This window comes from Gigantopelta aegis, chromosome 11 (assembly GCF_016097555.1).
Source record: "Gigantopelta aegis isolate Gae_Host chromosome 11, Gae_host_genome, whole genome shotgun sequence".
Lineage (NCBI taxonomy): Eukaryota > Metazoa > Mollusca > Gastropoda > Neomphalida > Peltospiridae > Gigantopelta > Gigantopelta aegis.
In genome coordinates, this window is record NC_054709.1 from 7,701,253 (window position 1) to 7,829,222 (window position 127,970).

General features: G+C 37.4%; 4 protein-coding genes and 1 long non-coding RNA gene across 8 annotated transcripts in view; 3 read left to right on the plus strand and 2 right to left on the minus strand.

Annotated features, from left to right (window-relative positions):
• LOC121385258 (endoplasmic reticulum membrane sensor NFE2L1-like) overlaps window positions 1–7,972 on the minus strand; it is a 22,963-nt gene extending 14,991 nt beyond the window's left edge. Inside the window, exons 1-5 of one of the 2 annotated variants that reach the window (XM_041515865.1) lie at window positions 7,859–7,972; window positions 5,675–5,806; window positions 3,217–3,316; window positions 1,631–1,701; window positions 817–1,023 (exon numbers count right to left, since the gene is read on the minus strand). In XM_041515865.1, coding sequence (XP_041371799.1) covers window positions 817–1,023; window positions 1,631–1,701; window positions 3,217–3,316; window positions 5,675–5,806; window positions 7,859–7,912 — 564 coding nt within the window. In that variant the 5' untranslated portion in view covers window positions 7,913–7,972. Of the gene's footprint in view, window positions 1–816; window positions 1,024–1,630; window positions 1,702–3,216; window positions 3,317–5,674; window positions 5,807–6,572; window positions 7,435–7,858 lie in introns of those variants that run through there. The other variant, XM_041515864.1, reaches the window with a different exon arrangement.
• Window positions 7,973–33,737: 25,765 nt separating this feature from the next.
• Window positions 33,738–43,079, minus strand: LOC121385523 (homeobox protein vab-15-like). The gene is made up of 4 exons (XM_041516230.1): window positions 42,602–43,079; window positions 40,717–40,853; window positions 38,282–38,376; window positions 33,738–34,157 (listed from the first exon to the last, which is right to left on the minus strand). Exons 1-4 carry the CDS (start codon window positions 43,077–43,079, stop codon window positions 34,019–34,021), a joined length of 849 nt encoding a protein of 282 aa, XP_041372164.1. The 3' UTR covers window positions 33,738–34,018.
• A 7,109-nt stretch (window positions 43,080–50,188) lies between these two features.
• LOC121384972 lies at window positions 50,189–52,192 on the plus strand. The gene is made up of 2 exons (XR_005959486.1): window positions 50,189–50,291; window positions 51,909–52,192. It is a non-coding gene; the product is annotated as an uncharacterized LOC121384972 (long non-coding RNA).
• Window positions 52,193–53,853: 1,661 nt separating this feature from the next.
• LOC121385368 (GDP-fucose protein O-fucosyltransferase 2-like) lies at window positions 53,854–75,908 on the plus strand. Of its 3 annotated transcripts, none has more exons than XM_041516026.1 (10): window positions 53,854–54,018; window positions 56,092–56,342; window positions 58,364–58,485; window positions 60,426–60,559; window positions 64,432–64,498; window positions 67,099–67,170; window positions 68,922–69,047; window positions 70,847–71,027; window positions 72,885–73,014; window positions 73,986–75,908. In XM_041516026.1, the coding sequence occupies exons 1-10, from the start codon at window positions 53,858–53,860 to the stop codon at window positions 74,137–74,139; spliced, it is 1,398 nt and encodes a 465-aa protein (XP_041371960.1). In that variant the 5' UTR covers window positions 53,854–53,857; the 3' UTR covers window positions 74,140–75,908. The 3 variants fall into 3 exon arrangements, with proteins under 3 accessions (XP_041371960.1, XP_041371962.1, XP_041371963.1); XM_041516029.1 differs by lacking the exon at window positions 53,854–54,018 and adding an exon at window positions 54,147–54,277; XM_041516028.1 differs by lacking the exon at window positions 67,099–67,170.
• Window positions 75,909–80,022: 4,114 nt separating this feature from the next.
• LOC121385374 (limb region 1 protein homolog) lies at window positions 80,023–119,114 on the plus strand. The gene is made up of 15 exons (XM_041516035.1): window positions 80,023–80,179; window positions 81,661–81,754; window positions 83,310–83,340; window positions 84,608–84,747; window positions 88,319–88,422; window positions 92,747–92,873; window positions 93,452–93,520; window positions 103,449–103,513; window positions 106,892–106,976; window positions 107,614–107,700; window positions 108,962–109,038; window positions 112,824–112,901; window positions 115,062–115,135; window positions 116,599–116,756; window positions 117,747–119,114. The coding sequence occupies exons 1-15, from the start codon at window positions 80,114–80,116 to the stop codon at window positions 117,983–117,985; spliced, it is 1,494 nt and encodes a 497-aa protein (XP_041371969.1). The 5' UTR covers window positions 80,023–80,113; the 3' UTR covers window positions 117,986–119,114.
• Window positions 119,115–127,970: the final 8,856 nt, after the last annotated feature.

Sequence of the window (127,970 nt, forward strand, 5' to 3'; positions counted from 1 at the left end):
TTTTAAGCCCTCTCTCCCTCTTTAGGTGACATATGTGATTATTACTATCAGTAAAATTGTATTTATTTAAAGTAGGGCTACTGAATTTTTAATCATGGCTAGTACATTTTTAAAATCACTGATCCTATGGCTAGTGGGGATGCAGATGATTCGTCCTCTGGACGTTTCGTCCACTGATGAACTCGAGACTAATCGTCCACAACCAAAAATTGTTCTTGGACAATTCGCTCACTATAGTGTATATTACGATTAATTAATCAATGGCTATTGGATGTCAAAGTTGGTAATTCTGAATCGTAGCCATCGGGAGGCAGGACATAGCTCAGTGGTACAGTGCTCACAAGGCTGTGGTATGTGCTATCCTGTCTGTGGGATGGCACATATAAAAGATCCCTTGCTGCTAATCGAAAAGAGTAGCAGGTTTCCTCTCTTGACTGGTGACAGCGGGTTTCTTCTCAATATCTGTGTGGTCCATAACCATATAGCTGTAAATAAAATGTGTTGTGTGCATTGTTAAATAAAACATTTCCTTTCCATTTCCTTTCGTAGTCAACAGATAAAACCCACTTCATTTTTCCAAATGCAGCAAGGGATCTTTTAGATGCACTTTCCCAGACAGGAAAGCACATACCACGGCCTTTGACCTGTTGTAGTGCACTGGCTGGAACGAGAAAACCCCTATCAATTGAATGGATCCACCGAGGTGGTTCGATACTGCGACCCAAGCATCTCAAGTAAGCACTCAATGAACTGAGCTAAATCCTGTCATCTGATATAGAGAGATAATCAGCATCAGTTATTTCATCTTTGACTGACCTGATTGGATTGATTGGGGTGCTGTGCGCCTTCTTCAATGTAGTTCCCAAAGTAATGGATGGGCTGGGCTGGTGGCGCTGGTAGAGGTGTTACTGGTAGGCTGTCCAGTAACTGCGTACTGTTTCCATTCGGTATAAAGCTGTCCACTTTCTCCTGGCCAGCCGGAGAAGACAAAATTTCGAGTGCTTCCTCAAGTGAGAAATTCTCCTGCAAAGAACATCACACATCAGTCACAAGTTAATATACAGCACATGTAGTTTGTGAATTTATACATGTAGGTCAAAGGTCAAAATATTGACAGTTAAAAAAGAAAGGAAAATAATATTTATTTATTAATGCTGTCCACCTCCGCAAACTAGTTCTCGTCTCTCCAAACATGACACGTGCTGATCTCTTGTGACCACCTGTTCCACATCATGTTTTTTCAAAAGCTTTTGCCAGGCTCAGACTACCAACTGTCATGACAGAGTTGGTTCATTCTTCAATCTCACGACTGTCCAATTGCTAGTCTCAGCACTTGTACAACTCTATTCTTGTTGTATACATCTTCCATGACTGATTAGTTGTTAATCTGAGCACACCCATCGTAAGTTGGAAGTGAGGGAAATCATGACGCAACCATTAAGTTAGCCAAAACCCTGTCGTGACAGTTGAAAGTCTGACCATTTCAGAAAGTGTCCAGTGGTTACTTCTGGCATTGTTAAGAGGCACCATACTCCCCATCTACCAGCAGTCCATTACAGTAACTTTACAGAGGCCACTATAAAAAAAAAAAATCAAAGATTCAAACATCTACAATCACACCAATACTTACAGCAACATTTGATGCACTGAAGATATCAGTCTGCAGCCCTCCAGCAGGCGTATCCAGTGGTACCCACTCACCTGTAAACACAGACAAAATTATGTCACACAAAACACACCTTCAAGACAGGACAATAATAAGCAAAGCTGTCAACAAGATTATATTTCGTAATTTTTCTTGTCAAATTCAAGATAATATTTTGAATTACATGTCCAGATAATATTACATCCAAACAGTTACACTTACTAAATACCTATTTCAGAAGCCATCTTAGTGCTACAAAATCATAAAACTACTGTAGGTTGTGACGTCACTACAGCAGACACCATAGTGACATCATAGCTTACGATGGTTTTACGATTCCGTAGGCTAAGATTGCTTCAAAAATATGGGACCAAAGCTCGAACTTAAGAATTTGAAATGTTTTTGCCGTAGGTAAAATGCTCACCGATGCCAATTTTGAGTCTGCCTACGGCAATTTTAAATTGGTCACATTTGCAACAAATATAAAAACTAAAAATAGTCCCTTCAACCGACGTTAATAATTTTTATCCGTTGGCAAAAAACCACCATCTGTGAATCCCCTGACCGACAGCTAATCATACTGCAACTACAGCAATGACTGTCAGTGCTGTCGTTAAGTTTGAGCCCTGAAATATTACAATGTGCATGTATTTTACAAACAAACTGTATTATTTCAAAATGGAAATACATGTGAAGGTGACCAACAAGTTAACATTCGACAGGGGTGCAGAAAGTACTCGCCCACTCGCCAAATGCAATTAAAAATTCTGACGGACTAGTTAAAAAATGTAACAACCAGACAAGACAGGCATCTGTTTTTATCTGACTTTTTATCGATCCGCGACAGTGCATCGGGCATGCCAGAATTTAAAAACATTCAAACAAACTGTTCACAACGATGAAAAAATATAGAATGCATGTACATCATTGACAATAGATGACTTCGGAGTTCCAAATAATCAATTGCGTAAGCACGACACTCCTGGGCAACAGTCGTTCTAAGGTCAATACTACATAGAAATGGCTTGTTTACATTCAAATTATGTTGCCGGTTTTGAATAGATGGTTCTGTTAACAGGGTTAGCTCTGGGTGAGCAAAACATTTTGCCAAATTGTCTATTAAACTTCTAAAAAATGTCAATTATTACATAAAATTATTTCGTCAAATTAAAATAAAATTCTCCAACTGCTTTCAAAATTCACAATTGGTGAATTTGGCAAGTGCCAGAGCTAGCCCTGGTTAAATATTTGCGGGATATCATTTGAATTTTGTAAATCTATATCAAAGAAATGATTTGTCAATCAATTTCTGGCAGACTACTACAAATTTTGGCTAGTAGATTTTAGTTGGTACTAGTCCGACTGGCTAATGAAATATTTTTCATTTCTGCACCCCTGTGCAATGTGACAAAAGTACCTTCAGTGATGCTCCAGACCTATGGCAAATTATATCTCAATGACGTCAACTGCTGTTGTTACGTTCGAGCCCTGTGTATTTATAATACATTGTGAACCAATTTCATCTGGTCCAAACAGCAGCCTATTTGTATGAATACACAGGGTATATTTACCGGTTTCACCATCCTGCATGAAGTTCTGTGACAGCCATTGTTGATTCAACTGACGTCTCTCTTCTTCCTTCTTCTTCCGTAACAATTCTTCTTGTTTTTCCTAGTAAACATCAAATAAAATAGTACAAATTAATACAAATAATGTCCATACATGTATTTAAAAAAAAAACATTTGCATAAAGTAAAACCTTTAAAAAGTATTGTGATTTGTGATATTAATCAAATTGAAATACCAGGGAATATTGTTTTCAAAATCTTGATTAGCGGTATTTCTAGGCAATTGAAAACTGATTAGCAACTACTGGTTAATGCTTTAAAATTGTATAGCGATCACTGAAACTTGCACAGCGAATCGCGACGCGATACTGAACAAAATGTTCCCTGAATACTGTCAGTATTTAAATGTAATATATGACAAATACATTTTAGAGCTTTAATTTGTTTTCTGAAATAAAATTATGGTATGATACATGAAGACAATGTATTGCCACGTGCAGTCAGAGGGTAAAACAGGTATGGCACCATACCCAACTTTTTTTTTTAAGTTTACATTTTGACAAAATTAATTACCCTTATCATTACTGTATGATTTTCTTCACCCTAACCATAAACTTAAACCATTTTCTTTCTGGGGGCACCCCCCCCCCCCCCCCACACACACACACACACTGTGGCTGCGTTCAATTCCATAGCGCCATACCCAAAAAATTCTTTTTGGCAGCAGTAGTGTTGGGAATCGGTTGCATTCCATCATCGAAACTCATAAATTGTTGGCAACAACCGATCAACTTTTGATTATGTAATCAGTTAGAAATATATGAACGCAGGAAGGATTTGAATTAGAACAATCATGCACCAGGACCTGGATCCTACAAATGGATAATTTTACCTTTAATCTCTTTTTTTTTCTTCACGCACATATGAAAGTAAACACCGGACTACGTAAATTATACTTATAAATGCAAGTGATGCACAAACAAAACTATCGCTTTTGCAATTTTTAGAGCCCTGTGCAGTACTTGTATTTAAACATGAAAACAATCACCGGACTCGAGCCCCGTGCAGTGCTTGTATTTAAACATGAAAACAATCACCGGACTAGAGCCCCGTGCAGTGCTTGTATTTAAACATGAAAACAATCACCGGACTCGAGCCCCGTGCAGTGCTTGTATTTAAACATGAAAACAATCACCGGACTCGAGCCCCGTGCAGTGCTTGTATTTAAACATGAAAACAATCACCGGACTCGAGCCCCGTGCAGTGCTTGTATTTAAACATGAAAACAATCACCGGACTCGAGCCCCGTGCAGTGCTTGTATTTAAACATGAAAACAATCACCGGACTCGAGCCCCGTGCAGTGCTTGTATTTAAACATGAAAACAATCACCGGACTCGAGCCCCGTGCAGTGCTTGTATTTAAACATGAAAACAATCACCGGACTAGAGCCCCGTGCAGTGCTTGTATTTAAACATGAAAACAATCACCGGACTAGAGCCCCGCGCAGTGCTTGTATTTAAACATGAAAACAATCACCGGACTCGAGCCCCGTGCAGTGCTTGTATTTAAACATGAAAACAATCACCGGACTCGAGCCCCGTGCAGTGCTTGTATTTAAACATGAAAACAATCACCGGACTCGAGCCCCGTGCAGTGCTTGTATTTAAACATGAAAACAATCACCGGACTCGAGCCCCGTGCAGTGCTTGTATTTAAACATGAAAACAATCACCGGACTCGAGCCCCGTGCAGTGCTTGTATTTAAACATGAAAACAATCACCGGACTAGAGCCCCGCGCAGTGCTTGTATTTAAACATGAAAACAATCACCGGACTAGAGCCCCGCGCAGTGCTTGTATTTAAACATGAAAACAATCACCGGACTCGAGCCCCGTGCAGTGCTTGTATTTAAACATGAAAACAATCACCGGACTAGAGCCCCGTGCAGTGCTTGTATTTAAACATGAAAACAATCACCGGACTCGAGCCCCGTGCAGTGCTTGTATTTAAACATGAAAACAATCACCGGACTCGAGCCCCGTGCAGTGCTTGTATTTAAACATGAAAACAATCACCGGACTAGAGCCCCGCGCAGTGCTTGTATTTAAACATGAAAACAATCACCGGACTCGAGCCCCGCGCAGTGCTTGTATTTAAACATGAAAACAATCACCGGACTCGAGCCCCGTGCAGTGCTTGTATTTAAACATGAAAACAATCACCGGACTAGAGCCCCGTGCAGTGCTTGTATTTAAACATGAAAACAATCACCGGACTAGAGCCCCGCGCAGTGCTTGTATTTAAACATGAAAACAATCACCGGACTAGAGCCCCGTGCAGTGCTTGTATTTAAACATGAAAACAATCACCGGACTCGAGCCCCGTGCAGTGCTTGTATTTAAACATGAAAACAATCACCGGACTAGAGCCCTGAGGAAGACAAAAAGAAAAGCACAAACCTTTGCACGCTGTTGTTGCAGCTCAAGTTCTCGCTCCTGTTCAAGCTTTTTCCGAAGATCAACATCGAAAACATCTTTACCAACACCCAGATCAATGTCTTGTCGCCACAGAACTTCAATTAAATCCAAATCCTGAAACATTTTAACAAGAAAAATTAATTTTTAAAACTTCCAATAAGATGACATTAGATGCTTTCCTGTCAAGGAAGGAAGGAAGGAAATGTTTTACTTAACGACGCACTCAACACATTTTAATTATGGTTATATGACGTCGGTCTTTCCTGTCAAATTACACAGGGCTAGCTCTGGGTGTAAAAACACATTTTGTCAATTTTTGTCCAAAAATACAAAACCCAGCTATTTCCCAATAATGTTTTATTGAGCATATCATCGTTCTAAACTTGCAATGATTCCGATTCCATTTTAATCATATATTTTAAAATATTTGGTGTTGTTTCAGCCAACACTAGGTTCCGTTTTTGCTTGGGACCATTTTGACACGGTGCTTTTGCTATAACACACACCCACCCCACCCCCCCCCCCCCCCCCACAAGGCTAGCTCTGGCAGTTGCAAATTTTAAAAACAATTGGCAAATTTTATTTTAAGTTGGCGAAATAATTTTAGTACATTTAATTAGAAAATAACTGGTTTTACCTGCCAGTTTTGAAGTTTAATAGATAAATTGGCGAAACTTTGTGTTTCATGTAATACCTATTTAATATACCACTAAACAAAATTAGTAAATGATCATGTATTTCTGTGGGAATATACAAACTAAGTGGATGGCTAGTGTAAAAAGATAAAAGTATTAAAACAAATTCAACATACATGTACATTCAGTACTAAGAAACATTGTAAGAAACAATATCACTTGTTTTTCCCACAGTACCATATTACCTCTTCAGTGGGATTACTTCCTAACAGACTAGACGAAAACGAAACTGCCCCAGCGGCGTGCGAATCATTGTTCAAAACCTCATCACTTGAGATTTCCTCTGTTCTATCATTTGCGTTTGATTCTTCATGTACTTCCGATGAAGAGAGATTATCAACTGCTGCATTGACATTTTGTTCTTCACTAGAACCTTGACCACCTGACGACGAACTATGCTGCACACTACTGGACGATAATCCTAGGTTTGTCTCGAGCAAAAACGCATCTATGTTTGTACTAAGTCCATAAAATCGTTGAAACCTTGGAAGACTGCGAACTTCTTGAAATATAGATGAAAAGTATTCATGATCCACACTTTTCGGGTGCACACTGCCACTAAGGCTATTTAAAATGTTGAAATGGTTATGAAAATTTGAAGGTGCATAGGCTATGCTTTGTCCCAAGATCACATCTTGAACTTCGGGGTAGTTTATTAAATTGCTGTGGAGATAGTTATTAAGATCTGTTCTAAGTAAACTTAGAATAATAGCTATCTGAATTAATCCGTCAGTGAAATACTGTTTAATAATCATTTTGTTTCAACTCAAAAAACACAAGGTAAAGTTACACCTTTAACAATGTTTTTTGTTTTTAGACTGGTTACTGTTCCATGCTTGTCAGTCAATTCTAAAAATAGAACTGGATCCAGTTCAGACAAAGCCCTGTAACTTACAGTGTACGTGATCAATACACATAAGTTCACTAAAATATTGTCCCTCATACCACCATTTTAAAAGAGTTATAGGGAATACCAAATCAGTTTCACAAAACCATATTAAAACCACGTAAGTTGAATCTTTTGTTGAAATTTCTCTCTTCCGCTTGCATGTACGTGAATCAGCAGAATAAAAACGCCACCAAAATACAAGTGCGCAGGCGCTGAAGTGACGTAACCGGAGGTTTTGCTGTGAGCATGTGTCATGACCTACTTCCGGGGCAGATCACAAGATCATTTAAGTGCACTTCGAGATTTTACAACCAAAATCTAGTAACTAATAAACAAAACAAATGCCTGTCACATGGAAATTATTTCTAAATAAACTGAATACTACAATCTGACACAGAAATGGTTTCTCTCCACACTTCTGCAAGACGATACTGACATAAATGTTTATCGATACACAGCTGATCCATATTAGAAGCCACCATTTCGGAGTCGACTCGGTCAACCTTTATTCAAAATAGATCATAAAAATCTATGTTTTTAGAACTAAACACGTACAGTCAAACACTAACACCAAAAACATACCTGTGACAACCCAGTCCCGCTTCCGTCTGGCACCATATGCTGTGTTTTCATCATTTTGGTGTGGTCGAAACCTCGCTCCGCTCTCAACGTCCCAGTCTTCCACTTCTATCTGATACTAAAGTAGGTCTACCTATGACCCGTGACCTTTGTGTATTCGTTTACTTCATTGGCTAAACAAATGATATCGACACCGGGGCCGTGATGTAATGGGGACATAAGGCCAAGGCGACAGGTATCGAGTTCGCATTCCACTACTGGCTCCAACCCACAGCGAGTTTTATTGTCTTTGTGTGGAGGTGTAAACAAATACCATTCAGGCTCTAGACGGACACACCCTGATAGAACTGCGGTCTATGTCCAGGACGGCGTGCTTAAATATTATATACATAATTTTATTTTTGTTTAACGACACCACTAGAGCATATTGATTTATTAATTATCGGCTATTGGATGTCAAACATTTGGTAATTCTGTCTTAGAGAGGAAACTCGCTATATTTTCCCATTAGTAGCAAGGGATCTTTTATATGCACCATCATAAGACAGGATAACACACACCAACGCCTTTGGTACACCAGTCGTGGTGCACTGACTGGAGCGAGAAATAATCGACGGGGATCGACCCCAGACTGACTGTGCATCGGGCGAGCGTTTTAAATTCTAATTGGCTTAGTCCCGCCCCCTTAAACAAAAGAAATAAATACAACGATCATCTTTCTCAAAAACATTTAATCTTACTTTTCGGTTTTCAAGTTTTCCCATTTACTATATATTGTTCTATATACGATTTTCAGCAGAGCATCAAAACAAATTATGTGTATTTTTAAATATATCTACTGTATATTGTCTGTGAAAGTCTTTTAAAATAAAACGGTATTTAAAGTATTTAATTTTAACATGCAAAAATATGACGCTGTCTTGAAAGACACAAATATTAGTATTTATCAAATTTATATTTGAATTACCTTGCAAATTTTCTATGGGGGGAGGGGTGCAACTTAAAAAGGGCTCTATGAACTAGTATGTATAGTAGCATATGTCCTCATTCTAAATCAAATGGTAATTCATGCATGATGATCGAACTATTTAGGCCTATAATGTATAAAAAAAAATCTTCCACAGAGATCTCTCTCTCTCTCTCTCTCTCTCTCTCTCTCTCTCTCTCTCTCTCTCTCTCTCTCTCTCTCTCTCTCTCTCTCTCTCTCTCCGTTTGTCTCTCTCCGTCTGTCTCTCTCCGTCTGTGTCTGAGTGCTCCGCAAGGCTTAATGGGTAGGTGTAAACCACTTGCACCGACCAGTGATCCATAACTGGTTCAACAAAGGCCATGGTTTGTGCTATCCTGCCTGTGGGAAGCGCAAATAAAAGATCCCTTGCTGCCTGTCGTAAAAAGAGTAGCCTATGTGGCGACAGCGGGTTTCCTCTCAAAACAGTGTCAGAATGACCATATGTTTGACGTCCAATAGCCGATGATAAGATAAAAAATCAATGTGCTCTAGCGGCGTCGTTAAATAAAACAAACTTTACTTTACTTTACTCTCTCTCTCTCTCTCTCTCTCTCTCTCTCTCTCTCTCTCTCTCTCTCTCTCTCTCTCTCTCTCTCTCTCTCTCTCTCCCCCTCTCCCTCTACGTTGGAATGCATAACCTATATTTTAAAAGGTAAAACAAAAAAACGCAACACAAAAAGCAACACAAAAAAAGAGCAAAAAAAGAAAAGAAAAGAAGAGCAAAATAACCACACGAAAAAAACAAATGACAACAAAACAAATAATTAAATAAATAAATACATACATACATAAATAAATAAATAAGAACCAGCCAAGTTTATATATACAAGTATAGCCTACGAAGTATACACATGGTTGATGCGACATAACTTGGGGGCGTGGGGTCTGGGAATAGCCCAGTGGTAAAGCGCTTGCTTGATGCGCGGTCGGTTTGGGATCGATCCCTGTCTATGGGCTAGTTCTCTTTGTAGCCAGTTCAGCACGACTGGTATGTCAAATGTCATGGTATGTGCTATCCTATCTGTGGAATGGTGCATATAAAAGATCCATTGCTACTGATGGAAAAATGTAACGGGTTTCCTCTCAAAGACTACATATCAGAATTACCAAATGTTTGACATCCAATAGCCGATGATTAATAAATCAATGTGCTCTAGTGGTGTCGTTAAACAAACAAACTTTAAGTTATTATTAGCCCGACATTCATTTCATTTTTATTTAGAGTTTGAAACAGAATTCTGGTCAACGATTCGACCTTTTTAAGGCGTGCCAGTACCACATATCTTCCGCATGAACGTTTCCTAGGACTGGTTAAGCAAAGATCAGGGTTGAGAATAGCAACTTGGCTAATTAGCCAAGGCTATCTTTGGCGACACCGAGCCAAAGAGGGTCTCTTTAAGGACGTGTTTTAAGGAAGTGGAATGTATTTATGGCTGAGGTCTTTCGCAAAGAATTTTCAGCATGGTGGAGATTATATTGTGTCATCATCTCTCATTCTCTCAACAAACACACATCTAACCATAGACTTGTTCAACAGGGTGGACGATCACTAGATTGGTTTGTGCGCCTAAAGTTAAAGGGACAGACTCTAGTTTTTAAACACTAAGGCATATTTTTCACCTAGAGCCTAGTTTCAATCAGTAAAAATGGACACTAAGTTTGGTTAATTTACAAACCTGTAACAAATTTGGATACAGCAGAGTGAAACAAGAGTCTGTGACGTTGAAATACCTTTTTAAAATAGACTAAAACGCGACTACATAATTGTAACTTCTCAGACGCACGTGCGTTTTTAAAAATATGAAACATGCATTTTGTGGTATTAGAAACACCAGGATGTCCAGAAATACTTCGGTTGTTCGAAAATGGATAATCTAAACAATAAAATGTAAGTAATGTTTGATTTCAGCTATCATAAATGGTTATAATAGTGAAAAACATGCCTTAGTGTTTAAAAACGAGGGTCAGTCCCTTTAAATAAATGTGACGTGACAGAAGACAATGATACCAGTCAAATTATTCGCGAGCATCCGGTTTCCTGAATACGTCAGATATGGTATTTGGTGCACTTACAATAATTTGCCATGTTGGAGCTAGGCTAAAAAAAGAAAAAGAAGGAGGGGTGGGGGTGAGCGATACCTAAAAATGGGTCAAAGGAATATATGGTGTAGTTTACTCAAGCTAGACAGGGGCATAGGAAGGTGCCAAAAAGTGGGGTTGTCACGGGGATTCTATAATTCCCGTAACTGAATAAAACACGATTATCAAAATATCTCTCCTAACTGTATATCTATTAGATCTCTCTGTAACAGGCTGTTAAACCCTAGTATGGTTCGTCTAGGTATGATCAGAGATACGATCTTATATAAAGTATATGTAATATAGCACGTTAGTTCACTAGAAACACAACAAAACACAATACACTTTGGAATCTGTATTAACCTACGCTGACAAATGTACAGCCGTAGTAGTTAATTAATAACAACAATAATAACAACCCAGAACTGATCACTTAATTAGTTAATCTCTAGGTGTCTAGTTACACAATATGCGAATCACTTCACCGTGACACAACACCCACACGTGTGATAATTGAGAACCGCTTCCAGGGGAACTTAATTAATAAAGGAATTACAGCTCTATTCCTAACTGGTTAATTTTTAATTAACCCTAACTACTCATTCAGTAACGTGTGATAATTTAGGAACGCTTCCAGGGGAACTTAATTAATAAAGGAATTACAGCTCTATTCCTAACGGGTTAATTTTTAATTAACCCTAACTACTCATTCAGTAACCTTGTAACGCAGAATTAATACTGGTACCTATCACAATAAAGACAATAACCTACAGTTTACCTAGGTCTTCTAGGATGACTGGCTAAGCTTTATATTACCAAATACTCGTATAATGTTAGAACAAAAGTCTACGATTTACTTCGTCAGATGACCGAAGACACTGTCTAAAGAATATTGGTATAATACAGTATTAAATATTAAAAGTCACATCAATCACATCAAGGTTATACAACAGAGCAGAAATAATATATTTACCAGTCCGGACGGACATGTTCCCCCGGGATACCTTCCTTTTTGGTTCTCCTCATAACTCTAAAAAAACTAGCTATTTATTATAAATCAGAAATTCGCCTGGGGGTACAAGGCGGTACCTCCCCCTATCATCTGATATTTCCACCGCGACCAAGCGGTATTATTTCTCTCTGATCGTCAGACTTACTGACGCCATCGTCGCCAAATCACGGTTGTAAAAACCGCACTCGCAGAGGTATTACGTAACTACTCGCCACATGGCCTCCGCACCTGACTAAGGGTGTGTATTAGGCGTACCGATCGAGGATCGTCGCGCAGAAGTATTACGTAACAAGTGCACACGACCCTCTAAAACAATTAATATCGCCACAGGCGAAAAGAAATTAAGAGCATGTACCGTCACAGGGGTGCACACTTTTATATTTACACACTTTTACACTATTATAAAGCAAATATAAAGCAAAATATCTGAAAAGTGGGGGCACATTCCCCCTCCCCCCCCCCCCCCGTTTCCTACGCCAGTGTTAGACAAAAATGCACTTCTAAATTAAAATGGCGTTTCCTTTGTATTAGCAAATCTCGCGTTAGGTGCGGAAAGGATTTGTTTTTCAATAATAATGAAAGATGTAAATAATCAGTATTTAAGCAAATTTGTACATACACATGAATATATAAAAGTAAACTTTGAATCCGCGTTTTAGACCAACACTTGTGACGTTGGTAGTTAATGGGCTTGAGGCTGAAGAAAAGGGACTACGTGCTCTTGGCCATGCTTTTTAGAGCGTGCACATTTTGACTACTGTTTTTATTGTACTGCAACTGGATGGTATACACACTGCATATGAGTCGTATTACACACCGCAGAAACCCACTTTGTTACTAGAGCAGAGGCTAAGTGCAGAAATGGCGGCCCTACAACAAGATATAGAAGAACCAGTTAAAATTATATGAAGCGCATATATATATACATATAGTCACAAAGTGTCAGAAAACAATGTTTGTACAAACCCCCAAAGTGTACAACATGGTATACATTAACCCATTTTCTATTATAATATTACTTATAGCAATTTCTGATTTCACCTTTTCTCTCATAAACTGTTCCAATGACTAATAATTGTTTTCTCTGTGCTTTTGCAGTAGAATATATCTCAAGGAATAAAAGTTACATTTGATTATTACGGTAAGTTTGTAAGGACAGTTATAACCCATCAACACTGATTTGTTACTCTATTTGAGATGTTGCTTTATAAATGTTTTTGTAATATCAAATTAGGCTATAAGTGGTAGTGGGACACCGACAAAGATTTTTTGTGTACTTTGATTGATTGAAACATAATTTATTGCATATAATGTACAAATGGATTGGGCACAAGTTATCCATTGTGTACTTTTGGAACGTATATGGAAACTATAGTCAGACCCCATCCCCGTACAAACATCTTTTTTGTAAATAATTTCAGTTTGGTTTGACGTAAGAAAAAAAGTGAAAAGTGTTTTAGAAATAACAATATCATACTATTTTGTGTGGGCAATTTAGAAAAAAATCAGCTCAGAAATAAATAACTTGTAGTAAATTTCATAGCATGAAAAAAGGCGTATGGCCTACTTGTGGGACGGAGTAGTGTTCAACCGATGCTTGTAGTAGTGATGTTCCAAATATCGATTACAGTAAAGTACACTTATAACGAACATGCTTAGAACGAATTATTGCATAGAACGAACTGATCATAAAGTACCGTTTTATCTCCCTATACATTAATAACCAACTTATACAAATATGTATAACGAACTACTGCTATTACGAACTATCATGGTCCATTTCGTTTCGTTATAAGAGTATACAAATATGTATAACGAACTACTGTTATTACGAACTATCGTGGTCCATTTCGGTTCGTTATAAGAGTATACAAATATGTATAACGAACTACTGCTATTACGAACTATCATGGTCCATTTCGGTTCGTTATAATTTTTAAAAAAAAAGGATCGGTTTGGTCCTACCGATTTGATAATCGATTATTAACATCCATAATCGATTCTGTGGGGAAATGTTAACCGTAATTGTACCCCCAATTTAGATGCTATAATTGATTTAAATATGTTGCGGTTAGTGTTTATTCTCATGTCTATTTAAATAAAAAGATATATTAAATAGTTATTAACGGTAAAATGTACCATCTGTAGGGTCCAGATCCCAGTGAACACGGCAATAGGTACCTGACCCTTATTATTCAAATCCTTCTTATGTTTATATAATTCTAACTGATTGTGAAATGGAAAATTGATCGGTTGGTGCCATCCAGTGCTCGAGATTAAACTTTTTGGGCAGTATCCCAGTTGGATACTAACATTTCAAAATCTGGTATCCCACTTGAGAAATTAGTATCCCACTTAAAATAAAATTCATAAATAACATTGTAATAAACTGGACGATACTGTTACTTAACTTTACCAGTAAATTACGACTTTCATTGTTTCAACGAAAAATAAAAACGCAGGATTAAAAAAACAAAAAAAAACATTATATGGTATCCCGGTGGGATACTGGGTTATTGAAGTCTGGTATCCAAAATTAAATTCTGGTATCCCCGGGATATCTGGATACCGTTAATCTCAAACACTGCCATCAGATTATAACCGTTGATCGATTAAGAAATTCCAATTGATTCCTCACTAGCTTGCAGTATTCAAGATCCACAGGGATTGAAATACTTCCGTCCAAAACCGATTCCCGTCGGACTGGCAGTAATTTTTACGTTTATATTCACACATTAGTCAAAGTCAACCATGTTTGGTCCGGCAGATTATGATTTGGGCTGACAGAATTTGTAAATTGCCGGACCGAATATATGGCAGGAATGTCGACCAATTTCGACCACTGTCTCTATCTGTTGATGTCATCTGTTGTAAATATTTCGTCAGTAGCATATATCATATATATATATATATATAGATGTGTGTGTGTGTGTGTGTGTGTATATATATATATATGTGAATCGAATTTCCATCATTATTCCAGAGCACCGCCTTACGTTGCTGTTATACAAGTGACAATAACATATCACTAACAGAATTGTTATCAGAGCTAAAAATAGCAATTAACTTCAAACCAATGAGTTATTTAAATAACCTTGATGTCAACCTTAGTATTTTATATTATTAATCAAGGACTACGTGTATTTCCTAAACCGGACTATATTAAAGGGACATTCCTGAGTTTGCTGCATTGTAAGATGTTTCCGACTAATAAAATATTTCTACGACTAAACTTGCATATTAAATATATGTTCTTGTTTAGAATATCAGTGTCTGTATATTCAATGTGTTTCTGATCGTCTTAATATTTGTAAGAAGCCCAAACTGGATTTGGTCTTCAAATAATTTCGTACGTACGAATTTTTTTTTTTTTAGGAAATAAGATGAAATTTAATCTAGTACAAACATTAGAACGATCAGAAACACGTTTAATATACAGCCACTAATATTTTATGCAGCAAAACTATATTTGATATGTAATTACAATCGTTAAAAAGTCTCTGTTAATCAATAACATCTTAAGAAGTGCAGCAAACTCAGGAATATCCCTTTAAGATGCTACGACAAGTAACGGCGCGGCAAATGGTGGTGTGGTGGCTTCAGAGATGACTTGTGTTAAACCCATAGGTGGTACTAAGCCAAATAACAGCCGGCTGGATCAAAGTCCAAGGTGCATCTGACTTTTGATAAAGCAGTTAATACCACAAGTCCTGCTATTGGTGATACGTGTGACTGTGTTTGTTGTAAAGTTTCATACGCGCAAAAAATGTATGCAATTTTATTTCATCTAGTACCACTGTGTCAAGTAACCTTGTGCTTGAAACATGCAACGGGTACCTGTGAAAAAACAAGTACTAACATATTGTACGAAACTAAACGTGTTGTAAAAACATTCAGTTATATCGAAAATGAGCCACGAAGAGTACCATTGTCTTCAGTTAATACTTTGAGGTAGGGGTTGTAGTAGTGATATTTATGGGTCATAGTTTGATTGCCTCTGTGCGTGCCGTAACCTCACCGTGGTGCAGGGGTGTAACATACAGCACAAATTGAAATTTTGAGTAAAAGTCAGTATCTATCTGTGATATTTGTATTTTTGCACAGTTCTTTACTTTGTGTTTTTATTTAAATCTTGAATTTATTTGTTTGCTTTACCATAGTTTGACACCCAATAGCCGATGTATTTTTCGTGCTAGGGTGTCGTTAAACATGTATTCATTCATTTTATTCATTCATTCATTAATTTGATTGATTATTGCATATAGTGTTTTTAAACACAAACGTTAACATGGTCGCGTATGGGATTTCGTTTGGTATAGTACAGCCTAAATAGGAATATTATTCCTGTGCATTGAGAAAAAGAGAAAAAAAACCCGCCAAATGCTATGCACATATGGAATCAGGTCCTCGTATAAATTATCAAGTTGATGTCCATTTCATGTTGTTCTTTGTGGTGTGCCGTTTTAATTTTCACGGTTTATAGGTTGCATGGTACCAAAGAAGAGAGTTCCGTGTCAAAATTCGAGGTGCGTGGTGAAATATTTACGGAGTAAAAACAGCTGTGGGTGTGATTGGTAGTAATATGTCACATTGATTAATTGTGCAAATACTATTATCCGTTGAAAATAAATAAATACACTTTTATTTGTTATATAGTTGTTATGCAGTCTATACCAGAGTTTGAAAAAACATGGAACTACAATTTTCAGCAAAAATGACGGTTGCTATTAAAAACTAAATCTCTTAAATGATATGTGACACCCCCCCCCCCCCCACACACATACACCCCCATTTTCTTGCAAGTAGATTAGATGTGAGGTGCCACTTTTTATTGCTGTACTTCCTGGGTGTGTTGATATGCTGCTTATATCAGTTTTATTAATAAACGTTAACATTACCAGCAATAAGAATTGATTTGGTCTATTAGAACCTATAATTATTATGTCAATGGATTTTGTTATGACAAGGATGAAAGGGCACTTGGCCTATTTGAACAACCTTTGTATGGGTGTTAGAGATATTATTTCTCAAACCGCTGTTTGAGGGCGGGATCGTAAAGTTTGTTTTGTTTAACGACGCCGCTAGAGCACATTGATTAATTAATCATGAGCTATTGGATTTCAAACACATGGTCATTCTGATATACAGTCTTAGAGGGGAAACCCGCTACATTGTTATATTAATAGAAAGGTATTTTCTATATGCACCATCCCATAGACAGGATAGCACACACCACGGTCTTTGATAGACCAGTCGTGGTGCACTGGCTGGAATGAGAAATAGGCCAATGAGCCACCGACGAGGATCGATCCTAGACAGACGAGGATCGATCCTAGACCGACCGCGCATCAAGCGAGTGCTTTACCACTGAAAGCTACACCCCGCCCCTCCCTGTGGGACGGACTATAGTTTAGTCGGTAGAGCGCTTGTCTGAGGTGCTTTTGTTGTAGGATCGACCCTCCTCGGTGGACCCATTCTCTGCCTGGGTATTTCTTTTCCCAGCAATTTCCGCACGACTGGTATATCAAGTTAAAATTTGTTTTGTTTAACGACTAATCATCGGCTATTGGATGTCAAACATTTGGTAATTTTGACATGTAGTTATCAGAGGAAACCAGTTACATTTTTGCTAATGTAGCAAGGAATCTTTTATATAAACTTTCCCACAGACAGGAAAGCACACACCACGGCCTTTGATCAGTCGTGATGTACTGGTTAGAACGAGAAAAAAAACAATCAGTTGAGTTGATCCACCAAGGTGATTCAATCCTGCGACGCAAGCACCTCAAGCGAGCACTCAAGCTAAATATATCAAGGACCGTGGTATGTTCTGTCCTGTCTGAGGGAAAGTAAATATTAAGCATCCCTTAAGCTTTTTACTAATGGAAAAAAGATTTCGGGTTATTCAATATTGTAATTGTAAAACAATATGTGGGTCAACTGACCATCGTACGTGTTTAGTACGTACAGTACATGCTAAGTAGTTCTCAATTAATGGTGTACCATTTTGGGGGCATTACGGTACCTTTTAGGTCATACATTATTTGTAAAAAAAAAGAAAAACAAAGCTATGTTTCAAAGTGAAAAATTGACCATCTATAACTAATATACTAAAGTATCTGTGTGCAAAATCTTATTATTCTGTGCTGCATACTTTTCCCGCTATTCAACTTCAAAAGGCGGGAATTGTGTTTGATGAATTATTCAGTATTAATTGACTATTATAGTAATTCCAAACAGTCGACACTAAACAACAGTCGTAGTTTTAAAATGTAAACAGGTGTCGTGAAACAATCTCTCTTTCTCTCTCTCTCTCTCCCTCTCTCTCTCTCTCTCTCTCTCTCTCTCTCTCTCTCTCTCTCTCTCTCTCTCTCTCTCTCTCTCTCTCTCTCTCTCCCCCCCCCCCTCCCTATCTCTCTGCCACTCTTGATGGACCGCCTCGAACTCCGACCTGTGAATCACGTGATTTGGTCTTCAATGCAACCTAAAAACCGGTGACATTGTTGAGGTAGATAGTTGGTGTACACGACGTAAACATTTGTGGCCCAGTCGTGTTCATGTCGTCTCGCGTCACTGGCGGTGTCGTACTGAGTTACTTAACAGCGAGCGCACTGGGTTTACAGTCTGTCTGCAAACAAGGTCAATACACAGTGTCTGTCACACAATACACAGTCTTTGTCGTACAACACACACTGTCCTACTTTACGAAAATCCAGTGCCTGTTTATTTATTATACATTCAATAGTTTATTTTTCTAAATATATCAAGAAAAATTCTTATTACAAATGTATGCTTTCTTTAACTTTTTATATAATATTTGTGCGTGCGCGCGCGTGTGTGTGTGTGTGAGAGAGAGAGAGAGAGAGAGAGAGAGAGAGAGAGAGAGAGAGAGAGAGAGAGAGAGAGAGAGAGAGAGAGAGAGAGAGCAAAACGATAGATTTAGACAGAGAGACAGACAGACAGAGACACAGATACAGAGATAGAGGAGAGAGACAGGAAGAGAAAGAGATAGACAGAGAAAGACACACACACAGACATACAGAGAAAGACAGACATACACAGAGAGAGACAGCTAGACAGGGAAAGAGAGAGAGACAGGGGTAAGAAATCAATAGCTTTCAAATAAAAAAACTCATAACATATTCGTCACATATATTGTTTAGCCGACATGAATAAATAACCAGACATCTTTTTTTTTCCGCCTCTGTGTCGACGCATTCACCATGAAGACCCCCTGCCGAGAAAGATCTTTTCAGTCAGGGCCCCGCCTACACACCTAACGTGCGCAATATATAGCTGTAAACAACCAAGCGAACAAAGAAACAACCAACTGTATAGTACAGAAAAACAAGCTTTCTGAGAATATTGCTAAAGTAATACGTGTCCCCTACCGGGCACCACATATTTTGTATAGCCTAAGTTCAAGGGACATAACTCTGTAAAAAGAGGAGGTAAATCCCATTGAAAATCAAACTTGATCTGCAACAGTACATGATAAAGCTATATACAAAATGTCAGCTCAATATCTTGTGGCATTGCGAAACAAAAATAAGGAAAACTAATTTTCATATCTCCTAAGATCAATGGCCATAACTCTGTGAAAAATGGGTAAATCGCCATGATAATCAAACTTGATGTGTAACATGACATGTTAAAGGCATACGCAAAATTGCAGCATTGTGAAAAAAAAAGTCCTAAAAATATTATGTCAAACAGACAGACAGACAGACAGACAGAAAGACAGACAGAAGGACGGAGACGAAACTTATAATAATAAGTCAGAGACCATTTTGAGTAGGGGTTGGAACAGGCGCAGAACCATGGGAAGGGTTCTGGAGGAACACATCCCCTCCCCTTAAATTAAAAAAAAACACAAGAAAAATAATGTTTACAAATTTAACAAATATAGGTGATTTGTTCACTTTATAGAAGCACTATTCATTGACAAGTGTAATATATAAATATTTACAAACTATTTACTTATTGAATTTATTCACAGTTTAATCTAAAAGAACTAATACGGAATTACGAGACATCGATAACATGCAGTAAAATAAATTATCACTCTAGTTGTATATAATATAGTGATCAACAAAAGAAACGTAAATATTAATTTGGTTTTCTTTACTTTATTCAAAACTGTTCAGTTTGAATCGTATTAAACTTATCGATCAATGTCTATGTTTGTGTCTATTAAACTTATCGATCAATGTCTATGTTTGTCTATTAAACTTATTTATCAATGTCTATGTTTGTGTCTATTAAACTTATCGATCAATGTCTGTTTGTGTCTATTAAACTTATTTATCAATGTCTATATTTGTGTCTATTAACATTATCAATGTCTATGTTTACGTCTATTAAAATTATCAATGTCTATGTTTGTGTCTATTAAAATTATCAATGTTTATGTTTGTGTCTATTAAAATTATCAATGTCTATGTTCGTGTCTATTAAAATTATCAGTGTCTATGTTCGTGTCTATTAAAATTATCAATGTCTATGTCTGTGTCCATTAAAATTATCAATGTCTATGTTTGCGTCTATTAAAATTATCAATCTCTATGTTTGCGTCTATTAAAATTATCAATGTTTATGTTTGTGTCCATTAAAAGTATCAATGTCTCTGTGTGTGTCTAGTACAATTATCGATGTTTATTTATTAAAATTATCATTGTCTATGTTTGTGTATATATTAAAATTATCGATGTTTTTTTATAATTAAAATTATCAATGTCTATGTTTGTTTATTAAAATTATCAATGTCTGTGTTTGTGTCTATTAACATAAATGTTTATGTTGTGTCTGTTAAAACTATCAATGTCTATGTTTGTATCTATTAAGATTATCAATGTCCATATTTGTGTCTATTAAAAGTATCAATGTCTATGTTTGTTTATTAAAATTATTAATGTCTATATTTGTGTTTATTAAAATTATCAGAGTTTGTTTCTGTTAATATTATCAATGTCTATGTTTATGACTGTTAAAATTATCAATGTTTATGTCTGTGTCCATTAAAATTATCAATGTCTATGTTTGCGTCTATTAAAATTATCAATGTCTATGTTTGCGTCTATTAAAATTATCAATGTTTATGTTTGTGTCCATTAAAATTATCAATGTTTATGTTTGTATCTATTAATATTATCAATGTCCATGTTTGTGTCTATTAAAAGTATCAATGTCTATGTTTGTTTATTAAAATTATTAATGTCTATGTTTGTGTTTATTAAAATTATCAGTGTTTGTTTCTATTAATATTATCAATGTCTATGTTTATGACTGTTAAAATTATCAATGTTTATTTATTAAAATTATCAATGTCTATGTTTGTTTCTATTAACATTATCAATGTCTATATTTGGATCTATTAAAATTATCAATGTCTATGTTTGCTTATTAAAATTATCAATGTCTATGTTTGTGTTTGCCAAAATTATCAATGTTTATGTTTCTTTATTAAAATTATCAATGTCTATGTTTGTGTCTATTAAAAGTATCAATGTTTATGTTTCTTTATTAAAACTATCAATGTCTATGTTTGTGTTACAATTATCAATGTGTGTTTGTGTCTATTAAAATTATCATTGTTTATATGTTTGTATCTATTAAAATAATCAATGTTTATGTTTGTGTCTATTAAACTTATCAATGTCTATATTTATGTCTATTAAAATTATCAATGTCTATGATTGTGTCTATTAAACTATCAATGTCAACGTTTGTGTCAATTAAAACATATCAATGTCAATGTTTGTGTCGATTAAAATTATCAATATCTATGTTTGCGTCGAGTTAAATTATCAATGTCTATGTTTGTGTCTATTAATATGATCAATGTTTGTGTTTCTTTATTAAAACTATCAATGTCTATGTTTGTGTCTATTACAATTATCAATGTGTGTTTGTGTCTATACAAATTATCAATGTTTATATGTTTGTATCTATTAAAATAATCAATGTTTATGTTTGTGTCTATTAAACTTATCAATGTCTATATTTATGTCTATTAAAATTATCAATGTCTATGATTGTATCTATTAAAACTATCAATGTCAACATTTGTGTCGATTAAAATTATCAATATCTATGTTTGCGTCGATTTAAATTATCAAAGTCTATGTTTGTGTCTATTAATATTATCAATGTTTATGTTTGTTTATTCAAATTATCAATGTCTATGTTTGTCTATTACAATTATCAATGTCTTTTTGTGTCTATTAAAATTATCAATGTCTGTGTTTATGTCTATTAAAATTATCCATGTCAGTGTTTGTTTCTATTAAAATTATCAAGGTATGTTTGTTTCTATTAAAATTATTAATGTCTATGTTTATATCTATTAAAATTATCAATGTCTATGTTTCTATCCATAAAATTATCAAAGTCAATGATTGTGTTTACCAAAATTATCAATGTTAATGTTTGTGTCAATTAAAATTATCAAATTATCAATGTCAGTGTTTGTGTCTATTAAAATTATCAATGTCAGTGTTTGTGTCTATCAAAATTATCAAGGTATTTGTTTCTAATAAAATTATCAATGTCTCTGTTTATGTCTATTAACATTATCAATGTCTATGTTTGTGTCCATAAAAATTATCAATGTCAACGATTGTGTGAATTAAAATTATCAATGTCAATGTTTGTGCCTATCAAAATAAATGATCAATGTCTGTTTGTTTCTATTACAATTATCAATGTCTATGTTTATGTCAATTAAAAATATCAATATGTATGTTTGCGTCAATTCAAATTATCAATATCTATGTTTGTGTCTATTAACATTATCAATGTTTATGTTTGTTTATTAAAATTATCAATGTCTATGTTTGTCTATTACAATTATCAATGTCTTTGTGTCTATTAAAATTATCAATGTCTATGTCTAATAAATTATCAATGTCTACGTATGTATCCATAAAATTATCAATGTCAATGCTTGTGTCAATTAACATTATCAATGTCTATGTTTGTGTCCATAAAATTATTAATGTCAATGATTGTGTGAATTAAAATGATTAATGTTAATGTTTGTGTCTATTAAAATTATCAATGTCTATGTTTGTGTCTATTAACATTATCAATGTTTATGTTTGTTTATTAAAATTATCAATGTCTATGTTTGTCTATTACAATTACCAATGTCTTTGTGTCTATTAAAATTATCAATGTCTATGTCTAATAAATTATCAATGTCTACGTATGTATCCATAAAATTATCAATGTCAATGCTTGTGTCAATTAACATTATCAATGTCTATGTTTGTGTCCATAAAATTATCAATGTCAACGATTGTGTGAATTAAAATTATTAATGTTAATGTTTGTGTCTATTAAAATTATCAATGTCTATGTTTGTGTCTATTAAAATTATCAAATTATCAATGTTAATGTTTGTGTCTATTAAAATTATCAATATCTAAGTTTGACTCAATTAAAATTATTACATTATCAATGTCAGTGTTTGTGTCTATTAAAATTATTAATGTCAGTGTTTGTGTTTATCAAAATTATCAAGGTATATGTGTTTCTTTTAAAATTGTTAATGTCTATGTTCATGTCAATTAAAAATATCAATATCAACGACTGTGTGAATAAAAATGATCAATGTCGATGTTTGTGTCTATCAAAATTACCAATGTCTGTTTATGTTAAAATTATCAATGTCTATGTTTGTGTCAATTAAAATTATCAAACTATCAATGTTATTGTTTGTGTATATTGCAATTATGAATGTCAATGTTTGTGTCTATCAAAATGATCTATGTCTATGTTTGTGTCTGTTATAATTATGAATGTCTATGTTTATGTCTATTACAATTATTAATGTCAATGGCTGCGCTTCTTGTGTGAATCAGTATTTATTAGACAACATTATACACAAAATACACAGAACGCGATTTATTTGATTAACATTTTGAGATATCTATTTAATATATATTGAGGTATATACTCTAAGGGAATGAGATAGTTAGTTAATATATATTGAGGTATATACTCTAAGGGAATGAGATATTTAGTTAATATATATTGAGGTATATACTCTAAGGGAATGAGATATTTAGTTAATTTATATTGAGGTATATACTCTAAGGGAATGAGATATTTATTTAATAACACGTTATAAATATCACGTTGTTAACTACTTCAGTTTGGTGTTTCACATTTGATAACTTCGAATCTCCGTGAAATAAAAGAAAGGAAACCTGCTCCTGTCACACAGTCAAAGTTTGTTTGTTTAACAACACCACTAGATCACATTGATTTATTAATCATCGGCTACTGGATGTCAAACATTAAGTAATTTTGACATATAGTCTTAGAAAGGATAAAAGATCCCTTGCTGCTAAAAAACCCCAATATCACATGTCTTCAAATAGAACAGTTTACAAGTCCTGAAATTTATTAAATGGACATCTGGACTAAAAGTATTAAAGTTAAACTTTGTTTTTGCTACTAGAGCACATTGATTTATTAATAATCGGCTATAATTGGATGTAAAACATTTGAAATTTTGGCACATAGTCTTAGAGAGGAAACCCACTACATGTTTTCATTAGTAACAAGGGATATTTTATATGCACCATCCCATAATCAGAATAACACCTATCACTGGCCTTTGATATACCAGTCGTGGTGCACTGCCTGGAGCGAGAAATAGACCAATGGGCCCCCGACCGCGCATCAGGTTAGCCTTGTACCACTGAGCTATTTATATTTTATGAATGATGGGTATAAGGGGAATAATTATTGACATGTACATAAGACATGAGACGTTCATCTGTATTGTGTGATAATAATGGAACCAATCCAGAGGCAATCAGATAGTATACTGAACTCCACAAAAAAGCCACCACCCAATTTTTAGTTGTTATTGCTGTCGCATGTGTAAAGTTGCTACATACAATAACCCTAACACTTATTTATAACCATTGGCTTATTTATCGCTTACCAGAATACATTCAGTTATACCAGGGTTTCTAGAATTTTTTTTTATAAAATCCAGTAGCCATGGGATCAGCGATTTTTAAACATTTACTAGCCACGATTAACAATTCACTAGTAAATACAATTGTTCTAGATAATAGTAATAATCAGATATATCACCTAAAGAGGGAGATAGAGCTTAAAACACTAACATTGGGGGTTGAGGTGGGGGCAGGATATTCATATTTACAAAAGAGACTTGACTGCAACTCCAATAACAAAATCAGTTAAATGTATAAAAAAAATTATCGTCATATAATTTTTACAAGTACAAATCTAATTGGTGCGTTTTTAATGGAATTTAGCATATTTACTTTACGGGTTGCTTCAAAACGTAAATAACGAACGAAAGAGTTGAATAATTATGCAGTGTTCTGTTAAAGAGACATTCCTGAGTTTGCTGCAATTTCTAAGATGTTATCGACTAACAGAGACTTTTTAACGATTGTAATTATATATCAAATATATTTTTCTGCATAAAATATTAGTGGCTGTATATTAAATGTCTTTCTGATCGTTTTACTATTTGTACTAGGTTAAATTTCATTGTATTTCCAAAAATATATCTTTTCGTATGTACGAAATTATTTGAAGACAAAATCCAGTTTGGGCTTCTACAAATATTAAGAAACACACTGAATATACAGACACTGATATTCTAAACAAGAAAATCTATTTAATATACAAGTTTAATCGTAGAAATATTTTATTTCTTGGAAACATCTTACACTGCAGCAAATTCAGGAATGTCCCTTTAATAACGATAGGGCCTAATTTTACTAACAAATCTTCATAAGAGACCATACCAGGGCGTGTGATGTGATGCTCGATTATTTAAACACATCGGTAAATTTGCTTCAAGCGTGATTTTGTTTACCTATGAATAGTATTCATATATAATGTTGCCGTTGCGTGTTTATTTTGTGCGTGTGGTTGTGTTTTTGTTTTTTGGGGTGTTTTTGTTGTTGTTGTTATTGCTTTGTTTTGTTTTTTGTTTTTTATTGGGTGTTTTTTATGGGGGTGTTGTTGCTTTTTTTCTTCTTCTGTTTTTTTTTTTGTGCTTTTTTTTCTATTTTTATGGGGGTGGGGATGAGTGTGGGTCTTTTGGGGGGTGGTGGTAATGGTCTCTTTCTTTGCTTGTTGTTTTTGTTTCTAGGAGTGGGGTTTTGTGTGTGTGTGTGTGTGTGTGTGTGTGTGTGTGTGTGTGTGTGTGTGTGCACGCGTGCGTGCGTGCGTGCGTGCGAGTGTGTGTGTTTGGAAGAGGTTAAAGTCCGTATGCGGAATGCAGTTTTTGTATTGGCGGTTACCATACCAAACAAATCTCCTTTTTTTCATCTATTCATCTACAGTGGTTCAAAATATTAAAATACTATTCCGCAGTTTTATTAACACGTCTCCTAACTGTTAAAGGTACATATTCCAGTAAAAAAAACACCCACAAAAAACATCTTTGCACGGTGCCTTTGTTTTTTTTCAAACATTTATTGCTCTGAATATGCATGTGTACTTATACCAGATAAGAGGAAGGTTTAGGACGCCGAGTGCTCGCGACCTAGTTGACTGGTACCATCGTCTTCTATCATATCACATTGATTTAGCGTTAGACATAAAAACCAGTTTAGTGAGAGATGCCGATCACTTGCTCTCCTGAACATAAAATATGCCTCTGGGCCAGTACTTGTAAAACTAGCTTCAAATCTTTAATGACGTTATTTGCATGATAAATATATATATATATATATATATATATATATATATATATATATAGAGAGAGAGAGAGAGAGAGAGAGAGAGAGAGAGAGAGAGAGAGAGAGAGAGAGAGAGAGAGAGAGAGAGATTTATCATATAATGTCTTACATTTTCAGTGCAATCAAAGTATGTGATATTTTTCAGATCGCATACTTTAAGAATTTGATAACTTTGCAAATGTAAATTAGTCGAGGTCTCGGCACTAGGTTTATTGACATTTAAGCAAACGTACTTGGGTGACACTCCATGATTGACGTATGCATTCATAGTCATCAAATAAAAACATTTATATGGCAATTTGACACTGAATGCTGTCCAGCGTTCAGAAATAAAAAAACGTTAGGCATAACTTTATTTTGATGTAAGGACATCCAAAATGACGTCATTCGAGTTTGACGACATTTTCCATTCAAAAATACACCGCGCCACATATTCTTACGTCATTTGAATATAGATCTAGTAATGGCGGACTGGAATTAAAGTTGCGTGTACAGTTTACAAAAACACGTTGTATTAAGCTTGAGCTTATATGATAAAGAGATTATTATCCCCGTGTATTTCGGTATCGTCAATATCATACATTAGCAATAAAAATAATGTATTATGCTCGCATTATACAATTTTTATTCCTAATATATGATATTGACGATACCGAATAACACTCTGGTAATAACCTCTATTTATACATACATACATACATATACATATACATATACATATACATATATATATATATGTAATTATGTCAGTCCTGGGGGTTAGGTGTCGGGTGGGGACGGTAGTTGTAATCTGGAGCATTACACCATTCAATAATCTTTTTAAAAAAACCCATCCCAATTACGATTAAATAGTGCCAAATGCCTGCGTGATGTTAAAGTCTCAGACTATACTTTAAGTATTAAAGAGTCTTTCAAGAGTCTGGGTTTAAACGTTTTATAAGCACCGGGCCTGATGTGTTCTTGTTTGTCTTAAACAGACAGACCCTAGTTTTATAAACGCCGGGCCTGATGTGTTCTTGTTTGTCTTAAAGAGACAGACCCTAGTTTTATAAGCACCGGGCCTGATGTGTTCGTGTTTGTCTTAAACGGACAGACCCTAGTTTTATAAGCACGGGGCCTGATGTGTTCTTGTTTGTCTTAAAGGGACAGACCCTAGTTTTATAAGCACCGGGCCTGATGTGTTCTTGTTTGTCTTAAAGGGACAGACCCTAGTTTTATAAGCACCGGGCCTGGTGTGTTCTTGTTACTCTTAAAGAGACAGACCCTAGTTTTATAAGCACCGGGCCTGATGTGTTCTTGTTTGTCTTAAAGGGACAGACCCTAGTTTTATAAGCACCGGGCCTGGTGTGTTCTTGTTTGTCTTAAAGGGACAGACCCTAGTTTTATAAGCACCGGGCCTGGTGTGTTCTTGTTACTCTTAAAGAGACAGACCCTAGTTTTATAAGCACCGGGCCTGATGTGTTCTTGTTTGTCTTAAAGGGACAGACCCTAGTTTTATAAGCACCGGGCCTGGTGTGTTCTTGTTTGTCTTAAAGGGACAGACCCTAGTTTTATAAGCACCGGGCCTGGTGTGTTCTTGTTACTCTTAAAGAGACAGACCCTAGTTTTATAAGCACCGGGCCTGATGTGTTCTTGTTTGTCTTAAAGGGACAGACCCTAGTTTTATAAGCACCGGGCCTGGTGTGTTCTTGTTTGTCTTAAAGGGACAGACCCTAGTTTTATAAGCACCGGGCCTGGTGTGTTCTTGTTTGTCTTAAAGGGACAGACCCTAGTTTTATAAGCACCGGGCCTGATGTGTTCTTGTTTGTCTTAAAGGGACAGACCCTAGTTTTATAAGCACCGGGCCTGGTGTGTTCTTGTTACTCTTAAAGAGACAGACCCTAGTTTTATAAGCACCGCGCCTGGTGTGTTCTTGTTTGTCTTAAAGAGACAGACCCTAGTTTTATAAGCACCGGGCCTGATGTGTTCTTGTTTGTCTTAAAGAGACAGACCCTAGTTTTATAAGCACCGGGCCTGGTGTGTTCTTGTTACTCTTAAAGAGACAGACCCTAGTTTTATAAGCACCGGGCCTGATGTGTTCTTGTTTGTCTTAAAGAGACAGACCCTAGTTTTATAAGCACCGGGCCTGGTGTGTTCTTGTTTGTCTTAAAGAGACAGACCCTAGTTTTATAAGCACCGGGCCTGATGTGTTCTTGTTTGTCTTAAAGAGACAGACCCTAGTTTTATAAGCACGGGGCCTGGGGTACGCTACGTGCGTTTTTAAAAATACGAAAAAAACGTATTTCTTGGTATTAGAAGCATCACGATGACCAGGAACACACGGTCGATGTACGGAAATCAAAACAATAACCCCTGCGCGTGCTGTAACCTCACCGTGGTGCAGGGGTGTAACATTCTCTTTGAGAATGGCCAATACAGCACAGATTATGTTTTGAGTAAAAGTCAGTATCTATCTGTGATATTTGTATTTATACTTTTGCACAGTTCTTTACACTGTTTTTATTTATATCTTGAATTTTTATATTGATGTTGATCATCACCTTATTTGTTTGCATTACCATAGTTTGACACCCAATAGCCGATGTATTTTTCGTGTTGGGGTGTCGTTAAACATTCATTAATTCAAAACAATCAAATTTAAGTAATGTTTGATATCGATTATCAAAATTGGCTCTAATAGTGAAAAATACACTGTAGTGTTTAAAAAACTAGGGCCTGTCATTTTAAAATCAATCGGGGGGGGGGGGGGGCAGGATTTAGCTCAGTCGGTTGAGTGCTCGCATGAGGTGCTTGTGTCGCAGGATCGAACCACCTTGGTGGATCCATTCAACTGACTGGGGTTTTTCTCGTTCAAACTAGTGCACCACAACTGGTCGAAGGTCTTGGTATGTGCTCTCCTCTTTGTGGGAAAGTGCATATAAAAGATACCTCGCTGCATTAGAAAACATGTAGCAGGTTTTATCTGATGACTACGAACCATAACTATCAAATGTTTGACATCCAATAGCGGATGATTAATTAATCAATGTGCTCTAGTGGTGCCGTTAAACAAAACAAACATTAACTTTAAAATCAATTGGATCACTTTAAAGGATCAAGCGCCTTTAATTCTGGATTCGCCCCTATTTTTATATGCTGTGATTGTCTAGACTAATTACAAACAGTCCTAAATTTAACACTCAAACCTCGGAGTTACAGACGATACTCTAGCACCATACGAACTGCCTGCGGTATAACTAAAAGGCCTCACTTATAATCAACACATTTTTATTGAATTTGACGTCTTATGTTACGTGGTCTGATAATGACACAAATGACTTCAAGATGTTTAGACTGCGGGGGTTTATTGGTAGCTATGGCGCTTCCTTCCCTTCCGGTCAGCAATTTATGGGAACTCAGTAATATTATTGAAATTGCCGTCAGGAGCACTCTAGTACATAGGGGGCAGGAAGTAGCTCAATGGTAAAGCGCTCGCTCAATGCGCGGTCGGTCTGGGATCGATCCCCGTCGAGCTATTTCTTGTTCCAGCCAGTACAGCACAACTGGTATATCAAAGGCCGTTACTAAATGGGTTACACTTTTCGATTAGCAGCAACAAGGGATCGTTTATATGCATCATCCCATAGACATGATAGAACATACCACAGCCTTTGATATACCAGTCGTGGTGCACTGGCTGGAGCGAGAAATAGCCCAATGGGCCCACTGACAGGGATCGAACCCAAACGGACCGCGCATCAAGCGAGTGCTTTACCACTGGGCTACGTCTCGCCCCCAGGAAGTAGGTGCAAGGCTATTCCACCAACTCGGTTTGTTTTTGGGTTTTTTTTCTTTTCTTTTCCTTTTTAAACTATAACTGTTAACGTACATTGTATAATGTCAGAGACTGATTGACAATGCCTTGAATTAAGATTTGATCCTAGATTTTATACTGACATTTTTAAAAAATATGGCAGACTAAACACGAATAGCATGCGAGAAGCACACATAGACAGACAGACAAAGAGAATGAATGTCCTAATTATCAGAACGTTTCAAAGTAATCGTTTGCAACTAAAAATTGTTGAACCAATTTGAAACCAGTCTTAACGGGACATTCCTGAGTTTGCTGCTATTTTTAAGATGTGATCGACTAACAGAGACTTTTTAGCGATTCTAATTACATATCAAATATATTTTTCTGAATAAAATAGTAGTGGCTGTATATTAAACATGTTTCTAGTCGTTCTAATATTGTACTAGGTTAAATTTCATTTTATTTCCTAAAATATTTTGTTTTCGTACGTACGAAATTATTTGAAGACTGTCACGGGGATCCTATAATACCCGTAACTGAATAAAACACGATTATCCAAATATCTCTCCTAACTGTATATCTATTAGATCTCGCTGTAACGGGCAGTCCAATACCCGCGTGGCTCGGCTCTAGGTATGATCAGAGATAAGATCTTATATAAAGTATATATATATATATAGCACGTTTAGTTCACTAGAAAACACAACAAAACACAATACATTTTATAATCTGTATTAACCTTAAGCTGACAAATATAATTGCCGCATTTAATTATCTAACAACAACAATAATAACAACCCAGAACTAATCACTTAATTAGTTAATCACTAGGTGTCTAGTTTACACAATATTCTAATCACTTCACCGTGATACAACACACACACGTGTGATAATTGAGAAACGCTGCCAGGGGAACTAAATTAATAAAGGAATTACAACTCTATTCCTAACTGGTTAATTTTTAATTAACCCTTAACTACTCATTCAGTAACCTTGTAATACAGAATTAATACTGGTACCTATCACAATAAAGACAATAACCTACAGTTTACCTAGGACCTCTAGGATGACTGGTTAAGCTTTAATAATTTTAGACAGTGAAGCCTACAATTTACTTCGTCAGTTTACCGGAAACACTGTCTAAATAATATTGGTATAATACAGTATTAAAATATTTAAAGTCACATCAATCACATCAAGGTTATACAACAGAGCAGAAAAATATATTTACCAGTCCGGACGGACAACGTTCCCCCTGGAAGCCTTCCTATATTTCTCCCCGATAAATCTAAATCCTATATATTTATTACAAAAATCCGAATATCGCCTGGGAGCACATCGCGGTCCTCCCCCTATCATGTGAATTTTCCACAGCGACCAAGACGACATTTTTTCTTAGATGGTCAGACTAGCTGACGCCACCCGCTCTGAAAACAAGGTCGTAAAACAGAACTCGCGGAGGTATTACGTAACTACTGGCCACATGGCCTCCACACCTGGTGTGGGTGTGTATTAGAGGGTACGGTCGCGCGGAGGTATTACGTAACAAAGTGCCCACCTAGTCTAAGTGCATATTGGGACTGCACACGGCCCTCTAAAACAATTAATATCGCCACAGGGGAAAAATAATAAGAGCATGTTCCGTCACAAAGACAAAATCCAATTTGGGCTTCTTACAAATATTAAGATGACCAGAAACACATTGAATATACAGACACTGATATTCTAAACAAGAAAATATATGTATCATGCAAGTTTAATCGTAGAAATATTTTATTAGTCGGAAACATTTTACAATACAGCAAACTCAGGAATGTCCCTTTAAGGAAAACAGCTTTTTAAAATCAAATATGTATTGTCCCAGATCGTATAGCAGTGTCGGGGTTGAGTTATTCATGTTTGCTCCGATATGTTTTGATTTGGGCCGGTAGAAATTATAGCTTGGCGGATCGAATATTTGGCAAGAATTTGACCTAATTTCGACCCCTGTTTTAACTAGACCAGTCGAATTGATTTCAAACCAACTGTATTTAAAAACAAACCTAACATCAGTTTTCCATGTCACTAACAACTAACCATTAACTAATCGACCAGGATATTAGATCTAGATATCCCAGTGTTCAGGACGCCGTGCTTGAGAATTAATTAAATGGATATAAGCACGAACATGAAGTTGAATCAATACCTGCCTCGGCGGCGCAGTGGTTAAGCCATCGGACTACAGGCTGGTATGTACAGGGTCCGTAGCTCGGTACCGGCCCCAACCCAGAGCGAGTTCTTAAGGGCTCAATGGGTAGGTGTACGGCCACTACACCCTCTTCTCTCTCACTACCCACTAACCAACTAACAACTAACCCACTGCCCTGGGCAGACAGCCCAGAGAGCTGAGGTGTTTGCCCAGGACAGCGTGCTTGAACCTTAATTGGAAATAAGCACAAACATGAAGTTGAATCAATCCATCACCGGCCTCGGTGGTATCGTGGTTAAGACATCGGACATAAAGCTGGTAGGTACAGGGTTCGCAGCCTGGTACCAGCTCCCACCCCAGAGCAAGTTTTAACGACTCAATGGGTAGGTGTAAGACCACTACACCGACTTCTCTCGCACTAATCACTAACCCTCTGTCCTGGACAGACAGCCCAGATAGCTGACGTGTGTGATCAGAACAGCGTGTTTTAACCTTTATTGAATATAACCATAAAAATAAGATGAAATTAATGGAATGAATGAATGCATGAATGAATCACTCAACAACGGATAATCTGAAGGACAACACCATTAACAGTTTCAAAATCATATCTTTGCACAATGCAGAAACACAAGGATGTTTTGATATCATAATGACTGCCCCTAACGTTAAAGAGTCGTAGACACTAAAAGCATATACATGTACTAATTATGTACAAGCATTTTCTTTTTTATTGTACACCCTCCCCTTCGATCTCTCAGTAATTCGTCCACTGGTGTGGGCAGGGACGGGGGTACACCCCTCCAATAACACCTCAAGGCAGGTCATATGGCTTAATGTGCACACTCATAGGAAGATGTTGTAGCGCACGCCTGTCATGGGCGCAGGTGTTGACTTACGCCGACTCATCCATGACAGGAATAACACCTCTTAGGTCAGGTCAGGTCATAGGGTTTTATGTGCACATTCAGAGCAAGCTGTTGTAGCGCACGCCTGTCCTGGGCACAAGAGCCGACCTCGGCTGGCTTCTCTGTCCAGGACAGGAAAGGTGGGGGTGGGAAGGAGGAGGGACCGCCTACACTGGCAGGTGCAAGGGAGCACCAGCAGCCCGACCGTGGTCGGTAACAGGCGAGGGGGGGGGGGGGGCACCTCTTATCTTTACCAACTTTTATATTAATTTTGCTTGTCACTGATTAACACGACTTGTTTAGAGTATGGGTGCCACCCATTCAACCCAATGTGTGTGCCCTTTTGAATAAAATCCTCGTCATGTCAACGAATCCCTCACTATAGATACCCCTCCCCTTTCCTAAGTGAAAGATAAACAAACAATGGCGTGTCTTATTCAAATGGATAAATAAACGGATGTGGTGCTAAATGCTGGCAGCTGCTCGGAAGTGACGTCAGAGAATTCCAAACCGAGGCCGAGAAGAAACCGTCCCTCTTCATTTGAGCCGTCACCTGTTTCTTCCACTTAGTTCTGAAATCAAACAAACATAATTAAAACATAATTAAAACGCTTAACTGATCTAAAGTAATATTAATTATGTAAAACTTAAAAGAGAGAAAACTTTCAAAATAAAGTATATATTAAACGAATATAGAGTCGATTTGGTTATTTCGGTACACCTCAGGCTTGCACGTTAAAGTGGTCGAACCTAGTTTTTAAACACTAAGACATTTGTTTGTTTTTCTACTATTAAAGCCGTTTTTGATCATTCAAATTAGAAGTACGTACATTTTATTTGTTTAGAATATTAATTTTCGTACACCTGAAGTGGTTCTGGTCATCCACATTTTTTTGCATTCTCGCTCCAGCCAGTGCACCACGACTGGTACACCAAAGGCCGTGGTATGTGCTATCCTGCCTATGGGATGGTACATATAAAAGATCCTTTGCTACTAAGCGAAACGTGTAGCCCATGAAGTGGTGACAGCGGCTTTCCTCCCTCAATATCTGTGTGGTCCTTAACCATATGTCCGACGCCATATAACCGTAAATAAAAGGTGTTGAGTGCGTCGTTAAATAAACCATTTCCTTCCTTCCACGTGTTTGCATTTGTCATAATTCTAAAAACGTACGTTCGTAGTAATGGTTATCGAGATAGCTCTAGTTATTACTGAACGGTATTTCTTTGTTTAAACATCAAGGACTTAATAGTTTTACTTTGTTATAACCGTATCCAAATGTAGGTTTGTAGATTAACTAAACTTAGTGTCCATTTTCACGTGTTAAAACTAGAGTCTGCACCTTTAAAAATATGCTTGTTTGTAAGAAACTGACATTAAAGGCATACTGTCACGGATCTAAGGACCTCATTTCTCTAAAAATGGATAATAAATAAAAATTACATTAATTGTTGGATACCAAATCTAGCTATCGTATCACCTTAACTGAACCATGAAGGAGTGAAATCCATGTCATCCCTCTCGGCAATTTTAGTTTTTGAATTATGGACCATTGCCATAATTCAATTATTTTTACAAAATGTCATTAATAAATGGAGTATGGTGGTTATGAAGATGGTTGAATAAAGTACATTTAGGGACAAATCAAATTATTTTTGTTCTGGTAATACTTTGTTAGACCATTAAATAGGTCAGTGGTCTGTGACAATATGCCTTTAACGTACATGTGTTAGATATTTTAATACAACTTTATTGACATGATCTAACAATTGTATCACACACACACACACCCCCACATCCCATCCCCGTGTTTGTTTTTCAAATGTTTGTTACTAAAATGTGTTTTACGAAACATGCCGAAATATTTCATGACTTTCGTTTATGTTTGTCACACTCAATGCATCCGTTCTTATTTCCTTGCCAAAATCCTGTAACTATTTTTACTTCATTCTTAGTTTCGCATGGTAATGTTCTGTATTTTTACAACATGTATTCGACCATCCGTTATTTACGGAAGTGATTATCTATTAGCTTGCTGTCACAACAATAGGCTATATTTATCGCAGATCTTTTGAATTATCATTTCCGTCATACTTACGCAATTAACTTCCGTTAAATTCCGTTAAATTCACACACTATATTTTAGTATCATCACCGGCCTCAGTGGTGTCGTGGTTAAGCCATCGGACATAAGGTTGGTAGGTACTAGGTTCGCAGCCCGGTACAGGCTCCCATATAATTGTAACGCCTCAGTGGGTTAAGACCATTTACATAGTTCACTTACATACACATACATATATACATACATACATACTTACAAGACCATTTAATCCTCTTCTCTCTCTCTCTCTCTCTCTCTCTCTCTCTCTCTCTCTCTCTCTCTCTCTCTCTCTCTCTCTCTCTCTCTCTCTCTCTCTCACTAACAACTAACCCACTGTCCTAGATAGACTAGATAGCTGAGGTGTATGCCCAGGACAGCGTGTTTTAACCTTAATTGTATATATGCACGAAAATTAGTTGAATGAATGTATTTAGACTCATCATACGGACTCTGTATAGTTCATTTACCCTGACCATAAAGAATTCGCTTGTACTCGCTATACATTAATTTAAAAATATGTTAAGTATAAAATAAAAGTAAAATTTAGTTTAGTTTATATGTCATCCTATTAGAAATGTAACGAGGAACAAGATGGAACATTTAACTTGCTAATTGGAGCATACCCGACTTGACCAGAGATAGGGGCGAGCGATTATAGGGTGTACTATACCAAATAAAATCCCAAAGGCAACCAAGTTAACGTTTGTGTTTAAAAACACTATATGCAATATATCAACCAAACTATGACCCATAAATATTAATAAAAAAAAAGAAGTTTGTTTTATTTAACGACGCCACTAGAACACATTGATTTTTAATCTTATCATCGGCTATTGGACGTCAAACATATGGTCATTCTGACACTGTTTTTAGAGGAAACCCGCTGTCGCCACATAGGCTACTCTTCTTTACGACAGGCAGCAAGGGATCTTTTATTTGCGCTTCCCACAGGCAGGATAGCACAAACCATGGCCTTTGTTGAACCAGTTATGGATCACTGGTCGGTGCAAGTGGTTTACACCTACCCATTGAGCCTTGCGGAGCACTCACTCAGGGTTTGGAGTCGGTATCTGGATTAAAAATCCCATGCCTCGACTGGGATCCGAACCCAGTACCTACCAGCTTGTAGACCGATGGCCTGCCACGACGCCACCGAGGCCGGTATAATAAATATTAATACTACAACCCCTACCTCAAAGTAGTAACTGAACAAAATGGCACTTTTCGTGGCTCATTTTCGGTATAACCAGATGTAACCCCTAGTTTTATTTTACAGATACCCTAAACATGTTTCAAGCACAAGGCTACTTTACACAATGGTACCAGATAAAATAAAATTACATACATTTTTTGCCTAGATGAAACTCTCACGTTTATCACCAATGGCAGGACTTGCAGTATTTGCTGCTCTATCAAAAGTTGGGTGCACCTCCAATTTTGACCCAGCCAGAAGTTGTTTTTGCGCTTAAATTAATGTAATATGACAGTAGACGATTGTACCAGTCAAACTACGTAAACTTAAAAATGTTAAAGTTAAAAGTTTTAACAGTTTGTTTGGTTGAATGATACCACTATAGCATATTGATTTATTTATCATAAACGGCTATTGGAAATGAAGGATGGAAGGAAATGTTTTATTTAACGACGCACTCAACACATTTTATTTACGGTTATATGGCGTCAGACATATGGTTAAGTACCACACAGATACTGATGGAGGAAACCCGCTGTCGCCACTTCATGGGCTACTCTTTTTTCGATTGGCAGCAAGGGATCTTTTATATGCACCACCCCATAGACAGGATAGCACATACCACGGCCTTTGATGTACCAGTCGTGGTTCACTGGCTGGAGCGAGAAATAGCCCAATGGGCCCACTGACGGGGATCGATCCCAAACCGCTCGCGCATCAAGCGAGCGCTTTACCACTGGGCTACGTCTCGCCCCAAAATAATGTTGGCTATTGGATGTCAAACATTTGGTAATAAAAGGGATCGTTTATATGCATCATCCCACAGACAAGACTTAATAGTTGGAGTGCACTGACTGGAACAAGAAAATGCCCAATGGTCCCACCTACGGGGATCGAACCTAGATCGACCGCGCATCAAGCGTCCCGTCCCTTAGAAATGTTAAAGGTACATGATGTTACGGTATGTATGCATATATATGTATGTATGTATGTATGTATGTATGTATGTATGTATGTATGTATGTATGTATGTATGTATATGTATGTATGTATATATGTATGTATTGATGTATGAATATGTATCTATAATATTGTATGTATGTACTGATGCCTGTATGTATGAATATTCCATTCCCCGTAACAGGCACGGCGGAAGCAAGTAGACATTGGGGGGGGGGGGGAGGGGGGCTGACTGAGAGTGAGGACGCAAAGCAAAGTTTATAGGGGATTCGGGGATATTCTCCACAGTAAAATCTTGAAAACTAGATGTCCTAAAATGCAATTTCCTGCACTCTACAAGTAAAATTCAAAGCGCCCCAAACCCTCAGGCCCACTCCCCACCCCAACCCCACCCTGCTCATCGTGCCTGTGTATGAAGTTGAGTCTGTTGTGCACGTTTTACCTTCTGTTCTGGAACCAGGTTTTGATCTGAGTCTCGGTCAGACTGAGAGCCTTAGACAGCTCCATTCGTTTGTTGACACTCAGGTAACGATCGGCCTGCAACGTCACACAAATAAATATATTAATTTAACGTTACAGCCTCGGGTTTATTTTTATTATTTAACTATTTAGAATAGATCACCAATATTAATCGACTTACCTTCGATCTTATAGGTCATTTGATCAGAAGCATTCTGAGAGTATTGCTAAAGCAATACATGGGACCAACAAAATTTTCCTATCAAGGGCCATAACTCAATGAAAAAAATGAGTAAATCGCCATGAAAGTCAAACTTGGTCTGTAATAGTACATGATAAAGTTATTCACAAAATTTCACCTGAATATCTCCAGGCATTGCGTAAAATGAAGTCAGGAAAACAAATTTCCGTATCAAATTATCAATCAGCACCTTCCAAAGATGTAAAAACGACAAAGAACAATTGTGAGTACCGAACTGCAAGTTTAAATGCCTTGGGAAACATACTATATAGTCCTCTCTGATTGGACATTAACCGTTGATAGTGTTGTGAGTGCTGTGTTTGCGTGTACGTACAAACGTTCGTACAGGCATTTTTTTTTAGCAGAGGGAACGGGACCCCATGTAACCCCTCACCCCATCAGAGATTTGCCTAAAACCCGACCTAGTCGCCATCTTCAGGTTGATTCTCACGCCTAGAAACTTTTACAAGAGACGGGGGGGGGGGGGGGGGGGGGGGGAGAGAGAATGAGCGATATATATATATATATATATATATATATATATATATATATATATATATATATATACACTGAAACATAATGAAAAGGCAAAAAAAGTTTTATTGCAAATAACGACAAACTATTAATGAATTGATGGATAATGTAATATGACATTAATGACTGGTATTCATGAGATACATTAACATGGAAACATGGCCAGTTATCATCAGTAATCGAGTTGCATTCGTAATCGTGAGCATGCGTGAAGATGACGGGGAAAAGGATTGGCACAAATATCTCAAATAAGCCACAGGAATGTTCCTCCACTCCTCCTGCATCGTCTGTGCAAGCTCAGCGACGTTACGTGGTGGTGGCTGGCGGTGACGTACACGACGTCGACATGTGTTCAATTGGGTTCAAATCCGAGAAACGGCGGGCCAGTTCATAACGGTGATACCGGCTTGTTGCAGGAATGCCTGGGTAATTCTTGCAGTATGTGGACGGGCATTGTCTTGTTGAAACAGAAGGGGACCTCCTGGTCTTCGGTGACGGCGCAAAAGTGGCTGGAGAACTGGTCTTAGAATAACGTCAACATAACGCTGGGCTGTAAGGGCATCGTGGACAATGATGAGATCACTCCTGAAATCACAGTTGATTGCCACCCATACCGTCAGACAACCGCCGCCAAACCGATCACGTTCCCTCACACATCCGTCAGCGTACCGTTCATGGAGTCTCCTGTACACACGTGCTCTTCCATCGGCAAAGGAGACAGAGAAACGGGACTCATCTGAGAAAACAATGCTCCGGTAAAAGGCTGGTGGATGATTACCATTCTGGAGAGCAAACTAGTCTCGCAACACGATGTCGCGGTGTCATGATGTTACCGTTGTACGGGCCTTCCATGACGTCCTATCGTGTTGCTTGCTGTCATCGTCGCAGTTCTGAACCGGTCACGGAGGTGGTGTCGTCGAATCTGCCGATCTTGGCGTGGGGTCGTAACGTGACGTTGACCAGGTCGAGGTCGATGACGGACACTCCCGGTCTGTTGATGACGTTCAACAAGTCGTCCAATAGTTGATGGATGGACTCTGAAGGTCCTAGCATCTTGGCTTTGCGAAGTCCCCCCTTGAACCATGCCCAACGCTCGCTCCCTTTGTTCTTCTCTGAGTCGTGGCATTCTTAATGTGACGAGGAATATGACACCGTTACGTGACTTTTATGTGTCCACATACTGGCATTTCACGTGCATTGCATGCAACATGATTGAACATGTAGTGAACGCATTTCACACCATTTTGTGTGTTTCTGCTATTGTATGTGTAACGAGAACAAAACCAGGATTAAAACCCAGACAAAAGTACCAATCAATGGCTTCCTCTCATAAATTGTTATTTTAAGTCCAATAAATATATTTTTCATTAATCACAACAAAATATTGAAAAATATCTGTTTGCGTTTTCATTGTTTGTCAGTATATATATATATATATATATATATGTATATATATATATGTATATACATACACACACACACCAGAGAGAGAGAGAGAGAGAGAGAGAGAGAGAGAGAGAGAGAGAGAGAGAGAGAGAGAGAGAGAGAGAGAGAGAGAGAGAATATGAGAAAGAGAGAGAGGGGGGGAGGGGGAGTGTACGTGTGCCTGTGTTAATTATTATGTATAATAAGTACACGAGTACCTTGAACTCGAGTTCCAGTCGCTCAAGCTGTGTAGACGAATACGCCTGACGTGGTTTCCGGTCGATGTTCACGCGACGTTGTCGTCGTGCCGCGGAACTACGCTGCGCTGTAAACGAAGATGACGTCACGGAGAATCAGCAGGCCTGTGACAACGGCTGTGATAGTGCGTGCATTGTTGCTTGTCGATTGGTTGAAAACATATTTTATTACTCATATGGCTACAACGACCTTACGAGTTCAGTCATATAGATTAAAATAGATTATGGGTAATAAATAGGATATTAAACTAGCAGTCATTTCGTAACCTGTAAACTTATTTCCCTCGTGAATTCACTCGCTACATAAACATGACACGAAATGAATGTTCGTTTAATATTCTATAATTATTGTATAAACAACAAAAGGATTGGACACAAATTTGTCAACTTACTATAGTAGTTTCGGAAATAGAATAAAAATGATTTTCGTCGATTATCTCTTACTTAATAAACTGACAAGTAAATATTTTGTAAATATCTATTTAATGATACTCTTACCTAATTTAGCACTTACTTGTTTGGGCTCTCATTGGTGTATAAGGTGGTGTTTACTCTTGAAATTAAAAGAAAGATGTCAGTAAACAGGTGATTTGTGCACTTTATTGGAAGAGATTATAACAATTTGAAATAATCAGTTTTAAATTAAAGGTTTGTTTAAGGGTAAATGAAATCGACACATATGATCAAAATGTGTTATAGTCTGTTCCAATAAAGGTCACAAATTACCTGTTTACTGACATCTTTATTTTAATTACAAGAGTAAACACCACCTTGTACATCAATGAGAGCCAAAACAAGTGAATGCTAAATTAGGTAGAGTATCATTAAATAGGTATTTACAAAATATTTACTTGTCAGTTTAACATGAAAGAAATAATTGACGAAAATAATTTTTATTCTATTTCCGACACTACTTTTTTTTTTATAGGCTCTCTCCTAGACACGCAGAATATAATATAATTGTTTGTTTGTTTATTTGTTTGTTTGTTTGTTGTTGTTGGTGGTGGGGGGGTTGTTTTCGTCCATTATACTACACAATATTTCAGATAGGAAAGCGATACTGAAGCTTTAAAAGCTAAATTAGCAATATAATCCAGTAACATAACACAATCAAACGTTGTTATTTTGAACTTTGTTATCTCGCAAGATCATGATACCTCGACGTCGAAAACTCGTTCTATCGTAATAATTTCCACATTTATCGCGAAACACCAATAGCTCGAACTTGTTTGTTCTACTCGGTGCTTTCAACTAAAATTTGACTGTATTATATTCCTTATATTGTACATAGAGGTGCTAATGTTTTAAAGGTAATAAAAAGAATCAGAATTAGTTAACTGTAAATTAGATGCAAATTATATGTAAATTACTCATGACACTGCACTACGTTTATTGATGATGTCATATATATGTTTACATGTAAATACAATGTACCATGGACCTCAAATACATAATCTTCTATCTCTATATCTCTGCCGTTCTCGTGCTGGGATGTTGTTAAACTCTCACATACACAAGCACTACCATCACCACCACAACACTTTTATTTATTATTTATTTCAACTTATTTTCGTGCTTATATCCAATTAAAGTTCAAGCACGCTGCCCTGAGTACACACCTCAGCTATCTGTGTTGTCTGACCAGGACAGTGGGTTAGTTATTAGTTGGTTAGTGGTTAGTGAGAGACAAGAAGGTGTAGTGACATTACACCTACCTATTGAGCCCTTAAGAACTCGCTCTGGGTTGGAGCCGGTACCGGGCTGCGAACCCTGTACCTACACTCCGAAGAACCCGTGTAAAACTTCAATAAACTAATCGATTGATGTTATGTAATATAGTTCTTACCTTCCAGAAACATGTGTCTTTGATAAAGGGTGTGCTGCAGCCAGTTTGAAAGTTCTCCAGGACGAATTCCACTCGCCAGTGAAGGTGCCGGATAGCCTCCTGGTAGCAGAGGCCGTAACCCAAGAGTGCTAGGAAACGGCGGGAAACTGGCGTACGTCTGACGTGGGTCTCGTGCAAAAAGAAGGCGCGAGCCTGGTGAAACTTCTGCTCCGTGATACTGTATGCGTGCAGGATGTTTATCAAGAAGAAGTGTGCTATCTTCTCCAGTCGATTCACCCAGTCTTCTGTTATTCCCATTCAAAATTTGGTCTATTGAAAAATATGACCCTTTGATTTGCGGTTTCTCCTCTAGATGTCTTTCTGAAGGTGCACGTGCATTTTCGCGGTTTTTCCTGGCAAATTCTTCGTCTACTCGTCCTGATTTTACGTCATCATTATTTTGATCACGTGATCTTTCCACTTGATCTTCGTTTTCCATTTTGATAGAATGAAGGAATGAATGTATGTTTAACGACACCCCAGCAAAAAAATAGTCATCGGTTATTGGGTGTCAAACGAATGTAAGTACATCAATATGACTGACTACAGATTGTACCTTGATCACTTGGTTTTAAATCAGGTTTCCATGTTAGCGATTATGAAATTAGCGATTACAGCTATCAAGAATTAAAACTTAAGAAAAATGCTAACACATATTTCCAAAACTGATTCTTAATTATTACGAAAAAGAACATGCGCTGAAATGTCAGACACTATACCTCGTTTATTTCTAACTCCTCAACCATCATATTTATACTTTTTCCCCCAAAGGTTGAGGCTATATTGACCCCTTTTTCTATGACCACTGTTTTCTTAATCGACAATTGCGCCAGTAAATCTCAGTAGATAGTAGTTATCAATATTAATAAGTGGTCCTGGGGACTGGCAGCCGCAACCATTGTGGTTCATTGTAATGGCGGGAGTAATTATTTAAGGAATCAATTCTAATTGCAGTTACCTGTGCTTGAAACACTTGAATGAAATTGTAACGCTTGTAATTTGTGACAGAGTAAAAAAGATTAGATTTTTGTCTAGAACACTTCAGGTGTCGTCTTACGATACGGTTTATAGTAAATGTAGTAATACTTCGGTGGCGCAGTGGTTAAGCCATCGGACTACAGGCTGGTAGGTACAGGGTTCGAAGCCCGGTACCGACGCCCACCCAGAATGAGTTCTCAATGACTCAATGGGCAGGTGTAAAGCCACTACACCCTCTTCTCTCTCACTAACCACTAACCAGACAGACAGCCCAAATAGCTGAGGTGTGTGCCCAGGACAACGTGTTTGAACCTTAATGGGATATAAGCACGAAAATAAGTTGAAATGAAATGCGATTGTGGATGCATTTAAAACTGTTACGACTCTGAGGTTCGTCTTCTTCTTCTTTTTTATTTCTTCTTCTTCCTCTTCATCTTTTTATTTCTTCTTCTTTTTCTTGTTTGGCAACAGAAATCTTTTGGAATCTTTTAAATTCCACCCAGAATTAATTTTAAAGTTTTTAAAACATTTTGATTTCTACACAAAGTTTTAAAATATAATTTTGTATTGTAATGTAGCTTTTCCCCACAGCTCTTTTACACTGTTGTTTTACATAATTTTTGTTTTTAATATAAGTAATCATATTCATGTACTTACCGTTTTTATCTAACACCCAATGGCTGATGCGTATTTGTGTGTTGGGGTGTCATTCAACATTCATTCAGTCATTGTATGTATAAATGTGTGAATATCTATATATTTGATGTAGGCCTATGTATATATGTATGTATGTATCGGTGTGTGAATATCTATATATTGTACGTATGTATGTATGTATGTATGTATGTATGTACATATGCATGCACGTATGTATGTATGTATGTATGTATGATGTGTGTATGTGTGTACCGGTATGTATGTATGTATGTATGTATGAATATCTGTCAGCTTGTCAACTTGCTAGTATACACTTATCTGGTTTAGTGATATGACCATTTTTATTTTCCTTTAGCTATAGCTACATTTTTGTTAACGTTGAAAATACGACCTTTTTCCATTTGTCTCGCAAACACTACTTTGCAAAATAAATGAACACTAACACATCAGATTTGTTGCAAAATATATTCCCTACAGTTTTCAAGTTGTTAAAGGAATATTCCTGACTTTGCTGCAGTGTAAGATGTTTCCGACTAATAAAATATTTGTACGATTAAACTTACATATTAAATATATTTTCTTGTTTAGAATATCAGTGTCTGTATATTCAATGTGCTTTTGGTCGTCTTAATATTTGTAAGAAACCCAAACTAGAATTTGTCTTCAATTTCGTACGTACGAAAAAAACATATTTTAGGAAATAAAATGAAATTTAACCTAGTACAAATATTAGAACGATCAGAAACACTTTTAATACACAGCCACTAATATTTTCTGCAAAAAAATATATTTGATGTGTAATTACATTCGTTAAAAAGTCTCTGTTAGTCGATAACATCTTAAAAATTGCAGCAAACTCAGGAATGTCCCTGTAACACAAAAATAATTGAATATTAAGAGAGTACTAATCAAATAAATGCTTATATGTCAGATTTTAAGCATTGCCTGAAATCTGTGACTGTTTGACCTTTGGTGACATACTTTTGAGTTATGTCCATTTTTGTTATCACTACCCCATAATTCTAATTCCAAAAATCTGCCATCATGATTCACTTTATCCCCTCCAAAAAGCCATAGTGCGTCCCAGCTTATCCAATGTTAACATTCATACTCCTAAAATATAGGTCCGAAACTGTTAGAAAAAAAATAGTTTAGTCAATTCGTGTGTGTGGGGGGGGGGGGGGGGGGGGGGGGGGACGGGGGAGGTGCAAGGTGGGCCCCTTCAGCCCACGGACTATAGTATTCACACCCGACATACATATAATATATTGATATTCACACATCTTTACATATACAGTGTTAGTATGTTTGTCCAGTGTGGGAGGAATTTTTTGAATTACTACAGTTTTCAAGTTGTTAAAGGGATATTCCTGACTTTGCTGCATTGTAAGATGTTTCCGACTAATAAAATATTTCTACGATTAAACTTACATATCAACTATATTTTCTTGTTTAGAATATCAGTGTCTGTATATTCAATGTGTTTCCGGTCGTCTCAATATTTGTAAGACGCCAAAACTGGATTTTGTCTTCAAATAATTGCGTACGTACGAAAAAAAAATTATTTTAGGAAATAAAATTACATTTAACCAAGTACAAATATTAGCATGATCAGAAACACGTTTAATACACAGTCACTAATATTTGATGCATTAAAATATATTTGATATGTAATTACAGTCGCTAAAAAGTCTCTGTTAGTCGATAACATTTTTAAAATTGCAGAAAACTCAGGAATGTCCCTTTAAGCATTCCCAACCAGTTTTTTAAAATAAAAGTAGGGAACATAGCTCCTTCATTTCCGTCATCCCATCACCCCATTACTGTTTAACGACACCACTTGGGTACATTGATTTATTAGTCATCGGCTATTAGATGTCAAACATTTGGTAATTCTGACATGTAGTTTTAGTGAAAGCCCGCTACATTTTTCCATTAGCAGCAAGGGATCTGCTATATGCATCATCCCACAGACAGGCTAGTACATACCATGGCCTTGGATATACCAGTAACAGTGCACTGGCTGTAGTTCGAGTCACCTCTAACCATCCCCTTATTGATATTGTATCATTATCAATAAGGGGAGGGCTGGAGGTGACTCGAGCTACACTGGCTGGAACGAGAAATAGTCCAATGGTACTCTGGTAGTTATACTCGGCTGGTTCCAGTAAAGATAATTTGATAGATAACGCCACTTTAAAGAAGAAATCAAACAACCAATAACCGTGTATGAGACCATGAGTCCATTAAATTAAACTCTTTTGGGTTTAGCGCTGAAGTGCAACGTTACTTTAAATTTTCACTTATCGGTCCATTTGTCTTCGGCGATATACAACAATCACTGTGATTGGCTAACCAGGGTGTGGTACGTGGGAACGTTTGCAGACGATATCCTACTTACGGAATTACGCGATTTAATGAACGAATCAATGTAACACATCTCAATTTGTTTAACGGAGTTTGAGACAATAAACTAAAGCAGTGTTTTCATTTAAAACGACGTAAGACGGAGTCTCAAAAGAATTTAATTGAACTGAAGTGTCGTTCAGTCAAAAGAAGTGTACAACACCTGACGATTTCCCGCCAATTCCACGGTCGCATAGCCGCGGGAAACAATTGACAGCAATTCACGCCGGTTCTTTTAAATTACATACTTTGATTCGCTTTAAGTGTTACCTGAAGATCGATATAATCAAGATAGAAAAACCGAGCAGTGGAAAGAATTATAGTCCTTCCCAGCCTCCGTGAACATTATTATTTATATATATATATTTTTTTAATAATTTCAGTTTCATTTTACGGAAAAATTAAACGTGCAAGTGTTTTGGCAATAATAATAATGATAATATAAACACTATTTGTATTCAATTTAAAAATCAATCGGTACAGATATAAATAGATTGTAATGCATACGATATCGAGTAAAGTTTGGTTTTTTAACGACACCTCTAGTGCACATTGATTTATTAACCATCGCCCATTGGATGTCAAACATTAAGTAATTTTTACGTATAGTCGACTCGTAGATAGGAAAGCCGATATTTAAATTTTTTGTAGTAGCAAGGGATCTTTTATATGCACCATCCCACAGACAGGATAGCACATACAACTGCCTTTGATATACCAGTAGTGGTGCACTGGCTGGAACGAGAACATTTCACAGTAAGATAACGACCTTCACAGTGTTAAAGTGAATGATAACGTACATGTTAAAAAGTTTGTTTTGTTCAACGAAACCACTGGAGCACATTAATTAATTAATTAATCATCGGCTATTGGATGTCAAACATTTGGTAATTTGGTCATCAGAGGAAACCCGCTACATTTTTACTAATGCAGAAAGAAATCTTTTATATGCAGTTTGCCACAGACAGGAAAGCACATACCACTGCCTTTGTCGAGTTGTGGTGCACTGGTTGAAACGAGAGAAAAAAAACCAATGAGCTGAATGGATCCACCGATGTCGTTCGATCCTGCGACGCAAGCAACTCAAGCGAGCATTTAACTGACTGAGCTAAATCCCACTCGATAATGTATGTACATATAATAATATTATGTAAGACATTTAAATTTTAGTTATAAATTTATTATATCAGCCTCTTCACCACAAAGTAAAGTTTGTTTTATTTAACGATGCCACTAGAGCACATTGATTTTTTATCTTATCATCGGCCATTGGACGTCAAACATACGGTCATTCTGACACTGTTGTTTAGAGGAAACCCGCTGTCGCCACATAGGCTACTCTTTTACAACAGGCAGCAAGGGATCTTTTATTTGCGCTTCCCACAGGCAGGATGGCCTTTGTTGAACCAGTTATGGATCACTGGTCGGTGCAAGTGGTTTACACCTACCCAATGAGCACTCACTCAGGGTTTGGAGTCTGTATCTGGATTAAAAATCCCATGCCTCGACTGGGATCCGAACCCAGTACCTACCAGCCTGTAGACTGATGGCCTATCCACGACGCCACCGAGGCCCTTTACCACAAAGATGCGTAATGTAACTCAGTAGTAGAGCGCTCGCTTGAGGTGTGATGGGCCACAACCAAAAATAAAGAAGTTTGTTTTGTTTAACGACACCACTAGAGATTTATTACTATCGGCTATTGGATGTCAAACATTTGGTAATGTTTACATATTATAGACTTAGAGAGGAAACCCGCTACATTTTTCTGTTAGTAGCAAGGGATCTTTTGTATGTGCCATCCAACAGACAGGACAGCACATACCACGGCTTTTGATATACTAGTCGTGGTGCACTGGCTGGAACGAGAAATAGCCCAATAGGACCACCGACGGGGCTCGATCCTAGACCTACCGCGCATCAAGCGAGCGCTTTACCACTGGGCTTCGTCTCGCTGCGGGTTACAACCATGCCCTATAACCAGTGAAAAAATAAATTGTGATATAAGCATACACTGAGAAAGAACATATGGGTTTTTTCTTAAATTTTTCGCTAGGTCATGAGAAAAAAAAACGAAGAAATATTTGTTTGACGATATAACAACAGAGTGAGAAGCTATGGTGTTCCTAACATTATACTTGCAACATAGAAGGGGAGACAGAAAATGAAAGAAACACACACACACACACACACACACACACACACACACACACAGAGAGAGAGAGAGAGAGAGAGAGAGAGAGAGAGAGAGAGAGAGAGAGAGAGAGAGAGAGAGAGAGAGAGAGAGAGAGAGAGAAAACGGGAGACTTAATAAACTTACAAAATACAAGTCCCTATATAGTAGTTTTATATTTCGTATTTGTAGTATAGAGAATTTTTATGAATGTCATAGTTTATAATAATAGAATCAAATAAACAGAAAGTTTAAAAAAATTTGTTTTTTGTTTAACGACACCACTAGAGCACATTGATATGTTGTACCACGGCCTTTGATGTACCAGTCGTGATCCACTGGCTGGAGTGACAGAAAGACGTGTAAAAATAAAATAAAATAAAACATTTTACAACTAGCTACCTATTGCTAAATGGTTTTTTGATTTTTGTATATTGGTCTATTTTTAATGATTTAAAGAAACTGTGCTGAAATAATAAAAATGCGCAAAACTGAATATTGACATTACGTTAAATGTAGTTTATTACTATTCAACTTTCACAAAATCCACTCACTAGTATAGGGAGTACCTATAGGGAGTATTTATCTGTTACAGAACATTTTCAGTCAAATTAAGTCATAATAAATTAGAGGGCGAGACGTAGCCCAGTGGTAAAGCGCTCGCTTGATGCGCGGTCGGTTTTTGATCGACATAAAATATCAGGCACGGCGGAGCGGGGAGGGGGGGGGGGGAGATAACTCCCCAATGATCCTGAATAAAAAATATTATTGGTAGTAAATCCCCCCCAAACTCCCTAGTAGTGCTTGAAATTGTGGGAAAATTTATGCTTTGCGCCCTCGATCTCAATCAATCCCCTCCCCTCCCCCCCAATGTCTACTTGTTTCCGCCGTGCCTGAAAATATTGTATTATATTGTGTTATATTCATAATACTCATGCATACAGCTCATGCTTATCTTTGGCATGAGTCGTCTTTGTATTAAGGGATTTGCTCAAGCCCCCCCCCCCCCCCCTCCCCCCGTACGCTTTTGATCTTGGTAGACAATTCATATTTTGCGGTAGCATAAATTAACTTCCGTCAGGCGTACCCGGGTACCCAGGCTTTTATTTGGGGGGGGGGGGGGCAATCCATATTTGGGAGGGAGGGGGCAACCCACACTGTGTATGTGTATAATATGTATGTATGTATGTATGTATGTATGTATGTACGCCACTGCCTACAGTCGTACCGTTAAACAAACAATAATTTTCTTTCTAGATGATTTGACAAAAATTATACACGAAAACAACACCACCAACACATGTTGTTTTTCTCAGAAGAAAATCAGATAGGGTCAAACTCTTTAGATATAAAGTACACCTGGTGGATCGGACAGAGTAAACCGAAGCAAAATGCATATGAAGACAGTTGTTTGTATTGCAATCTGCGTTCTCTTCGGTAAGTGAGGAACTACCTGGTTTTGAAGCCTCTACTTTAAAATAGATAGTTTTAATCTCTTCTTCGTTATTGAAGGGTGGGACGTAGCCCAGTGGTAAAGCGCTCCCTTGATGCGCGGTCGGTCTAGGATCGATCGCCCTTGGTGGGCCCATTGGGCTATTTCTCGGTACAACAAGTGCACCACGACTGGTGTATCAAAGGCCGTGATACGAGCTATCCTGTCTGTGGCACGGTGCATATAAAAGATCCCTTGCTACTGATACAAAAATGTAGCTGGTTTCCTCTAGCCAATGATTAATAAATCAGTTAGCTTTAGTGGTGTCGTTAAACAAAGCAAACTTTAACTATAGTTCGTTCTTCGGATATTTACTCTTAAAGGTAGTATTAAACCAAATAACTTCCGGCTGGGTCAAAGTGTGTTTGTTATAAAACTTCCGGACAAAAAAATTTATGCAATTTTATTTCATCTAGTATCAATTTGTCAAGTAGCCTTGCTCTTGAAACAGGTATGGGATATCTGTTAAAAAAAAGGTACTTCAATTTGGTGCGGAACTAAAGTAGCCATACACATTACCCGTTATCTCTGAAATAAGCAGCTTGACCCCCAATTTTTTCTGCTTCAATTTAAGGGTGAGGAGTGGTAGGGTTTGGGTTTTTTAACGACATCACTGGAGCACATTAATTAATTAATCATCAGCTATTGGATGTCAAACATTTGGTCATTCTGACTCGTAGTCATCAGAGGAAATCCACTTCACTTTTCCTAATGCAGCAAGGGGTCCCGTCCCACAGACAGGAAAACACATACCGCGGCATTTGACCAGCTGTGGTGAGGGGTGGTAATATTTATATCCGTGGTGTTCATGTCGATTGATATGCTACATGTAGGAGATTTAGCCACATAATTATGTTACTATTGTCTATGGCATTTGATTTGGTGGTATAAATACTATAGACTGTACCGGACGGCACAAAACGAGACCAAAATAGATTTTTCTTGTACTGCTTTTGTATTCGATTAAATTGGTCCGTTGAAAAACGTGAGGTCAGTTTTAGAGCCATTGAATTGAAGCTAACAATAATAGTAATAATAAGAATTATTCTTTGCATTCCTGTCTTTTTAATGTATTGGTGCTTTAAATCCTGTTTTCCACCTCTATAACAAAACTGCCCATCCTCAGAAACGGATAGAGGGATTTACGAAAGGTGCAGTTTGGGGAGAGGGGAGGACGCCGGACATATTATGGTGTTTGAACAAGCTTAAACCTTTTATTATTAAATTTATTATTATTATTATTAATATTATTTATTTTATTTTATTTATTTATTTATTTTATTTATTTATTTATTTATTTATTTATTTATTTATTTTATTTTATTTTAATTTTATTTATTTATTTATTTATATATATACGTCTGTCTGATCCTTTGCTGCTCTTCTTCTTTTTTTCTTTTTTGTAAAAGTTGGAGATTTGAAATACCTCAACCTGTTTTTTCGCCGACATCAAAAACTAACAATAACAATCTGTTACCATGTCTCCCACCCCCACCCCCACCCCACCATCACATACCCCTAGATTCGCGTCTGGCTATTTTATTTTTAAAATATAATTTCAGCTGTGCAAGATGTCAGCGGTGTGACCGCCTGCCTCACTGACGCCGATTGTACGTCATTCATATGTCCGTTAGACTTCAGCCCGAGACCTCCGCCTCACTGCGTCTACACCGCTCACCGCAGGACGGGTTATTGTTCCTGCCATTATGATGCCAGTATTGGATAAGCGCGGGAAATATGAACTGTCAGTGACGTACTTTCAAGATCGTAACTATCAACGACAAGATTGTTAAGTTCTATGAGTAAACCATGCAGTCTATGTGGTATTAAAGCTGTAGTTACGGAATTTGTTTATTATTATCATCATCATCATCACAGGCACGGCGGAAGCAAGTAGACATTGGGGGGGGGGGGGGGTGGGGGGGGTACTACCAATAATATTTTTGATTCAGAATTATTGGTGGGGCTATTGCACCCCCCCCCCCCCGCTAAGCTGTGTCTGTATCATCATCGTCGTCGTCATCATCATCATCACCACCATCATCATCATCATCATCACACCACCACCATCATCATCATCATTATCAGTAGTATTACTTGTACGTAACGGGGACAACAGTGGAAATAACAATGCGACGCCTCCAATACATTGGATATGCACCTCCGGTACAGTGGAGATGTCCGGTATTGTTCTGCCTTTGGTATAACGGAGATGTCTCTTATGTTTGTCGACGTAGCCCAGTGGTAAAGCATTCGCTTGATGCGCGGTCGGTCTAGGATCGATCCCCGTTGGTGGGCCCATTGGGCTATTTCTCGTTCCAGCCAGTGCTCCATAACTGGTGTAACAAAGGCCGTGGTATGTACTATCCTGTCTGTGGGATGGTGCATATAAAAGATCCCTTGCCAGTGTTTCTGGCAGAAAGAAATTTTTGGGTATGGTGCTATGAAATCGAATGCAACCACAGTCAACAGGGAGTATGGGGGGGGGGGGGCCTCCCCTAGAATGAAAATGGGTCAAGTTTAAGGTTAGAGTTAAGAAAATCGTACAGTAATGATAAGAGTAGGCCTAATTAATTTTGTGAAAAAGTTAACCATACCCGTTTTACCCTCTGGCAGAAACCCTGCTTGCTGCTAATTGAAAAGAGTAGCCCATGAAGCGGCGACAGCGGGTTTCCTCTCTCATTATCTGTGTGGTACTTAACCATATGTCCGACGCCATATAACCGTAGGCTAAATAAAATGTGTTGAGTGCGTCATTAAATAAAACATTTCTTTCTTTCTTATTGTTTGGGGGCGGGATTTAGCTCAGTCAATTGAGTACTCGTCTGAGTTGCTTGCGTCGCATGATCGAACCATCTCGGTGGATCCATTCAGCTGATTGGGATTTTTCTCGTTCCAACCAATGCACCCCAATGGTGTTGAGTGACGGGTGTAATCATCGAGGGCGAAGCTCTTTATATACATGAACAACGGCTATATAGCATTGCGCGCATCGGTGTTCGATCGACTGGTACTAATCATACACCTTTAACCGCATATCAGGACCTCATCGCCCGTGGTCTAGAGGTGACTCGAGCTACTATTTATCTTACAACTCGTTGCTTAAAAACGTACCCAACTCGCTTTCGCACGTTAGATACGTTTTAAATCAAATCGTTATAAGATAAATGGTATATAACGGTCACTCATATGGTATGATCTCTCTATATATTGCAAGACTGCAACTTTTAAATGCTACTCTAGTTTTTCATATTTGCCGCCTTTTGTGGACATGGCGGATGAGTACATAAAGATATTCAGTATTTTAATTTTTATGTATTCACAGCGAATTAACAGTTTTTGGCGATTTATGAAAATCACATATCACAGTTTTAAACATATACAAATCATTAGTATGAATTGAGCACTGTGTTCTCGCTATAGCAAGGGAAAACGCGAACTCTTTCTTAATCAAACTGACTGAGCTTGAAAAAACGTTATAGACAACACACGGTGTTCAGAGTTACTTCCCATGATTTATAAAGACATCAAAAGAGAGAAGATGAGTTTTATATCTTATTTAGTGGTTTTAATTATTTTCATTGACAGACGTATTTGTGACGAACATGATGATATGGTTATGCAACCAACGAGTCAACAACACACGCAATTCGGGCAAGCGAAAGCGCCGAGGTGAGGATCAAAACATCGTAGACTTATAGCCTACCGTAGCTCGGTTTCACCGTCTCGGTGTTTGCTAAATTGGGTTACCCACCCTGATAGTTCCACGTCATCACTAAACACCCTAACACCAACCATGGATTAACCCGATATGCGATAGAATAATACCGGCCTCGCTGGTGTCGTGGTTAAGCCATCGAACATAAGGCTGGTAGATACAGGGTTCGCAGCCAGGTCCCGGCTCCCACCCAGAGTGAGTTTTAACGACTCGGTGGGTAGATATCTACATAATCTAGTTGTAAAGTGACTACACTCTCTTCTCTCTCACTAACAACTAACCCACTGTCCTGGACAGAAACCCAGATAGCTGAGGTGTGCCTAGGACAGCGTGCTTGAACCTTAACATATATGTATATTTTGTATATCAAAACCATCGCTGAGCTGCTACAGTGAGGGGCACATGCCCCCTCCCCCCCCCCCCCCCCCCCCCCCACTTCCTACGCCCTACGCCTGTGATGTTTATGCGGTTAAAAAACAGATGCTTATGCAGACAGGTTGTTGTGTGCATGGGCGTATGGGGACTCTTTGATTTAGGGGGTGCTGGAGGGGTTGATTTGTCCGAAATTTTACCCAGATAAAAACTGCCCGAATTTTTCCCACTGTTTTGCCCGAATTTGGGGGGGGCAATTGCCCCCCCCCCCCCACCCCCGAGTCGTACGCCCATGGTTGCGTGTGTCCTAGCACAAGTGCTTTGCCATTCGTGAGCTAGACGGACATTTGGACTCGGATCCATTCAGCTGATTGGTTTTTTTCTCATTCCAACCAGTGCACCACAACTGGACAAAGGCCGTGGTATGTGCTTTTTTGTCTGTGGGAAAGTGGATATAAAAGATCCCTTGCTGCATTGGGAAAAATGTAGCAGGTTTCCACTGATGACTACGAGTCAGAATTACCAATGTTTGACATCCAATAGCCGATGATTAATTAATCAGTGTGCTCCAGTGGTGTTAAACAAAACAAACAACAAACTAACCACATTTGCTAACCACTAACAACTAATCACTAACCCCTTGTCCTGGACAGACAGCCCAGACAGCTGAGGTGTGTGTGCCCAGGACAGCGTGCTTAAACCGTAATTGGATATAAGCATGAAAATCAGTTGAAATGATTGTTGTTGAAGGTATCTCCTGTATGACGTGAACCCCGGGGAAGGATTCAATTTGTGTCAAGACGTGTACATGCATTGTTTTCCCCCTCCACTACCACCTTTCCTTGTACTCCTTTGAATTCTATCTCATTTCTTCCCGATCTGGCAACTCCTATCTTTTAACTTCTTTCGCTGTCCACCTACACATACCAGTCCTTGTCTCTCCAACTGCGACGGGTGCTTGTTTCTTGTGGCTATCCATGCCACACATCTGTCATTCTCCATGAGCTTTTAGCTGTGGCCTTAGTCTGACCACTTAGTCGGAAAGTGTTCAGTAGTTACTTCTGGCATTGTTAGCAGGCACCTGTAACACCTACTATGCTCCCCTACTATCGGCAGTTGTTATGTAGTGCCGTGGGTCAGACCAGCTTTATTCGTGCCACACACCTATCATTCCCCATGAGCTTTTAGCTGTGGGCTCAGTCTGTCAACTTTGGAGGGTGTTCAGTAGTTACTAATACTTCTGCCAGTTCTGGCATTGTTAAGAGGCACCTATAACCATCTACTATGCTTCCCTACTACCGGCTGTTGTTAGGTAGTGCCGTGGGTCAGACCAGCTTTATTCGTGCCACACACCTGTCATTCCCCATGAGCTTTTAGCCAGTTCTTTATAAGATTACTGTACTGTACTTCTGACATTGTTAACAGGCACTTGTAACAACCTACTATACTCCTGGCCTTCCACCGGTGGTTGTTAGTTAGGTAGTGCCATGGGTCAGACCAGCTTTATTTGTGCCACACACCTTTCATTCCCCATGAGTTTTTAGCCGGTTCTTTATAAGAGTACTTTACTGTACCTACTGGCCTACTACTAGCGGCGGTCGTTAGTTAGGTAGTGCCGTGGGTCAGACCCGTTTTATTGTATTGCTGTCTTGCAGGTACCTCCTGTATGACGTGAACCCCGGAGAAGGATTCAATCTGCGCCGCGATGTCTACATGCGCATTGCTCATCTGGTGCGCGTCCTCAATGACGATGCTCCGTGGATTCTCGTTCTTCCCAGCTGGAGCGGGCTGTTCCACTGGAAATCTCGCCACGTTGAACAGCGCAAACTTCCGTGGTCGCTGTTCTTCGATCTGCCAAGTTTACGACTGTTTGTTCCTGTCATTGAATTTGAGGATTTTCTCAGAGGTTTGTCTTGTTTTGTTTTAACAGTAAGGTAAATATTACTAGCAAAATCAACATTAAAAAACCCCATTACTTATTTGTATTGATTTCTGTAATATTTATTTGTACTGAGTTGTAATATATATTTGTTCCGATTTGTAATATTTATTTGTTCTGATTTGTAATTAATATTTATTCTGATTTGCAATATTTATTTGTATATTTATATTTGTACTGATTTGTAATATTTGTACTTATCTGTAATATGGTATGTATTTGTAATATTTGTACTGATTTGTAATATTTGTATTGATCTATAATATTTTTTTGTACTGATCTGTAATATTTATTTGTGATATTTGTACTGATTTGTAATATTTGTACTGATCTGTAATATTATTTATTTGTACTGATTTGTAATATTTGTATTGATCTGTAATATTTTTTGTACTGATCTGTAATATTTATTTGTAATATTTGTTCTGATATTTGTACTGACTTGTAATATTGTATTTTGTATTGATCTGTAATATTTAGGGCTCAAACTTAACATTGATAAAAGTCAACAACAGCAAAATGAATATATCTGGTGAACATTATCTGCCAGTATTTAACACTTTGTACATTTGAAATATGTCTAGATGCAACAAAATAACCTTTCAGTCATATTTATTTGCTGTAAAAGTCATCGGTTAAAAAATTCTAGTACTACTAGTAGTAGGCAGATTGAAAATTGCTGTAGGCGGGCCATTTCACCCATAGCAATTCTTTTAATAAATTGCTATGGGTGACAAATTCTTAAAGGCACAGACCATAGTTTTAACCCGTGAAAACGGATACTAAGTTTAGTTAATCGACAAACCTGCAACACATTTGGATAAGGTTATAACAGAGAGAAGCTAAATTATTTGATGTTTAAACAAACCGGCCTCGGTGGCGTCGTGGCAGGCCATCGGTCTACAGGCTGGTAGGTACTGGGTTCGGATCCCAGTCGAGGCATGGGATTTTTAATCCAGATACCGACTCCAAACCCTGAGTGAGTGCTCCGCAAGGCTCAATGGGTAGGTGTAAACCACTTGCATCGACCAGTGATCCATAACTGGTTCAACAAAGGCCATGGTTTGTGATATCCTGCCTGTGGGAAGCGCAAATAAAAGATCCCTTGCTGCTAATCGGAAGAGTAGCCCATGTAGTGGCGACAGCGGGTTTCCTCTCAAAATCTGTGTGGTCCTTAACCGTATGTCTGGTCCTTAACCATATGTCTGACGCCATATAACCGTAAATAAAATGTGTTGAGTGCGTCGTTAAATAAAACATTTCTTTCTTTCTTCGATGTTTAAACAAGGAAATACCGTCTTAAAATAACTAGAGCTTGTCTCGATAACCTTTACGTCTCAGACGAACGTGCGTTTTTATAATTTTGAAAAATGCATTTTGGGGTATTGTAAAAACTTGGATGACCACCACCGCTGCATGTATACTAAAATTAATATTCTAGACAATAAAATATAAGTACTTCTAATTTAAATTATCAAAAAGAGCTAAAATAGTGGAAAATATCTCGTAGTGTTTAAAAACTAGGGTATGTCACTTTAAGTTCGAGTCCAGATATTTATTTGTACAAACTTGTAATACATAGAGATTATTATACGAGCTTGTGTGTTGTACTGATTTTACGAAACGATATGAGTTTCGTAAAATCAGTACGACTCATACGCGAGTGTAATAATTTCTTTATTATCAATATTATTAGTGTTATTTTTTATGAATAACAAGGACAGTCTCAAAATGTTTCAACAACAGCTAGAAGGAAACGATGAAATGACGTCATATTCCACATGCAAAGTCTGAGCTAGGACTGGAGAAAACAACGTCATGTTATGACGTCGCTTCCCACAATTACGTCAACGCACTTGTTATTACATGTGTGCTTCGTATGATTATTATTAACTCGGTTATGTTGAACCATGTGGATAATACTTGTTCATACCGATGTGCAATGTTTACAGTACTGATTTGTAATATTTAAATTGTGTTGTTTTCAGTGCTCGACAAGCCAGTTGTAGAAGAAGTCTATTATTTACAGAACTACAAGGAAGGCTGGGGCGGCGAATGGACAGAGAAAATGGACTTTCGAGAATGTAATGATCCTCCCGCCTACGAGCAGGTACAGTGTATGTCATGTTGAAAATTAAGTGGCAGGATTTAACACAGTCGGTCAAGGTTGTAGGGGGGCTGGGGGGGGGGGGGGGGGAGGCGTAGCCCAGTGGTTAAAGTGCTCGCCTGATGCACAGTCAGTCAGAGATCGATTCCTGTCAGTGGGCCCATTGGTCTATTTCTTGTTCCAGCAAATGCACCCTAACTGGTATATCAAAGGCTGTGTGGTATGTGCTATCCTGTCTTTGGGATGGTACGTGCATATAAAAGATACCTTGCTACTAATGTGAAAATGTAGTGGGTTTCTTCTCTAGGACTATATCAAATTTACCAAATGTTTAACGTCCAATAGCCGATGATTAATTGATCAATGTGCTATGGTGGTGTCGTTAAAGAAAACAGACGATTTTTTTAGCACAGACAGGAGATCACTCACCTACATGTAAGGTGCTAAAGGTTAAAGGATCAAACCTTGCAGTACACACAGTCGTTTTGTTCACTTTTCAATTAGTTACGCAACTGCTAAACGATCAAGTTGCGAATCGTTACATTCTAAAATTAAAAGATAAAGACTTCAGGATGATCCTAACTTTATTCGCTATGCAAACGTAACGAAACATAAAATCAGTATGACACACAAGCTTGTATAATAATCTCTATGTATGCATTGTGCTGGACACAAGCTCGTGTAATAATCTCTATGTATGCATTGTGCTGGACACAAGCTCGTGTAATAATCTCTATGTATGCATTGTGCTGGACACACAAGCTCGTGTAATAATCTCTATGTATGCGTTGTGCTGGACACACAAGCTCGTGTAATAATCTCTATGTATGCGTTGTGCTGGACACACAAGCTGGTCTAATAATCTCTATGTATGCGTTGTGCTGGACACACAAGCTGGTCTAATAATCTCTATGTATGCGTTGTGCTGGACACACAAGCTCGTGTAATAATCTCTATGTATGCGTTGTGCTGGACACACAAGCTCGTGTAATAATCTCTATGTATGCGTTGTGCTGGACACACAAGCTCGTGTAATAATCTCTATGTATGCGTTGTGCTGGACACACAAGCTCGTGTAATAATCTCTATGTATGCGTTGTGCTGGACACACAAGCTCGTGTAATAATCTCTATGTATGCGTTGTGCTGGACACACAAGCTCGTGTAATAATCTCTATGTATGCGTTGTGCTGGACACACAAGCTCGTGTAATAATCTCTATGTATGCGTTGTGCTGGACACACAAGCTCGTGTAATAATCTCTATGTATGCGTTGTGCTGGACACACAAGCTCGTGTAATAATCTCTATGTATGCGTTGTGCTGGACACACAAGCTCGTGTAATAATCTCTATGTATGCATTGTGCTGGACACACAAGCTCGTATAATAATCTCTATGTATGCGTTGTGCTGGACACACAAGCTTGTATAATAATCTCTATGTATGTATTGTGCTGGACACACAAGCTCGTGTAATAATCTCTATGTATGCATTGTGCTGGACACACAGGCTGGTCTAATAATCTCTCTGTATGCGTTGTGCTGGACACACAAGCTCGTGTAATAATCTCTATGTATGCATTGTGCTGGACACACAAGCTGGTCTAATAATCTCTCTGTATGCGTTGTGCTGGACACACAAGCTCGTGTAATAATCTCTATGTATGCATTGTGCTGGACACACAAGCTGGTCTAATAATCTCTCTGTATGCGTTGTGCTGGACACACAAGCTCGTATAATAAGCTCTATGTATGCGTTGTGCTGGACACACAAGCTCGTATAATAATCTCTCTGTATGCGTTGTGCTGGACACACAAGCTGGTCTAATAATCTCTATGTATGTATTGTGCTGGACACACAAGCTCGTATAATAAGCTCTATGTATGTATTGTGCTGGACACACAAGCTTGTATAATAATCTCTATGTATGTATTGTGTTGTAGATTGACGAAGGACCGTACTATGGGTGGTTTTTCGGTTACGGTGATGCGGTCATGGCATTGAAATTCCAGTGCCTCTCGATACAGGGCCACGCTTCTTCTCTGAAACCATTCCTGCTTAAAAACACCACTGCCAGGTACCTAAGTATATTGCTAGGTACATCTCATGCCACAATTTCACGGCATCTACAGGGCTCAAACTTAACGACGGGCAATTGGCATCAATGAGATATAAATTGCTGTAGGTAGAGAGAATTACCGATGGTACTTTTGTTCTGTCAGTAAAACTCCTCAACAGTGGAAAAATATACACACTTACAGGGCTTCTAGAATTTTTACAAAGTCCACTAGCCATGGGATCAGTGATTTTAAAAATTAGCCACGATTAAAAATTCACTAGCCCTACTTTACTTATTACAATTGTACTAATTGTAATAATCATATATGTTACCTAGAGATGGAGAGAGATTAAAAACACTAAGATTGGGGTGTGGGGTTGTGGCTAGAATATTCATATTTACAAAATAGACTTAAATACAGCATTTGACAAAAAAAAAATCACTAGCCGTCTGGCATGGCAATAGTAATTATTTACTAGCCCAACACTGAATATCACTAGCCATGGGAGTGGGGCTACCATAATCTAGAAGCCCTGCACTTGGTGTACGTAATATACCAATATTTAACATTTTCACATTTGAAATATGTCTACATACAGCAAAATAACCTTTCAGTCATATTTATTTTCTGTAAAATGTCACTTTAAAAAACAATTGCCATAGGCAGGCTTAAAATTGCCATCGGTGGACTGTTTCACCCATTGCAATTCTTTAAAAAATTGCTGTGGAAGACAAATTCTTAAGTTTGAGCCCTGATCTACACAAAAACGTACAAACGCACAGTTTATGGAAGTAAACTAGATCACATGCAGGGCTCGAAACATGCCAAAAAACATGGTGGCCCCAAAAATAATAATGGATGTTGGCAAATTAAGGTAAGCAAACCATGAACCATGAACAAGATTTTAATGTGGAATAAATATATGCAAAACAAATATTAATAGTGGCTCATATGTTATACATGTAGCTCTAAATAATAATATTTGGGTGACTAACGTCATTATTTTAAAATATGTATAAGTCGCCCAAACGGGACATTGGTCGCATTTGGCGATCTGACCACAGGCCGTTTCGAGCCCTGACATGGTTAGCTCTGCATGGTGCTTACCAGATTCACGAATTGCCAATATTAATAACAGTCGGTGAATTTTATTTTAATTTGGTGAAATAACTTCATGCAGTAATTGCTATTCTGTTAGGAAATAACTGGGTTTTTACAGTTTTAAAGTTTAATTCTTTTTTATAATAGATAATTTGGCTAAACTTTCTGTTCCCCCAGAACTAGCCCTGTATCAGTGTATTTAGTATGCAGGGCTCGAACTTAACGATGCCACCGATGGCAGTTGCCATCGTTGAGATATAAATTGCCATAGATCTAGATCATCACCAATGGCACAAAAGTGTCATCGGTAAAACTCCTCAATGAAGGCAAAATGTATACATCTGGCGTACATTATCTGCCGGTATATAACATTTGTACATTTGAAATATATCTACATACAGCAAAATGACCTTTCAGTCATATTTATATGCTGTAAAAGTCATCTTTGTTTTTACGTTGCCGTAGGCAGGGCCAAAATTGCCATCAGTGGGACATTTCACCCATAGTAATTTTAAAAAAAACATTTGCAGTTGGAGACAAATTCTTAAGTTTACGCCCTGAGTATGTATCTATTTCCATTGTGGGGAGGGATCTAGTGTTGAGTGCATCGTTAAATAAAACATTTCTTTCTTTCTTCTGCTAACCCAGAACTAGCACTGCACGGGTGCATAATGTTCCGATTTTTTAACACTGAGAACGTTTCAGTCACGGTAGTTGATTCAATATTTACCTAAAATACTCCGAAATATTGGCACAAAATATTTCTGATGTCTATTGATTTTACATTAACATTTTTTTTTTTTTTTTTTTTTAAAGACATAAAAATTTAATGACTACCAAGTTCCAATCTAATTAAAATTAGCTCTAACACCAGCCAGTTGGAGCTCATGTCCACCAATCAAAACCTTACTTGCAGAATCCTGCCAGTGATTTAAAAATAATTTGAAAACATTCCGAATTATCCTGAGGGTATACGATATGTTTCGTGTGAATTACGAATGCCTTATTTAGACCAGTAGAACTAATTTTAATCCGATTGCTAACAACACTGCGTAGTTCCCAATGTCCAGGTAACATTTCGTCTAAATAATAATTTAAACATTGACCAATCACACTTCGCCTTTTATAACGTTATTTGGGAGCATACAAATTCTAAAAATTTCGGGCGAGTCTATTTTAGTGGCCGCAGTACAGTGAACCAATACGTACGGGGTGGGTTATCAGTCTTCAATTTTACATTAAAAATTATTTATTTATTTATAAAAAAAAAACCCAAACTAAATCAGTCTTCAGTTTTACATTACAAATTATTTATTTTATAAAATGAAACATTTTAAGGCATTCGTAATTCACACGAAACATGTCGGATACCCTCAGGATAATTCGGAATGTTTTCAAATTATTTTTAAATCACTGGCAGGATTCTGCAAGTAAGGTTTTGATTGGTGGACATGAGCTCCAACTGGCTGTCTTTAGATCCACATGTAATAGTGGAGCTAATTTTAATTAGACTGACCAAGTTCAAAACAAAAATAGCCGAGCGGTGTAACTGATTCCCAACTTTATCAATACGTTTAGTGTAACTTAAGTGTAAAAACAGTGTCGCTGATGCAGTGTGCTAGTCACTTTATCTAAATTTAGATCATGGCGACAATGTTGAATGCACAGCCTGTTTTTACTTCGGTCTATATATCTCGTTTTTTTGTGTGTTTTTTTATTATTATTGTTCTTTATTGTTTTTAATAATTGTGGATGGTTGGGCATGTCTCGTAATTTAGGAGTTATTCATAATTATTGTGCAGATGAAACTATGTTACAAAGCAGGTTAGCATGCAGCATTGGGTGACTATAAGTCGATGGGTGCATAAAAAGAGAGAAAAAAAGCACTAAATTATTAACAAGAAGAAAACAATGGCTATACTTGTATATGTATGATACAGATAGAATAGTGGAAATAATATATGCATGTAATATAAACAAGACAGATATTCAGTCAATTATGCAATTTAAGAAATATATCATAGATGACTCCCATTTTTTAATGAATGCTCCCAAATTAAAAATCTGTGAGTCATGATAACTCCCATTTTTTGAATGAATGCTCCCAAATTAAAACCCAGTGAGTCACGATGACTCCCATTTTTAATGCATGCTCCCAAATTAAAACCCTGTGAGTCATGATGACTCCCCTTTTTCAGATACTTAGGTGGAACCCTGGTTTCAATACAATATTGCTACTGAAATTCTTTTCTTCAAAATTACTAATGCATCCATGTCTGAAGAAAATGTTGTAGTTTAACAAATTGTACCATTTACGAAATATGGATATGAATTGAAATTAGGCAGTGTTTGAAATAAACAATTGTCCGTTTGTCCCGACAAGTGAAAATCTATTCGGACATGCAAAATGTGCCTTGGTAGTTGTCCAGTGGACAAGTAAAATGTTTCAGTGCAGTTTCATTTTGAGCAAACATAAACATCATCCTTGTACTTGAATAAAACAATCCATTTATTTGGACAAGTGAAAATATTGGTGGACAAATAGATTTCCAGATGTATTTGTCCGGTGGACTAGTAAATGTTTTTGCTTATTTTTATCACTGTTAAGGTATTATCCTATTCAGGTAAAATGAGAAATTCCGCTCTACAGTCTCGCCTTTCACAGGATAACGTCGTTATCCGACATCGTTAACTAGTTATTATTTATTTTGTACAAATCCAAAACAGTGATGTTGAAATTGTTTATCATCCATCTTAGTCTACTGCTTTTTTTTCACCTCTTTTTCAGGTCAGTAATGATTGACCGGGCAGAAACTGTTGTTCATGATCATTTTGGAGATGCCGTGTTTTGGAAGGTTTGTTTTTATTGTGGCCTGTGATTGAACTGTTTCATATGACTAAATGTTTATGTCATTTTGTTACCGTACAAAACATTACAGAAAAATCAACCTCCACAGACAGGCTTTCTGCCAGAAAAAGGTTTCAAAGTACGTAATAAACACACACACACACCCCAAAAAAAAAACCCCAACAACAACCCCCCCCCCCCCCCAAATTTTTTTTAAAAAAACAACCCATAAGTGCCCCTACTAGATGGTTATTAGTTTGAATGTTTTGAAATTGGTCACTGCATTCCATCTGCTTTGACAAATTTTAAACAGTTTTCATATTGTCATCTACTTGTATCTTAAAAAAAAAATATATATATATATATATCCTTTAATTTCCAAGATTTTAGGGTACATAATTTCACCCTCTGTACCCTCTGGCAGAAATCCTAACAGGGGATTCGAACCATGGGTCCCATATACGAGAGTCCAGTACTTTACCAACTGAGCTAATAAGTAAATTCCCACTAGCTATTATCAGTAGGAGCACTTTATACCAACTCTACTACATATTCCACAGTATAAGCACTTGTCCGTTTGTCCTGACAAGTGAAAATTTACTTGGACAAGTAACTTGTACATCGTTGATTGTCCAGTGGACAAGTAAAGTGTTCAATGTAGTTTAATTTTCAGCATATAAATAAACCATTTATTTGGACGTGAACATACTGGCACACAAGCAGATTTCTAGATGTGTTTGTCCAGTTGACTGGTGAAAAATGTTTCTTATTTTTGTGACTGCTCCACCCTCAAGTGAAGCTACGTCCTAGTGCTGGGGGGGGGGGGGGGGGGGGGGGCAATTTAAGGGCAGTTGAACAGTTATGAACACATCCAGTCCCTATGTTGGCTCCAAATATAACTGAAAAAAATCAACCTCCACTGAGTGGATTCGAACCACGGGCCTGTATACGAGAATCCAGTGCTCTACCAACTGAGCTAATATTTCCACTAATCATTAGTAAAACCTAGCATTGGTGGTGTGGTGGTTAAGCCATTGGACTTAAAGCTGGTAGGTATTGGGTTCGATTCCTGGTTCTGGCTCCAACCCACAGTGACTTTTAACGACTCGGTGTAAAAACCACTAAACAAACTTTTCTCTCACTAACCACTAACCCACTTTTCTGGACAGACAACCCAGATAGCCGAGTTGTGTGTGCCCAAGACAACGTGCTTGAACCTTAAGTGGATATAAGCATGAAAAGAAGTATAAATGAATTAATAGTTCATACAACTATTGTTTATATAGTTAATTGGTATTTTCGTTGACTTGCCTTGTAATAGTTTGTGTATTTATGTGTTCACCGTCTCAGCCCCTGCAATTAAGAAAATGTCTATGGCAAAAAAACCTGCCATTGAAAAAAAATCCTGAATATAATTCAAAGGGAAAAAAATGCCTTGGAGAATTAAAAACTACACCGCAATCTCCACGGCATTGCTGATTGCCGAGGGCAATTGCAGAGGTTACTGTCTGGGACTTCACTTAGTGGGGGGCCATCGGTCTACAGGCTGATAGGTACTGGGTTCGGATCCCAGTCGAGGCATGGGATTTTTAATCCAGATACCGACTCCAAACCCTGAGTGAGTGCTTCGCAAGGCTCAATGGGTAGGTGCAAACCACTTGCACCGACCAGTGATCCATAACTGGTTCAACAAAGGCCATGGTTTGTACTATCCTGCCTGTGGGAAGCGCAAGTAAAAGATCCCTTGCTGCTAATCGGAAAGAGTAGCCTATGTAGTGGCGACAGTGGGTTTCCTCTTAAAATCTGTGTTGTCCTTAACCATATGTCTGACGCCATATAAAAAATAAAATGTGTTGAGTGCGTCGTTAAATAAAACATTTCTTTCTATCTTTCACTTAGTGGGGATCAAAAGAATACATGTCATAGTTGTATTATGTAGTCTAATGAAGAGACAAGTCAGAAGTGTTATTAGCTCTAAATTGGATTGATAAGTTTAGTTTTATATATGGCAACATTGAATGTCAATGCATGGCCACGTTAGCTTCTTCTTTTTTTATGCTTAGAAAATTAGCATTTCCAGAGAGAAAGGTTCATCTGAGCAGGGAGAATTGATCAAGAAGTTTGTTTTGTTTAACGACACCACTAGAGCACATTGATTTATTTATCATTGGCTATTGGATGTCAAACATTTGGTAGTTCTGACACGTAGTCATCAGATAAAACCAGCTACATTTTTTCATTAGTAGCAAGGGATCTTTTATATGCACCATCCCACAGACAGCATGACACATACCATGGCCTTTGATATACCAGTCGTGGTGCACTGTCTGGAATGAGAAATAGCACGATGGGTCCACCATCAGGGATCGATCCCAGATCGACCACACATCAAGTGAGTGCTTGACCACAGGGCTGCGTCCCGTCCCGGAGACTGGATCAAATCCCGGCAGTGACTGGCAGATGTCATCAGACAAATACATCCACCTTTTCTTTATGGTTCATTGAACAGTCTTTTTAAAAAAAGTCATAATAATGATAATAAGCCATGTACATGTAGTTATAGTGTTGGAAATATGTTTGTTCCTGTTCATTCTTTTCTATTTTTAGATACAATTTCTCCACTTCAAACCAGTTTCGTGGTTGAACAAAGGTCTTTTCAGGGCAACTTCATTTCTACCTGTAATTTGATACACAAATGAAAACCGGTTCTTTGTGTGAATATTTCATAACTAGTCCATTATAGCCACATGCAATAAAATCCTGCTATTATCTGAATTTATGATGCATGCACACACCTACCTAGACATGAAAAGCCATATGCAGGATGTTTAAGGGAGGGGGTATGAATTCTTATTGATAGGACCAACAATGGCAAAAAACAACAAAACAAAACTAACTTTATGTAACATTATCTAAATATCTCATGACAGTACTGAAGTAAAGTGACCTTCCTGCACTCACAAAAGACAAAAGTCCCCGTTGTGCTCAAAGTAACGAGATCTAAAGCACTGCATGTTTGGAGGCCTGTTTTTGATGTCACTCACCCTCCACTGTCACTAAGAATGAGTTTTAAGACATCTTGACTTGGTGGTGTCATGGTTAAGCCATCGGACATAAGGCTGCTAGTTACTGGGTTCGCAACCCGGTACTGGCTCCCACCCAGAGCGAGTTTTAATGACTCAGTGCTTCTCTCTCACTAACCACTAACAACTAACCCACTGTCGTGGACATGCAGACAGCCCATGTGGCTGAGGTGTGTGCCCAGGACAGCATGCTTGAACTGTAATTTGATATAAGCATGAAAATAAATTGAAATGAAAATGAATGAGTTTTAAGTATTATGCATGTAAGAAATACGTCTACCTCTACCTTTAGTGCAGGACGTAGCCCAGTGGTACAGCACTTGCTTGATGCGCAGTCGGCCTGGGATCGATCCCAGTCGGAGGGCCCGTTGGGATATTTCTCATTCCAGCCAGTGCACCACGACTGGTATATCAAAGGCCGTGGTACTTACTACCCTGTCTATGGGCTGGTGCATATAAAAGAACCCTTGCTGCTAATCGAAAAGAGTAGCCCATGAAATGACGACAGCAGGTTTCTTCCTCTATCTGTGTTGTTCTTAACCATTCGTCTGATGCCAAATAACCGTAAATAAAATGTGTTGAGTGCGTCATTAAATAAAACATTTCTTTCTTTCTTTTTTTCTTTGCTATATACTGCTGCTACTGCTATTGCTGCTACTAATACTAATACTACTGCTAATACTACTAATACTAAAACCAATAATGATAATAAAATTAATGTTTTATTTAATGAGAGTAACACAATTAGCAAAAGCGAATCATGCCTTAGGTCCTAAAATATTTGATACTACAATGTATACTGTCCCCTAATTTAATTTTATTTATTTATTTTTTAAATGCCCCAAACATTTAACACAGAGACAAAGACATTTAAAAAAACCCACAGACATTATAGACATTACAAACATGGATGATGATGATGATGATGAATGGTGAAGCCGCAGTATTTCCATTTCGGTATGAGACTACTTGACTGGGCTGTGTTTCACGCTTGCTGTTAGTTATCAGATATCACCCGAGCCCGGGGTACACAGAAAACAAGCAGTGTATGCTGGATAATCATCCCCCATGTGGGGTCACACACTTGGGAGACACACCTATAATCGCACACATGAAGTGGGTGAAACTCAGTGTATGTGGCCTTACACCTACTAGTACCCATTTAGCCTAGCGGTGCACTCACTCTGGTATGTAACTGGTACTGGCATGAAAAATCCCCCATTGACTCAGGTGGGATACGAACTCAGTACCTACCAGCCTCAAATACTGTCCCCTAATTAGTTTTGTTGAGTATACTATACGCCTGCTTTACCGTTTTGTTTAATTTGTGTTTTCACTCTGTTACAGGCACGACGGAGCATGGTGTTTGCCAAACATCTAAGAGATTTGGGAGATCAATTTAGAAAAGAATTCCTGAATTCGACAGATGAGACGGATAACACGATTCTTGAAGAAGACTGGACAAAGATGAAGGTGAAAAAAAAGTTATGTTTTATGTTTAACGACACCACTAGAGCATATTAATTTATTAATCATCAGCTATTGGATGTCAAACATTTGGTAATTTTGACATAGAGTCTTAGAGACAAAATTTGTTACATGTCCATTCCAAGGATAAGTTAAAGTATGTTTTATGTTTAACGACACCACTGGAGCACACTGATTAATTAATCATCGGCTATTAGATTATGACATATAGTCTTTGAGAGGAAACCCGCTACATATTTCCATTAATAGCAAGGGATCTTTTATATGCACCATCCCATAGACAGGATATACCAGTTGTGGTGCACTGGCTGGAATAAAGGTGAAATGGAATAGAGAATACTACATGAGTGGCTGTTAGAAAGCAGTGTTTTATTTAACAACTCACTCAACACATTTTATTTATGGTTATATTGTGTCAAACATATGGTTAAGGACCACACAGACAATGAGAGAGGAAACCCGCTGTCGCCACTTCATGGGCTACTCTTTTCGATTAGCAGCAAGGGATCTTTTATATGCATCATCCCACAGACAGGGTAGTACATACCACAGCCTTTGATATACCAGTCGTGGTGCACTGGTTGGAAATAGAAAGAGCCCAATGGGTCCACCGACAGAGATCGATCCCAGACCGACCGCTCATCGAGCGAGCACTGTACAAGTGGCTGTTAGATACTGTTTATCTTACAACGAGTTGTTTATACAAAGAATACTACTTGAGTGTCCGTTAGATACCATTTATCTCACGAGTTGTTTAAATAGAGAATACTGCGTGAGTGAGTAAAAATACCATTTATGTTACAACAAGTTGTTTTAAAACTTATCTAACGAGCTAATCACTTATGTTAGTTGAAAAAAAAATATTCTCTGATTTTGATGCCTGTCAGTTAATTATAGACTTGAATTGACTTTAATCTTTTAACGTGCTCCTATATCACAGAGGTTTCAAGCATGTCTATCCCGGGGCCCAGTCTCTGGAGGCCAAGGGCCGGCTCCGGGACAGAAAATTTACGGGACAATTTTGAGTTTTAAAACAAAATATAATAGGGGAATTTAAGTATTTTGTTTGCGCTATTCGAAATTAATAATAATATAAAAATCCAAATAAAAATAAATTAATAACATTTTTAGCGTTTAATTTAAGAGGCTGGCAGCCAAAAAGAAAGTAAACATAAAATTTATATTTAAACTTAGCCCTTTTAATTATAGATATTTACTTGCTAAAATCTACTTTTGTTTTAGGTATAACACTAAATAAACTCATTTTGGTCCAGGTTAGCAATTACATTATTGTACATAGTACATTGCTGTATTATTAGTTCCCTACCAGTTCAACCGGAGTGGACTATAGGTTTCATTTCTGTTCTTAAATCTATGTCTTTTCTGTCTGTCTGTCTCTCGGTCTGTCTCTCGGTCTGTCTGTCTGTCTGGTTTCCGGACTTTTTTGTTCAGAAGGCCATGAGATATTGAGCTGAAATTTTGTGTATCGCTTGATCATGTACTGTTAAGATCAAGTTTGACTTTCATAGCAGTTTACCCATTTTTGACAGAGTTATGGTTCTTGAACTTAGGATATATATATAAAAAAAAAATCCAGACTTTTGATTTACAATGCCTGAAGATATTGCGATGAAATTTTGTATATATCAACTGTAACTTTCATGGTACAGAGTTATGGCCCTTGAATTTAGGAGATACGAAAAATTGTTGGGCTTGGTAGGGCACAACATGTATTGCTTTAGCAGTACTCTCATAATGCTTGTTTTTCTTCTCTTTTGTTTCAGAGAAATCATGGTGATGCTAAAGGTGGACCGTACATAGGTGTACATTTACGAAGGGCTGACTTTGCCCATTCTCGCAAGAAGGATGTTCCAACCATGAAACAGGCAGCGAGGAATATTACCCAACTGTTAAAGAAATACTCCTTGACTAAAGTATTCATTGCAACTGACACACATAGTGCAGGTATTACATGTATTTAGTATTACCCATGTGGTTAAACATATCTTGGTTCTAATCAAACTGATATCAAGAACAAACATAGTTTGATCTATCATTTGTATTTGTTGCTCTTGATGGTATGCCACAGTTTGGTGGAGTGTACTCATCTCAAGGAAACTAGAAAAGATATACATGTATCTGCACAATGAAATGTAATGTGATGGAATCCTTTCGATTCCATCCAGAACTTTTATTACAATTGCTATGTGATACTGACTTTTATTCTAAATTTTAATTTTATCTATCTGTGATATTTGTATTTTTTGCACAGTTCTTTACACTGTGGTTTAGTTTCACTGTTGAATTTTTATATTGATGGTTATCATCACATTGTTTTTGTATTTACCATAGTTTGACACCCAATTAATAGCCGATATATTTTTCGTGCTGGGGTGTCGTTAAATATTCATTCATTCATTCATTCATTCATTCATTCATTCATCAAACTGATATGTCCCACTAGAACACCTCGACATCTTACAATGACGTCCTATGACTGTCACACTACGACCTTACCCAAACAATTATCAAACAAGTTCAGTCATATAAATTGATATCGATTGTGGTTGATAAATAGGCTATTAAACTCGCTACCATTTCATATCATGTTTATGTCCCTCGTGAAATAACTTTCTCGCTAAAGATTTTGACATTTGAAAATTATTTCACTCTGGATATAAAACATGATACGAAATGGAAGCTTGTATATCCTATAAATACAAACACTAAAGAGATTGTCCTAAGTTTGCTGTTGTGAATAAAGACTAAAATTACTCATTTCATTGTTTAGCATATCAGTGTCTGTATATTCCATGCGATTCCCAGGAGCTACCTTTCGATCAACTAAGTCAAACCAACGAATTAGCTATATGTTCAAGTTTGCGTCAAAATTACCTTCAAGAAATTACACAACAATTTCTCTTTGACTTTAATCCTATGGGACATTTTCAAATTCAGTAGCACCAAAACAAAGCTCACCTGCTACTGACCCTGGTCTCACTGCTTGTGCTTCCTTGCACATGCCAGCGCAGACGACCCCCTTTCCCCACACACCCCAACCCTTTCTTGTCCTGGACGAAGGAGCAGCAAAACTTGACACCTGTGCCCATGATAGGCGTGTGCTACTACAGCTTGTTCTGAATGTGCATGTTAACACCTATGACCTGACATGACATGACCTGACGATTTCAGGGTGCATAACTTCAAATTTGTGTTTTTCAATGGTAAACTTTAGCCCTTGTTATTTTTTAATTGACTTCTTGAATATGTGTGTACAGGGGAACAGGTGACTGATTACTGCACCACCTGTAAGGACATAAAAGTTTGTTTTGTTTAACGACACCACTAGAGCACATTGGTTAATTAATCATCGGCTATTGGATGTCAGACATTTGATAATTCTGACACGTAGTCATCAGAGGAAACCTGCCACATTGTTTTCATTAGTAGCAGTGGATCTTTTATATGCACCATCCCATAGGCAGGATAGCATATACCACAGCCTTTGATATACCAGTTGTGGTGCACTGGCTGGAACGGGAAATAGCCCAATGGGTCCACTGACGAGGATTGACCCTAGACCGACTGCGCATGAAGCGAAAGCTTTATCACGGTGCTACATCCCGCCCACTGAAAGGACAGATACTACAGCCAGATGCAGTAATAGAGCAAACAAACCCTGAGATATAAATGTTGGACAATCAGTCTTTCGATTAAAAACAAATCAAGATATATAATATATCTTCAGAGTGATATATGTTGTTATAATGTGATCTGGGTTTGTCCTTAAACAAAACAAACTCTTTTTTTTTATCTCCCCAGAGTTTGATGAATTGAAAGGATATTTGTCATCGTATGAAGTTTACAGATACTCCCCAACACCAGAGATTCTAGAGAAATATAAAGATGGAGGTGTAGCCATTATAGATCAGTGGATCTGTGCACATGCAAGGTGAGTAAAGTTCAAAAAAAAATTACTGTTCATTTTTCAACATTCCATTTTGTCAACAAAAAAGGAGGAAAGAAGGAAGGAAATGTTTTATTTAACGATGCACTCAACACATTTTATTTTAGGTTATATGGCGTCGGACATATGGTTAAGGACCACACAGTTATTGAGGGAGGAAGCCCGTTGTCGCCACTTCATAGGCTACTCTGTTCGATTAGCAGCAAGGGATCTTTTATATGCACCATCCCATAGACAGGATAGCACATACCATGGCCTTTGATATACCAGTCGTGGTGCACTGGCTGGAGCAAGAAATAACCCATTGGGCCCACCGACAGGGATCGATCCCAAACAGACTGCGCATCAAGCGAGTGCTTTACCACTGGACTACATCTCACCCACCAAAAAAGGAGGAATCAAAATTTGTTCCCATCAGAGTTAATTGCTGTGATACAATTTCAGTTAGTTATTAGTTCCATACCTGTCTAACTGGAGGGGTTTTATCTTAGTCTATGAAATTAAAAAATGTCTAATGGACTGGTAAAATTTTTTGGGCTTCTTTATTATAATTGTCAAGGCATTTTCATTTTGTTCTTTCCTGGTTTTAGAAATATTTATCACCAGTAGCGATAGTCTTTGGAAACAACATTTTGATTGTGATATTATGCTATGAATTATTTTTATTACATACTCAGGTGTGGATCCAGGGGCAGTGCACTGGGTGGGGTGTGTGTGCACATCCATCCCCCAAACTTGAAAGTTTTTTTAGGAACACTGTTTTGATATTGTGAATTTTAATATCATTTGAGAATACTGTAGATGTTCTTTTTGTGATCATGCACCCTCTATAAAACAAAAACATCTTGCAGCTGTGCCCGGTATAATTTACAATATAATTACCAAACAGTTTATTTGCCTGAAAGAATTTTATATGAAAGCCCTGTCTAAAACATGGAACTTTTACTTCCTTTCAGACATTTTATTGGAACGAGAGAATCTACATTTTCATTCAGAATTCAGGACGAGCGGGAAATCCTGGGATTCGATCCCGATACAACTTTTAATACCTTCTGTGGACCTGACGACATCAAGTGTGAACAGCCCTCAAGATGGTTGATTGTCTATTAACATCTTTGTACAACATTTAATATGTTCTGTGGATCCTGATATTAAGTGTAAACAGCCCTCGAGATGGTTGATTGTTTATTAACATCTTTGTACAACATTTACCGGGGTAATACATTCTGTGGACCTGATATTAAGTGTAAACAGCCCTCAAGATGGTTGATTGTCTATTGACATCTTTGTATGACATTTAATACCTTCTGTGGACCTGACGACATCAGAAGTGAACAGCCTTCAAGATGGTTGATTGTCTATTGACATCTTTGTATGACATTTAATACCTTCTGTGGACCTGACTACATCAAGAGTGAACAGCCTTCAAGATGGTTGATTGTCTATTAACATCTTTGTACAACATTTAATATGTTCTGTGGTCCTCATATTAAGTGTAAACAGCCCTCGAGATGGTTGATTGTTTATTAACATCTTTGTACAACATTTACCGGGGTAATACGTTCTGTGGACCTGATATTAAGTGTAAACCGCCCTCAAGATGGTTGATTGTCTATTGACATCTTTGTATGACATTTAATACCTTCCGTGGACCTGATGACATCAAGAGTGAACAGCCTTCAAGATGGTTGATTGTCTGTTGACATCTTTGTATGACATTTAATACCTTCCGTGGACCTGATGACATCAAGAGTGAACAGCCTTCAAGATGGTTGATTGTCTGTTGACATCTTTGTATGACATTTAATACCTTCCGTGGACCTGACGACATCAAGAGTGAACAGCCTTCAAGATGGTTGATTGTCTGTTGACATCTTTGTATGACATTTAATACCTTCTGTGGACCTGACGACATCAAGTGTAAACAGCCCTCAAGATGGTTGATTGTCTATTGACATCTTAATATGACATTTAATAGATTCTGTGGACCTGATGACATCAAGTGTAACAGCCCTCAAGATGGTTGATTGTCTATTAACATCTTTGTACGACATTTAATACATTCTGTGGACCTGACAACATCAAGTGTGAACAGCCCTCAAGATGGTTGATTGTCTATTAACATCTTTGTACAACATTTACCGGGGTAATACGTTCTGTGGACCTGATATTAAGTGTAAACAGCCCTCAAGATGGTTGATTGTCTATTAACATCTTAATATGACATTTAATACGTTCTATGGCCTGTCGACATTATGTGTGAACAGCCCCATTCATGTATGGTTAGACAGTGTTCGAAATAAGCACTTGTCCATTTGTCCTGACAAGTGAAAATCTGCTCGGACAAGCAAAATGTACCTCAAAGGTTGTCCAGTGGACAAGTAAAAATGTTTAATGCAGTTTCATTTTGAGCAATCAAAACTAATGTCCTTGAATTTGAATAAAACTAACAACTTATTTGGACAAGTGAAAGTATTGGCAGAAAAGTAGATTTCTGGATATATCTGTCCGGTAGACTAGTGAAAATTTCTGCTTATTTATTTCATTGCACTGGCCTCCACAACTCTGAAACTGGGGGTGGGGGGTGGGGGCACAATATGAACTCTTATTTAATAAGTGGCTGCCATCTTCCGACGCCTATGTTATGACAGAATTCTGGTTTGTTGAGGGTCCAGTTTAGGCAGGTTTCACTGTCGTAGATGTTCCTGTTTGACATTGTAACATTGTACAATGACAGTAAACTCAGGACAGCCTCTTTAAAGGCATATTGTTACAGATCACTGACCTATTTAATGGTCTAACAAAGTATTACCTGAAATTTTTTTAATTTGCTTTGTACCTAAATGTACTTTATTCAACCATCTTCATAACCACTGTACTCCATTTATTAATGACATTTTGTAAAAATAACTGAATTATGGCAATGGTCCATAATTCAAAAACTAAAATTGCCGAGAGAGATGACATGAATTTCACTCCATCATGGTTCAATTAAGGTGATATGATAGCTAGATTTGGTTTCCAACAATTAATTTTTAGAGAAATAAGGTCCTTAAATCTGTGACAGTATGCCTTTAATCCATATTTTTTCCTTCCAGCTGCTTCATCGTTCTCTCGTTTAGAAGTTCCACTGATTTTACAGTCTTTTATTTAATCATTATTGCACTTACAGTTTACATAGTATTTTTTAATAAATATTTTTTATATTTCATACTAGTTGATTTTTTATTGATATATTTATTAAATTAATGACTATTCTACAGAGTTTCAACTCACTGGGCTATTTCCTTCTCGTTTCATTTCATTTCAACTTATTTTTATGCTTATATCCAGTTAAGGTTCAAGCACACTGTCCTGGACACACACCAGCTATCTGGGATGTCTGCCTTGGGCAGTGTGTTAGTTGTTACATGTTAGTGGTTAATGAGCAAAAAGAGGGTGTAGTGGTCTTACACCTAACCATTAAGTCGTTAAAACTTGCTCTGGTTGGGAGCCGGTACCAGGCTGCGAACCCAGTACCTACCAGCCTTATGTCCGGTGGCTTAACCACAACACCACTGAGGCCAGTTTTCCTTCTCAAAGAAGGACACAGATCCAACGTGATCGAGCTTGTTGGAGAAAGCACCCTCTGTAGCCGAGTCTTTACAGGTTTCACACAAGAATGTTTAGCATGTAAGTATGTAACCCAATGATAAAGTGTTCGCCTGATGCGCTGTCGGTCTAGGATCGATCTCCGTCTATGGGCCCATTGGATTGTTTCTTGTTCTAGCCAGTGCCGTGGTATGTGCTGGCCTAAAACTAGCCCGGGTACTCTGCAGAGGGCTAGACGGACATTTGGACAGATATTCAGTACTGTCCAAATGTCCGTCTAGCCCTCTACAGTCAGAGTACTCGGGCTAGTCTAAAACCTACTCTTCCCCAGATTGAATAGCTTGTAGAAGTTTAACGATGGCACTGACGTCAGCATTTGCTTTGTCTCTGGTGTGAATTGCCATAGGTTAGGAGCTTTACCTATGGCAAGTTTTTGCCACTGGATAAAAACTTTACCTTGATTGAAAGCATAATATTTGGTTTTTAATTTTCTGTTTATTTGTTGCTAAAGTTATCGTTTTAATATTTTTATATACAGGCTCAAAATTGCCGTATTTGACCATTTGCATACGGCAAAACATTCAAAATTCCCGTACGTGGTGGAGGGGGTGGGGGGGGGATGCGACGGGTGCAAACACACCCACCACACACACACACCCAAATTACCAAAGGCAGGGCTTTAGATAACTTAATTTGAGCACAACGGGTTTTTTTTTTATCTGTTCTGAGCACACCAAGGTCTTTTTAGCTGGTAAAGAGTTGTACATATTCAGAAATGCATTTCAAGTTATTTTAATCTAATTACAGCTTAACATTCCATTGATTTTGAGGTGAAATGTTTTGAGGTTAGCGTGATTGTACTTAATTTGGGCTTGTTTATTTTGGATACACCCTTTATCGCCTCAGCTTTGATGCAATCTAAACCCCTGAAAGGTCCACATTTTTTTTCTATAAAATTTAGACAATGTTACGTAAATGTTGGCTTTAAAAAAAAAAAATATTTTGCCTTGATTCTCATCGAGTCTTAGCCATTGTTGGTCCCATCAAGAGGAATTTGCACACACACACACACACACACACACACACACACACACACACACACACACACACTCCACACTACCCATTAAAAAATTTGCGTACAGGCCTAGTAGGTTAAAAAAAAATCATAATAAAAAAAACAAAAAAAAAAAACAAAAAAAAACAATAAACCGCTAGTATTTGTGGCGATGCAAGAAGGATGGAATCTCCAGTAAAGGATCTCCTCGGAGTGGCAGTCCTATAGATGATCGATCGAGGCACTAAATAGAGATTTGTGGAATCAACCACTTTTGTCAAATGTCCATTCGACTGCATAGCTCGCGTGTCCTCTAGCGTTATTCTATTATATAACGCTAGAGATGACTGTAATACGTCAGCAGTAGTTGACAGCTACTGTGTCTGAAGTACGCCCCCCCCCCCCCCCCCCCTAAATCTGATGCCACAGACCTTTAGTTTTGATTATTCCCGAGTCGAGCGTGTAATATACGACCACTAAACATTAGCGCGACAGTCTGAGTCACGACTCCACACACTTTGTCCTACGTCGGCAGAACAATAACAGAGTTTCATATAGGGGTGTCGGGTTTCTTCGTCTAGTGTCGATACCGGTTATAAACGTACGTTTAATGTCATGATTTGACTCAGGAATAATAGAATCAAAGGTCTGTGACATCAGATTTAGGTTAAAAAAAAAATTTTTAATGCGTACATGTCAAACAGTTGCTGGCTACAATTTAATTGCCGATTAGTGCCCGAAGTATTACACATACACGCAGTCCTCCAGCATTGTTCTCACATATAGAATAACGCTAAGAGGACACTCGAGCTAGAGATACGTACGGGCTTGGGCCTAATTTCACAAAACATCGTAAGCCTAGTTTTGCACGTAAACGTAAATCTACGACCAAACAACCATTCTTATTACTATCATAGTTTAACAAATATAGTTTGAAGAACATATTTCATACTCCAGCTTCCGTAATGATATGATTTTCTGCATGAAATAGACACCAAACACGTGTCAACGCATGATCGGTACAACCGCTAGTAGCAGACGTAAACTTACGGTGTTTAGTGAAATGGGCCCCTGGTCACGTATTACGGGTTTGTCGTTCAGATTTATAGCATAGCCTATGCATAATTTACGAATCACGATCAAAACAGTGATACTATCAGAATCTGATGTTCGCAGTAATTCAGCATATTCTGCCTCAACGGTGTTGATCAACTGTCATGAGCACAGACCACACTTGTCAAGTTCATGGTTTTTATATCCATGAATAATATGTAAAATATTTTCAACACAAAGGTGAAAATAGGATGGCATCAGACAACATTTTAGTTGGTGATATTGCGTCACATTTTACTGAGAAATACAAATCCGCAAACCCCCCAGCACCCCCTCCCCCTTTTAAAACCTCCAAAAGACCTTGTATATCATACCATTGAACCACCTAGGTGGCTATACATGTATTCAACTGATTTTTTTTTTCGTTCAAACCAGTGCACCACAACTGGTCAAATGCTGTGGTATGTGCTTTCCTATCTGTGGAAAAGTGCATATAATTAACTTGGGCGTAGCCAGAGAGGAATAAAAAAAACCGCCGAAGCAAACCCAGACCTCTAAAATAAATATCAGTGTCATGGGAAAAATATAATAAATCTGGGGGAATTCCAAATGAGGCAAGCGCCTCGACTGCCTCGTGCTGGCTACGCCATTGATTAACATATTCCTTGCTGCATTGGGCAAAATGTAGCGGGTTTTCTCTGATGACTATAATGTGACATCCAATATTCGATGATTAATTAACCATGTGCTCTAGTCGTGTCGTTAAACAAACCAAACTTTAACTTTCATTCACCGACATGCACCCATAGTGAGATTTTAAATGACTAGCTCTATGTGTAGGTGCACGTAAGACACTCAGCTGGACCGCTCTCTCACTAGCCACAGTCAACTAACCACTTAACACAAGGTTGGTCCTGGACAAACAGCCCAAATAGCTGAGGTGTGTGCTCAGGACAGCGTACTTGAACCTTAAATTGACATGAATACGAAAATAATTTACAGAAAATGGAAAGTCAGTCTTAAAACGCTTGATATGCAATATTCGATGGACTATTAATTCAACATCTTGACTTTAGCTGTCTTAGCCATGCTTTTGTCAAAACCTACCTTTGCAAAGATACAATTTTGGAAATGTTAAAATAAATGGTTTTGTTGTTCCGATTTTGCGACTAATACTATAGGCCTTTGTTTTAGATAGTGTACTACGAACAATGTTTGTTAGATGGTGCACTACGTTCAATGGGCGAATTTACACACCAAAAAAAACAAAACAAATAAAATGGCGAAGTTGAAGCTTGACTCTTTGAACACATGAATGTTATAGTAAAGTTTAGACGGTCTGGTTGAGCTTGTGTTTGTGATTAGTGATTATTTTATGCAGCCAGTATGGAAGACGATCTCGACATATCACTTCGAGAGCAGGTTTTCCACAATGCAGTGCGAGAGTACATTGTAAGTTTGTTGTGACAAATAATTTAATAATGATTTATGAAAGTATTTACAAATGTTGCATTCACTGATTCTGAGTAGGGTAGCTCGAGTCACCTCTAGCTCTCCCCTTATTGATATGTTGTAGGGGAGGGCTAGAGAGAGAGAGCTGTGTTTAATAATTTGGCAAATGGTAGCCAGATACTGTCTGAAAAGTAAAAAATACACATCCTCCCCCCCCCCCCCCCCCCAAATCTCGTGATCCTCATGCCACAGACTCAGAGCTTTAGTTTGATTATTCTGGAGTCCAGTTATAACATTAAACTTACATGTTGTTGACTAGTACTAGTACCAACGCTAAACAGAAATCCGATGCCTGTATGCGAAACGAATCTGTTGTGTACTTTCTTGTGACGTAGAGCAAATTATGTGCCCACTTTTGCCACCCCACTTTATTTAATATTATGTGCCACTCTTTGTTTTCCACATAGTGCAGTATATTTTATTATCCACATGATTCAACATAACCGAGTTAATAATAATCATATGAAGCACACATGTGATAACAAGTGTAATGACATAATTTTGGGAAGCGACGTCATAACATGATATTTAATAATAATATGAATAATAAAGAAATTATTACACTCACATGTGAGTCGTACAGATTTTACGAAACTCATGTCAGGATTCATGTATTACCCTCGCTCTCGCTCGGACAATACAAAAACCCTGACACTTGTTTCGTGAAATCAGTATGACACACAAGCGCGTATAATTGTCAGGATTCATGTATTACCCTCGCTCTCGCTCGGACAATACAAAAACCCTGACACTTGTTTCGTAAAATCAGTATGACACACAAGCGCGTATAATAATCTCTATTTACCACGCCCACGTTGATTTCTTCCCTACCTGCTATTTTGAAATGCACTTTTTTGTGGTCTTTCCTGTCCCAACCAGTGCCCTATTCATGACTGGCATATCGTAGGCCATGGTATGAGTTGTCCTTTCTGGGGAAATATTAAAGATCCCTTGCTGCTAATGAAAAAAACCCATGGCAGGTTTCCTCTGAAGGCTACAGTGTATGTATTTGAATTACCAGATGTTTGACATCCAATAGCTGATGATTAAATAAATCAAAATGCTCTAAAGAACACAAAGTTTAACTTTTCTTCCACTGAGATTATTGAGATACATACATGTACATCACACCCCAAAAGAAAATTGATAATAAAGTGATAAAAATTCTCCCCATTGGTTAAAGACATTGTCCATTAATTCCAAGATCCCAACCCAGCCGTCTGTATTGCGGCCAATTTCATTTGGTCGCATATATGCCACCGGTTTTTTCATTTGCGACTAAAGCATTTCATGTTATCTATTTTAAAAAATACAAGTAGGTGCCATCTGGCTCCTAGGTGGTAAAGTTAACGAAGAGGCCTGCAACCCATAACTCTATTGAATTTGCCACTGTAGCACATTGCTGGTTCTTTGTTTTTCAGATTACTTTGTTACTGTACCTCCTGCTCTATGTTTGTTCCTACGTGACAATCTGCCAGATCAGAAAGAGAACAGACTCAGAAGATATGTATGCTGGTATGTTCATTTATAGATTTCATTTATAGCTGTACATCAACTAAGACATTAGAATTTAGATTTGGAACATACATGTACCTGTATGTATGCTGGTATGTATGCACTTATATATATATATTTCAACTTTGTATGGTCATCAACTAAGACATTAGAATTTAGATTTGGAACATACATGTATGTATGCTGGTATATATATATTCACTTATATATATATTTCAACTTTGTACATCAACTAAGTCATATTACTATTACGGTAGATTTGGAACTAATGTATGCTGGTATGTTCACTTATATATTTCATCTTTCTACATTAAAGAGACATTCCTGAGTTTGCTGCATTGTAAGATGTTTCCGACTAATAAAATATTTCTACGATTAAACTTACATATTAAATATATTTTCTGGTTTAGAATATCAGTGTCTCTATATTCGATGTGTTTCTGGTCATCTTAATATTTGTCAGAAGCCCAAACTGGATTTTGTCTTCAAATAATTTTGTATGTACAAAAAAAAATTATTTTTGGAAATAAAATGAAATTTAACCTCGTACAACTATTAGAACAATCAGAAACACGTTTAATATACAGCCACTAATATTTTATGCAGAAAAATATATTTGATATGTAATTACAATCATTAAAACATCTTTGTTAAAAAATGCCACGAACTCAGGAATGTTCCTTTAGCTAAGACATGTTAAATTTGGAAGATCTGTCACGAAATCCGGATGACAATGTCTATAGTGTAACTCTGGCCTTAATTATTTTTCTCTAAAATTGTGTTTTAAAAAGTTACTTAAATATGTATCATGTGTTTTTTTTGTTTTTTATGATAGTTAGTTATACCAGGCCCATGCTTATAAAAATTTTTTTAATGTACATTCAAGTCTCTGTTAACCTCTTGAGACTTAATAATGTCATGGCAACGCGTGCAAATTGCACTTACATGTGTGTGTGTCATCATTAAAAACAGGGCTAGCTCTGGCAGTCGCCAAATTCGCCAATTGTGAATTTTAAAAACAATTGGCGAATTTTATTTTAAGTAGGTGAAATAATTTTACTATATTTTATTAGAAAATACTAGTAACTGGTTTTCTACCATTTTTTGAAGTTTAATAGATAATTTGGCGAAACTTAGTGTTAACTCAGTGCTACCCCAGAAAAAGATTTGAGTCGATCTAGCCTCTACCAGTTTTATAAGTACGGGCTAGCTCTGGCACTCGCCAAATTCGCCAGTTATGAATTTTAAAAACAGTTGGCAAATTTTATTTTAGTTTCAATAATTTTATGTAATAATTGACATATTTTAAAAAATAACTGACCATTTTTTAAGTTTAATAGACAATTTGTTGAATTGTTTTGCTCACCCAGAGCTAGTAACTTAAAGTTAAACTTAAACTTAAAGTACAGGCTCTGGTACAATGTATTCATAATTCTGTTGTTCTTTTACAATAATTACTATGTTATTTAATGGTAAATGTTGATTTTTTTATTTATAAAAGATAAATTGTTGAAGTCCTAGTTAATCAGTGCTTAGTGAATTATTTCTGTTTCAGGGGATGATGATGCTGTTGTGTACAGAATATCGTAAGTAACATCATCAGTGTTTACAGTGTGGAAAGCTTTCCTCAGTTCTTCTTTTTTCTTTATTCTTCTAGTCTTTTTTTTTGTTTTCTACCTTTTTTCCCTTCTCTTTTTACCAACTTGTTTTACCTGGGTTTACTTCCCCACTTCAAACTAAAGGTGCGTGTGCATGCGTGGATTGGTGTGAACACCATGTACATATTTTGTTAAAATAGTACATCTACATCTATATGTATGATGTTTTTCTGATGCTGTGTGAGTGAGTGAGTGAGACTGTGTGTGTGTGAGTATGCATGTGTGAGAGTGAGTGTGTGTGTGAGTATATGTGTGTGTGTGTGTGTGAGTATATATGTGTGTGAGTGAGTGTGTGTGTGTGGAGTGTTTGGGAGTGAGTGTGTATGTGAGTGAGTGAGTGAGTGAGTGAGTGAGTGTGTGTGTGTCTTCCACATTGTTCTGTACGTAATGAATTCAGGGCCCTGACATTGCAGATTTGTTCTGGGACAAGAATAAAAAGTGTTTACTCCATAATTTAATTTTAAATAATTAAATTTCCTTTACATTCAGTTTAATTTAACATCATCCCATTGGTCAAGCTGTAGCAACGCGAGATTGTTCATTGCTTGATAAACGTAAAAATAACGTCAGGGGATGTAATATTTAAGGACATCGCTTTACATTGCTAATTTATCTTACTCAGCGTTATTGTTTAAGAACCAAAATATAATTAAAAATAAAATCCTAACTTTAGTGTTATTATTAGTAAGTATGTTTCAAATTTAATTATTAGTATTGTCTGTTATTTCTTGTACATTCATCTGAGTCTGAACAAAAAACCCCAAACAACTGCAAACGTCTTTCAGAACAGCTTTTTTAGTGGTTTATTTTGTACTATTTAAGTATTAGGGTTAAAAGAAAATGCTTAAAGTCAGGGTTTCTGCCAGAGGATAAAATGGGTATGGTGCCATACCCAAAATGTTTACCAATTTTGTTTTTTTAAGTTAACCTTTTGACAAAATTAATTACTCTTATCAGTACTGTATGATTTACTTAACCCTAACCTTAAACTTAACCCATTTTCTGTGTTTGCATTCAACTCCATAGCACTATATCCAAAAAACTATTTCTGGCAGAAACACTGAAAGTATATATATATACTTACCCTTAATGAATTTTTTAAAGTATATTTCACTGAATGTTGTATAATAAATAGCTTTTGTTGACTATATTTCACAAAATGTTGTACAATAAATATTTTAATCTACTTTACCAGTCTGTGGCTGTGTACGTTCACTCTGTCATTCGCTGCTGGTGCCGTCCTTCTTCTACCAATATCGATAGTCAGCAATGAAGTGCTTCACCTGTACCCAGACAGCTACTACGTCCAGTGGTTAAACAGCTCGCTCATACAGAGTAAGTAATGACAACTTCAGAACATAATAACAGCAGGTGGGGTGTGTGTGGGGGTATCTCCTCCTCCTGATATCGATAGTCAGCAATGAAGTGTTTCATCTCTACCCAGACAGCTACTACGTCCAGTGGTTAAACAGCTCGCTCATACAGTAAGTATTGACAACTTCGGAACATAATAACAGCAGGTGGGGTGTGTGTGGGGGTATCTCCTCCTGATATCGATAGTCAGCAATGAAGTGTTTCATCTCTACCCAGACAGCTACTACGTCCAGTGGTTAAACAGCTCGCTCATACAGAGTAAGTAATGACAACTTCAGAACATAATAACAGCAGGTGGGGTGTGTGTGGGGGTATCTCCTCCTGATATCGATAGTCAGCAATGAAGTGTTTCATCTCTACCCAGACAGCTACTACGTCCAGTGGTTAAACAGCTCGCTCATACAGAGTAAGTAATGACAACTTCAGAACATAATAACAGCAGGTGGGGTGTGTGTGGGGGTATCTCCTCCTGATATCGATAGTCAGCAATGAAGTGTTTCATCTCTACCCAGACAGCTACTACGTCCAGTGGTTAAACAGCTCGCTCATACAGAGTAAGTAATGACAGCTTCATAATAACAGTGGGAGGGGGGTGGGAGTAGGAGGGTCCTTCTCCTCCCGATATCAATAGTCAGCAATGAAGTGCTTCATCTCTACGTAGACAGCTACTACGTCCAGTGGTTAAACAGCTCGCTCATACAAAGTAGGTAACATCAGCTTCAGAACATAATAACAGTGGGGATGGGGTTCTTCTCCCTATATTGATAGTCAGCAATGAAGTGCTTCACCTCTACCCAGACAGTTAATATGTCCAGTGGTTAAACAGCTCGCTCATACAGAGTAAGTAATGACAGCTTCATAATAACAGTGGGAGGGGGGTGGGAGTAGGAGGGTCCTTCTCCTCCCGATATTGATAGTCAGCAATGAAGTGCTTCATCTCTACGTAGACAGCTACTACGTCCAGTGGTTAAACAGCTCGCTCATACAGAGTAAGTAATGCCAGCTTCGGAATATAATAACAGTGGGTGGGTGTGTGTGTTCCTCGTTCCAGTATCGATATTCAGCAATGAAGTGCTTCACCTGTACCCCGACATCAGCCTGCTTACTACATCAGCTTTTTCATACAGACTTAAGTAACACCAGCTTCTGAAGGGCTCACCTTGGATTAACATTACCTATACAGGCCTTGACCGTAACTCTTTTCAGTGGTAGCCCATCAGGCTTCCAGGTTATGAAATCTGGTAGCCCTCAGTAAAATTGGTAGCCCATAATTTTAATAAACCTTTTGAAAAAGGAGAGAAAAAATGCAAAATAATTTATTTTTAGTTAAACGTTTTACGATGGGTTTTTTTTAAAGGTGTTTAAGCATCTTGTTTATTGCAGAGTAACTAGAGGTGCAAAAAAAATCTAGTAGTGCGGCGGACTACCAGATTTAGACAACTGGTAGCCCGAGTGAGAAATTGGTAGCCAAAACACCCTGTGCTACTGCTAAGGTCGAGCCCTGCTATAGCCAAAAAGTTAACCAAATGGAATTTTTATTAACCGTAATGAAAATGTTTTATTCAAAATAGTTTTTCACTATAAGGTACATACAGGTAGTATTTAATATCAGTATGATGATACATTGTTTTCAGCTAATTATGTACAGACTGGAATAGAACAGGTCATGTTTTGTTGCAAATTTAATTTTTTGGTAAAAATTAGCCAATGGCTAACTTGGCTCTCGACAGCGTGACCTCTGAGGGGTTTGTGGGACATCTACAATATATATACTGATGGAAAGAAAATAGGGATCACTCGAACACTTAACAAAAAAATAAATAATAGGTTGTTTTGTTTAACGACACCACTAGAGCACACTGATTTATTAATTATCGGCTATTGGATGTCAAACATTTGATAAATCTGACACATAGTCATCAGAGGAAACCTGCTACATTTTTCCTAATGCAGCAAGGGATCTTTTATGTGCACTTTCCCACAGACAGGAAAGCACATACCACGGCCTTTGTCCAGTTGTGGTGCACTGGTTGGAATGAGAAAAAACCCATTTGACTGAATAGATCCATCGTGGTGGTTCGATCCTGCGACGCAGGCTTCTCAAGCGAGAACTCAACTGACTGAGCTAAATCCTGTCCCACTAACAAAAAAGACTCTACAACCAAAAATCTCACCCATAGTGTTCTGAAGTTAATCATGTTATTCACAGTTCGTGTCTCACCCATAGTGTTCTGAAGTTAATCATGTTATTCACAGTCCGTGTCTCACCCATAGTGTTCTGAAGTTAATCATGTTGTTCACAGTCCGTGTCTCACCCATAGTGTTCTGAAGTTAATCATGTTATTCACAGTCCGTATCTCACCCATAGTGTTCTGAAGTTAATCATGTTATTCACAGTCCGTATCTCACCCATAGTGTTCTGAAGTTAATCATGTTATTCACAGTTCGTATCTCACCCATAGTGTTCTGAAGTTAATCATGTTATTCACAGTCCGTATCTCACCCATAGTGTTCTGAAGTTAATCATGTTATTCACAGTTCATGTCACATTTCTGACATTCATTCCTACAATTCCACATGTGGAAGTGTTCCCTTATTTTGTTGTACTAGCATAGTTGACTTTCATCTGGGGGGCCATTGTATTATTTTCAAAGTGAGAGAGAAGGGCAGGGATGCAGAAATAGAAAATATTTCACTAGCCCGCCGGACCAGAGCCAACTAAAATTTACTAGCCAGCCAGGATTTCTACTAGTCCACCAGCCTATAGAAAATACACTTTTGTTTAGCAATATTTTAATATACATGTACATATTTAATGACAATTACATTATTAAGGACACTTGGTAAGTTATCAGCATCACATGGCAAATGAGTGGGGGAGGACTTTCTGCACCCCTGGGGGGAGTGGGTGTGGCTGCCCTCCTGTGCAACCCATCTCCTGTTTCCATCGCCTATGATCAGGGAACATTTTGTTCGGAACTTCTGTTTCGTGTTGCGATTCTCTGTTAAAGTTTCAGAAATTGTTACACAATTCTAAAATGTTAAATACTGGTTGCTATTATTCAGTTTGCAAATTACTCATAACTGTCACTAATCCAACTATTAACAATAAAATTTATCATCAAATCTAAATTATCTTTTGTCTTTATTATTAATAAACCGGCCTCGGTGGCGTCTTGGTTAGACCATCGGTCTATAGGCTGGTAGATACTGGGTTCGGATCCTAGTCGAGGCATGGGATTTTTAATTGCACTGACCAGTGATCCATAACTGGTTCAACAAAGGCCATGGTTTGTGCTATCCTGCCTGTGGGAAGCGCAAATAAAAGATCCCTTGTTGCCTGTCGTAAAAGAGTAGCCTATGTGGCGACAGCAGGTTTCCTCTAAAAAAAACAGTGTCAGAATGACCATATGTTTGATGTCCAATAGCCGATGATAACATAAAAAATCAATGTGCTCTAGTAGTGTCGTTAAATACAACAAACAAACTTTAATTTTATTATTAATAAGTTATTAATTGTTTAATTTTTCAGGTTTATGGAATCAAATTTTTCTCTTTTCAAACATGGCTCTCTTTATTTTGATGCCGTTCGCATTTTTCTTCACCGAGTCCGAAGGTTTCTCAGGTTCAAAAAAGGTAAGTAGAATTTGTGCAGATTCTTTCAATGTTAAAATTATCTTTTAAAATTAATTTTGATGTTAAACTCTTCATGACACATTTATCTAATATTATATTTTCATTTAAATGTTTTTTCATAGCTTCCTTAAATTCAAATATATGTCAGTTAATGCATTTTTTTTTTTAATTAGCAGTAATATAAAAGTGCCACAGAAAGTCTGGATAAATCCTTGTAATATCTATTTGTGTTAGCTTTTGTGTTGCAGTGATTACGCCATTCGACTACATGCTGGTAGGTACAGGGTTCGCAACCCTGTACCAGCTCCAACCCAGAGCGAGTTCTTAAGGGCTCATTGGGTAGGTGTAAGGCCACTACACCCTCTTCTCTCTCACTAACCATCTAACAACTAACCCACTGTCTTGGACAGACAGCGCAGATAGCTGAGGTGTGTGCCCAGGACAGTGTGCTTGAAGCTTAATTGGATATAAGTATGAAGATAAGTTGAAATGAAATGTGAGATTTTTAGTGTCAACCATTGTTCTTTTGTGTGTGTTAAATAGATCTGTGACACGCAGGCCTTTGAAAATTGTGAGAATAATTGGTTCGTTCATTTAGCACTCACATAATTCTAGCTTAGCGTGACCCAGTTTGTACACACATTAAATTTATAACATCATTTATATACAGGGATTCTAGATTATGGTAGCCCCACTCCCATGGCTAGTGATATATTCAATGTTGGGCTAGTAAATTACTACTATTGCCATGCCCGACAGGGATTCTAGATTATGGTAGCCCCACTCCCATGGCTAGTGATATATTCAATGTTGGGCTAGTAAATAACTACTAATGCCATGCCTGATGGCTAGTCAATTTTTTTTTTGTCAAATGTTGCTGTTAACTCTTATTTTGTAAATATGAATTTCCTGCCCCCACCCCAATGTTAGTGTTTTTAAGCTCTATCTCCCTCTTTAGGTAACATATCTGATTATTATGTATTATTTAGTCAATTGCATTAAAGTAGAGTACAGTAGGGCTAGTGAATTTTTAATCGTGGCTAGTAAATTTTTAAAATCGTTGATCCCATGGCTAGTGTCTGGTACTCACAGAAATGTGTTAGACTATCCAACTTTATAGCATTCATGGCTGATTGTTTTGTTGGTTTTTAAATACAGAATAACTAGTTAATGACATCGAACATCTGCTTTGTCCTGTGATGGTAGGAATTGGAAATTTCTCATTTGGTCTGAACAGGATAAAGTAGATATCCGACGTCATTAACTAGTTTATATCTTTATCCTGCAGACCATAAAAATTAAGTGCAAAAGATATTATTTATGTTATTTAGCCACATTAAATGGAAAAGCTATTATTTCTGTTATTTAGCCACATTGTACGATGACCTAGAGGTCAAATGAACAATTTTGTAATGTAGCTATGTGTGCACTCATGTGACGTCAAAAGTCATATCCTGCTACTATACGGATATGAGTTTGCTTTATTCATCATCATATTCTGTCAATAGAAATGGTGGATGCAGGATAAATATATGCTTCATGGTAATTCGCAAATAATGTTATAAAATATTTTTAAATAGTCCTTCACTTTTCAAAGTGATAGTGAATAAAAAGAAAAATACAGGATGTTTTTTTTACATTTTGATGTATAAATGCCATGTTTAATGCATTGTTATGAAGATTTTAACTAAATACCACACCACTGTCCCTCTTTATGAAACAGACTGGATATTAATTTATAAGATTTATATTAAATTTTATCTTTGGGTACTTTTCATCAACCACAAATGAATGACAATTCAATGTGTCCAGTAAGTGTAATACTGTAAATGTGTTAACTACTGGTAAAGTTTACACTTTTTGTTTGTGTTCATAACATTTTTGGATAAAAGAGTCATTTTAAAAAAGATGATAATTTTTGTTTGTTTTTTTTGTTTGTTTTTTAGTGCCAAGATCTAATGTTGACAGGTATACATGACATGTAGTGTGTATATCTTAATATAATAATTTTTAAAATTTGTGATTTTGTGCTAAATTGTCAGGGCCATAGCTAGGATTTGTGGGGGGTGGGGGTGGGGCGGGGGGGGGGGGGCAGATGAAGTCTGTGCTTACCTAAAACGGTTAAAGGAACACACCCTAGTTACGTTTATTTGTTAACCATTACGGCGTTGTTTTTCGCTATTAAACCCCATTTTTCACAAATAAAATTGCACTTTACTTACATTTTATTATTTAGAATACACATTTCCATTCACCTGAAGTGCTTTTTGGTAATCCTGATGTTTGTAAAACCATGAAATGCATTTTTTGCATTTTTTCACAAAACGTGTTGTCGAGAAAAAAACGTTAAGCAAGCGAGGTCCAATCTATTTTTAATGTCACAGACGTTGGTATATCACGTGACCGGTATCATTTTGGTTCGGTTTGTTTTCCGTGCACGGTTCGCGCAATCAACATCCGATTTGTTGTTGTTTATTTGTGAGATTTTTCTTCACAGTTCGTGAACATTTTCAGTAACAATAAAGTTCAGACAAGTAAGTGTCTCAATACAAAACGTTACAAACCCTTAAAACCAATAATTTTGCTACGTCTTACGATATCTGGAGAGGGGATACAACCAGGACAGAACAGTTGGAACATGTCCAGGAGAGGTGAAACGAATGCACCCCAAGTCTGTAATTTGTCGTGACGTAGGCATTGTTGTGCTTCTACCGGTGACATCAGAATACTAACTTTCAAAATTATTTCAAGCAATTGGGACATGGGGATTCCCATGGTATTTATCGATATAAAACCTGCTTTTTCACTCAATTTGATAAAAACGTGATCTAAGTGTGTTACAGGTTTGTAGATTAACCAAATTATAATTTATTTTCGCTGGATGGAACTAGGGTGTGCGGCTTTAAGAAGAGGATTTTTTAAAGTTTCTATAAAAAAAATGTGCCCCCCCCCCCCCCCCCCCCCCCCCCCCAGCTATGGCCCTGATCATGTGCATTTAAAAAAATCAACTTTTTGACAAAATCTCCTGCTTTTTCAAAACATATCTCCTGCTTCCTCTGAACTAAACATTGACAGGTCTGCCCACTAACCCCCTCCCCCAACCTGTTATTTTGGCTTGATTTGAGAGCAGACACTTGTATATATTCATTAAACTGATACTGAAAACTGTAAGTGCCTTAAAAAAATCCTGGAGAAAGGCCTAACATCTATTAACTAACTGGTCAATGAATGGTTACAGATGTTCCATAAAATTACAATTTGGTTATGGTTTAAGGTCATTATGGGTTTTTTTAACTATTTGTTTTTTAATGTATATTTTTTGCGGGCACATATTATAAAAAATGTAATAACGATATAATTTGGACAAAAAATTGCTTCATTTAAGTTAACTTTTCTGAATGTTTTCTCAATCCAGCCACTGCACCACAACTAGTATATCAAAGGCTGTGGTGTGTGCTATCCTGTCTGGGGGATGGCACATATAAAAGATCCCTTGCTACTAATGGAAAAATATTGCGGGTTTCCTCTCTAAGACATATGTCATAATTACCAAATGTTTAACATTCAGTAGCTGATGTTTAATAAATCAGTGTGCTCTAGAGGTGTTGTTAAACAAAACAAACTTTAAATGGTCTATATGTAGAGTGTCTTTAGGACAGTATTATATTTTTTTCTAAGGCCTGATTTCCATTAATGCGATTTCGCCCTGGAAAATGTTCTTTTCCATATCTGCATTTTTGAAAGCGGATTACTAAAAAAAAATCATCATCAAAGTGTACTTTTAAGCCGAAAGTAAATAGATTAAAAATTCAAAATTGTCCAGTAAATTTATCTGTCCCGAGTCAGGCCCCTGGCTATTCAGAGACGGGACTCAGGATAGACATGCTCGAAACCTTCGTGGTACATGAGCATGTTAAAATTATCAAGTTAAGTCAAGCATTACGACGTCATGGGGCTGAAAAATATGTGCACGGAAAAATATCTCATTGATCGACTTTTTTCAACACACTGAATGTTCACATGCAGAATCTCGTATTGGATACAATATGATGTAAATGCACTGTATCGATAAACTTGTGTGCTAAAACGCTCACGAAATCGCGTTCATAAAAAATGGGCCCAAGACTGTGTACTGATTTTGTTTTATTGTATGTGTGTGATATCAGGGGATCATGGCTCGCGTAAAGGAGACACTTACTGTTCACTGTATCAACGCTGTTCTGGCCAGGGTATATGTATATGTAGAGTATGTTTTTACGACAGTTTTATGTTTCTTTCTAAGACTGTGAACTAATGTTGTTTTATTGTATGTGTGTGATATCAGGGGATCATGGCTCGCGTGAAGGAGACGGCGGTCGTGTTGTTTTTACTCGCAGTATTAGTGCTCGGTCTGGCCTGGGTAGCCAGTGCAATACTCAGTGACGACCAGCACAGCAAGCAGACATTGTCAGGTAGGTCGGCTTTTACTTGTTATTCTGAATTGTCATGTAGGTCGGCTTTTACTTGTTATTCTGAATTGTCAGGTTAGTCGGCTTTTAATTGTTATTCTGAATTGTTAAGTAGATCAGCATTCACTTGTTACTATGAATAATCAAAGACATGTAGATCAGCATTCACTTGTTACTATGAATAATCAAATACATGTAGATCAGCATTCACTTGTTACTATGAATAATCAAATACATATAGATCAGCATTCACTTGTTATTTTGAATAATCAAATACATATAGATCAGCATTCACTTGTTACTATGAATAATCAAATACATATAGATAAGCATTCACTTGTTATTCTGAATAATCAAATACATATAGATCAGCATTCACTTGTTACTATGAATAATCAAAGACATATAGATCAGTATCACTTGTTACTATGAATTGTCAGGTAGGTTGGCATACACTTGTTATTCAGTAAAATAGATTTAAACCATATAGCTCTTAGTGAATAATTATATTATAACATTGACTTTTAACATATTAATATTTCTATGTAGTGCAACTCATGTTATTTTTTTCTTTGTTACAGATGTGTGGCATATCTACCTTCCTTATCTCTACTCTTGCATATCATTTATTGGGGTGCTTGTGTTACTTTGTAAGTATCATCTTTTATCATATAATAGCTTACATTTTCAGTACAATCAAAGTATGTGATGTTTTTCAGATCACATACTTTAAGAATTTGATAACTGTGCAAATTAGATGTAAATTAGTCGAGGTCTCGGCACTAGGTTTATTGACATTTAAGCAAACGTACTTGGGTGACACTCCATGATTGACGTATGCATTCATAGTCATCAAATAAAAACATTTTAATGGCAATTTAACACTGAAAGCTGTCCAGCGTTCAGAAAACAAAAAACGGTAGGCATAACTTTATTTTGATGTAAGGACATCCAAAATGATGTCATTCAAGTTTGACATCATTTACATTCAAAAATACACCGCGCCACATATTCTTACGTCATTTGAATATCTAGTAATGGCGGACTGGAATTAAAGTTGCGTGTACAGTTTACAAAAACACACGTATTAAGCTTGAGATTATATGATAAAGAGATTATTACCCTCGTGTATTTCGGTATCGTCAATATCATATATTAGGAATAAAAATAATGTATTATGCTCGCCAGAGACTCGCATAATACAATTTTTATTCCTTTTATATGATATTAACGATACCGAAAAACACTCTGGTAATAACCTCTATTTATCCTATAACTTGACCATAATATCCATGTCATAAACCTGTTTGAGATTTTGGTTTATTAACCCAATTAATATACATATTGCTGTCATATATGGTCATTTGTTTACAAGCCTACAAGACCTGGGCCTGTATTTATAAAACTTTAGAGTCTAGACTCAATATGTAATGACGTCATGCACATACAATGTGTGTGAATGAATGAATGAATACCTGAGCACGAAAAATACATCAAGTATTGGGTCAGGTCAGGTCAGAGAGTTTAACGTGCACATTCAGAGCAAGCTATTGTAGCGCACACCTGTCCTGGGTGCAGGTGTCGGCCTCAGCCAGTTCCTCCATCCAGGACAGGAAAGGGGTGGGAAGGGTGAAGGGGGAGATGGGACTGCCTGCACTGTCAGGTGCAAAGGAGCACCTGCAGTCCGACTGTGATCGGTAACAGGCAGAGGGGTTATTGGGTGTCAAACTGTGGTAATATATACCATGTGTATGGCGTTGCCATGACGTTGAAGTCACAGAGTCTATTAAGAGTAGAGTCTAGACACTAAAAGGTTTACGTGTATAAGTGCCAGGCTTGAACACCTGAACTATCACTGGTTTAACAAAGGCCATGGTTTGTGCTATCCTGCCTGTGGGAAGCGCAGATAAAAGACCCCTTGCTGCTAATCGGAAAGAGTAGCCCATGTAATGGCAACAGCAGGTTTCCTCTCAAAATCTGTATGGTCCTTAACCATATGTCTGAGGCCATATAACATTAAATAAAATGTGTTGAGTGCGTCGTTAAATAAAACATTTCTTTCTTTGAACACCTGAACAAAGCATTGAGTGTGAGATCAGAGTACATGTACATTTGTGTCCGTCTTATTGCAGATGAAGGTGTCTTGAACTGTCATTTACTAAATATTGAATTATAATGTTATTTTAGAAGGGTTATATGATGGGTACAATTCACTACTCAAATTGTTTACTATGGGAAATATCAACATCCTCTAGTTAGTCACTACTTGTCTCAGCATGACCTCGACAGATACCGATTACCATAACATAGACTATATTAATATACTGATAATTTTCTTATTGTATTTATTATATATATATATTTTTTTAATATTTATTATTATTCTTATTATCACCTTATTGTCACCTTGTTCAGAAATAATGAAATGTAACTGAATAGGGCTAATTAAAGGCGCAGATCATAGTTTCAGCCCGTGAAAATGGACGCTAACTTTAGATAATCTACAAACCTGCAACACACATTTGGATATGGTTATAACAGAGAGAAGCTAAAGTTTGTGACCGGCCTCGGTGGCGTCGTGGCAGGCCATCGGTCTACAGGCTGGTAGGTACTGGGTTCGGATCCCAGTTGAGGCATGGAATTTTTAATCCAGATACCGACTCCAAACCCTGAGTGAGTGCTCCGCAAGGCTCAATGGGTAGGTGTAAACCACTTGCACCGACCAGTGATCCATAACTGGTTCAACAAAGGCCATGGTTTGTGCTATCCTGCCTGTGGGAAGCGCAAATAAAAGATCCCTTGCTGCCTATCGGAAGAGTAGCCCATGTAGTGGCGACAGCGGGTTTCCTCTCAAAACCTGTGTGGTCCTAAACCATATGTCTGACACCATATAACCGTAAATAAAATGTGTTGAGTGCATCGTTAAATAAAACACTTCTTTCTTTCTTTCTAAAGTCTGTGATATTTAAACAGGGAAATACCATCAAAAATAACTAGAGCTCGTCTCATTGACCATTACTTCTTAGACGACATTTGGATATGGTTATAACTGAGAGAAGCTAAAGTCTGTGATATTTAAACAGGGAAATACCATCAAAAATAACTAGAGCTCGTCTCATTGACCATTACTTCTTAGACGACATTTGGATATGGTTATAACAGAGAGAAGCTAAAGTCTGTGATATTTAAACAGGGAAATACCATCAAAAATAACTAGAGCTCGTCTCATTGACCATTACTTCTTAGACGACATTTGGATATGGTTATAACAGAAAGAAGCTAAAGTCAGTGATGTTTAAACAGGGAAATACCATCAAAAATAACTAGAGTGTGTCTCATTAACCATTACTTCTTAGACGACATTTGGATATGGTTATAACAGAGAGAAGCTAAAGTCTGTGATGTTTAAACAGGGAAATACCGTCAAAAATAACTAGAGTGTGTCTCATTAACCATTACTTCTTAGACGACATTTGGATATGGTTATAACTGAGAGAAGCTAAAGTCTGTGATGTTTAAACAGGGAAATACCATCAAAAATAACTAGAGTGTGTCTCATTAACCATTACTTCTTAGACGACATTTGGATATGGTTATAACAGAGAGAAGCTAAAGTCTGTGACCGGCCTCGGTGGTGTCGTGGCAGGCCATCGGTTTACAGGCTGGTAGGTACTGGGTTCGGATCCCAGTCGAGGCATGGGATTTTTAATCCAGATACCGACTCCAAACCCTGAGTGAGTGCTCCGCAAGGCTCAATGGGTAGGTGTAAACCACTTGCACCGACCAGTGATCCATAACTGGTTCAACAAAGGCCATGGTTTGTGCTATCCTGCCTGTGGGAAGTGCAAATAAAAGATCCCTTGCTGCCTATCGGAAGAGTAGCCCATGTGGCGACAGCGGGTTTCCTCTCAAAACCTGTGTGGTCCTAAACCATATGTCTGACACCATATAACCGTAAATAAAATGTGTTGAGTGCGTCGTTAAATAAAACACTTCTTTCTTTCTTTCTAAAGTCTGTGATATTTAAACAGGGAAATACCATCAAAAATAACTAGAGCTCGTCTCATTGACCATTACTTCTTAGACGACATTTGGATATGGTTATAACTGAGAGAAGCTAAAGTCTGTGATATTTAAACAGGGAAATACCATCAAAAATAACTAGAGCTCGTCTCATTGACCATTACTTCTTAGACGACATTTGGATATGGTTATAACAGAGAGAAGCTAAAGTCTGTGATGTTTAAACAGGGAAATACCATCAAAAATAACTAGAGTGTGTCTCATTAACCATTACTTCTTAGACGACATTTGGATATGGTTATAACTGAGAGAAGCTAAAGTCTGTGATGTTTAAACAGGGAAATACCATCAAAAATAACTAGAGTGTGTCTCATTAACCATTACTTCTTAGACGACATTTGGATATGGTTATAACAGAGAGAAGCTAAAGTCTGTGACCGGCCTCGGTGGTGTCGTGGCAGGCCATCGGTTTACAGGCTGGTAGGTACTGGGTTCGGATCCCAGTCGAGGCATGGGATTTTTAATCCAGATACCGACTCCAAACCCTGAGTGAGTGCTCCGCAAGGCTCAATGGGTAGGTGTAAACCACTTGCACCAACCAGTGATCCATAACTGGTTCAACAAAGGCCATGGTTTGTGCTATCCTGCCTGTGGGAAGTGCAAATAAAAGATCCCTTGCTGCCTATCGGAAGAGTAGCCCATGTAGTGGCGACAGCGGGTTTCCTCTCAAAACCTGTGTGGTCCTAAACCATATGTCTGACACCATATAACCGTAAATAAAATGTGTTGAGTGCGTCGTTAAATAAAACACTTCTTTCTTTCTTTCTAAAGTCTGTGATATTTAAACAGGGAAATACCATCAAAAATAACTAGAGCTCGTCTCATTGACCATTACTTCTTAGACGACATTTGGATATGGTTATAACTGAGAGAAGCTAAAGTCTGTGATGTTTAAACAGGGAAATACCATCAAAAATAACTAGAGTGTGTCTCATTAACCATTACTTCTTAGACGACATTTGGATATGGTTATAACAGAGAGAAGCTAAAGTCTGTGATATTTAAACAGGGAAATACCATCAAAAATAACTAGAGCTCGTCTCATTGACCATTACTTCTTAGACGACATTTGGATATGGTTATAGCAGAGAGAAGCTAAAGTCTGTGATGTTTAAACAGGGAAATACCATCAAAAATAACTAGAGCGTGTCTCATTAACCATTACTTCTTAGACGACATTTGGATATAGTTATAACAGAGAGAAGCTAAAGTCTGTGATGTTTAAACAGGGAAATACCATCAAAAATAACTAGAGTGTGTCTCATTAACCATTACTTCTTAGACGACATTTGGATATAGTTATAACAGAGACAAGCTAAAGTCTGTGATGTTTAAACAGGGAAATACCATCAAAAATAACTAGAGTGTGTCTCATTAACCATTACTTAGACGACATTTGGATATGGTTATAACAGAGAGAAGCTAAAGTCTGTGATGTTTAAACAGGGAAATACCATCAAAAATAACTAGAGTGTGTCTCATTAACCATTACTTAGACGACATTTGGATATGGTTATAACAGAGAGAAGCTAAAGTCTGTGATGTTTAAACAGGGAAATACCATCAAAAATAACTAGAGTGTGTCTCATTAACCATTACTTCTTAGACGACATTTGGAAATGGTTATAACAGAGAGAAGCTAAAGTCTGTGATGTTTAAACAGGGAAATACCATCAAAAATAACTAGAGTGTGTCTCATTAACCATTACTTAGACGACATTTGGATATGGTTATAACAGAGAGAAGCTAAAGTCTGTGATGTTTAAACAGGGAAATACCATCAAAAATAACTAGAGCTCGTCTCATTAACCATTACTTCTTAGACGACATTTGGATATGGTTATAACTGAGAGAAGCTAAAGTCTGTGATATTTAAACAGGGAAATACCATCAAAAATAACTAGAGCTCGTCTCATTGACCATTACTTCTTAGACGACATTTGGATATGGTTATAACAGAGAGAAGCTAAAGTCTGTGATATTTAAACAGGGAAATACCATCAAAAATAACTAGAGTGTGTCTCATTAACCATTACTTCGTAGACGACATTTGGAAATGGTTATAACTGAGAGAAGCTAAAGTCTGTGATGTTTAAACAGGGAAATACCATCAAAAATAACTAGAGTGTGTCTCATTAACCATTACTTCTTAGACGACATTTGGATATGGTTATAACAGAGAGAAGCTAAAGTCTGTGACCGGCCTCGATGGTGTCGTGGCAGGCCATCGGTTTACAGGCTGGTAGGTACTGGGTTCGGATCCCAGTCGAGGCATGGGATTTTTAATCCAGATACCGACTCCAAACCCTGAGTGAGTGCTCCGCAAGGCTCAATGGGTAGGTGTAAACCACTTGCACCAACCAGTGATCCATAACTGGTTCAACAAAGGCCATGGTTTGTGCTATCCTGCCTGTGGGAAGTGCAAATAAAAGATCCCTTGCTGCCTATCGGAAGAGTAGCCCATGTAGTGGCGACAGCGGGTTTCCTCTCAAAACCTGTGTGGTCCTAAACCATATGTCTGACACCATATAACCGTAAATAAAATGTGTTGAGTGCGTCGTTAAATAAAACACTTCTTTCTTTCTTTCTAAAGTCTGTGATATTTAAACAGGGAAATACCATCAAAAATAACTAGAGCTCGTCTCATTGACCATTACTTCTTAGACGACATTTGGATATGGTTATAACTGAGACAAGCTAAAGTCTGTGATGTTTAAACAGGGAAATACCATCAAAAATAACTAGAGTGTGTCTCATTAACCATTACTTCTTAGACGACATTTGGATATGGTTATAACAGAGAGAAGCTAAAGTCTGTGATGTTTAAACAGGGAAATACCGTCTAAAATAACTAGAGCGTGTCTCATTAACCATTACTTCTTAGACGACATTTGGATATGGTTATAACAGAGACAAGCTAAAGTCTGTGATGTTTAAACAGGGAAATACCATCAAAAATAACTAGAGTGTGTCTCATTAACCATTACTTCTTAGACGACATTTGGAAATGGTTATAACTGAGAGAAGCTAAAGTCTGTGATGTTTAAACAGGGAAATACCATCAAAAATAACTAGAGTGTGTCTCATTAACCATTACTTCTTAGACGACATTTGGATATGGTTATAACTGAGAGAAGCTAAAGTCTGTGATATTTAAACAGGGAAATACCGTCAAAAATAACTAGAGTGTGTCTCATTAACCATTACTTCGTAGACGATATTTGGATATAGTTATAACAGAGAGAAGCTAAAGTCAGTGATGTTTAAACAGGGAAATACCGTCAAAAATAACTAGAGTGTGTCTCATTAACCATTACTTCTTAGATGAACATGCGTTTTTAAAAACTAGGGTATGTCGCTTTAAACCGTTTGGAATTCATTCTCTGGCTTGGGGGCGGGATGTAGTCCAGTGGTATAGCGTTCGCTTGATGCACAGTCGGTTTGGGATCGATCCCCATTGGTGGACCCATTGGGTTATTTCTCGTTCCAGCCAGTGCTCCACAACTGGTGTAACAAAGACTGGTATGTACTATCCTGTCTGTGGGATGGTGCATATAAAAGATCCCTTGCTGCTAATCCTGGCTGTTGTTTAAAATTACATTTTTATAGAATTTACAGTGGCCACTAGGACAGGTTTGCCTGTATTATTTTATATGTTGAATTTATTCATTATGATAAAGTCTTTGTGAAACTACATTATTTGTAGTTAATCATATCAAAGTATGCTGCTCGCAACAGTTTGTTGGGGGTTTTTTCCGCTGTATTTTCCGGTGAAGCATGACCCAACATCACCAAAACCATTTAACTTGGTGTAGTCTAGATCCCCACCATTGTACAATTTGCATCACACACGCCTGACAATAGAATTAAAGTTATACGCTTCAACAGTCAGTACTTTTATAGATATGCTCAGTCTTTAAAGTACATTTGTTATTGCAAATTTACAGAGAATAATGCTTTGTTTTTAATGTATTTGCAAAAGTTAAAAGTAGAAACAATTATTTCTGAATTAAGCACCAATGTCATGAGTTATGTTTAATATTAAAGAGTTTGCATAGTAATATATTTTTGAATTATTAGATAATATTATCGATAACATATGTTTATTTGAGTTACCATAAATATATGATTTATTTTGTTATAAAAAAAGAAACGGCCATGTTGCTATTTATATATTATAATCAGTTTAGACCAGTAGCACGCCTGATTATTAAAACAGTTTTTGTAACCCCTAATTTATTAGGGGTAATTATTTGTCTTAAAGGGACATACCCTAGTTTTTTTAACACTAGCACATACTTTTTAACTATTAGAGCTGTTTTTGTTAACTGAAGTCATACTTTACTTCAATTTTATTGTTTAGGTTATCCATTTCTGTATATTTGAAGTGTTTTGGTCAACCTGGTGTTTTTGATATCACAAAATTCATTTCTCATATTTTTAAAAACGCACCTGCATCTGAGATGTAACAGTTATGGATTCCAGCTTTAGTCTATTTTTAGAGGGTATTTCACCATTTCAAAGTCACAGACTTTTATTCAAATATATTTCAGGTTTGTTGATTAACTAACCTTAGTGTTAATTTTCACGGGTTGAAACTAGGGTCTGTCCCTTTAACTAACCTTAGTGTTAATTTTCACGTGTTGAAACTAAGGTCTGTCCCTTTAAAACAAAAGCTGTTCAAAATGTTGGAAACTATGTATCTAAAGTTTGCTTTTTCATAAACTACAGCATGTAAAGCAAAGAAATTAGAGTTCATAAGTAATTAAAATTTCATTGTGTATATTTCTTAGTGGGGATGATTTCTAGGCCTAACCTGATTTATGTTGAAATTGTCAATTTTGCCAACCGAGGGGTTGGTAAGTAGGCCTACTATATCTAAAAGACACAGTTTCCTAAATCTGATGCCACAGATCGTTAGTTGGATCATGTTTTAGTTCGCTTATGGTTACATATTGGTGTAAAAGGTGTATAATGTTGACTAGTACAAACACTACAAGAAGAAACTGGATGCGTCTATCTGAAAGACTCTGACCTGCTTTCGAATAGGGGTATCGGGTTTCATCTTCTAGTGTTTGTATTAGTTATTGACATGTAAGTTTAATCTCATAAATGCACTAAAACATGATCCAACTAAAGATATATGGCATCAGAGTTGGACTACTCTGTGTATTTTAGACACAGTACTTACCGATACCTTGGTCAGCTAACTTGTCTAGATGGAAAAGACCCCCATTGCTATTTTTTTGTGGTAAATTCCTCATTTATCACAGGAGTACATCTATAAATATGTCATACATAAACTGATTACGTCATGACATATTTACAATATACTATTGGGGGTGTTTGCACAACGTACAGGTGCAGCTATAATAGTTATAGCAATATCAACGCACAGTGTGCTGTCATGTCCATAACATTGTTTACTTAGCAGTGCGCTGCACACCTTCACATTACGAAACGGTTAAAGCTGTTTGCAAGAAGATGGAGCTTATGAGTATTGATGTTTTATATAATAGCGTTTAAAATTTGGATGGGTCGTAGCCAGTGGTAAAGCACTCGCTCGATGCGCAGTCGGTCTGGGATCGATCCCCGTCGGTGGGCCCGTTGGGCTATTTCTCGCTCCAGTCAGTACACCACAACTGGTATATCAAAGGATGTGGTATGTGTTATCCTGTCTGTCGGATTGTGCACATAAAAGATCCCTTGCTGCTAATAGAAAAAAAAGTATCCCCTGAAGTGGCAACAGCGGGTTTCCTCTCTTAATATCTGTGTGGTCCTTAACCATATGTCCAATGCCATATAACTGTAAATAAAAAAAATTAAAATGTGTTGAGTGCGTCGTTAAATAAAACAATTCCTTCAAACTCCTTTTGTTTGTTACAGATGAGTGGAATAAATAGAGGATACTCCCCTCGTGTCTTGTGATATCATAATTTATCAGCACGAGTTGATACACATATGAAATCCGAGGATTTTATACTTTTATCAATGAGTGCTGATAAATTATGATATCACAAGACACGAGGGGGGTATTCATTTTATCATCCATTATCATTCTTTTCATTTGCGACAGTTGTAAACAATGTCAGTAATGTGGGTTGAATGTCAGCGGTAGACTCATTAACTAGCAGAACGGCAGTGGTGTGACGTCACTAATGTTAGGTTTAGCGCTGAAACAAACTTAAGTCACGTAACAAAACATTGTCTTGTGATTAAAATTTGACCAATCAAGATTATAAGAAGCGATATCTCTGCAGGAGAGAGATATCGCAAGTTATAGTGCCAGCAATATCTCATACAAAAGCCTTTAATGGATGATAAACATGAATACAGTTTAATATTAAGTGATGATTTAGTTTTTAAAGTGTTCAATGAAAGTGGGTGATTATTATTGACCGATCAGTCACTCTTATGGCGAATGTAAGAATGGTGTAGAAAATAGTTGTTTGTGTTTACTTTCCCTATGTACATTGTACTTGTTTTGTATTCCAGTGTGCACCCCAGTTGGTGTGGCCAGAATGTTTACTGTGATGGGGCAGCTTGTTGTGAAACCAAAGGTATGCTGTATTTTACATGTATTAGTCATGTCTCAGGCTTTGAACACTCGCCAAAAACATATGGTGGCCCAAAATATAATGATGCATTTTGGCAAATTATGGTAAGCGAACCACGAGCAAGATTTTAATGTGGAATATAAATATTAATAGTGGCTCATATGTTATAGCTCTAAAGAAGATAATATCATTTGGGCGACTAATGCCATTATTTTTTTTATATTTAAGTCGCCCAAACAGGACATTGGTCACATTTGGCGACCTGGCCACAGGCCGTTTCGAGCTCTGATATCTGTAGTTTATATATTTATTTAGCTCTAGCAGAGGTTGAAATTGGCTGACAAACGTTTGCTGTATTTTACGGGTATTAGTCATACCTGTAGTTTACAAGTTTAATTTAGCACTACCTGAGGTTGAAATTTGCTGACAAAGATTTGCTGTATTTTACGGGTATTAGTCATACCTGTAGTTTACACGTTTAATTTAGCTCTAGCAGAGGTTGAAATTGGCTGACAAAGGTTTGCTGTATTTTACGGGTATTAGTCAAATCTGTAGTTTACATGTTTATTTAGCTCTAGCAGAGGTTGAAATTGGCTGACAAAGGTTTGCTGTATTTTACGGGTATTAGTCAAATCTGTAGTTTACATGTTTATTTAGCTCTAGCAGAGGTTGAAATTGGCTGACAAAGGTTTGCTGTATTTTAGGGGTATTAGTCAAATCTGTAGTTTACATGTTTATTTAGCTCTAGCAGAGGTTGAAATTGGCTGACAAAGGTTTGCTGTATTTTAGGGGTATTGGTCAGATCTGTAGTTTACATGTTTATTTAGCTCTAGTAGAGGTTGAAATTGGCTGTTTGCTGTATTTTACAGGTATTAGTCATACCTGTAGTTTACATGTTTAATTTAGCTCTAGCAGAGGTTGAAATTGGCTGACAAAAGTTTGCTGTATTTTACGGGTATTAGTCATATCCGTAGTTTACATGTTTATTTAGCTCTAGCAGAGGTTGAAATTGGCTGTTTGCTGTATTTTACGGGTATTAGTCATATCTGTAGTTTACATGTTTAATTTAGCTCTAGCAGAGGTTGAAATTGGCTGACAAACGTTTGCTGTATTTTACGGGTATTAGTCATATCTGTAGTTGACATGTTTAATTTAGCTCTAGCAGAGGTTGAAATTGGCTGACAAAAGTTTGCTTTAGAAAAATGTAGATAGTTTCCTCTGATGGCTACGAGTCAAAATTACCAAATGTTTGACATCCAAAAGCTGATGATGCTCTAGTGGTGTCGTTAAACAAAGTAAACTTTTAAATTTGCTGTCAGCAGAACCTTTTTCACAAAATTTATATTTTTGTTTAATAATACAACAGGGCTTCTAGAATTTTATAGAAATCCACTAGCCATGGGATCAGTGATTTTTTTAATTTACTAGCCATAATTAAAAATTCACTAGCCCTACTTTAAGTAAAAACAATTTTACTAATACATGTAGTAATAATCAGATATGTCACATAAAGAGAGAGATAGAGCTTAAAAACCCTTAGATTGGGGGTGGGAAGAGGGGGCAGGATATTCATATTTACTAAATAAGACATAAATGTAGTAATAATCAGACATGTCACCTAAAGAGGGAGATAGAGCTTAAAAACCCTTAGATTGGGGGTGGGAAGAGGGGGCAGGATATTCATATTTACTAAATAAGACATAAATGTAGTAATAATCAGACATGTCACCTAAAGAGGGAGATAGAGCTTAAAAACCCTTAGATTGGGGGTGGGAAGAGGGGGCAGGATATTCATATTTACTAAATAAGACTTAAATGTAGTAATAATCAGACATGTCACCTAAAGAGGGAGATAGAGCTTAAAACCCTTAGATTGGGCGTGGGAAGAGGGGGCAGGATATTCATATTTACTAAATAAGACATAAATGTAGTAATAATCAGACATGTCACCTAAAGAGGGAGATAGAGCTTAAAAACCCTTAGATTGGGCGTGGGAAGAGGGGGCAGGATATTCATATTTACTAAATAAGACATAAATGTAGTAATAATCAGACATGTCACCTAAAGAGGGAGATAGAGCTTAAAAACCCTTAGATTGGGGGTGGTAAGAGGGGGCAGGATATTCATATTTACTAAATAAGACTTAAATGTAGTAATAATCAGACATGTCACCTAAAGAGGGAGATAGAGCTTAAAAACCCTTAGATTGGGGGTGGGAAGAGGGGGCAGGATATTCATATTTACTAAATAAGACTTAAATGTAGTAATAATCAGACATGTCACCTAAAGAGGGAGATAGAGCTTAAAAACCCTTAGATTGGGGGTGGGAAGAGGGGGCAGGATATTCATATTTACTAAATAAGACATAAATGTAGTAATAATCAGACATGTCACCTAAAGAGGGAGATAGAGCTTAAAACCCTTAGATTGGGGTTGGGAAGAGGGGGCAGGATATTCATATTTACTAAATAAGACATAAATGTAGTAATAATCAGACATGTCACCTAAAGAGGGAGATAGAGCTTAAAAACCCTTAGATTGGGCGTGGTAAGAGGGGGCAGGATATTCATATTTACTAAATAAGACATAAATGTAGTAATAATCACATATGTCACCTAAAGAGGGAGATAGAGCTTAAAACCCTTAGATTGGGGTTGGGAAGAGGGGGCAGGATATTCATATTTACTAAATAAGACTTAAATGTAGTAATAATCAGACATGTCACCTAAAGAGGGAGATAGAGCTTAAAACCCTTAGATTGGGGGTGGGAAGAGGGGGCAGGATATTCATATTTACTAAATAAGACTTAAATGTAGTAATAATCAGACATGTCACCTAAAGAGGGAGATAGAGCTTAAAAACCCTTAGATTGGGGGTGGGAAGAGGGGGCAGGATATTCATATTTACAAAATAAGACTTAATGCAGCATTTGACAAGGTATTTTTTCCACTAGCTGTAGGGCTAGTTATAGTAGTTATTTACTAGCCCAATACTGAATATCACTAGCCATGGGAGTGGGGCTACCATAATCTAGAAGCCCTGTCTGGCATGGCAATAGTAGTTATTTACTAGCCCAACACTGAATATCACTAGCCAAGGGAGTGGGGCTACCATGATCTAGAGGCCCTGTATAATAATAATATGGTAATATTAACAGATTCTGTCCTTTTTATAATAGCTCACAATTGTTTATGTTGATGTTTAAATTGGATTTCATAACTCACAATTGTTTATGTTGATGTTTAAATAGGATTTCATAACTCACAATTGTTTATGTTGATGTTTAAATAGGATTTCATAACTCACAATGTTTTATGTTGATGTTTAAATTGGATTTCATAGCTCACAATTGTTTATGTTGATGTTTAAATTGGATTTCAGTTTCTGAGAGATATTGAGGATGAACTTTTTACCGTGAAACTTGAAGAGGAGAATTTGATCCGCAAGATTAAATATGGGAACAATGGTAAGGCAGATTTTAAATGTTTTAACATTTATTAAAAAAGAAGTTTAAATTTGTTTTATGCTTTGTACGATTCCAACAAACACATTGTAGTGCTAATAAAACTTAAAATAAAATAAATTATATTATTGAAATTTGTTCTATGCATTGTTCAATTTATTTTTTAAAAAGTAGAATTTATGATAGCATTTAAAATAAAATAACAAAATTACATTTAGTCTATTGAAATTTTTAAACACTAAGGCATATTTTGGACTATTAATCCGTTTTTGATAACTGAAATCATACTTTACTTAGATTTTATTGTTTACATTATCAATTTCCGTACATTCGAAGTGTTTTTGGTGATCCTGGTGTTTTTAATATCACAAAATGCATTTCTCATATTTTTAAAAACGCACGTGCATCTGAGAAGTAACAGTTATGGAGTCGAGTTTTAGTCTATTTTTAAAGGGTACTTCACCATTTCAAAGTCACAGACTCATGTTTTACTCAATTGTAACTTTATCCAAATGTGTTACAGGTTTGTAGATTGACTAAACTTAGTGTTACTTTTCACGGGTTGAAACTAGGGTTTGTCCCTTTAATTCATTCCATTGTATTGCATTGAGTGTGTTAACCGGTTGCTTGTTCTTGACAGTGCCTTGTGAAATAGCAAATGGGCACACTGATCCGGCAGTCTTAAGAGAACTTCTTCAGCAAACACAAACAGACAAATTGGAACTAGGTAATTGCCTTATTTATCTGATCATGTTAAGATGAATTGATTTGTTTATATGTATATTCCATAGTCCCCTTTCCTATCTCTCCTTTGACTTCCATCTCTTTTCCTTCCCGTCTGGCAATCTTTCAACTCTTTGTCTCCGGAATGGCAATAGGTGCTTGTGTGTTTTATTGTGCAACAGTTGTAATGGGTATTCCGAAGGTTTTTTAGTTCTGAGGTTATAATATATTTTGATCCCCGTTCCACGAAAGAATTGTAGCTAAGTTTGATAGTGGTGCTATGGTCACTTTGGAAAGGGGCCCTTATTGAGAAATACTTTTGAAAGATAATGTTCATTTTAACTAATTTAAGTTTGTGTTTTAAAATATATATCTCATGCTACTGGCTAATTTTCAGATGTGGTGTGTGTGTGGGAATTTACTAATAATTTTAGGTACTGTATAAAAAAAAATATTTGTACTGTTTCACTTATACAACAGTACTTTATAAAAAGAATAACTACTTTCCATTGGCTGTTAGTTATTTAGAAGATACTGTGGAGGGGAAACTGCATGATAGTTTGATGTTAGGATAACACACAAGAGGAAGCTTTCTGTATTTGTTTCATGTTTGTTCAGTATTGCACTTTTCAGAGGTTGCTACCTAGTTCTAAAATGTCACTAATAGAAATTTTGAAAAACCAAATGTTTCCTGGTTTGTAGTTACTTTACTACTTTACTCTGTTTATCTTGCTTTTATGTGAAGTAAAAAGGCAAGATGTGGGAGGTAGGAAATGTTTTATTTAGCAATGCACTCAACACATTTTATTTACGGTTATATGGCGTCAGACATATGGTTAAGGACCACATAGATATTGAGGGAGGAAAACTGCTGTCGCCACTTCATGGGCTATTCTTTTCAATTAGCAGCAAGGGATCTTTTATATGCACCATCCCACAGACAGGATAGTACATACCATGACCTTTGTTACACCATTTGTAGAGCACTGGCTGGAACAAGAAATAACCCAGTGGGTCCACCGACGGGGACCGATCCTAGACTGATTGCACATCAAGCAAACGCTTTACCACTGGGCTACGTCCTGCCCCAAAGGAAAGATATCGGTGTGGTCCTTAACCATATGTCCGACGCCATGAAACTGTAAATAAAATGTGTTGAGTGTGTTGTTAAATCAAACATTTCCTTCCTTCCTTCCTTCCTTCCTGAATATGTTTATGGTAGGTGAGCATTAAATCCACGTAATTCTTTTTTCCTTCTTCTTCAGAAAAGCGCCAGAGAGTGTCTTCACTGAGGAGAAACCTGTGCTATCCAGTAGTGATGCTTTTACTTTTAGCTTTAACAGTAAGTTGGGCTCTCTCCTCAAGATACTTAACATACATGACATCTGTGCATCCATCACTCCATCCATCCATCTGTGCTTCCATCACTCCATCCATCCATCTGTGCTTCCATCACTCCATCCATCCATCTGTGCTTCCATCACTCCATCCATCCATCTGTGCTTCCATCACTCCATCCATCCATCTGTGCATCCATCACTCCATCCATCCATCTGTGCTTCCATCACTCCATCCATCCATCTGTGCTTCCATCACTCCATCCATTCACCCGTGTATCCATCCATCCATCTGTGCTTCCATCACTCCATCCATCCATCTGTGCTTCCATCACTCCATCCATCCATCTGTGCTTCCATCACTCCATCCATCCATCTGTGCTTCCATCACTCCATCCATCCATCTGTGCTTCCATCACTCCATCCATTCACCTGTGCATCCATCACTCCATCCATCCATCTGTGCATCCATCACTCCATCCATCCATCTGTGCTTCCATCACTCCATCCATCCATCTGTGCATCCATCACTCCATCCATCCATCTGTGCTTCCATCACTCCATCCATCCATCTGTGCTTCCATCACTCCATCCATCCATCTGTGCTTCCATCACTCCATCCATTCACCCGTGTATCCATCCATCCATCTGTGCTTCCATCACTCCATCCATCCATCTGTGCTTCCATCACTCCATCCATCCATCTGTGCTTCCATCACTCCATCCATTCACCTGTGTATCCATCCATCCATCTGTGCTTCCATCACTCCATCCATCCATCTGTGTTTCCATCACTCCATCCATTCATCTGTGTATCCATCCATCCATCTGTACTTCCATCACTCCATCCATTCATCTGTGCTTTCATTAATCCATCCATCCATCTGTGCATCCATCGCTCCATCCATCCATCCATTCATCTGTGCATCCATCCATCACTCCATTCATCTGTCCATCCATCTATGTATCCATCCATCCATCCATCCATCCATCACTCCTTCCATCTATCCATTCATCTATGCATTCATCCATCCATCTATCTATGTATCCATCCATGCATCCATCCATCTGTGCTTTCATCAATCTATTCATTAAACAATCCATTGATCCATGTATTCATCCATCCATCCATCCATCTGCTTTCATCCATCCATCCATCCATTCATCTGTGCATCCATCCATCACTCCATTCATCTATCCATCCATCTGTCGATCCATCTATCCATCTATCCATCCATCCATCCATCACTCCATCCATCCATCCATCTATCCATTCATCTATGCATTCATCCATCCATCTATCTATGTATCCATCTATGCATCCATCCATCTGTGCTTCCATCAATCTATTCACTAAACGATCCATTGATCCATCTATCCATCTATGTATTCATCCGTTGTCTATCCGTCCATCCATCCATCCCATCCATCCATCCATCCCATCCATCCCATCCATCCATCCATCCATCCATCCATGCATGCATATACTGTGGTGTGTTTGTTGCAGTCTAGGATCAGTCTTCATATACTGTGGTGTGTTTGTTGCAGTCTAGGATCAGTCTAGGATCAGTCTAGGATCAGTCTAGGATCAGTCTTCATCAGTGGGCAAATTGGGCTACTTCTTGTTCCAGACAGTGCCCCACGACTAGTTTTTCAAACTCTGTGGTATGTGCTACCCTGTATATGGGATGGTGCATATGAAAGATCCATTGCTACTAATGTAAAAAAAATTACCAAATATTTGACATCCAGTAGCTGATGATTAATAAATCAATATGCTTTAGTGGTGTCATTAAAGTTTTTCATTATTTTAAATCCATCCATCCATTCAATCATTTGTGCAGCTGTCCATCCATCTGCGCATCATCCATTCATCAATCCATCCATCCGTCGGTCTGTCCGCCCGTCCGTCCGTCCGTCCATCCATCCATCCATCCATCCATCCATCTGCGCATCATCCATCCATCCATCCATCTGTGCACCCATCCATCGATCCGTCCGTCCGTGCGTCTGACTATGTACTGTTTGATTACTATAGTGCGTATGTCACTGTTTGTTGCAGGTATTTTGTATCCTGACCGTTGCTCACAATACAGTCATGTTGTTAGTGGGAATCAAAGCTCATCCGTCCATCTGACTATGTACTGTTTGATTACTATAGTGCGTATGTCACTGTTTGATTACTATAGTGCGTATGTCACTGTTTGATTACTATAGTGCGTATGTCACTGTTTGATTACTATAGTGTGTATGTCACTGTTTGTTGCAGGTATTTTGTATCCTGACCGTTGCTCACAATACAGTCATGTTGTTAGTGGGAATCAAAGCTCATCCGTCCATCTGACTATGTACTGTTTGATTACTATAGTGCGTATGTCACTGTTTGTTGCAGGTATTTTGTATCCTGACCATTGCTCACAATACAGTCATGTTGTTAGTGGGAATCAAAGCTCTTCCGTCCGTCTGACTATGTACTGTTTGATTACTATAGTGCGTATGTCACTGTTTGTTGCAGGTATTTTGTATCCTGACCGTTGCTCACAATACAGTCATGTTGTTAGTGGGAATCAAAGCTCATCCGTGCGTCTGACTATGTACTGTTTGATTACTATAGTGCGTATGTCACTGTTTGTTGCAGGTATTTTGTATCCTGACCGTTGCTCACAATACAGTCATGTTGTTAGTGGGAATCAAAGCTCATCCGTCCATCTGACTATGTACTGTTTGATTACTATAGTGCGTATGTCACTGTTTGATTACTATAGTGCGTATGTCACTGTTTGATTACTATAGTGCGTATGTCACTGTTTGATTACTATAGTGTGTATGTCACTGTTTGTTGCAGGTATTTTGTATCCTGACCGTTGCTCACAATACAGTCATGTTGTTAGTGGGAATCAAAGCTCATCCGTCCATCTGACTATGTACTGTTTGATTACTATAGTGCGTATGTCACTGTTTGTTGCAGGTATTTTGTATCCTGACCGTTGCTCACAATACAGTCATGTTGTTAGTGGGAATCAAAGCTCTTCCGTCCGTCTGACTATGTACTGTTTGATTACTATAGTGCGTATGTCACTGTTTGTTGCAGGTATTTTGTATCCTGACCGTTGCTCACAATACAGTCATGTTGTTAGTGGGAATCAAAGCTCATCCGTCCATCTGACTATGTACTGTTTGATTACTATAGTGCGTATGTCACTGTTTGATTACTATAGTGCGTATGTCACTGTTTGATTACTATAGTGCGTATGTCACTGTTTGATTACTATAGTGTGTATGTCACTGTTTGTTGCAGGTATTTTGTATCCTGACCGTTGCTCACAATACAGTCATGTTGTTAGTGGGAATCAAAGCTCATCCGTCCATCTGACTATGTACTGTTTGATTACTATAGTGCGTATGTCACTGTTTGTTGCAGGTATTTTGTATCCTGACCGTTGCTCACAATACAGTCATGTTGTTAGTGGGAATCAAAGCTCTTCCGTCCGTCTGACTATGTACTGTTTGATTACTATAGTGCGTATGTCACTGTTTGTTGCAGGTATTTTGTATCCTGACCGTTGCTCACAATACAGTCATGTTGTTAGTGGGAATCAAAGCTCATCCGTCCATCTGACTATGTACTGTTTGATTACTATAGTGCGTATGTCACTGTTTGTTGCAGGTATTTTGTATCCTGACCGTTGCTCACAATACAGTCATGTTGTTAGTGGGAATCAAAGCTCATCCGTCCATCTGACTATGTACTGTTTGATTACTATAGTGCGTATGTCACTGTTTGTTGCAGGTATTTTGTATCCTGACAGTTGCTCACAATACAGTCATGTTGTTAGTGGGAATCAAAGCTCTTCCAGCAGAAGCAAAGGTAAGATTCATATTACTTTCATTAGTAGACGGGGCGCGACATAGCCCAGTGGTAAAGCGCTCACTTGATGCGCAGTCGGTCTAGGATCGATCCCCGTCGGTGGACCCATTGGGCTATTCTCGTTCCAGCCAGTGGTCCACGACTGGTATAATAAAGGCTGTGGTATGTGCTATCCTGTCTGTAGGATGTTGCATATAAAAGATCCCTTGCTGCTAATTGAAAAGAGTAGCCCATGAAGTGGCGACAGCGGGTTTCCTCTCTGAATATATGTGTGGTCCTTAACCATATAACCATAAATAAAATGTGTTGAGTGCGTTGTTAAATAAAATATTTCCTTCCTATTAGACCCCTACTGGTCCAGCCGGAGGGGACTATAGGTTTCATCTCCTTCCTTCAGTCTGTCTGTCCGTCCGTTCATCCATCTGTCCCACATATAGTTTTCTGAATGTTTTATTCACAATGCCATGAGATATTGAGCTGAAATTCAATCTAATTAAAATTAGCTCCACTATTACATGTGGATCTAAAGACAGCCAGTTGGAGCTCATGTCCACCAATCAAAACCTTACTTGCAGAATCCTGCCAGTGATTTAAAAATAATTTGAAAACATTCCGAATTATCCTGAGGGTATACGACATGTTTCGTGTGAATTACAAATGCCTTAAAACATGTTTTATTTTATAAAATGAATAATTTGTAATGTAAAACTGAAGACTGATTTAGGTTTTTTTTAATTTTATAAATAAATAAATATTTTTTAATGTAAAATTGAAGACTGATAACCCACCCCGTACATATTGGTATGGTTCGCTGTACTGCGGCCACTAAAATAGACTCACCCGATATTTTTAGAATTTGTATGCTCCCAAATAACGTTATAAAAGGCGAAGTGTGATTGGTCAATATTTAAATTATTATTTACAGACGAAATGTTACCTGGACATTGGGGACTACGCAGTGTTGTTAGTTTTAAATCACTGGCAGGATTCTGCAAGTAAGGTTTTGATTGGTGGACATGAGCTCCAACTGGCTGTCTTTAGATCCACATGTAATAGTGGAGCTAATTTTAATTAGATTGGCTGAAATTTTGTGTATAGCTTCATCATATACTGTTACAATGGCAATTTACCCATTTTTGACAGAGTTATGGCCCTTGAACTTAGAAGCTATGAAACATTTTTTGCTGAACTTTTTTTGGGCAATATCTGAAGATATTGAGATGAAATTTTGTCATGCTTTATCATGTACTGTTACAGATCAAATTTAACGTTCATGGTGATTTACCCATTTTTCACAGAGATATGTCCCTTGAATTTAGGAGACACGAAAATGTGTTGGGTTATGTATGGGACATGTATTGCTTTAGCAGTACTCTCAGAATGCTTGTTAGTCCCCTCCCAGTCCAACAGGAGGGGTCTATAGGTTTTATCTCCATCTGTCTGCCCCACATATAGTTTTCCGGATGTTTGGATTTTTGTGTATAAATTTATCATATACTGTTACAGATTAAGTTTGACTTTCATGGCAATTTACCCATTTTTCACAGTTATGTCCCTTGAATTTAGGAGATACGAAAATGTGTTGGTGCCATTATGGGACATGTACTGCTTTAGCAATACTCTCAGAATGGTTGTTATACAAGAAAACAAAGTAACGTAAGAATTAAAGATTTTTCACTAGGCTGTAATGTATTCAGCACCATTCTCCACGACACAGTCTACATGTCTAAATGTAAAAATTATCAAATATGTCTTTTTCGAAATTATATATACAATCCCAACCAGTGCTTTCCAGACTTCTCCAACAGGTGTCGAAATAGCCATGTTAGACACCAAGTGGCCACAGTTTAAAATGTGCTGGGGTGTCGTTAAACTATCTCGTTCCAGCCAATGCACCACAACTGGTATATCAAAGGCCATGGTATGTATGTACTACCCTGTCTGTGGGATGGTGCATATAAAAGATCCCTTGCTGCTAATCGAAAAGAGTAGCCCCTGGAGTGGCGATAGCGGGTTTCCTTCCTCAATATCTGTGTGGTCCTTAACCATATGTCTGACGCCATACAACCGTAAAATAAAATGTGTTGAGTGCGTCGTTAAATAAAACATTTCTTTCTTTCTTTCGTTAAACTAACATTCCTTTCCGTTGTATGTTTTCAGGACACTGTGTTAGGAATATCATCCTTGTCCATGTTTGGAACGGTGGGAGCTGCAGTCCAGATTTTACTCATTTTGTATCTTTTACATCAGGAGGTGGAGAGAAGTGTGGGGGGGGGGGGGGGGATGTAGCCCAGTGGTAAAGTGTTCGCTTGATCAGTCTAGGATTGATCCATGTCAGTAGTACTAATAAAACAATTATGGCACTTATGTGATTGTAAAAATTTTAAGATATGGCCAGTCAGTGCATATAAAAGATCCCTTGCTACTTATTCAAGATACGAGGGTGGGATATAGCCAAGTGGTAAATTGCTTGCTTGATATATGGTCAGTCTTGGATTGATCCCCGTCGGTGGACCCATTGGGCTATTTCTTGTTCCAGCCAGTGCACCACGACTTGTATGTCAAAGACCGTGGTATGTGCTGTCTTGTCTGTGGGATGGTGCATATAAAAGATTCCTTGTTACTAATGGAAAAAATATAACGGGTTTCCTATCTAAGACCATTCATCAAAATTACCAAATGTTTGACATCCAATAGCCGATGTTTGACATCCAGTAGCCGGTGATTTAATAAATCAATGTGCTCTTGTGGTGTTGTTACGGGTTTCCTCTCTAAAGGCTATACATCAAAATTACCAAATGTTTGACATCCAATAGCCGATGTTTGACATCCAATAGCCGGTGATTAATAAATCAATGCGCTCTTTTGGTGTCGTTAAACAAAACAAACTTTAACCTTTTTTTTAATATCTGAAGTAGATAAATGTTTGAAATCAGATTTAAAAATCTACATTTCCAGGATTTCCTAAACAACTGATAATTTAGTGACATGAAATCAAGATCCCACATTTGTATGGTCATTGAGGTTACCAAGAGATTACTATATCTAAACAAAGTCCAGAACAAAGTACTGTATTAAACAGTAGTAACACCACTTGAAGGTTCAACAGTTGTGTTTTAATCAAATATAAGATGCGCGTTCAAGTATCAGTACAAATAGAACAATGATTGAATGAAGAACAAAGTATTGGTGGGTCTATAGAGGTTTTATACCATTTTATCCTGTGATGACTGATTAAAGCATACTCATAAACGTATACTAGCAGATTATAACTTTTGACATCACATGCATAGCTACATTACAAAATTGCTCATTTGACCTCTAGGTCATCATACAATGTGGCTGAAATAACAGAAATAATAGCTTTTCCACTTAATTTTATGGTCTGCAGGATAGAAATAATAACTAGTTACTGATGTCGGATATCTGCTTTATCCTGTTCAGGCTGAATGAGAAATTCACACACTATGCTTATTTCAATGCCTGCTTTTGTTTTTACAACCAGCTGATATTTGGTCAAATAAAATCTAAATTCCACATTTGCATCATTTCCTTAGCAACCCACTAATAATTTCATAAAATAAGGCCTGGATTCTATATTTGCCTCATTTTCCATGAGAAGCAGTAATTCATCTCAATATTGAGATAAAATGTAGGTTGCGGGTGTGTCGGTATGGTTTCCTTGATGACACAACAGATACCTGATGTCTGCGTCGGTGGTTGGCTTCTACAGTCTGCCGTTGTTCTGCAAGTTGCACCCACGTGTCCACGACACGTCGTTGGTGTCCATCATTGGCAACTGTGTCGTCATACTAGTCCTCAGCTCAGCACTACCCATCCTGTCAAAAACACTTGGTAAGTACCCATCCTGTCAAAAACACTTAATAAGTGCCCATCCTGTCAAAAACACTTGGTGAGTACCCATCCTGTCAAAAACACTGTGAGTACCCATCCTGTCAAAAACACTCAGTAACTACCCATCCTGTCAAAAACATACCCATCCTGTCAAAAACACTTGGTGAGTATCCATCCTGTCAAAAACACACTGTGAGTGCCCATCGTGTCAAAAACACTCAGTGAGTGCACATCCTGTCAAAAACACTCAGCGAGTGCCCATCATGTCAAAAACACTGAGTACCCATCCGGTAAAAAACACTCTGTGAGTACCCATCCGGTAAAAAGCACTCGGTGAGTACCCATCCTGTCAAAAGCACTCAGTGAGTACGCATCCTGTCAAAAGCACTCGCTGAGTACCCATCCTGTCAAAAGCACTCGGTGAGTACCCATCGTGTCAAAAGCACTCGGTGAGTACCCATCCTGTCAAAAACACTTAATAAGTACCTGATAGATAAACTTCTATATTATTTTTTATTCGTTGCAGGCATTACAAACTTTGACCTGATAGATAAACTTCTATGTTATTTTTTAATTTGTTGCAGGCATTACAAACTTTGACCTGATAGATAAACTTCTATATTATTTGTTATTCGTTGCAGTCATATTACAAACTTTGACCTGATAGATAAACTTCTATATTATTTTTTATTCGTTGCAGGCATTACAAACTTTGACCTGATAGGTAAACTTCTATATTATTTTTTATTAGTTGCAGGCATATTACAAACTTTGACCTGATAGATAAACTTCTATATTATTTTTTATTCGTGGCAGGCATATTACAAACTTTGACCTGATAGATAACTTCTATATTATTTTCTATTTGTTGCAGGCATTACAAACTCTGACCTGATAGGTAAACTTCTATATTATTTTTTATTCGTTGCAGGCATATTACAAACTTTGACCTGATAGGTAAACTTCTACATCATTTTTTATTCGTTGCAGGTATTACAAACTTTGACCTGATAGGTAATTTTGGCAGCATGGACTGGCTTGGAAACTTCTATATTATTTTTCTGTACAACGTGATATTCGCTGTCGGAACTGCGTTGGGTCTCGCCACCAAGTTCACGGCCACCATTCGCCGTGAGATCTACAATCGGCTGAAAACGGCTTTCAGGCGAGACAAGCGGACGACACCTGGGTCATCGGCCAGTGCTAGTGGGGGATTGAAAGAAGAATGAATGTGGGATGGAGAGACAGTAGTAGTGTGAAGTAATGATTGAGTGAGTTGGATGAATGAATGTGAATAATGCAATGAGATTGTATTGTGCAATATGTGTGGTAAAAGGGGGTCCATAAAGTATGTATGCTAATAATCGCAGATTTTTTTTACACTGTCTCTCTCTCATATATATTTTTCGTAAAATAAATCCATCACCCATTAAGTATCATAAACTTGATTGTCGGTTGATATGGCTATTATGTGTGAGGTTGTTATAAAATTTCAGTTGTTAATGCTTTCAAACTTGTGAGGTTCTTAAAAAAAATAACCCTAAATTTTGCATACAAAAATGCACTACCCAATTTTCAGTTGTAAATGCTTTCAGACTTGTGAGGTTGTTGTAAAAAACACACACTAACCTTTATATACAATAATTGGATTAGTTGTTGCCTACCAGAATGCATTCAGTTATACAAAATCACTTAAATGTTTTTTTTTCTTCTTGTGATATTCCATTTTACAAGTTCTAGCAATCAAACTCAAAGTGTAAGTTAGATATACAATAAAGTACACATATAACGAACATGCTTAGAACGAACTACTCCATAGAACGAACTGATGGTAAAGTCCCGTTTTATCTCCCTATACATTAATAAGCAGCTTATGCAACTGTGTACAAGAAACTACTGTTATAACGAACTAACTATCATGGTCTCTTACAGTTCATTATAAGAGTACTTTCCTGTACAGTCGAACCTGTCTTAAGCAGGCACACGGGAGTAAACAAAAGTGACTATGTCAGACAGGTGACCACTTATTATGAGTATATTTACATTAAAAATCATTTGGAAGAGAAAAAAAAATGGCCCCTTTACGGCAGGTGACCACTGAATACAGGTGGCCACTAGGACATGTTTAACTAATTAAAAAGTGCAATTGTGTCCATTTTATACCTTAAATTTAAGCCATAAAAGAATTTATAGAAGATAATTTATTAATAAAACAATAGAATTTGTCAATAAAACAATAGAATTTATTAATAAAACAATTTAAACAGTCATTTTTGAACTATTGGTACATATCAGTAAATCCTCATCCCCCCTCCCCGGGGGGGAGGGGGGGAGGATAGCCCAGTGGTACAGCGCTCGCCTTCTGCTCGATCGATCCCCGTCAGTGGGCCCATTTGGCTGTTTCTTGTTCTAGCCAGTGCTCCACAACTGGTGTAACAAAGGCCGTGGTATGTACTATCCTGACTGTGGGATGGTGCATATAAAAGATCCCTTGTTGCTAATTGAAAAAGAGTAGCCCATGAAATGGTGACAGCAGGTTTCCTCTCTCAATATCTATGTGGTCCTTAAACATATGTCTGACACCATATAACCGTAAATAAAATGTGTTGAGTGCATCGTCAAATAAAACATTTCCTTCCTTCCCTCCCCCACCCCATTTGTATGTTTTTTCTCTAGATGATGTCTGAACCTCACTCGCCCTCTCTAGGCACACATACTTTATGGATGTCACTTAGACAAGGTTGTGAGTAATCGTCCTGTCATGACGTCAGTGTTTTACCTTGTTGTTATCTTGGAATATGAGATATTACATTGTGTGTAATCCGAATTAGTATTATTAGTGTGTGTGTTTGCTAAACAAAGTATGAAACATAAGGCAAATCTTAAAAATGAATGTTTTCAAATGAACAATGAATGCCCTACATATTATGTACTTGCATTTAAAAAATATATAGTTATACTTTTCAAAAAATGTAGCGGAACTTTTAATAAGAATTTACAATTGCCAAAATTGTACGGTATATTAGCTGTGGGGAATGGTTATATGATAATAGTGAATTAATTGGGCAAACATTACAACCGGTAGTTCAGTATTGCAGTGGGATTTATGACCACCAAAGATCTTGAAGGACGATTGGGTCCAGAAGTGAAATTTGAAAGCTGATGTTTTTTAATCAGTAAATTGCAAATTCAAACAATAAAAATGACTAAAAACAAAAACAATAACAACTCTATGATCAACAGAATGAAAAAGATTGGCAGAAATAATTCTCCACAGTGATTAATCGACCTTCCAGGAAATTGTTAAAATCGAGAATGACACCCCAAGTACGCACATGTACGGGGCATCTGCGTGATGCACGTGCAAACTATAGAATGTGTTTTGGTTTGTTGATAAACAGATCTGAACATTCTTTACTAGGATGTCTGTGGTCAAAACATATGTTCGGTCTAATAGTTAATATTAACATTAATATTTCAGGTTTCCCTACTTTTGTTGAAGAGTATATATCATTGTTTTAGTTTAAATGTTGCAGGATGTGGTGTAGTGACTGTCTTTGCTCAATTATAGGTTAGATGTTCAGTCGGGAATTTATTTAAGAATTTTCTGTTGTTATTTTTTTTTATGTTTGCCTTGTGATCATGGGAACCCCATTGGAAACTTGTTTTTAGGTTCCGTTGAATAGTCGTACTGAATATAATAATCATGGGAAACGAAATTTCGGTTCTGTGATTTTACCGACGCAGTACTGGAAAGAATCGTTTCCCGTGAAATCAGGGGGTCTGCTGATCATATTGCATCGCTCTTTGATTCTTCAAACTAAAACAAAACTTTGCTGTTGTACTTTTCCCATATAAAATGGGGAATTCCTATCATGGCATATTTGACCAACATGCGTTCAGTAATCTCAATTAGTTTTAAACAGGGTATACTCCCAGGGGTTTATCCAGGTGTTCTGTGTGTCCGAACATAAAAACCATCACCCCCCACTGAAAATTCCCAAGTTCTGTGCTAAAAATTCCCAAATCATTTGAAAAAATATAAATTTAATTATGTCTGTTCTAATAAATTAATTTAAGGATGGTGTGGTGCATCATTCAGTGGCGTGACAACATGCCACATATGATATTTCATTTCATTTCAACTTATTTTCGTGCTTATATCCAGTTAAGATTCAAGCACGCTGTCCTGGGCACACACCTCAGCTATGTGGTCTGTCTGTTCAGAACAGTGGGTTAGTTGTTAGTTGGTTAGTGGTTAGTGAGAGAGAAGGTGGTGTCGCCCTACACCTACCCACTGAGCCCTTAAGAACTCGCTCTGGGTTGGAGCCGGTACCGGGCTGCGAACCCTGTACCTACCAGCCTTTAGTCTGATGGCTTAACCACGACACCACCTAATTCCATCGTACATGGGACCCTGGTGAAAAATCCTGGATAAAATCCAGACTCTTCTAGTCATCACAGTCGGAAGAAAATCATGTAGAGTAAATTAACAGGCAGCAAACAAATATTTAACTGACTGGCCTCGGTGGCGTCGTGGCAGGCCATCGGTCTACAGGCTGGTAGGTACTGGGTTCGGATCTCAGTCGAGGCATGGGATTTTTAATCGAGATACCGACTCCAAACCCTGAATGAGTGCTCCGCAAGGCTCAATGGGTAGGTGTAAACCACTTGCACCGACCAGTGATCCATAACTGGTTCAACAAAGGCCATGGTTTGTGCTATCCTGCCTGTGGGAAGCGCAAATAAAAGATCCCTTGCTGCCTGTCGTAAAAAGAGTAGCCTATGTGGCGACAGCGGGTTTCCTCTAAAAACAGTGTCAGAATGACCATATGTTTGACGTCCAATAGCCGATGATAAGATAAAAAATCAATGTGCTCTAGCGGCGTCGTTAAATAAAACAAACTTTTTACAAATATTTAACTGAGACCATCCTCTTACAACATCAGGACCCTGTTTTAGGAAAGTATCTTAATGCTAAGATCACTTTAACTGCATAACTACCTTATGCATTTACGGTGATCTTAGTGCTAAGATTGCTTTGTAAAACGCAGACCAGGGGCTCTAGTTCACTAAACGTTCACTACTTGGTGATGTGATGTTGCTTAAAGATGCCAAACATATTTATTAATTTCTTCTGTGAAACATAAAGTTTATTCCTTCAGCTACATGTACAAGTTTTTAATAAATTACAGCTAAATAATTCCATTTACTAGAAGGAACATTTTTTTTATTTTAGGGAGGAAATCTTAAGAGAGTGTCACATGCATTAACTAGTGACATCACTGTTTTATGTGTACACATTCAGCACACTGAGTTTACCCAGAATTCTTTGTGGTCAATTGACAAAAGAAACAAAGATGGTAGCCATGCTATATTTAGTCATAAATTATTTGTGAAACCTCTCTTATTGTCAAGTGCAAGATTAAAAAAAAAACATCATTCTAGTGTTAAATATGGAAAAATTATGCGTGAGACAGAGTAATTTGTAGTTATTTATTACAAATAAATGTGAAAAGAATGAAATATTGTAGTTTCAGCTTTGACATAGGACCTTTAAAGAAACAGGCCCTAGTTTTTAAACACTAAGGCATATTGTTCAGTATTTGAGCCATTTATGATCACTGAAATCAAACATTACTTATATTTTATTGTTTAGATTATCCATTTTTATACAAGTGAAGTGTTTCTGGTCATCCTGGTGTTTCTAATAAAACAAAATGCATTTTTCATATTTTTTAAAATGCATGTGCGTCCGAGAAATAACATTTATGGAGTCGAGTTTCAGTCTGTTTTTAACGATATTTCACCATTTCAACATCACAGACTCTTGTTTCACTCTCTTGTAACGTTATCCAAATGTGTTACAGGTTTGTAACTTAACCGAACTTACCTGTAGTGTCAATTTTTACGGCTTGAAACCAGGATCTGTGACTTTAAGAGAGCTGTGTCTATTAGGCCACCATTATATACCATTAACATTTCATCTGTGTGTTATTTAGTCAAATACTCGGTCTTAGAAACCTGTCTTGGTCACAACTCTCTGGTGAGGTCGGAGGTTCTGTCCATGAAAGGCGTGCTTGAACAGTTCTCTGATGGAAGCATGCATGCCAAGAATTACCCACACCCACAATGTTGAAATCCACTGTACATGTCTTCAGTTTCATTCGTGTATCAAATTGGAATATTTTTAATATATCTAGTTGCGTATTTAAAATATTAAATATCATTTAATGTTGTTCTGTAAAGTTAGATAATTTTTGATAATTTTGTGTGATGTTTGATTCATATATACTTTTTTGTTGATAAAGTTTTTTTAAATGAAAGAAAAACATGCTATGCTGGGGTGTCATTAAAGATACATTCATTCATTCATGTATTCAACAATAATATGTTTTCATGGTGTTTTAGGCTATTCTTAATTATCAAAATTATCAAGAGCATCCAAATCGGGGGGGGGGGGTTGGGGGGGGGGGGGGGGGGGGGAGTACATTACCACTTTCCCACCATAGAAAAGCATGCTTAAAAGTGTAAACTGACATTAATCCCTTCCACTAGCATATGGTTCCTACAGTCACATGAATGTTGATATCATGAATGTTGATATCATGAATGTTAACATTGTAAACATCCCTTGTGCGGCATTCTCATTATGCGATTTGTTGCATGTGATTTGTCGTGGCGACTCTAATCATGTGTGTGGGAAGACGTTACGTCATAAGATTTCATGACGTTAAATAAAGCTTGTCAGTTTAAAAATATTTTTCTGGAAATGTAAGTGCATTAAAATTCCCACTGAATTAAAGAAAACACGAATGGTACCTGATGGTATTATGTAACAAAACAATTATTGACCACATCTGGCTCATAATAGGTTTTCCACTGAATTAAAGAAAACACGAATGGTACCTGATGGTATTATGTAACAAAACAATTATTGACCACATCTGGCTAATAATAGGTTTTTATGGACCGATGAAATACGGATTATTTAAAATGTTTTTTTTTTTTTTTAAAAGTGAGAACAAAACTGAACAGTTTTAACTTTAATGTGATTTAATTGGCTGAGAGCTTACGATTTGTCGTGAGAAATAGGACGTGTTCCAATCAGTACCAATCAGTACGACTCCGACATGACTTGTTGTACAAGACTAATGTCGTTCCGATTTAGGTGTTCTCACAGTATGATTTGATCGTATTCATGAACTTATCTTTGTGCTAATATCCAAGCATGCTGTCCTGGGCACACGCTTCAGCTATCTGGGTTGTCTGTCCAGGACAGTGGATTAGTTGTTAGTTGGTTAGTTGTTAGTGAGAGAGAGAAGAGGGTGTAGTGGTCTTACACCTACCCATTGAGTCGTTAAAACTCGCTCTGGGTCAGAGCCGGTACCGGGCTGTGAATCCTGTACCTAACAGCCTTATGTCCGATAGCTTAATCACTATACCACCAAGGCTGATTTTGATCCCACACAACAAGTCTGTGCAACTATCGGTAATCGCATAATGACGATGCCCATTTAGTCGTCGTTCATCTTGTCACACTCCTTGACAGTCATTCCTGTTTTTATCAGACTGTGTTTCACGGTGTATGAATCGGTTCTTGTAATATTTTATCTCTCTGTCATTTCGGTTGCCAGTTAAACATATATAATTAAATTTCTGCTACATTCATTACAATATAACGTCATCCCATTGGTCAAGATGCAGCAATGGGAGTTTGTTAATTTCTCGATGAATGTAAAAATTTACGTCAGGGAATGTCATATCTGATGATGTCATTTTATATGGGGAATTTGTCTTATTGAGCATTATTGTTTATGGACCAAACATAATTCAAAATAAAGTGTGAAGTTTTAGGATTATTATTAGCAAGTATCATTCAAAGTTAATTATAAGTATTGTCTGTTATTTCTTTTACGTCCATCTGGGTATGAACAAAAAACATTTTAAAAATAATTTCATACCCCAATTAACGTAAAAGAAATAACAGACAATCCTTAACGGGACATGCCCTACACATGTAGTTTTTAAACACTAATGCATATTTTTGACTATTTTAACCGTTTTTGATAACTTACATCATACTTCACTTAGATTTTATTATTTAGATAATCAGTTTCCGTACATTCGAAGTGTTTTGGGTCATCCTGGTGTTTTTAATATCACAAAATGCATTTCTCATATTTTTAAAAATGCACGTGCGTCTGAGAAGTAACAGTTATGGAGTCGAATTTTAGTCCATTTTTATAGGGTATTTCACCATTTTAAAGTCACAGACTCATGTTTCACTCTGTTGTAACTTTATCCAAATGTGTTACAGGTTTGTAGATTAACTAAACTTAGTGTTAATTTTCACGGGTTAAAACTAGGGTCTGTCCCTTTAACTAAACTTAGTGTTAATTTTCACAGATTGAAACTAGGGTATGTCCCTTTAATTGAGTGTATATATGTTCTCAAATTTCAAAATCTAACTTCACAGATGTTCAAAATAGTCTTCCTTCCTCAGGTTGAGATTTTGTTCTTACTACATGTAATTTTAAAAAGCTAATCATTATTTATTAAGAGGATCCTGATCAGGTATTGTAATAAGAGGGCCCATTGGGCTGTTTCTCGTTCCAGCCAGTGCACCCAGACTAGTATATCAAAGGCCGTTTGTACCTGTATGTGTTATTCTGTCTGTGGGATGGTGCATATAAAAGATCCCTTGCTGCTAATTGAAAAGAGTAGCTCATGAAGTGGTGACAGCGGGTTTCCTACCTCAATATCTGTGTGGTCCTTCACCATATGTCCGACACCACATAACCATAAATAAAATGTGTTGAGTGCGTCGTTAACTAAAACACTTCCTTGTACCCAGTAATAAGAATAATAATATTTTTTTTTTTTTTTTTTTTTTTTTTTTTTTTTAATCTTTCATAATAATTTTTGACGTTCACCGTTTATATAGTCATAACTTAATTTGTATAATCACTTTTTTCTTAAATATTTAGGTCACCTGATATTTTTTTTTTTCCTTCTCTGTTTTTTCTTTTGACATTTTTTCTTGCAATCATCTTGTTTTTGGTATAAATAACCATGAATATAAATACTACCACCCCTCACCCTTCAGGAAAACAAATGACCATGGTATGTACTGTCCTGACTCTGGGATCCCTCGCTAATAATGGGAAAATGTAGCATCTTTCATCCAATAATGTTATTGTGAATTTAGCAGATTAATTTCTACAGGTTAAATTATGTCATAATTGTGGATGCTATATTTTTAACATACTGTGAATGACATATTTAATACAGAAGTAATTTGTACTGGTTAAATTGCATTTTATTGTGGGTATCATACTTAACACACAATAGTAATTTCTACTGGTTACATTACTGTATGTGTTACTGTGGGGGTTAAATTGTTTAACATGGAAGTAATTTCTACTGACTAAATTGTGTATAATAGTAATTTCCACCCATTAAATTATGTGTTAATATGACCATCAAATTGTTTAACATAAAGGTAAAACATTTCTGTTGGTTAAATTGTGTGTTAGTCAGTGTTAGGTTTAGTCATTTGTACTGGTTAAATTGTGTTTTTATTTTGGGTATCGTATGTAACATGGGATAGTAATTTCTACTGGATGAATTATGAGTTATTGTTGGTGTCATATTGTCGTATGATTTAACAGAAGTCATTTCTACTGGTTACTGTGAATGTCTAGTATTTAAGGATGAAGTAAATCCAATCCTTATATTTTATATTTGTGAAAGTATCTGATAGTTTTTGTGCATCTGATGCTAGTAAAGCTAGCTGTAATTATTGAAATATTTTATTAATTATATTTACTACGATAACCAAAGAGTAAGATAGTGCATTAGCAGACATGGATCCATAATTGTTTGCAGGGGGGGGGGGGGGGGGGGGAGGGTCATGTGCTGGGGTGTCGTTAAACATTCGTTCGTTCATTCATTCATGAACAACAATTGTTGTTCTGAGCAGGGGGGAAGGGTCTGGACTCTCTCAACTCTCCCACCCCCCTCTTCTGGATCCACACCTGATTAGTTAGATGTGCACAAATGAAGTGAAACTTTGTAAAAATCATCCACATTTTATTGACACGATTTTTACAATATCCTTAAAGTTATTGTAAAATTTTGTGTTTCCATTACTGATGTCATGATCATTTTGTACTTAATTCTTCTTAATTTTAGCTAGAATATATTATTTTTTAATGTTATTTTTAACTATAGCTTATGTTTCATTTTCTGTTCATATACGTTATTGAACTTTGATTTTTTTTAATCAAATCTATAAAAACCAGGATAGGTAATTTCGAAGTTATCGTAGTGCTGCAAAATAATAAGCCATCGTAAGCTATGACGTCACTACAGCACTCACCATAGTGACGTCATAGCTTACGATGGTTTTGCAATAGCTTTATCAAATATGGGCCCAGAACAATAATAACTAACAGTGTACATAAATTAGTTACGCTCATGTTTCTACAGGATTTGACAAAAACATTTTAAAGTCGCTTAGTAGCCACAGGGCAGTTGAATATTAATGTATACTTATTGATTTGTTGACATTATGCGATGACCAATGTCACAATAACATTTATCAAATGCACCTCAGTGGAGGAAAAACACTGCGAGGTAGTGGTGGGTTTTTTATATTTTTTTTTTTTTTTAAACCACTAGCCCATCGGGCTACTGGTTTTGCATTTGTCACTAGCCCTGTCTTAAAAAGAATTAGCGTCGGGCTAGTGGATTTGTCAAACTCTGGTTTCTAACTTATTGAAACTTAAGTTCAAGAAAAGCTGCCTCCATGTTTAATTTTGTAAATTTAGTTCATCTGCCGCCGTTAAAGTATGGACCAAATAGTCTTACAGTCTGACTGTATAAATGATTCATTCGTTCATTCATTCTTGTAAATGAATTAGTTTTAATTAAGAAGTCATTGACACCATACTGACAGTATGAAAATATTGGAAACAAAATTATCAGTGTTTCAGGGCTTTTTTCTCTCTTTTATTAGTTTTCAAAAGCAGGCTGGAGATTTTCGAAGCTATCTTAATTGTACGATATCATAAAACATTATAAGCTACGACGACACATGCTACAGTCTATGACAAGTTTTATGATATTGTGGCACTAAAATAGCTTTGAAAACCTGGGGCCCAATTTTTAGACATTCAGTTGGTTGTGAGATTTATTGTGGACAAGGAG

Excerpts from the sequence above, each read along its gene's own strand:
- LOC121385368 (XM_041516026.1), top strand. The coding sequence starts at position 53,858 with ATGATTTATAAAGACATCAAAAGAGAGAAGATGAGTTTTATATCTTAT. Across the intron at positions 58,486-60,425 it reads ATCCTCCCGCCTACGAGCAG|ATTGACGAAGGACCGTACTA; the intron begins GTACAGTGTATG and ends ATTGTGTTGTAG. Across the intron at positions 69,048-70,846 it reads AAGACTGGACAAAGATGAAG|AGAAATCATGGTGATGCTAA; the intron begins GTGAAAAAAAAG and ends CTTTTGTTTCAG.
- LOC121385374 (XM_041516035.1), top strand. The coding sequence starts at position 80,114 with ATGGAAGACGATCTCGACATATCACTTCGAGAGCAGGTTTTCCACAAT. Across the intron at positions 92,874-93,451 it reads CAGCAAGCAGACATTGTCAG|ATGTGTGGCATATCTACCTT; the intron begins GTAGGTCGGCTT and ends TCTTTGTTACAG. Across the intron at positions 112,902-115,061 it reads CTCTTCCAGCAGAAGCAAAG|GACACTGTGTTAGGAATATC; the intron begins GTAAGATTCATA and ends GTATGTTTTCAG.
- LOC121385523 (XM_041516230.1), bottom strand. The coding sequence starts at position 43,079 with ATGGAAAACGAAGATCAAGTGGAAAGATCACGTGATCAAAATAATGAT. Across the intron at positions 40,854-42,601 it reads AAGACACATGTTTCTGGAAG|GATTCTCCGTGACGTCATCT; the intron begins GTAAGAACTATA and ends CACAGGCCTGCT. Across the intron at positions 38,377-40,716 it reads GACTGGAACTCGAGTTCAAG|GCCGATCGTTACCTGAGTGT; the intron begins GTACTCGTGTAC and ends GTGACGTTGCAG.